The sequence below is a fragment of the Emys orbicularis genome, chromosome 2 (genome assembly GCF_028017835.1).
Source record: "Emys orbicularis isolate rEmyOrb1 chromosome 2, rEmyOrb1.hap1, whole genome shotgun sequence".
NCBI lineage: Eukaryota > Metazoa > Chordata > Testudines > Emydidae > Emys > Emys orbicularis.
Window position 1 is genome coordinate 292,359,830 of NC_088684.1, and position 144,179 is coordinate 292,504,008.

The following is a 144,179-nucleotide window of genomic DNA, read 5'->3' on the forward strand; positions in this document are numbered from 1 at the left end:
TTTCTGACATCCCCAAATCTTGATTTAAAGACATCAAGTTACAGAGAATCCACCATTTACTCTAGTTCAAACCAGCAAGTGACCCGTGCTCCATGCTGCAGACCTGTGCCCCAAAACTACCAGGGACTCTGCCAATCTAACCTGGGGAAGATGACTTCCAAACCTCAGATATGGCAATCAGTTAGACCCTGAGCATGTGGGTGAGACCCAGCAGCCAGACACCTGGGAAAGAATTCTCTGTAGAAACTCAGAGCCTCCCCATCTAGTGTCCCATCACCGGCCATTGGAAATATTGGTAATAGCAGTTATGGATGGGCCATATGCCCAGAGGTGACTGCCCATCAATGGTGGGTGCCTAATTCCTATCTTTAGGCCCTGATTCAGTAAGACCCTTAATCACATACTTAACTTTAAGAACACGAGTTGTCCCAAAGGCACATGCTTGAGCCACTAGCTGAATTGGAGTTTCAGATTGGCACCTTTCACACACTTTCAGAAACCTGCTTTATATCAGGGTTTTCCAGACTTTCAAGAGAGATGTCCACACCTTCAGGAAATTAGAACATAAGAACGGCCATACTGGGTCAGACCAAAGGTCCATCCAGCCCAATATCCTGTCTTCCGACAGTGGCCCAAACTATTGAAACCAATTACACCCACTCCTGCATCCCAGCCATGTGTTGCTAAAAGCCTACCAATTTTTTATACACACCCCTTTGGCTAGTCCTTTGCACTCTTCCGGGGGCACCTCCCACACTTTGGGGGAATCGCTGCCTTAAATAATAAATACCATTGCCCCATCACCTCTCGCAGAAGCATTAGCCGCTGTTTGTTCTGGAGCAGCGAAGAGAGGCTATGGTTTTAGTTTTGCACAGCACATGGTTAGGGCTGGCTCAACTTGCGTTACGCTCAAGATGGAAAGAGCTTTGGTTTCTCTTTTCTTGCTGGTCCGCGTGTGATTTAGAGCAGTCACGTTAGACGCTGCAGAGGTTTCGCCAACCACAGCAGCATCTTGTTTTCATTCCTGGAAGATCGTTCTTCTCTGCCCAGTTCTGCCTGTGATGGTTTCTCTCACTGTCGCTCAGTTCCCTGAACCAGGTTTGCTCCTATTTGGGAGGAGCAGAGTACTTTACACTGTTTGGTTGAGTCCCAGAGGCTGGCTCGGATATGGGGGAGATAGCTCTGGAAGAAGGGTTGTTGTTTTTCCTTGCTGTGGTTTGGGACTGCCAAGCCGAAGAGGAGATGGAGCTGTAAGTATGGAAGTTGGTTTTGTGCATCGGTATGCTTTGTAATTTGCTACCGGATGGCGGATGGGGATAATTTTTTTTTTTTGGTGCAGCAAATGCTTTTGGTCTGAGCCTTCTGCACTGTCCCTGGGAGCTCTCGCCTTGTTTTAATTTTTGTCTGTCTCCCTGCATCATGCTGCATATAATCATGTCTGACCACAGCCCTTTTTAGTCGTGCTGTACATTCCCCTTGCTTCAAATTAGGCTTTTTGGTGGTGCCTTTGACATCCAAAATATGTGGACTCAGTGAGCCCACATTGTGCTCGGCAGGGACTGGGTTCTCCAGTGGACCGAGTTTGTTAGTTTTCATTTCTTTCTGTTCGAGTTTGAATGTCACTTTTAAATGGAACTGGCCAGAGGGACGGTGAAGATGCAGGACTGGTCAGGCTAACTGGGAACAAGTTAGTTAACAGGAGCAGATCATGATTGTTGCAGACCGGGGCCTTATTTAGAATTATTCAGCAACTAGTTTTTTGAAAACAGATTTGAGCCTTTGGAATATTCAGGGCAATTATTCCGTGTCTGGAATGTGCTCTTCCAGCTTTGTGATTGGCTGGGTAACATGGCATTGTTTCTGCTTCCTGATGGAAAGAAATGAGATATAAGGCACAGATATTTACCAGCATGGGTAATTGACCATTGGAACAAATTACCAACGGAAGTGGTGGATTCTCCATCTGTTGATATCTTCAGATCCTGACTGGATGCCAGGAGTGTAGCCACGGGTGGGCCCCAGCCCACCCACTTAGCATCCGGGCCCAGCTAAATTTGAGCCGGGGACAGCTGGTAGCCTGCGTCCTTCCCTCCCCGCCACCGCCTTTCAATTCACCTGCAGGCGGGTCGGGCGGGAGCAGCGCAGAGCAGCAGCATGGCACAGCACAGCGGGAGGGGCCGAGCACCCAGACTGGAGGAAGCTCCAGACATCCCTCCCGCTTTCTCTCTCTTGCTCGCCGGATCATGCACTCCGCTCACCCCAGCTGCTCCCCAGCGCTCCCTGGGATTGCAGTCACTGTGTCACCGCCATCCACACCCTCACCACGGGGGGAGCCACCAAGCACCGAAAGTTTGATACTATCCCAGGGGTGGTCAACCTGTGGCTCCGGAGCCACATGCGGCTCTTCAGGAGTTAATATGAGGCTCCTTGTATAGGCACCGACGCCGGGGCTGGAGCTCCAGGCGCCAACTTTCCAATGTGCCGGGGGGTGCTCACTGCTCAACCCCTGGCTCTGCCACAGGGCCTGCCCCCACTCCACCCCTTCCCGCCCCCTCCCCTGAGCCTGCCGTGCCCTCGCTCCTCCCCCCACAGCGCATCCTGCAAGCCATGAAACAGCTGATCTGGAGGTGCGGGAGGGAGGGGGAGGTGGGGCTGCCGTTGGGTGGGAGGTGCTGGGAGCAGGGGGGAGGGGAGCTGATGAGGGGCTGCTGACGTATTACTGTGGCTCTTTGGCAATGTACATTGGTAAATTCTGGCTCCTTCTCCGGCTCAGGATGGCCACCCCTGGACTATCCGCTCTCACCCTACAAAACGGTCAGGGCTGCAATGTAATCTGAGACGTCGATTTCTCCTTTCAGATTCCCAACATCTGCAACATATCAATCAAAAGGAGCTGATTTTTGTTTTGGATGGTGGTGGGTTAATCTGCGCTCCCCCCTTCCACACAGCGGCACACGGCAGAGGGAAGCCATGGACCACACGTGTGAGGCGTAAGCTCCCCGCTGCCGTGCTTGCCTCAGTCTGGCTCCCTTCCCTTCCCCCAGCCACCAGCCCCCTGACTGCAGGCCAGTGGGGTTGCTAGGAGTGGAAATCTGGGTCGTAGGCACTGCTTGTCCTTGCCCTCCCACCCAAAAGTCGGGGCTCACCCAAATTTCCACACTTAGTTGCGCCGCTGCTGGCTGCCTTTCTGGAAGGTGTGCTTTAGTTAAATGCAAACTATTGGGCTTAATACAGAGGCAATTGGGTGACATTCTCTGGCCTGTAATATGCAGGAGAACACCTACAAATAAAAGAGCAGGAGTAGGTGAAACTACAACCCCATTTCCAGTCCATCGGTGCACAGGTTTTCCCACCAGTTCTAATGATGGGGAATGATCCTGCATTGACTGAGGCAGGGAATGGACCCGCGAGCCTGACAGCAGTTCACTGTTTCTGATTACAGGCTGTGTTTTCAGCTGGCATAAATGGATGTCGCTCCATTGACTTAGGCAACCAGACCCATTGCTTAAGTAATGGTCTCAAGTTGCAGTGAGGGAGGTCTAGGTTGGATATTAGGAAACACTTTTTCACTAGGAGGGTGGTGAAGCACTGGAATGGGTTACCTGGATGTGTGTGTGTGTGGAATCTCCTTCCTTAGAGGTTTTTAAGGTCAGGCTTGGCAAAGCCCTGGCTGGGATGATTTCATTGGGGATTGGTCCTGCTTTGAGCAGGGGGTTGGACTAGATGACCTCCTGAGGTCCCTTCCAACCCTGATATTCTATGATTCTATGGTTCTATTCTATGATTCGATTCTATGAAATTCCAAACATCAGATCATTGACTGAGGCCAATGGAGCTACAGTGATTTACGTTGGCTAAAGGTTTGGCCCCTTGACTCTGTCTGCACTATAAATGGAGGTGTAATAGCAGCACAGATAAGCCTAACCTAGCTCTAGCTAGCACAGCTGAAATAGCAGTGAAGATGCAGGGACATGGGCTAGCAACGCGAGGACATACCCAGGGTCCCTGGTGTGCTTGTACAGCCTGTGTCAGGGCCCATGCCGTTGCATCTTCACTGCTATCTGTAGTTGTGCTAGCTATGTTAAAGCTAGCATGGGAATGCCAACCCGTGGTGCAATCACCCCACCGACTGCAGTGTAGCAGTAGCAGCAGATTACAACAAAGGTGTGTCGCTGCCTCTCTAGGTACAGTGCAAGGCCCACAAGCTGAGAGCTGGGAGAATGAGGTGGCTCAGTGTTTCCCAGGCATTCCTGAATGGACCGGTTGCAAAGTCGTTGGCCTTTTATTGTTTTGATTGAAGGTTCAGCAGTCCCGGAACACAATCGTTCAAGGTGCCACACTGGAACACTTCCATTGTGTGCCGCTCGCTGATCCACGGTGCTGCTGAGAGATGGAAAGATAAGGCTCAGGGAGGCTTGGGGTTTTCTATTTTCTTTTGTTGTTGTTGTTATCACAGTAGATGCCACTGAATCGGTCCCCTGGTAAATGTCGCCCTCCCTCACCTGGCGAGATTTCCTGGGAACCGATTCAGTGTGAGTCATTTTAGTGCCTTGAAACAATGAACAAACAGCACATCTAATCCACCGAAAGGGCATGCTAGAGGGGATGGCTTAGCTGGCTAAGCATCAGGTTTAAAATGCTTAGACTCTCTGGAACCACAGCTTTGAATCCTACGGGGTGTCAGCTCAGCCTTTCACCAAGCAAACAAACTGAGCAGGCGGTGGTGTAACGTGCTGGCGTGTTCAGGACAAGACTTTACAAGCCAAGAGCCTGATATATAAAGATCCCAAGGAATATTTCATAAGAATGGGAGGTTCCCCCCCATTATCCTTGGCCACAGCTTCCTTTCTGCCTCGGGCTGTGGTCCATGGGGGGCCTGCCGCCAGAGAGGACTGCCTTTCGGTAGTGGGGGAAATGACCTTTGCCTGTGTAATTTGTCAAGTGCTTTGGGATCACTGGGGATGAACGGCTGTGTGTAAACGCAAAGGTTTTATTATTAGCTACTGGGGATAGACTGCAGGCAACAGGTGTGAATTGGTGCTTGCTTAGCTAAGACTTCCTGGTGTGCTCCCCCTCGGTTTCTCCTGGCCCTCGTGCTCTGTGGCTGCTTCCACGACTCAGTCGTGCCTCGAGGCAGCTCCACAAATATTTGAATGCTTTGCACGATGGCCGTAGTTCAAGACAGTCCTGAAATGAAAAGGCTACCCTGAGGTATTCCACTTAGGTGCAAAGATGACCTAGTTATTAAGAGACTGGCCTGGGCTCAAACAGGCCAGGTTTCAAGTCCTGGTGCTTACAAACTTTCTGTGTGGCCCGAGGTGAGTGACTTCATTTCTCTGTGACTCAATTCCCTGTCTTTCAACGGCACTCCTTTTCCCCCACACTTCGCGTATTTTGACTGCAAGCTCTGCGAGCCAGGGGCTCTCTCTCTCTCTCCCCATGTGTTTGTACAGCACCTAGCACCCCAATCTCCCTTGGGGTCTCTAGCCACTGCAATGATGATAATAATCATAGATCATAGAAGAACAGTGTCCACCAGTGCCTGTGAGAAAAGATCAGATCCTTCTCTGGTGCCTGTGGAAAATGCTGTTAAACTGTATCATTCCATGGGCCCCACTCTTCTGGTAATTACAGCAAGATAACATCCGCGTCGGATGATTCTGATAGGCAGTCACTGGGGAGCAAATTCCTGGGAACTGCGCCTTTTTCAAGAACTGACCTGCCGCTGGCTGCAACTCATGTCCTGAACAACAATGAGTAAGAAGGGGACGAAGGAGCAACTATGAAGTAAGCCGGTCAGATCAAGAATCAGTCCCATTTGTGTGCCCAATGTATCTTGCTTTTCCCCCCCACAACGTCTCACAAGCGTGGACTGTAGCTTTGCACAATGACACAAGAGATGCGTGAACTGCTTTCAAACAGGGGTGAGGCTCGGCCAACCTTCGCCGGTTCCAGAACCAAGCCAGAGTGGAACCTTTTGGACAGCTGTGATACGACATCTTTAGGTTGTACCCCTGGCTCTGGGGGATACATTTAAAGGTCCTGCTTCTCATTTACCTCATGGCTGCTTGTCTCCCTTCTGACCACGTAAAGGAGACTTAAAGTGGATGTAGATGTAATTTAACCCCTGTACTCCGCCAGAGTGGCTTGAGAATAAGGCCCAAGGTGTATGAGACAGAAAGGGATGTGGGAGGAGAGAGAGAGAGAGGCAGGATGCACAGGAGAGGAGCTGGAGAACAGGCAACTGTAAGGCAGGGAAAACGAGAAGGTGCAAGAAGGAATGGAGGGAGAGAAAAAAAAGGGAAAGAACAGATGACAGTGCTAAAAAGAACACCAGAAAAGATGCAATGTGCAGGGCCGGCTCTAGGTTTTTTGCCGCCCCAAGCAAAAAAATTGCCGCCCCAAGTTCAGGTGGAGCTGGGGCTCGCAGGCGGCGCTGGAAGCAGAGGGAGTGATGTCACCTTCTCCCAGCGCCTGCAGGGGCTTTACCCCCCCCCCCCCCGCCCAGCCGTGCAGAGAAGCCCCGATATAAGGGGTGGCACAAGGCAGCACGGCAGCCAGTGTGCAGATGAGGTGGTGCAGCCCCGCCTCCCCGGCAGGACTCACCCTCTCCTCCCCAGGTAGCGGTTGGGCCCTGGCAGCTCAGCATCCCGGGGCTGGGGCTTCCCCTTCCCGCTGCGGCCAGGGGCGCGGCGCCCTCGCTCCGTCTAAGTGGCACAGCTCTGAGAGCACAACTGCCCTGAAAAAAAAGGATGGCCAAAGTGCCGCCCCTGGAAATGTGCCACCCCAAGCACTGTGCTTGCTTTGCTGGTGCCTAGAGCTGGTCCTGGCAATGTGATTGCTGTGATGAAAGAAAAAATGGAATATCACCAGAAGAAAGAAACAGGGTATAAGAAAAGCCCAGAAGACATAGTAGGTTATGGCTTGTTAAGGTGTATTAAATAGAAAGTTAGGTGGCAATACTGCACAAAAAATTCAGTATACTGCCGCTTTAGGGCCTGATCCAGAGACCGCTGAAGTCACTTGACCTCTCAACTCTATGAGCACCAGTCTCTAGGCAGGCCTGTATAAAATGCCTTTGAACCAGCTGGCGACGTTAGGATTTCAGAAGACAGATTATAAACGAAACATCTTCTCTCACCACAATACTTTTATGGCATCATTTTTCACTCAAAGACAGACAAATATGTGGAGAGCAGCCATCAAGGAAGGAAAAATAATCCAGGCTTCACAGTTCCAAAAAAATGGGGCCGGGCTACGGAGCAAAGGGTGAGTTGTTGGAATAAACCAATCAGCAAAGACACACAGGCTAGTTCGGGAGTGATATGAATAATTCTTTAGATTTCTTTAGGTATGGGTGTGATTCATAGATATGGTTTTTGTCTTTTAATCTATAGCTTTGGTGTTGGCTTCTCTGAAATTGTGAGCACTAGCAGCAGGTTGGCACAGAAGGAGTTTTTCAGAGGCACAACCCCACGGGCACGTTAATGGAAGTGAGTATAAATGAGACGTCTGATGTGGGAAGAGCTGCCTGAATATTCTGGTATTAATATTAAATTCCTTCATAATATGATCTCACATGAGGTTTCTAGTCATATCACTGAGAGGCGGCTAATGACAAAAACATCTCCCTTTTGTATGTAAGTTTGGAGGATGGCTTTTGGAAAAAAACAAAAAAAAACCCAAACTCCTCTCCATGGGCTCAATAAATCATGGTTATTTGCCATGCAGCCAGTCGTAGGGATTTTGGAACGATGGGGAGTTAGTTGGAGAATGCGAGACCATTAGCAAATGTGAGGCAAGAGTAACACAACAATGGTCAGATTTTATCACTACCGTGACGATAATAGCATCTTACGTGGCTATCGCGCCCCTTCGTCCAAAAGAATCTCAGACCACTTTACAACCATTATATAAAATAAGAGAATGCGAGGCTACGTGATGATGCCTTGTAAAGGCATTAGCATGAATCCGGGCTAACTGGGCTAGGCACAAGTGGTGACGCCGTGAGTGGGTTAAACAGCAGTGCCATTGGTTCTGCTGCCTGCAATAAATCCTTTACTCCGACATGTATTCTGCATGTGTCACATATTGCAGGAATATTTAAAGAGAGCTTTACTTGAGATTTTTTTTTGTACCCCACCACCCATAATGCCAGTTGCCTTAGTCCCTGAATCAGCCAAGCACTGAAACACGTGCTTAACTATGCCCATCCCTAGTCAGCAAAGCACTTAGGCATGTGTTTAGGCCCACCTACATAATAAATATAATATATGGAGATATACCTATCTCATAGAACTGGAAGGGACCCAGAAAGGTCATTGAGTCCAGCCCCCTGTCTTCACTAGCAGGACCAAGTACTGATTTTGCCCCAGATCCCTAAGTGGCCCCCTTAAGGATTGAACTCATAACCTGGGTTTAGCAGGACAATGCTCAAACCACTGAGCTATACCTCCCCCCATATAAAAGAATATCAGGGTTGGAAGGGACCTCAGGAGGTCATCTAGCCCAACCCTCTATTCAAAGCAGGACCACTCCCCAACAGATTTTTACCCCAGTTCCCTAAATGCCCCCCTCAAGGATTGAGTTTACAACCCTGGGGTTAGGAGGCCAATGCTCAAACCACTGAGCTATCGCTCCCCCCTTTGCTTTGCTGAATTAGATCCTTAGTTACCAGGAGACCAATTGCCTCGACTGCAGAGGTAGTCATAGAACCCTTCAAAACACACCTTGTCTAGACCTAAATATGCCACAGCTAATGCTGGTGTATTAGGGTGCTCCAGGGATAGAAATTGCTTTACCACAAAATGGAGGCTGTATAGAGTTGAGGCCCATTTCAAAAGTAGGCCTATAGTCTAGGGCCATGTCTTCTCTCTCTACTGAACCATAGGCATCTGTAGGGCAACCCTTGGTAGCTGTCTGACAGCTTGAGGCAACTCTGCTCAACAACTTAGCTCAGTAAACGAGGAAGAATATTGTATCGGGTTAAACTAGCATTGTGCAAGGACAGTGGTTTAACGGTGACTCAGAGATGACCGTGCCACCGAGTGAATCACCAGTGCCACTTCCTTCTTTGGAGCGTCCCCACTCAAGTCAGGAACAGGCCCAAGAGCGTGCAATATATAGCGTATATGAGAAATGAGCTAGAGGGAACAAGCCGCTAGTTTGGTCACAGGAATTTAGAATGATTGGTGTACGTTGGTGGACAGGGAGGAAGCCAAAATGAATCATAAATGAGGAAGCGTGAGAAGGAGACACGTTGACAGGATGGATACCGTCATTTCGGCACATTCCTGTTTCATTTTAGCTTAGGGCAAATCAAGCACCAGAGACACCAGGATCAGTCCTGCAAGGTGCTGAGTGCCTGCTAGGAGATACTGAGCATCCTCAGCTACCCTTGGCTTCAGTGGAAGTTCACTTAGTTGAGTTAGGCCCTTAAGTGGGCCCTTATGAGCCAGCACTTGTGGGAATCAAATTTAGCTTGAGCTCTTATTATTTTTTTCCAATGAAGATCTGTGTGTTTTCACTTTATGGGGTCTGCCTCGCTCAGTCATACAAAGCAAAAATGGCAAAGGGACCTTATTTATTTCTCCCAGCTGCTGTTTTTGTTTTGTGTTTTTGGCATCTTAACTTTGAAAACTTTTTTTCCCCCCTTCTGGCGCTCTTTTATTGAGGCTGTTGAAAGGTTTCTGTAGTCAATCTTTCAAAAGGCATCCTGGCTCACACGCTGACAGCTGCAATCACTGTTGCTCTCAATCTTTGCTTTGGTAAGGAAACAGATCTATATATCAGCCCAATGACACATGCTGGACTCTGTGCTTTGCAGTAGGAAATGCAAGCAGCATGGCTGAGCGGTCGCCTTTAGTAGCAACAGCTGAAGTCACACAACATCCTCTGGTGGGCTTCCCTTCGGTCCGCATTCTGATCTCGGTTACAGAGGTGTAATGCTGGAGTAACTTCACCTAGCCAGATCCTCAGCTTCTGTAAATCAGCAGAGCTCCATTTACTTCACTGGAGCTACAACACGCTGACTGATGCCATTGACGTCACTCCAGAATTACTCCAGTTTAAATGAGAGAAGAATCTGGCTCTTAACCCATTTAGGTCCTTCCCTCTCATTACCTGCTTTGGAATCTCCCACCGTCTTTATCCAACAAAGAAACAGTCCTTACAAAACTGGATGTCTGCTGTAGTTGCTTCACAAGTTGTTGGTCTGAGGCCTGCCTGAGTCTGACCGTTTGCTGCGAATTTCTTTCATTAGCCCATGTCAGCATTTGTAAGAACGGGGTGTCATGGCTGGTGTGAGATCCCTTATATGTGAGGCTCAAGATGCCGTTTGCTGGCTCTGTGTCCAGGAGAGAAGTTCACCCGTAGTTTACCTGGGTGGCATTGTCAAAAGTGCTTAGCGTTGACCTCACTTTGTCCCTGTTGAAGTAAACACCCATTGATTTCTCTGGGAGCAAAGTAAGGCCAACGCTCAGTGCTTTCACAAATCCCACCTCATGTGTGATCTTCACTAATCAGTTACTCAAGGTTTATGCCTCACTAATTTTGAACCTAGCAGGTTGCACAGGTAGACACATATTCCCAAACAAAGGAAGTGTTTTAAGGCCAAAATACAACCACTGGGCATTATGTGGGGTTTGGTCCTGCTTTGAGCAGGGGGTTGGACTAGATGACCTCCTGAGGTCCCTTCCAACCCTGATATTCTATGATTCTATGTTACATGGTTGATTACAGCCAATGGATGTCATGAATGTAACAATACAATATGTGATACTACCAGTAGACTTCCAGAAAACTTGAAGGAACCATTAGATCATCCAGTCTGACCTGCGTAACACAGGCCAGCGAATTTCATCCAGATACTCCTCTATTGACTCCAGTAACTGGTGTCTGACTAAAGCATGTCTTTGAGAAATGGACCCAGTCTTGATTTGAAAACGTCAAGAGACGGCAAATCTACCCTTTCCCTCGGTAATTTGTTTGAGTGAATAATCACGTTCGTTGTCAAAAAGTCTGCCTTGATTCTAATTTGAATTTTTCTGGCTTTAACTTCCAGCCATTGGTTCTTGTTACATCTTGCTCCACTAGATTAAAGAATCACTAGTACGGAATAGTTGCTCCCCATAAAGGTACTGTAATTCCCATGATACACTGTAATCAAGTCACCTCTTGATGACTTGAAGGATGCCTGCATAATCCTATTGGAATGTAGTTAGTGGAAATAAATGCAACGGCCCAGATTTTCAACAGTATTTAGGCTCCTAACTCCCATTGATTTCAATGGGAATTAGGCATCTAAATATCATTGAGGATTTGGGCCAATGTCATTGGTCAATTCTGTTCCTCAAATTGCATGTAAAGCTTTAAAACAAATGTAAATTATGTTTAGAACTGTGCTATTTCCATTTCATTATAGTATTTGATCAATAGCTCTATCACCATTTCAAAAAATAGAATTACTTAGTATAATATGTATGTGGGGACTGAAACCCTCCTACTTCAGGTAAAGAATCAGAGGGGTAGCCATGTTAGTCTGAATCTGTAAAAAGCAACAGAGGGTCCTGTGGCACCTTTAAGACTAACAGAAGTATTGGGAGCATAAGCTTTCGTGGGTAAGAACCTCACTTCTTCAGATGCAAGCGGAAGAAGTAAGAACCTCACTTCTTGCATCTGAAGAAGTGAGGTTCTTACCCACGAAAGCTTATGCTCCCAATACTTCTGTTAGTCTTAAAGGTGCCACAGGACCCTCTGTTGCTTTCTACTTCAGGTAGTCCTTAGTGGCAGAATTCACACTCCAAGCTGGTTGTGACCACTGACTGGCTGCACAGGTTGAGGTAAGGCTTGGCAATAACAGTGGCCTGGGTGAAGGGATGGGGACTTGACTCTGGGCTTGCCTTGGGCTGACCAGTTCCAGCTGTGACAGGAAGGGGATGACTTGGCTGGAGAACCAGAAATACTGGCTGGTGGTTAGGTCAGTCTAATCTGCTGGCCACCTCTGGGGAGTATCTCGGATCAGGAGCACAGAGTGCTGGTTAGCAGAGACCCTGTGCTCTGGCTTATGTTTAATGCAAAGTCATATATGTTGGTTGCCCTGTTGACTTTTGGTTACTAATGGCATTATGAAAAGGTCGATTGTGTCTGGTGAATTTTGCATGCAGAGATAAAGATCTAAACTTTCCCTAAAGGGTGGATCTAGGCTGTTGGTTCAGGCTCACCTCAAAATTACTTAACAGGATTTTCAGACAGTGCTAACTTAGTGCTATGTTGTTGATAGCAGTATTATGGTAGCACATGCAATTCCTAAGTAAGCTAAGGGCCCCCTTGGGCTAGGCATTCTCCATACTTGCACTTAGAGACAGTACTAGGACAGAGATCTAAGGCAGACAAAGGTTTTGCAGGTAAGAAACTGAGGCACGGGGAGAGTAAGGCCCAGATCCTTAAAGGTATGTAGGCATTTAAATACATTTGTGACGCCAGCCCAAAGCAGCTTGCCCAAGGTCGCACTGGAAATCAGTGGCAAAACTGGTACTGAACCCTAAAGTTCCTGAGTTCAAGCCCAGCAGCCTACTGAGGAGGCCACTGCTGCTTCTCTTTAAAAACCTGTAATATTTGGATTTAGTGGTTAAATTTAAATCAGAAATACTAAAACCAATTCCTGACAACTTGAAAAACTAAAGAAACAAATGAAGCTGAGCCAGCTAGCAGCAACCAACAGGCCGAGCATGAAGAAAGAACAAAGTGTTTTTCAAAGGATCCAGTTTAAGCTGTTGACAGTTGCTGCGGCCAGAGCGGAGTCTATTTTGAATAATGCTGATGCTTATCTGTGAGAGGAGACTGTGGTAAAACAACAGCTTTGCTGCAGTGCAGCGGGCCAGCATACGCCACTCCAGCAACGGCTCCCGTGGCACTGAAATAGTGCGCAGGACTGGACTGCCGCTTCCAGACACGTTAGTCCCCAACTTGTTCTCACCTCACTCTGAGATAGTACTTTGGGGAGGAGTTTGTCTGGAGGCAGAAATTCAGGCCTGTGTACTATCTCAGTCCCACAGAATCATAGACTTTAAGGTCAGAAGGGACCATTATGATCATCTAGTCTGACCTCCTGCACAATAAATAAATTAATGGAGATATCCTATCTCCTAGAACTGGAAGGGACCTTGCAAGGTCATCAAGTCCAGCCCCCTGCCTTCACTAGCAGGACCAAGTACTGATTTTTTGCCCCAGATCCCTAAGTGGCCCCCTCAAGGATTGAACTCACAACCCTGGGTTTAGCAGGCCAATGCTCAAACCACAATGCAGGCCACAGAATCTCACCCACCCTAGTTGGAGTGCCCTATGCCGACTCGCTGCACCGCTGTGAATTTCACCATGCGTGAGTAGATTACAAGGGGCTGAATCGCCTCTCTGACCACTTTTTCCACCGATTTAACACCACTGACTTCAGCAGAGGTGCTCCTAGCGCACACCAGTGTAAAAAAAACCCCTTCCTTAATGGGTGGACTCCCAGGCAGCATCGGAAACCACTTACAAAGTGGAGAACAAGGGTTTATTGCTAACCTCCTAAATCCTGCCTCTCCAGCGGATGAAAGGGACCTACTGGCTCATCAGATTTTAGGAAAGGGGTGGGGCAAGGAGAAAGGCAAATGAAAAACAGCCACTGTCGTAAGACTAATACTTAGTCCTGCCTTGAGTGCAGGGGGACTGGACTAGATGACCTCTCAAAGTCCCTTCCAGTTCTATGATTCTAACCTATTATCTACAGAGACTCTTGATTTACAATAGCAGGAAGAAATGGTGGGGGTGGGGACAGCAGCTCCACACCAAACCCTTACGTTCGCCTGTTGTGTTTTTCAGAATCGGCCTTGCGATCTCAATGATCATATTGATTGCAGTGGGAATGAGGCACCTAAATATCTTGGAGGAGATGGGCCTTAGTGGACACATGTTCTTTTAGTCAGGTGTCGCAGCAAGTAAGGGGGCGAGGTATTGGCGCTGACCCGGGACTCTGGAGATCGGTGGTCAATTCCTAGCTCAGCAATAGCTGTTCTGCGTGAGTCACTTTCTCTCTCTTTACCTTCGTTCCCTATCTATAACATGGGGCCAATAGCACGTTCTTCCTCCCGCCTTTGTCTGTATTAGCTATTCAGACTGTAAGCTCTTTGGGGCAAAGACTGCCTCCCACTATATGTATGTACAGTGCCTTGCACAATGGGATGCCAATCTTAATTGGTGCCTTTAGGTGCTATTGTACTATAAATAATAATAACAACACTATAGAGATAGATGAGTATTATAATCCCCATTGTAGAGCTAGGAAAACTGAGGGCTTGTCTACACGGGACATGACTGGGCAGGATGTGCATCTACAGTACACTCGCTGGCTCCTGCACACTAAAAGTTTGGTAGGGCACTTTGATGTACTCCCATTTCGAAGAGGAGTGTGTCAAAGTGTGCACGATGGAACCATCACTGCCCTGCAGCAGTGTCCACACGGGACATCACTGTGCAGCGAGCTACTCGCATAGGCGCCGACTACATGGGTGCTCCGGGACTGGAGCAACCATGGGGAAAAATTAGTGGGTGCTCTGCACCCACTGACAGCCAAGCTCCCCGTCCCACCCCCCCCGCCTCACCTCCTCCTCCATCTCCTCCCCTGAGCGTGCTGCGTCCCCGCTCCTCCCTCACTCCCAGCGCTTGTCGTCGCCAAACAGCTGTAGCAAGCTCTGGGAGGGAGGAGGGGAAATGCGGCATCCTCAGGGGAGGAAGCAGGGAAGAGGCGGGGCCGGGGCAGGGATTTGGGGAAGGAGTCACATAGGGGCAGGGAGGGGGCGGAGTTGGAGTGGGGACTTTGGGGAAGGGGTTGGAATGGGGGCAGGAGGGGGCAGAGTTGGAGCAGGGACTTTGGGAAAGGGGTTGGAATGGGGGCGGGAGGAGTGGAGACTTTGGGGAAGGGGTTGGAATGGGGGCAGGAGGGGGCGGAGTTGGAGCAGGGACTTTGGGGAAGGGGTTGGAATGGGGGCAGGAGGGGGCAGAGTTGGAGCAGGGACTTTGGGAAAGGGGTTGGAATGGGGGCGGGAGGGGGTGGAGACTTTGGGGAAGGGGTTGGAATGGGGGCGGGAGGGGGCAGAGTTGGGGCAAGGACTTTGGGGAAGGGGTTGGAATGGGGGCAGGAGGGGTGAAGACTTTTGGGAAGGGGTTGGAATGGGGGCAGGGAGGAGGCAGAGTTGGAGCAGGGACTTTGGGGAAGGGGTTGGAATGGGGGCGGGAGGGGGTGGAGACTTTGGGGAAGGGGTTGGAATGGGGATGGGAGGGGGTGGAGACTTTGGGGAAGGGGTTGGAATGGGGGCGGAGTTGGGGTAGGGACTTTGGGGAAGGGGTTGGAATGGGGGCGGGAGGGGGCGGAGTTGGGGTAGGGACTTTGGGGAAGGGGTTGGAATGGGGGCGGGAGGGCGGGAGGGGATGGAGACTTTGGGGAAGGGGTTGGAATGGGGGCAGGAGGAGTGGAGACTTTTGGGAAGGGGTTGGAATGGGGGCAGGGAGGGGGCAGAGTTGGAGCAGGGACTTTGGGGAAGGGGTTGGAATGGGGGCGGGAGGTGGCAGGGCAGGGGTGGAATCGGGGTGGGGCTGGGGTTATGGGGGGGTCAAGCACCCACCAGCGCCAGAAGAAGTCAGCGCCTATGCGAGCTACTGCACTGCAGATTCACACCCTAGCTTGCTGTGCAATAGCAGCCAGTTAGACAAGCCCTGAGGCACAGAGAGGTTAAGTGAGTTGCCCCAGGTCACACAGTAAATCAGTGGCAGAGCCAGAGTTAGAGTTCAGGTTTCTGGACCTGCCTTGCTCTAACCACTGGACCTCACCGTTTTTATGAGAAGACAATACTGCTGTCATTTACAACCTTTAATGCTTTTCTTAAAATGATCCACTAGCAGAAGAGGGAAATGTATCCTGCACAAGCACCCCACTGTGTGTTAAAACACCTGTTCTGAGTCTCCAGATGCCCCTGGTTTTATCTGATTACGTCAAAGCCCTGGAGACCTATTTCCAGCTCACCAGACCTACTGCATCTTGCGCACTGTGGGGAGCACACACACAGGTAACCGCGCCCTCCCCCCTTTGATTCCTGCAGAACAACGTTGCCTATGGACCCCTGCAGCTTTTAATAACAGACCGAAACAAAATACACACAAGCACGTGCAGACGCCTCAAATGCGAGCCGTTTCCCCAGGCCAAAAGAAGCCTTGCTGTGTAACCCCCAAAAACCCTGGGATTTCCCTGCTTCGGGATAGGTCGTCCACAGGTGACAAAGAGAGAATTTCTTGCCACTGTGAAGGGCATTCTCAACACCAGCCAAGTGGGGAGGGCAGTCTGCTGAACACAGGCGTAAAAAAACCCACGTGGCTTCTTTCAGGATCCGATGTGAATGAAAGGAAAATACTACATCAGTGTTGCCCCCCTTGAGGAAATGTAACCAGTCATACCCCCCTGCAGCACCACCACGGGTTACTAAAGTTTGCTCTTCTAAACGTATACATCTTCTGCCCCCTAGACCCCCTGCTAGTCCTTCATGACCCACCCTTTGGGGAAACTCTGTGGTAGATCTTCACAATATGTTCCTTTCTCTCTGTTCCTAGGTGCTTTGATGAACAGCTCACATTTCGATTATCATCTTTGGCATCTGAGTTTGCTCCCTTTGAAATGAATGGGGCCGTTTGCACCCCAGAGCTATTATTTCAGGCTCTCTGCAGACTCAGGCAGACATTGATGCACCAATTACACTGAAGTTACGTTCGCTGCAACCAGCAAGAGACTAACTGTATTTTTCAATAAAAGCCAAGACTCTGGAGAACCACCAAGGGGTCTGTCCACCCCTCCGCCCCCAGTTAGTCCTTTGTGCATCCCCAGGGGTGGACCCCACCCTTTGGGAAACATGCTGCTACATAGTGCTCTTGCCACATGTCCACGAGGAAGCTCCTCCCCATGTGCGTACGATGGGAATTCTGGGCAAGACTCTGATCTCATCTACAGAAGTATCTGTGGAGTTGCTTCAGATTGAAGTCCAACAGAGTTCCTCTGGATTTACCCCTGTATAAATAAGAGCTCTGGATTTACCCCCTATAAGAAAGAGTTATGGGACTAACTGTGCCTCAGTGGGTCACAACTGAGGATGGCAATTTCAGGATGAACTGCTGAGAAATAGGGCAGATACACCCCAATACTGGTGGCTAATCCCCCCTAGGATATCCCAAACCAGCAACAAAAGTAAACTCCTGTGTCACCACACTGGCTAACAAGAAGCCATAAAAGCAGTTTCCTTGGGCATTTCAGTTCTTATAGCACCACCAAAAACACTTGATGAGATGAGTGGTTCTTTACAACCAGTCTCATCAAATGAAAGGTTCTTCTGATCCCAAAGGACCAACCATATACCCAGATCAATATATAACTTCGATCTTACCCAAAAATCACACTGATGCCAATCCTTTAGTATCTAAAATCTAAAGGTTTATTCAGAAAAAGAAAAAGAAAGAAAGATGAGTTAAAATTGGTTAAAGGAATCAAATACATACAGTAATTGCAAAGTTCTTGGTTCAGGCTTGTAGCAGTGATGGAATAAACTGCTGGCTTAAGTCAAGTCTCTGGCGGCTTCCAAATCACTGGAAGGTCCTCAGTCCCTTGGTTAGAACGCTCCCATTAGTATAAAGTCATAGTCCAGAGGCTGGAGCAGGATAGAGGCAAAATGGAGGGGTTTCCAGGGCTATTTATATCCTCTACCATGTGGAGGAAAACCCATTGTTTCAAACAAAAACCTTATCACAGGCAGTGGAGAATCACAGGTGACCAGCTAGTGTTTGGAGTCACATGGGCAAGTCACAGGTTCATGCCCAATTTTGCTCAGTCATTGATTTAGTTGGGGATTGGTCCTGCTTTGAGCAGGGGTTGGACTAGATGACCTCCTGAAGTTCCTTCCAACCCTGATATTCTATGATTCTATGATTGCAGGAAGTCATTACCCATACTCCAGGCAGCACGTTTACCCCATGACAGTCCACTCAGTGTAGATGGGCGTCGCCCATGGTCCATAGTGAGTTAAGTGTCCTTTTGATGGGCCACTCAATTTGAATAGTCCCTCCAAGATGGGTGCTGGCTAACTACTTCATGGGCATTACCCCAGGAGCAAACATTTGAAATCTAGGCATAGAGCCAATATTCATAACTTTGAATACAAGAGTGATACACGCATACAGATAGCATACTCATAACCAGCAAATCATAACCTTTTCATAGACACCTCACTTGACAACCTTTGTACAAGATTTGTTGCCAATATATAACAGTGGTTGCAACAATGATCTATATGGTCATATTTTAATCAGCTAACATCACAGGGACATAATATGTGGAGGTTCTCTTTCCTCCCCTCATCTGCGAATATCCTTTTTTGACAGGGTAACAAACCTTTAAAATGGGGGGAAGCAGTATATGTGGTATATCTCAATTTTAGTAAGCCTTTTGATACTGTCTCACATGACCGTCTCATAAGTAAACTAGGGAAATATAGTCTAGATGGACCTATTATAAGGTGGGTGCACAACTGGAGGGAAACACATACTGGGAGAGTAGTTATCAAAGGTTCACAGTGACGGTGGAAGGGCATATCGAGTGGGGTCCTGCAGGGATCTGTGCTGGGTCCGGTTCTGTTCAATATCTTCATAGAGAGTACACTTGTAAAGTCTGCGGATAGTACCAAACTGGGAGGGATTGCAAACACTTTGGAGAACAGGATTAGAATTCAAAATAATCTTGAGAAACTGGAGTTGTCTGAAATAAATAGGATGACATTAATAAGGACAAATGCAAAATACTATGCTTAGCAAGGAATAATCCATAATCCATTGCACAAATACAAAATGGGAAATGACTGCCTGGGAAGGAATAATGCAGAAGAGGATCTGGGGATTATAGTGGATCACAAACTAAATATGAGTCAACAATGTAATACTGCAGCAAAAAAATAAAAGTGATTATTTTGGGATGTATTAGCAAGAGTGTTGTAAGCAGGACCCAAAATGTAATTGCTCCACTCTTCTTGGCACTGATAAGGCCTCAACTGGAGTATTAGGTCCAGTTCTGGGCAACACACTTTGGGAAAGATATGGACAAATTGGGGAAAGTCCAGAGGAAAGCAACAACATTGATTAAAGGTTTAGAAAACATGACCTATGAAGAAAGATTGAAAAAAAAATGGGTTTGTTTAGTCTGGAGAATAGAAGACAGGGGGGTGGGGAGGGAGGACATGATAACAGTCTTCAAGTAGGTAAAAGGTGATTAATAGGAAGGTGATAAATTATTCTCCTTATCCACTGAGGACTGGCAAAGAAGCAATGGCCTTAAATTGCAGCAAGGGAGATTTAGGTTCAACATTAGGAAAAAAATTCCTAACCGTCAGGGTGGTTAAACACTGGAACAAATTACTTAGGGAGGTTGTGGAATCTCCATCGTTGGAAGTCTTTAAGGACAGGTTAGACAAACACGTTTCAGGGATGGTCTAAGTAATATTTAGTCCTGCCTCAGTGCAGGGGACTGGACTAAATGATCTATCAAGGTCCCTTCCAGTTCTACATTTCTATGATTCTGGACAGACTTTTCCCCAGCCCCAGGAGGAGTTTAAAAGAAAGTGTTTTCTCATCTGTCCACGGGTAGGTTACATAGACAGGGGAGTTGTCTCCAGGGCCTAAAAATGTAAAGGGTTACAGAGCATCTGCCTCAGGGACTGTCCAGCCCCTCCCTTGTCCCAGGTAAGTTTTGACAAGTGAAAATCCCATTTTAATGGCTACATTTCCAAGGAGGCAGTGACATGTTAAAGGCTCCTTGGGCAACAGCCCTGGAGCATCTGCCATGCCTTAGAGAACGGAGAAGCCACGTCTGCAAGCTGTGGGACATGCTCCATTGACTGGCTCACAGACTTGTTTTCTCTCCCTCTAATGCCTGACTCATGAGCCACTCCTGGCCCAGGCAGGGAAGACTGGGGAGTAGGCTGCCCGTTCATTGGCCAGATTTATTAGATAGAAGAGTTGTGATGGACTTGCCCTGTGTGCAATGGAGCTAATGGAAACCGGGATGCACACATGGCTCCCCCATCCTCCTCCTACTTGTAGGTAGCAAACGCAAAATGCCAACGCAGTTGCTAGCCGATATGGCTTTTGTATATGCGCGCACGGTGGGGAGGTCTGCAGTGGGCACACTTGGCAAGTTAATAAATAACTGGCAACATGCTGCCAATGTAATGACAATGCTGAAGCGCTCCAGAGGGAACAGGAGCGGGGCATGGAGACACACTGCTTCCTCCTGTCCATGGGCACGGAGTCCATATTGCTGGTGTCACTGACTGCTTACCTTGGTGAGCTTTGCTTGCCTTCATAGGCTGTGCACCACTGCTTGCCTCCACCCCCTGTGCACCACTGTAAGCATCCCAGATCCCCTGGATGTTTGCATACAGGCTGGACATTTCATACTTACCTGCACAGTAGGGAGAAAACAGGCCATGTGAGCCTAAGAAGACTTGCTTTGCCTTCAGGGAGAGTACTGTGCCGAGCTCACCCATATCATTCCCCCTCTCTCTTCCTCTCCCATCATCGGTCACACTTAGCCCTTACATTTCTGTCCCCCATATGTATATGGAGCCCAGTGTGTGTGTGTGTGTGTGTGTGTGTGTGTGTGTGTAATATATATCTCTCTCCCCGCACACAAACTAAGGGCTTAATACAAAGCCCACTGGAATCAAAGGAAGCCTTTCCATTAACTTCTGTGGGCTTTGGATCAAGCCCTGAAAACCCAGCTGATCCCACAGGCTCTTGACCAGATCTTGTGACCGGTGTGTGAGTAACGTGCTCAGCATAGTAACCATCGGCTGAAGGAACGATGGTGATCGTTGCCATAGTGCAGGGATACAGGCCTTACAGGTGTTTCCTTTGGGTTGCCAAATGCGTCCCTGGGTGAGTAATGTATAAAGTGACATGGGAGAAGGAAATTTCCCCAAACCCAATGTGTTTTAATCTAGTGGGCCAGCGCTAATGATTGCACACTCCATCCCTCATGCAGCTGTAACAGGCACCCTTAGAAAACTCCTGCCTAATATATAAACAAGGTAGCTGAATGAACGAGAATCCTGACTTAGAATCCAGCCCTGAGCACTTGGCTTTTCCGTGCGAGTGGAATCATTGACTTCAACACGACTACTCCTGGGAGAAAACGCTGTAAGAACAGAACCCAAACTCACATGAGGAAAGGTGCAAATGACTAGACTACAAAATAGCTTAGCCTGACAAGCACAAAGACTGTCAAAGGCCTAGTGATGAAGGGTGATGGGCGCCTGCTGTAGCAAGGAACTGGGAGGGAGGAGTACAGATTGCTGGAGGGAAGAGTTTGGAGGAGGCACCAGGAAGTTAGTCTGTGGGCACATGGCTAGAATGCTCGCTTCACTTGCAGCACCTCTGTAAACAGTTCTCTTAATAAAGAACCAGTTTAGTTTTACAAGCAGAAAGTCCTTTCATGTTTTTATGCAGCACATGGTTCATGCAACTCCCTCAAACCCCTTTCACTTCATGGGGGGCGTTAAGGGTGCTCAGCTCCTTTTGGGATCGTTCTCTAGGATTCTTCCTTATCTCTCTCCCTAAAACAGCTCTGCCTTTAAAAGCCAACTGCCCTGATTATGGAATCTGCAAGGACCGCCTCCAAAAGACCACCTCTTTAAAAAGAGCTGAAAGGTTTCCAGCACATTCTATGTCACCTTTATTTACAGACCGCTGCCAGTCAGTGCTTGCTGCTTTCTAATGACATGGTCCACTTACACTTTTAGGGTCTGAATCAAAATCATGGTAGTCAATGGAAAACTACCAGGCCTTTAATCCATCCCTCAAAGTCCAGTTCTGCTTCCATGGAAGTCAGTGACCTAATTGTTATGGACTTCAATAGGGACATGATGGTCCCAACCTTGCCAAGCGCTTAGGTCCAGATTTTTAAAGGTATTTAGGTGCTTAACTCCCACTGGTTTCAATGGGACTTAGCACCTAAAACCTAAAACACCTAAACCTAATTTCCCCAATACTAATTTCCCCCTACCGTTACTCCCACCTTCTTGTCAACTGTCTGAAATGGGCAACTCTCATTACCACTTCAAAAGTTATTTTCCCTCCCTTGGTATCCTGCTGTCAATTGAATTATCTCGTTCGACTGACCTCACGCTTGGTAAGGCAACTCACATCTTTTCATGTATTTATACCTGCTCCTGTATTTTCCACTCCATGCATCTGATGAAGTGGGTTCTAGCCCACGAAAGCTTATGCCCAAATAAATTTGTTAGTCTCTAAGGTGCCACAAAGACTCCTCGTTGTTGTTGTTGTTTTAAATCTAGGTCTTCTTTAAGCATGTGAGTAGTCAAACTGGCTTCAGTGTGCTTGACTGCTTTGCTGGATTAGGGCCATAGGCAGCTAAGTAAAATGTCAGATCAAAATGTGTTACAAAGCAAATTTTTATTTCCACAACTGTGAATGGTTCTGGTGCCTCTTGGTGAGAGCTCCCAGGAGGAAGTGGGCTGGCAACATAGTTAGAGACACAGGAAATGCAGTAATATACAAACCTAGGAGAGACAGGAGATTTTCAAAGCTGATCTTCTATGGGCTATCACTTATGTGCTCTAAGATTAAAGTTACCATAAAATCATCATCTGAAACAAATAACACCTAAAAAAATTGCGTGTGTAAAGAGATCAAATTCATTCCTGGTGAAACATCATTGAAGTCTATGGAGAACACCAGTGTAAATCTGCCCCAAGTGTTTGAGATGTCCTCTGTGTTATCGCTAATTGATTACACCTCAGTCTCAGTATAGGATGAACCTGTTGGATGACACTACCTAGAATCCTTAGCAGGAGGTTAGGTAGAGATTGTAGAAATTTTGAATATTCTTACAACATTTTTCATGGGATATTGACAAAGAAAGTGGGTTTGGGGGCATTCCAGACATTTCCACATAATTTTTTTTTCATAGATTCATAGATTCTAGGACTGGAAGGGACCTCGAGAGGTCATCGAGTCCAGTCCCCTGCCCGCATGGCAGGACCAAATACTGTCTAGACCATCCCTGATAGACATTTATCTAACCTACTCTTAAATATCTCCAGAGATGGAGATTCCACAACCTCCCTAGGCAATTTATTCCAGTGTTTAACCACCCTGACAGTTAGGAACATTTTCCTAATGTCCAACCTAGACCTCCCTTGCTGCAGTTTAAGCCCATTGCTTCTTGTTCTATCCTTAGAGGCTAAGGTGAACAAGTTTTCTCCCTCCTCCTTATGACACCCTTTTAGATACCTGAAAACTGCTATCATGTCCCCTCTCAGTCTTCTCTTTTCCAAACTAAACAAACCCAATTCTTTCAGCCTTCCTTCATAGGTCATGTTCTCAAGACCTTTAATCATTCTTGTTGCTCTTCTCTGGACCCTTTCCAATTTCTCCACATCTTTCTTGAAATGCGGTGTCCAGAACTGGACACAATACTCCAGCTGAGGCCTAACCAGAGCAGAGTAGAGCGGAAGAATGACTTCTCGTGTCTTGCTCACAACACACCTGTTAATACAACCCAGAATCATGTTTGCTTTTTTAGCAACAGCATCACACTGTTGACTCATATTTAGCTTGTGGTCCACTATAACCCCTAGATCCCTTTCTGCCATACTCCTTCCTAGACAGTCTCTTCCCATTCTGTATGTGTGAAACTGATTTTTTCTTCCTAAGTGGAGCACTTTGCATTTGTCTTTGTTAAACTTCATCCTGTTTAACTCAGACCATTTCTCCAATTTGTCCAGATCATTTTGAATCATGACCCTGTCCTCCAAAGCAGTTGCAATCCCTCCCAGTTTGGTATCATCCGCAAACTTAATAAGCGTACTTTCTATGCCAATATCTAAGTCGTTAATGAAGATATTGAACAGAGCCGGTCCCAAAACAGACCCCTGCGGAACCCCACTCGTTATGCCTTTCCAGCAGGATTGGGAACCATTAATAACAACTCTCTGAGTACGGTTATCCCGCCAGTTATGCACCCACCTTATAGTAGCCCCATCTAAATTGTATTTGCCTAGTTTATCGATAAGAATATCATGCGAGACCGTATCAAATGCCTTACTAAAGTCTAGGTATACCACATCCACAGCTTCTCCCTTATCCACAAGACTCGTTATCCTATCAAAGAAAGCTATCAGATTGGTTTGACACAATTTGTTCTTTACAAATCCATGCTGGCTGTTCCCTATCACCTTACCACCTTCCAAGTGTTTGCAGATGATTTCCTTAATTACTTGCTCCATTATCTTCCCTGGCACAGAAGTTAAACTAACTGGTTTGTAGTTTCCTGGGTTGTTTTTATTTCCCTTTTTATAGATGGGCACTATATTTGCCCTTTTCCAGTCTTCTGGAATCTCTCCCGTCTCCCATGATTTTCCAAAGATAATAGCTAGAGGCTCAGATACCTCCTCTATTAGCTCCTTGAGTATTCTAGGATGCATTTCATCAGGCCCTGGTGACTTGCAGGCATCTAACTTTTCTAAGTGATTTTTAACTTGTTCTTTTTTTATTTTGTCTGCTAAACCTACCCCCTTCCCATTAGCATTCACTATGTTAGGCATTCCTTCAGACTTCTCGGTGAAGACCGAAACAAAGAAGTCATTAAGCATCTCTGCCATTTCCAAGTTTCCTGTTACTGTTTCTCCCTCTTCACTAAGCAGTGGGCCTACCCTGTCTTTGGTCTTCCTCTTGCTTCTAATGTATTGATAAAAAGTCTTCTTGTTTCCCTTTATTCCTGTAGCTAGTTTGAGCTCATTTCCCCCCATATTTTTCAGCTAACTTAACAATAAGAATAATTAACTAGTGGAACAATTTACCAAGGGTTGTCGTGGATTCTCCCATCACTGGCAATTTTAAAAATCAAGATTGGATGTTTTTTCCTAAAAACTTGTACAAACAGGAATTATTTCAGGGAAGTCCTATGGCCTGTGTTATGCAGGAAGTCAGACTAGATGATCACAGTGGTCTTCTTCTGGCCTTAGAATCTATGGATACAGTTTGGTGTGTGCACTTAGAAAGTGAAAAACAGAATAAGGTGGATCATTAGTGTAAACCCTGACTGCTTGGAGTCGCGCTCCCTGAATGAGCCACCACTTGTAATGCCGACCCACACAAGGGCATCAGAAGCCAGCATCAAACCTGGGACCCCTGGAGATTAATGCATGATTCTCTACTGCCTGAGCTAAAAATATGAATTTCTTTCTTAACCAGGGTGGTAGCAGGCTAATCAATCTCTAGCTGGCCTAGCCACCACTAGAGGGAGACAGAGTGCCATTCTCAGCAGGTAGGAGTTACGGAAGCAACAAAAATGAAGGTCTTTTTTCCCTGCAAAACCCCAAACCTGTACATCACATTTAATAACAAACCTCTCTAATGAGTACTAATGACTGGGAGACCTGATGTGAATTAGTGAATTTTGCAAAGAGAAAAAACACATGGTTTAAAAAAAAAAAGAAAAAAGACAAATATATTGCACAATGTACCTTCCCCCCATTTATTTTGTCCATTTTAAGATAATTGTAGCATGCCAATGACTGACTGGAGCATATTTTGTAAAAATAATGAAGTTCTACAAATATGAGACCACACTCCAATATATTCTATTAAATCTTGGCTTAGAAGAGGGGTGACATTGATGGGTTCCGCATGCATGTGTGTGAGAATAAATAATGGGATGCGTCTATTAGCCATGTGTGGGTGAATGAGATTGTATTTTGCAAATACATACGCGTATTTATATGTTGATCTACAGTGTAATGTCAAGATTGTCCAACGTGACTAACGATTAGGGCTGGCCATTGAGTTTTCATTGAAAAATTGGGTCCGTTTAGTTGAAACTGAAACTTTTTAAAGGGAAAAAGGGTAGCTTTCCATAAATTTTTCAACTCAAAAAAGTTTTGAACAAAAATGTTTTGAAATCAGTGACACAAAATGTTTTGACATATTTGAAACAAAAAGTCTGATTTTCTGGTTCAAAACAACTTTTTTTTTTAAACAAAATTAAGTTAATTATAGTTAAAAAAAAGTAAATGGTCAAAAAATTGAAATGATCTTAAATGAATGTTTCCATCTAAATATTTTATTTTTCGTTTGTGAAAATTTTCAAGATTTCAGCTTTTCTTCCTGTTTCAAGATGGGAAATATTTCTGAAATCTCAGTTTTCATGAGACAGAAAACCATTTCCTGCCCAGCATTACTAATGCTGTGGATGAAATGGAGACTGTGCTAAGGGGCCTGATTTTCAGAAAGTGCCGAGCAGCTGCCTTCTGAAAAAATAGGTCATTTTAATGCATCTCAAGCTGGGCACCTGAAAACAGAAAACACTGGACAATCTGGGTGTAAAGGGGCACTCACCTCTTGAACACCTCTGAGCAGCTGGGTGTGGTCCCACAGTCCTTTTCTCACTCCTGGTGCCCCCTTGCAGACCAACCTTGTGGGTCTTCTGTGGTTTGGCCCCTCCGGCCAAGTCACAAAGTCCAAATGAACCCCTTCCAGGGTATAACTAAACAGTCTATTGGCCCTTGCTAAGGTTTTCAGCCTCAGTTCTGGGATATTTAAATTCAGCCCTTTGTTTGGGCTCTCAAGAAGCCCTGTCTCCCTTCTTGGGGTTTATGCCACTTTGCCTGTGGCTGGTGGGGGAACCCATGCTCACCCACTACTCCAGATTCCAACCCAGGGACCCTATAATTAGCAGCCACATACTGCTTGATTCAATTTGTTGCTGCTTCTTCCCTGGGCATGTTTTCATCTGGCCCCATTTAGCTTCACTCTTATCTCAGGGTAAAGTTTCTTAGGGCCTCTCTCTCCCTTCAAACCCAGCTTTAAAAAATGCAGCCAGAAAACAAACTTTGACTGTGCCTCAAGTTCCACTGGCCAGAGAGGAGCACCCTTCCTTGCCCCTCTCATCCCAGCCAGGAACTGAACTTCTGAGGCCAAGCAACTCCTTTTATCTGGGGCCTGATTGGCTATTGCTAGCCCCTCTAGCTCATGGAGGACTAGCTCTTTGTGATTTCCAAAATGGCCACTCCAGGCAGTCCTCTGTAGGCAAGCTTGGATAACCCAACTGCGATGCATTTTTCCTCTCAACTCACTGCTTCTTGGGGTGGGGTGTTAGGCTCATGGGGCTGCCTATGGGGAGCCACAATAACGGAGTACACCCTGTCCCACTCAGTCTATAGCTGTTTGGATAGGAGACCCGCTGAAGCAGGCCGAGATGTAGAATATGTGAGGGCTGTTCTAATTACTGAAGAGTAAATCCAGCAGTAGGACTTAAAGGTGTTTGTGTATGCAATGTCCACCAAACTGCCTTTGTAAACGCGGTTGCTGTGTAAGGACAGGGTAGCATTTGGCTGCAGAGATCAAATGGGTAACCCCCCATACTGGAAGTGGGGCTGCCGGCTCCAGGAATAGGGATGAGCCGCAGGCTGCAGCTAACGGCAGGCTCTGATTTCCACCGTATTCCACAGTCTTTAAATAACAATAATGTAGTTGTTACATACAAACTTGGCCAAATGGTGGTGGTGTTCTCAAATCAGAGCCATGGCTCGGTCTACGTATGACATGCTGGGCAAGGGAGTGGAAAAGCAAAGAGGACATGCACAAGGAAAATATTTCTGTAGTCTCTCTTAGGCTGAGTGGGTAATGCAGCTAGGGACAGTAGAGCTGGAATTCTGCCTGCCTGGCTTGCCTTGATGGAGTGAAAAGAAAAAGCCTGCCTTCCTGGAGGATTTGGTTCTTCTAGAGCATGATTTTAAATCCTCTCCAAACAGCCATTAAAGGATGTAACATGTTCTCCCCAGAGCGTGTGGTTTGGGACTCAGACATCTGAGTCTCATCTTGAAATACCGAACGAAAATCAGATATTACCTTGGAGGGACAAAGGAAAGGGTCTGGCCTTCCAAAACACGGGACATGTGCAGTGAACCTTAGGAAAGGGTTCATTCATTACAAGGGCTTCAAGCGCTCCTACTTCTCTGGCTGACGTTATGGCCAATAAAAAAGCCATTCTCTCCGCAGTAAATACCTCAGCTCTGCTGATTTTAAAGTCAACAGGGGGATTCCGATACAGCGGTTAGAGCTGTAGGCATTTCGCTGCCCTCATCTTTCTGAAGAAACTGAACATTCAAGGGAACAAGTTCTATTTGGACGGGGCAAACCCCCGAAAGTTACTGGGCTGAATTCATTATGGAACCAATCCCTAGGTCACTATGTGTCACCTGTCCTACTGAGTGCTGATTCACTAAGGATCTGAGTCCATCTGCAGGTGCTGGTCCTTCAATATGAACTAGCAGGACTTGTGCTTTATTTTTTTAGCTGCAGAGGGTCCCTGGTTCAATTCCCAGTCATGCCAAGATCCAAGTTGTTACGGTGGTATCTGCAAATCTCTACTGAAGACAATGGGGTTGCACCTGAGTAATTGAGAGTAAGATTTGGCTCATTGGTCTTTTGTAGTGACCGTGCAAAATGCTTCAAGTTTGCCCACCAGCCGTTGTAAAGTTCTTTTCAGGCTCTTAAAAAAAAAATCCCTCTCCCTGCTGATTCTGATCTTTCACATCTGGACTAATTTATCTTTTTTTCCTGTGTTCCTAATAGAGCAGAACCCCAGAGGGTTCCCTTTTGTTTTCTTATTTCTCTATGCACTCTTGTCATTGGGTAGGATTGTTCCTTTTCGGACAACCGTGAGGAAAGGGAGAGGTGTAAATTGCACCGCCCCAGGTGTTGCCCCAGGAGAGGCTGTGAGGCAGAGACACATTTCTGAGGCACAATTCCCTCCTTGCTTCTTCTTTGCTATGGGCATACAGGGATAGTTTAGAATTTTGCTGCTGAGAGAAAACTGAGGGGGGACCTGATAACAGTCTTCAACTATGTTACAAAACTGTTATAAAGAGGCCTGTGATCAATTGTTCTCCATGTCCACTGAAGGTAGGACAAGAAGTAATGGGCTGAATCTGCTGCAAGGGAGATGTAGGTTAGATATCAGGAAAACCTTCCGAATTCTAAGGGGAGTGAAGCTCTGGAACAGGCTTCCAAGGGAGGTTGTGGAATCCTCGTCAGAGGCGGTTTTTAAGCACAGGCTGGACAGACACCTGTCAGGGATGGTCTAGGTTTACTTGGTCCCGCCTCAGTGCTGGAGGCTGGACTTGATGACTTCTTGAGGTCCCTTCCAGCCCGACACTTCTATGATTCTGTGTGCCCGTTCAGCTACGTTTGCTGGTGGATGGGCGGGGCTGAGGTGAGGCTCCGCCCATTCCCTGCCCGCCTACTCTGGCTGGAAATAAGAAGCATGCAGCACTCATTTACTTTTGTGCGCCAGACCCAAGATGTAGGTATCCCATGCAGGGATGAAGTGTGTGTGTGTGAGGGGGGGGCTCCTTAGCCCACACAAGTACAAGTTACAATCGAGCCCACTGATTGTACCCGCTGAAATGTACATAGTCTCACATTATTGAGCTTATCTTTGCATTTCCACTATTGCTAGGGTGACCAGATGTCCCGATTTTAGAGGGACAGTCCCGATATTCGGGGCTTTGTCTTATATAGGCACCTATTACCCCCCACCTCCCATCCCGTTTTTTTCACATTTGTTATGTCATCACCCCTAACTATTGCTCCTGTTGTAATCAGTGCCTGGATTCCATGACAAAAGTCCCTAAAGCACTCTGCTCTTTCTTTCTCCCAACAGGGGCAGCAATTTGCACACTATCATCTGCCTTCCCCATACACCTATGGCATACATACATTCCCATTTGGGCTGGCAATTAATCGCAGTTAACTCAAGCGATTAACGCAAAACAAATTAACTCAATTAAAAAGATTAATTGTGATGAATCGCAGTTTTAATCGCACTGTTAAACAATAATAGAATACCAATTTAAATGTATTATGGATGTTTTTTCTACATTTTCAAATACACTGATATCAATTACAACACAGAATACAAAGTGTACAGTGCTCACTTGATATTATCATTTTTATTACAAATATTTGCACCGTAAAAAAAGATAAACAAAAGAAATCGTATTTTTCAATTCACCTCATACACGTACTGTAGTGCAATCTCTTTATCATGAAAGTGCAACTTACAAATGTAATTTTTTTTTATATGACTGCACTCAAAACCAAAACAGAGTAAAACTTTAGTGCTTACAAGTCCACTCAGGCCTACTTCTTGTACAGCCAATTGTTAAGACAAAAAAGTTTGTTTATATTTATGGGAGATAATGCTGCCCACTTCTTATTTATAATGTCACCTGAAAGTGAGAACAGGCGTTCGCATGGCACTGCTGTAGCTGGCTTTGCAAGGTATTTACATGCCAGATATGCTAAACATTTGTATGTCCCTTCATGTTTTGTCTGCCATTCCAGAAGTCATGCTTCCATGCTAATGACAGGTTCTGCTCGACACCGATCCAAAGCAGTGCAGACTGACGAACGTTCATTTTCATCATGTGATTCAGATGCCACCAACAGAAGGTTGATTTTCTTTTTTGTTGGTTTGAGTTCTGTAGTTTCCACATCGGAGTGTTGCTCTTTTAAGACTTCTGACAGCATGTTCCACACCTCATTCCTCTCAGATTCTGGAAGGCACTTTGGATTCTTAAACCTTGGGTCGAGTGCTGTAGCTATCTTTAGAAATCTCACATTGGGACCTTCTTTACATTTTGTCAAATCTGCAGTGAAGTGTTCTTAAATTGAACAACATATTCTGGGTTGTCAGCCGAGACTGCCATAATACGAAATATATGGCAGAATGCGGGTAAAACAGAGCAGGAGACATACAATTCTCCCCCAAGGAGTTTAGTCACAAATTTAATTAACACTTTTTTTTCTAACGCGTATCATCAGCATGGAAGCATGTCCTCTGGAATGGTGGCCGAAGCATGAAGTATTTAGAGTGATAGCGCTACAATTTTAATACAGTTTTCCATACACTGATCTGGCCTTAAATATCTATCTGGCTGACAGCCTTTAACAATGAAATGCATATGCATGGAGATGAATCAGAAAATCACATGCACCAAGTCTGTTCGCATTTGGCTTTGTCAGCGTTGTGTGCCGTAGCATTTGTAAATTATGAGTCTTTCCCCCACCTCTAATGTGTGCAAAAGAAACTCAATCCCCTTCATGATGAGATATTCTGTGCTTGTTGTGTTTTTCCATGTCAAGCCCCCTTCAGCCAAGCAAATATCATAACAGCAATGTCATGCATCATGAATTAACACTTTATAGATGATGGGTGAACAACCTCATTAGATGTGCCAAAGCTAAGGAAGGTGAGGAGAGTATATATAGGTTGCTAGTCAAAAATCCTTTCAAGACACTGTCCTTTCTCAGCTCTCACTGAACTTTTCCATGTTGCTTAAACAGCCTTTGTGTCACTCTCTGGCATGGAAGCGTCTTTTAAGAAAAAAAAAAAAGTGCAGAATGTTGTTTGTTTTCCCTATATTGGCCACCCAATGGAAGCCAAATAAATCAAGTTATTAGGTCGCTCTTGAAATATTTTCCTAAAAATAGTTTTATGCGACTGCATATAAAGCCAGATACCATGTTAAACATGTAGCAATCCTAATGTTTTCCACTTCTGGAGTGCAAGGATGCCAAAGTTCTTTCCAAGCATTAATTAATTAAGTTCACGTTCCTCTCTATGAGAGTAGGTGGTATCCATTCTTTATGGTGGAAGGAGATGGTTAAGGGACTTGCCCAAGGTCATATAGTCAGTTAGTATCAGAGCAGGGAATGCAATCAAAGGAATCCAAGTCCTGGAACCCAGCGGTCCTAGTGTCCTACTTCTAGCTGGCCAAGCATGCAGCAACCTTGCACTTGACTCTCTCTCTCTCTCTCTCTCTCTCTCTGTATGTAATGCAATAACTTTTGGATGCAACAGCTGGTCATTTCCAAACTTACCTGGAGCACTAGTGGGGGGGAGGGATAGCTCAGTGGTTTGAGCATTGACCTGCTAAACCCAGGGTTATAAATTCAATCCTTGAGAGGGCCATTTAGGGATCTGGGGCAAAAATCTGTCAGGGGATTGGTCTTGCTTTGAGTAGGGGCATTGGACTAGCTGACCTGCTGAGGTCCCTTCCAACCCTGGTATTCTATGAAACGTGCAGGGAGTGCCCTAGGCAGCAGTGGTCAGACTCCCCCCCTATTGATTTTGGGGAAAACTGAAATGGGGGGGCACATGTGGCCCCTGTGAATTCTTCAGCACAGCCCCAGCCTCAAGCACCTCTGCAATTGTCTGTGATCAAACATCAAGCTGATGGCAGCCATTGATGCCTTCCAGCAGAAGAATACATCTCATCCCTGCCCATCCTCCCAATAGAGCTTAACATATTGCCACCCTGAATGGCATCTCCCAGACAGAAGGAAGAATGGGATGGGGAAGAGCGAAACTTGCACACAGCCGCTGGCATGGGGGGGTAGAGAATGGAGAGCCTGCTATGGGAGGATGGGGAAGGGGAACAGATAGACTCCTTAGCATGGAGGGAAGATAGGAATCGGAGGAAGGGGTGACAGACACAGCCACTGGCATGGAGAGAGAAGGGAGACTGCAGTGGGGGAAGGGGGAAATAGGACAGACACAGAGCCCGTGCCATAGTGTGTGGGGGGAGAAGAGGGGATCCTGGAATGGGGAAAACGTGACCACACAAAGTCCGTGGCATGGGGAAAGGTGGAAATGACCAGGAGTGGGAATGGCGGCACACACGGAGCCCCTTGCCATGGAGGCAGAGGGGTAAGTGGGAATGCAGCTGTACATAGTGTGACCCAGGGGGCAAAGAGGGTGCAGAGAGATTTCCAGGGACCCCTTGGATCAATTATATAAATAATAATTCACTAAAGGGTGACGTGTGAGGCTCAGCTGAGGGCCAGACACCATAACCATTGCAAAATGTATGGAAGGACAATCTTTAAGGGGTTGAGTACCAATCCTGGGACTTATGTTCTTAAGGTCCGTGAGTTAAAGCAGGTCAAAAACATGCACTTTTCAGACAGGCAGGAGATGCTTATTGATCAGCGTATATGCCAGCTCAGTATTGTATGCTTCACAATGGATGCCTATCTGCATACTGAGCCGCCAGCTAATCCAGATTGAAAAAAGACTGCAAAATCCACAGAAAGGAACACACGGCAGGAGGGTGCAGGTAAAGACCAAAGGACTGTTGTGTTACAGCTGGGGTTGCCAAGCGACGCCCTGGTATCTTTACCTGGTGGAGTGCAGTGATCGGGCAATCGCATGTGCACGGATGTGGTGGGAAGCACATGCGATTGCCCGATGAGGACACGACAAGAAGACAAAGGGGGGAAGCTGACAGTGGGGTTGCTTCATGAACAGGAGATCGTAGCCAAGCGCGGCTGTAATGCGCTGGAAGGATTCGGGGTGTGTTTTTGCTCTGATGACATAATAATATCCTGTTTGTTAAGTGTAGGCTCTAGAATGTGTGTTGCGATTTTATTGTCTATGTAAGCCTTTGTCTCCCATGTTTCTGCTTGCTAACATTCAAATCGCTGTTCTTTGCTACATGATCTTACACTTGCTTTCTCTGCAGACAAACCTAAAGTGCTGTATGGTCAGCAGAGCTGTGGTCCAAGGTGTAACTGGTCAGCTGGGGTGTGCTATTGCTTTGGGAACAGCGGGTCTGGTAATTCTGGGATGGCCCAGAGCAGCAGGGGCTGGGCATGACAGGGTGCTTGGAGGACTCGGGGATTGGAGTGGGCCTGTCGGTACCATGCACACAGACAGTGGAGCCGCGTGGGCTGAGAGGGAAGTGCTTGTACAGCCTGTGGCTGGTGGAATCCCGGCAATGCTTCCTCATTCTAAGGGCAGGTGGTAGCAAGGTGACCAAGTTGGAGACTGTCCAGAGGAGAGCAACAAAAAATGATTCAAGGTCTAGAGAACATGAGCTATGAGGGAAGATTGAAAAAACTGGGTTTGTTTAGTCTGGAGAAGAGAAGACTGAGAGGGGACATGATAACAGTTTTCAAGTACATAAAAGGTTGTTACAAGGAAGAGGGTGAAAAAATGTTCTCCTTAACCTTTGAGGATAGGATGAGAAGCAATGGGCTTAACCTGCAACAAGGGAGGTTTAGGCTGGACATAAGGAAAAACTTCCTAACTGTCAGGGTGGTTAAACACTGGAATAAATTGCCTAGGAAGGTTGTGGAATCTCCATCATTGTCGAGTTTTAAAAACAGGTTAGACAAACACCTGTCAGGGATGGTCTAGCTATTACGTAGTCCTGTCTTGAGTGCAGGGGACTGGACTAGATGACCTCTTGAAGTCCCTTCCCGGCCTATGGTTCTATGAATCCTAGGTGCCCCTGGGAAGCATGAGGGGGAGGAAGACATGATGGGACAAATGCAGCCTTAGTGTACGCAAAGACAATGCTAGTGGCAGCTTGTGCCAGGGCTGAACGTGTTGCATTAAGAGTGAAACGTGAACTTTATCAAGCTCTGTGGGTTCAAAACCTACCCATGGAACTAAATCTTTGGAACAGCTCCATGATGCTTCGCTGACGGAGTGAATTCCTCAGAGCAGAAAGTGCGGACCTCAACTTTTCCAGCCAACGGGTCCAGCTGGACAGCAGCAGGGCAAGCTACCCAACGCTGACCTCCCAGCCTCAGGACCCCAATTTGCGTCACAGCAGGAAGGCAGATTAGTCAGTCTCCACTGGCCATTCAGCCTTTGCCCTGTCCCAACTACAGCCAACTATGGGGCCAATTGGAGCCAACCGCGGAGGTGGGTTTTTTGGTTGCCAACAAATTGTTTTGCTTTTGCAAAGCATCCCAGGCCAGGTCAGCTAAGTTACCAGCTGAGTGACTAAGGGGGACAGTGGAGTGATGTCCCTATGTGTAGAAGAGAAGATATTCCTCCTGTACGAGCTGACTCTCAAGGGAGACCCATGTGTACAATTCCAACCAGACCTGCTAAAAAAAAAAGCCCATCCCCATGTCCTGAGCCCTAGCTGAGTGCCTTAGCCATCCACTCACCCCTGATCTTCTCATCAGTGCGGTCAGAGAGCTAGTTTATCCTCTGACATACCCCCCCATCCCCAAACTCTGCTCACACTACTCAGGGGTAGGGGTAGGGATGCAAATTTCCCCCCGCTGCTAGCTCCCCTCCGGCTTCAGTACCTTGGGTCTCGGCTGCTGCCTCTCACTCTTCTTTCTCAGAGCAGCCTGTTCACTCTTGAGTTTGACTCCTGCCCCAGGGCACAGGGCCAGGCGGCGTCAGGTTTTTGTGGACAAGCCCTGTAACACGCTGGGAGTGCAATCTGCTCTTCAGGGAGTCTGCCCAGCCCCCGGTGCCAGCCCGGAGTCCTTGGCACACAGCCATCCCGCTGTGGCGGCCAGATGGCAATACCTGAGCAGTTCCGCGAGAGCTGCAGCAGGCCCTGGGAAAATCATTAGGACGACGAAATGGGATGTGTAACAGGAGAGCCCAGCAACATCCAACAGGTACTACGCGTGCAGCCTGCAGGCAGGAAGGGGAGAGCTTGTCCAAATTAATCCCCCCCCGACCCTCCTTCCCGCTGTGTGTTCACAGCCCAGCAACGGGACTGAGCCATGTGGGTTCTGCTTTGGAGGAGAACACCCCTCCCGTCTCTGCTATCAACTTATCTGATCCTCAGGCTGAAAGCGCTTCCATATGTTTTCTGCTGGCTGCGACCGGCGCACCCCAAACGGCTACACAAACATCTCATATCCAGGAGCGAAACTCGGAGTTTAAACTGGTCCATTTTCTTTTCCTTTAAAAAAAAATGTAATCATATTATTTTACCAGTTATGGGCCTGATCTCTGGATGCATTTGCTCCAGCACGAGGTGGGTCTGACTCTGTTCATTTCAGTGGTGTTGCACTGGCCTAAAATTGAAGAATCGCAGCGGGGAATCAGGCCTTATATGTTTATTTTTAACCAGCCATTTTATCCCTGCTATACCACCCTGAGACTTGGCTGGCAGCCGGAGACGTTCCCTATAAAACATCCAAGGACAATCGATTCAGTTCAATGTAATGAGACTCTATTGGCATGGCAGATGGCACAAGTGTAGACAAAGTGTGATGAGAGAGGCCCCTTGGCCGTCCATCAGAGGCAGATCAGAGTCACTCAGGATGGGGCTACACTCTACATTCAGGGTCTGACCCTTGTGGTCATTTGTCAGCAGTCTCCATTGCTGATGTGATGGCAGATCGCAAAGTAGCGTCATGCCATCCTGGCCATCCCTTGCCTTTCCCCTGGAAGAAGGCACAGCTTTCCCTCATTGCTTTCTGATGACCAGGCTTTTAGGGGCCCTGATATGTGCAAGGGAACTGGCAATATGAGATTGTACTTACAGACGGTCCAATTCTTGCCCTGCCCTGGCTCTTTCCCATCAATCTAGCAGCATAACAGTGCCACAAAGGGGACACAAAAGGCCCCCGGGAAATACCCACTGTGTAAGGCAGTTCCCCGGGATGCACCGAGCTGCTGCACTGGTCAGCACTGTCCATTCCTGTGACTCCCCAGCACACAGGACGTGTAGCTGAAGCACATTGGTCTCATAAGAACATAAGAACAGCCATACTGGGTCAGACCAAAGGTCCATCCAGCCCAGTATCCTGTCTACCGACAGTGGCCAATGCCAGGTGCCCCAGAGGGAGTGAACCAAACAGGTAATGATCAAGTGATCTCTCTCCTGCCATCCATCTCCACCCTCTGACAAACAGAAGCTAGGGACACCATTCCTTACCCATCCTGGCTAATAGCCATTAATGGACTTAACCTCCATGAATTTATCTAGTTCTCTTTTAAACCCGTTATAGTCCTAGCCTTCACAACCTCCTCGGGCAAGGAGTTCCACAGGTTGACTGTGCGCCGTGTGAAGAAGAACTTCCTTTTATTTGTTTTAAACCTGCTGCCCATTAATTTCATTTGGTGGCCCCTAGTTTTTATATTATGGGAACAGGTAAATAACTTTTCCTTATTCACTTTCTCCACATCACTCATGATTTTCTATACCTCTATCATATCCCCCCTTAGTCTCCTCTTTTACAAGCTGAAAAGTCCTACCCTCTTTAATCTCTCCTCATATGGGACCCATTCCAAACCCCTAATCATTTTAGCTGCCCTTCTCTGAACCTTTTCTAATGCCAGTATATCTTTTTTGAGATGAGGAGACCACATCTGTACACAGTATTCAAGATGTTGGCATACCATGGATTTAGATAAGGGCAATAAGATATTCTCCTTCTTATTCTCTATCCCTTTTTGAATGATTCCTAACATCCTGTTTGCTTTTTTGCTGCTGCACACTGCGTGGACGTCTTCAGAGAACTATCCACAATGACTCCAAGATCTCTTTCCTGATTAGTTTTAGCTAAATTAGCCGCCATCATATTGTATGTATAGTTGGGGTTATTTTTTCCAATGTGCATTACTTTACATTTATACACATTAAATTTCATTTGCCATTTTGTTGCCCAATCACTTATTTTTGTGAGATCTTTTTGAAGTTCTTCACCGTCTGCTTTGGTCTTAACTATCTTTAGCAGTTTAATATCGTCTGCAAACTTTGCCACCTCACTGTTTACCCCTTTCTCCAGATCATTTATGAATAAGTTGAATAGGATTGGTCCGAGGACTGACCCTTGGGGAACACCACTAGTTACCCCTCTCCATTCTGAAAATTTACCATTTATTCCTACCCTTTGTTCCCTGTCTTTTAACCAGTTCTCAGTCCATGAAAGGATCTTCCCTCTCATCCCATGACAACTTAATTTACGTAAGAGCCTTTGGTGAGGGACCTTGTCAAAGGCTTTCTGGAAATCTAAGTACACTATGTCCACTGGATCCCCCTTGTCCACATGTTTGTTGACCCCTTCAAAGAACTCTAATAGATTAGTAAGACATGATTTCCCTTTACAGAAACCATGTTAACTTTTGCCCAACAATTTATGTTCTTCTATGTGTCTGACAATTTTATTTTTTACTCTCCAGCTAGTCACTTCTGTTGAAATGGTCCACAGGGGACCATTGCAGCTGATCATAAGTTAGATCAGTCCTGAAGCTGCTCTAACATACACCAGGAGCTGGGGACATTCCCAGATGACCTGGGCATACAGGAGACGCAGAAGCGACTTAAAGCCATCTTTGGCCTCCTGCCCCTGTTCCTGCATGGCACGTGACTCAGCCAGAATGGAGAATTGGACCAAGCACTCCAGAGTTGCCCTGTTTGTCATCCGGCACAGCAGCCCCGCTCACCGCAAAGGGTGGGACCTGTGGTGCGCAGGGATGATTATGGACTTCACAACAGAAGTTTTCTTTAGTGGCAGGAAAATATGCACGAGGTGGGCAGCATGAACATTTCAAGGACACCCATAAAAGCCACTCGAAAGCCACTGCAGCAAATATAAAACATCTGGGAGAGAAAAACTGAAAGTTGTGGTTGAGAGCCAGAGTTAGTCCATGGCAGAGATCTATGTCATCACACAGGGCCTGATCCAAAGCTCATTAAAAAAATAATGGAAAGATTCTCATTGGCTTCATTGGATTGGTCAGGCCATTATTGTATCCCTACTGTCAGTGCCCGATCGTTCCCTGCAGTATAATTTCTAGTGCTTGTTCCAGCCCTTTTTTTCAGCAGAGCTGGCCAGGAAACAAAAATTCCATTTCGGGAAAATGTCAAGGTTTCGGCATTAGGTTTTGTGCCACAACAGGACCAAATTAAGACCTTTTAAAAAAAACCACCCACTCTAGTAATAAGGGCACTTGCCTGGGATGTGGGAAACCCTGATTCAGATCCCTGCTTGACCTGATTTGAAGCAGGGACTTGAACCTGTGTCTTCCACATCCCAGCTGACGGCTCTAACCAGCTGTAGAGTCAGGCTCTCCCATGAGAGAGATGTTGCACTTTGTGTAAGTAATTAAAAGTTCAATTGGGCAAGAAAGCAATGCTGATTCTATAGCCCGGTGATCTGGGCATTCACCTGGGAATTGGCAGAGCCAGCTTCAAGTCTCTCCTCTGAAACAGGCAGGAGGGACTAACATATCCCAAGTGACTATCCTACCCACTAGGCTATCAGCTATTCCGGTCCTAGAGTCTCTCCACCTGAGAAATCCTCCCAAGTGAGACACAGGGGACAGTTCCACAGAGCTGTGCTTCATGGCCCACAAAGGAGGTGGGAATGACCTGTGTGGTCTCTCTGGAGTCCATCCCCCACATACAGGGGTTCGGTTGTGCTTCTGGTCTAGCACAGCCACACAAAGAGGGGCAGGTCTCTCCCCTCCTTAGCCACTAAACACATCCATAAAACGACCTGTTGACTCTGGTTTTCTGAGCGCTTGGAGTCAGGCAAAGGACCACCAACAATCTGCAGCAAATAATGTTGAATATATGGTCGAGAAAGGACTGTTTTGTAGCAGTGCGTAAGCGCTTTATGTTCTTGGGAAAAGCCAACATAAAGCATTTTTATTGCAATAATAAAACTTGAGACTCGTATGTGGTCGAAGGAGGAAGGAAGGGGGAGGCTGTGGCAATTGCTCCTACCAAATTACTACGTGGGACAACAGAGGAGAGAAGTATCAACGGGATCAGATGGGACACTGCATGGGAATAAGCACCAGAGAAGGCTCAGGTGTTCACACCTATGGGAGGGGTCAGTTATGCAGAGACTTCTGTGCATGGAACTCACATCAAAGCCAATAGGAGTGGTTGGGTGATCACCCGGTCTTGGGATTTTATAGCTGCTTTATTTTTTCCCGGGTGTCTTTCTTTAAAAAAAATAAATAAATAAAAAGAAGAAAATTTGCTACCCCGGAGCATGGATCTGAGAGTCAATAAATGCATTTCCCAGCTGCTTTCAAAATGCACCTGAGGACTTCGTATTTGGAATACAGGCCTATCACTAATCATGTAGTGCATGTCAAAAGACGTGTATGTGGGGGTGAGGGGCAGAGCAGAGGTGGGGTGGTGGAGTGATGAGGTGGTGATGGTACATGTGATGAGGTACATATGTTTGGGATGCTGCGTGCGAGAACACGGTGAAACTGGTTCACAATTTGAAGGTGGAAGGCAGCTTGGGCGAGAGTGATCATGAAATGATAAAGTTCATGATTCTAAGGAATGGTAGGAGGGAAAACAACAGGATAGAGGTAATGGACTTCAAGAAGACAGACTTTAGCAAACTCAGAGAATTGATAGGTAAAGATCCCATGGGAAGCATGTCTAGGGGGAAAAGTGTTCTGGAGAGTTGGCAGTTTTTTAAAGACATTATTAAGGGCACAAGAACAAACTATCCCAATTCATAGGAATGATAGCTAGTATGGTAAGACTGCCCTGGTTTAATCTTCAGTGACCTGAAACTCCAGAAAAAGAGTCCTACAAAAAGTGGGAACTAGGTCTATGAAGGATGAGTATAAAACAAACACAACACAAGCATGTCGGGACAAAAATAGAAAGGCCAAGGCACAAAACAAGATTAAACTAGCTAGGGACATCAAGGATAACAAGGACACATTTTCCAAATACATTAGAACCAAGAGGAAGACCAATGACAGGGTGGGCCCATTTCTCAATGAGGAGGGGAACACACCAGAAAACGTGGCAGTGACTGAAGTGCTGAATGCCTTTTTTGTCATTTTTCACCAAAAAGGTTAGAAGTGATCAGATGATTACCATAGTGAATACTTGTGCAAATAGGATCTGAAGCTAAAAGAGGGAAAGAACAAGTTAAGAATTACTTAGACAAGTTAGACATCTTCAAGTCAGCACGGCCTGACCAGACATTAGTGATGATCTCTGAGAACTGAGAGAGGATGGGAGAGATTCCAGAGGACTGGAAAAGGGAAGATATAGTACCTTTCTATAAAAAGGGGAATAAGGACACCCCAGGGAATTATAGGCCAGTCCATTTAACTTTGGTACCCAGAAAGATAAAGGAGCAAATAATCAAACAATCAATTTGTAAGCACCTAGAAGATAAGGTGCTAAGTAACAGGAGGGAATGGTTTGATGGGATAACGTGATTTTAGTCAATTAGGCAATAACGTGCCATCGCTGGTAAAATGAGGGTCCGGCTGGAGAATCTTGCCTGTATGCTCGGGGTTCTACTGATTGCCATATTTGGGGTCGGGAAGGAATTTTCCTCCAGGGTAGATTGGCAGAGGCCCTGGAGGTTTTTCGCCTTCCTCCGCAGCATGGGGCAGGGGTCGCAAGCTGGAGGATTCTCTGCGACTTGAAGTCTTTAAATCACGATCTGGAGACTTCAACAGCTGAGTTAAGGGAAAGTGGGTGGTCAGCTTTTGTGGCCTGCATCATGCGGGAGGTCAGACTAGATGACCATAATGGTCCCTTCTGACCTTAAAGTCTATGAGTCTAACATTGAATTGTCAAGAACAAATCATGTTAACCTAATATCCTTCTTTGACAGGGTAACAAGCCTTGTGGATGGAGGGAAGCAATAGATATGATATACCTCAACTTTAGTAAGACTTCTGATATTGTCTCACATCACTGTCTCATAAGCAAACTAGGGAAATATAGCTGGAAGGGCATATCAAGTGGGGTCCTGCAGGGATCTGTCCTGCATCTGGTTCCATTCAATATCTTCATAAATGATTTGGATAATGGCATAGAGAGTACACTTACAAAGTCTGTGTATGAAAACCAAGCTGGGAGGCGTTCCCAGCACTTTTGGGGACAGGTTTAGAATTCAAAGTGATCTTTGCAATGGTCTGAAATACATAGGATGCCATTCAATAACAATAAATGAAAAGTACTACACTTAGGAAGGCATAGTCAATGACACAAATACAAAATAGGAAATGACTGCCTAGGAAGGAATACTGCAGAAAAACATCTGGGGGCTATAGTGGCTCACAAACTAAAGATGAGTCAACAATGTAATACTGTTGCAAAAAGAGAGCATGTCATTCTGAGATGTATTGTTAGGAATGTTGTACGCAAGACCTGAGATGACTATAACAGGGTTCAAAAAAGAACTAGAGAAGTTCATGGAGGATAGGTCCATCAATGGCTATTAGCCAGGATGGGCAGGGATGCAAAACCAGAAGTAATTGTTCTGCTCTACTCAACAATAATAAGGCCTCAACTGGAGCACTGTGTCCAGTTCCAGCACCACACTTCGGGAAAGATTGGAGAAAGTCCAGAGGAGAGCAAAAAAACTGATTAAAGGTCTAGAAAACATGACCTATGAAGAAAGATTGGAAAAAATGGGTTTGTTTAGTCTGGAGAATAGAAGACTGGGGGTGGGGGGAGGGCATGACAACAGTCTTCAAGTATGTAAAAGGTTGTTATAAAGAGGAGGGTGATAAATTGTTCTCTTTATCCACTGAGGACAGAAGAAGAAGTAATGGGTTTAAAATGCAGCAAGGGAGGTTTAGGTTAGACATTACAAAAACTTTGTAACTGGAAGGGTAATTACAAATTTCCTAGGGAGGCTGTGGAATCTCTGTCACTGAAGGTTTTTAACAGGGTAGACAAACCCCTGTCAGGGATGTTCTAGATAATGCTTAGTCCTGCCTCAGTGCAGGGGACTAGACTAGATGACCTGTTGAGGTCCCTTCCACTCCTACATTTCTATGATTCTATGTGTGATGGTGTGAGTATGACGCAGTGTGTGTGATGTATCCATGTAGTGAGAGGTGTATGTGTGTAAGAGCACATATGTGATGGGGTGTGTGGGTGTGAGACAGAGAGACAGATAGTACATGTGATGGGGTTTGTGTGTGTGAGAGTACACATGTGATGGGGTTTGTGTGTGTGAGAAAGAGAGACAGATAGTACATGTGATGGGGTTTGTGTGAGAGATAGTACACATGTGATGCTGTGTGTGAGGGGGTACGTGGGTTTGGGATGCTGTGCATGAAAGGGCCAGACCCAGAAAAATACACGCACACCTTTTGTAGCCTCAAAAGGGCCCAGATGCCAACCTCACAGAAGGTCAACAACCTTGGAGTTAGATCCAGCCTCACATGGACATTGCCCCCAATTCCCTTCCCTAACCCAGCCCCCCAAACACCCAGCAGCACGACCATGTGCTTTAGAGCCCGACTGCACAGCAATCAAGTCCCTAAGCTTGTCCATCTTCACTGGCAGCCCCTACCCTGGAGCTGTACTAACTCTACGATAGGCTGACAGGCTGCCTGGGTTGCAGGTTCAACTCTGGGCTGGATAGTTAATGATTAAATTAAAAAAAAACACATCCTGTTCGTTGCTGTTCTGTTGTGCCTGTGTGGAGTCGGGGCACGTGGGATTCAGACCTTTCTGCCCCTGTGGCTGCTTTGTTACTAATGTAACTCCAGACCAGCGAGCGGCGAAAAGAAGCTGAACAACTTTGGGCCGCTGCCCCTTTAAGACCTTTCTCCGTCTAACTGATCGTCATCTGAGTCCGACTCAGCCCCTGGCTGGCCGATAGGCTTTGGAATCAAAGCCATTGACCAGCCAGGAGGGCAGTATTAAAATAACCCCACCCAGGCCTATCCCCTTTATGGTACAGGGAGGGAATCTGAAGAAGTGAAGAAGGGGTTTGTGCAGCACCAGGCTATGAGTGAGTGACAGAGCGGGGACTGGAATCCGTGATCTGTCCCAGTCCCTGTAGACTGCTCTTGGAGCATAAAGGGAACAGAACCAGATGCTTCAGGCAGCGATGAGCTGCTGTAAAGGCTCTGTGCAGCCCCAACCCTCTTTGCAGTCCCTGCCATCCGGGGGTATTCAGTGCCTGCTGTACTCTGGCTACTCACCCTCGGGGCTGGGGGGTTGAATACCAACCTACATGGTTTAAAGGAGTCCTGCGGCTGCTCTAAATTCTGCCAGGCTCGCACAGGTTGCCAGCCAGAGACAAGATACAGGAAGTGCAGAGGCAGCTTGATGCAGGACAGGAACAAGAGAGAATCTGGCTGCAAGCCTCCTTATTCCGAGTCCTGTGCTTCATCTTTGGCACATTGCGGTGAGGAAGGGAGTGCCTCCGCTCCACGTGAAGGCAAGGGGAGTTGCGTATACTCAGCACCTTGCAGGATCAGGCCTCCGCCACATGGGTGCTTTAGGTCAGACAATCCCAGGGGGAAATACGTTCGTCACGCATGAGGTTTGCCCGTATGTGTATCAGCTGTTGGGGAGGGCAGGCCCACATGCTGTTCCTTCCTTGTGCATAATGGGGCTGTATTTGCAGGCACTCTTGTTAAACATCAGCAGCTTGCCATGTGGTTCTTATATACACTCCTGCACCAGGAAACTGCATCCCATTCACGGGTCAGCTGGAGATCCACTCATCTGCCTGAGACATAGAGTAAAGGGGGGAGTTTCTAATGCAGAATGGTAGCTATCGCCAATCAAGTGTCAGACAAGGGTCCGAAGGTTTGATCCAACCCTGGAAGCCAATGGGAGCTTTTTCTATTGACTTCAGTGGCCTTTGGATCAGGGCTTTAATCCTAACCTGACACCGGTTGATGTTTTGACACTTCATTGTGGGGGAGGCTGATCCTGGGGTTAAGGCACTGGAGCGGGATTCAGGAGATCGGCGACCTATTCCTACCTGTGCCACAGACTCCCTGGGTAATATGGGGACAAGAGTCACGTAGGGTCTGGCATCACTGCAGAGTTAAGTTGGGTGTTGCCTGTAACCCAGCTCCTGTCCACACACAAAACCTTCTCACCTGAGGTTAGTGCTGCTTCCGAGCTGGGCTAGCTGGCTTGTCTTGGCATTGGGGTTAAAGCCTGGGTTCCACTTTCACTTGGGCTGGTACCTGCTCACTTCGCAGTGAGGACACAGGCTAAACCACTTGAGGGCTGACAGTCCTCCAGTGCCTTCCCACAATTCCCCAGCATGCCCCGAAGGACAAACAAGCTCTCCCACAATTCACTGGGAAAGCAGCATAGAGGAGCTCAGCTTAGTGCAGCACAGAGAACTCTGGGATGGACCCCCAGAAGTCCTAGCTTCACAGTGGGGTTGTGGGGCTCTTACCCAGGCCAGGCTGACCTGGGTGCTCAGACCTGGGTGGTAAACTCCTGAGTTAGCTCTGCCGTGAAGATATACCATAAATGTCTCAGTTCCCCATCTTGAAAAGGAAGATAATAACACTTCCTTTCTCCCACCTTTGTGTGTCTTCTCAATTTAGACTGCAAGCCCTTTGGAGGTAGGACTGTCTCTTACTATGTGTTTGTCCAGCGCTGAGTGCAATGAGGCCTGGATCTTGGTGAAGACGTAGGGGCAGTATCTTCAGACAAATGATAGTAAGTTAGCTCATTGTGCACTTTCTGGTGAATGTTCCCAAAGCAGGCACTCTGCGAAGCTCAATTTAGAAAGAAACACACACACACACACACACACACACACACACACACACACACACACACACACACACACAACTGGCAAAACTGTCCAAATCTAATTGTGACAAGAGGATCCTGAGGGTTGGGCCATAAACCACGTCAGAGTTCAGGAGTTTGGTTCCACAATTGTCAGTGCTTTAGTGTGCAATAAAATAATAATAAGAAAGAACAAGCAGGCAACATTTCAACTTAGCATCTTTAGCCTCCAAATCTACCTTCTGCTACTCACGGCTGACTGAGGAGTGGTCTGCTCTTAGCTTCCTCTGCGATTGGACAGTCCAGGGGCTTTCCCAGCATCCATTGGGTCTCATTCTGCTCTCTCTGGCACTGGTGTAAATCAAGAGTAGCTCCATAGAAGTCCATGAAATTACTCTGCTGTAACACTGGAGTGAGATCAGAATCACACAACTTTCATAATGCATCACCATGGGCGGCAGTCTACGCTCAGTTACACCTGTGTAAATGTAGAGCATAAAAGGGAGGCAAATTCAGGTTTCCAATGCCACCACCACCTTAATTCAGCCCCCTGGTGCATATGCACTATGATAGTCTTTAATCACATGATCACATACTATTTTTTCCCATGGGAACCCTGCTTCATTGAGTGAACAGGATGGATCCTGCTCTGGGAATGAATCAGGGTTGTGCAGTGAAGGAGGCTGTTGAAGGACTCCTGCAAGGTATGGGGTGAGTGAGGCAGAGGATTGCAGGGAAAGAAGGAGGGTCTCCTGCTTAAGGCAGCTGAATGTTTCCCAGGCACATTGGATTCTATCCCTGCCTCTGCCACGGACGTCAACAAAGCCAAGTGCAAAGTACTTCACTTAGGAAGGAAAAATCAAAAGCATAGCTACAAAATGGGGAGTAACTGTCTAGTTGGTAGTGCTGCTGAAAAGGATCTGGGGGTTATAGTGGATCACAAATTGAAAATGAGTCAACAATATGATACAGCTGTGAAAAAGGCTAGTAGCAGGGGGGAGGGATAGCTCAGTGGTTTGAGCATTAGCCTGCTAAACCCAGGGCTGTAATTTCAATCCTTGAAAGGGCCATTTAGGGATCTGAGGCAAAAATCTATCTGGGGATTAGTCCTGCTTTGAGCAGGGAGGTGGACTAGATGACTTCCTGAGGTCCCTTCCATCCCTAATATTCTTTTAAAAAAAAAATCATTCTGGGATGTATTAGCAAGAGTGTCGTATGTATGCCATGGGGGTAATTGTCCTGCTCTACTTGGCACTGGTGAGGCTGCAGCTGGAGATCTGTGTCCAGTTATGCGTCTCACACTTTACGAAAGTTGTGGACAAATAGGAGAGAGTCCAGAGAAGAGCAACAAATATGATCAAAGGTTTAGAAACCTTTGTCTATAAGGAAGGGCTAAAAAACCCTGGGTGTGTTTAGTCTTGAGAAAAGAACACTGAGTGCGGAACCTGGTAACAGTTTTCAAACATGATAAGGGCTGTTCTAAAGAGGGGAGGGATCCATTGTTCTCCATGGCCACTGAAGGTAGGACAAGAAGTGATGGGCTTGATCTGCAACAAGGGAGATTTCGGTTAGATAGTAAGAAAAAACTTTCTAACTCTCAGGGTAGTTAAGCTCAGGAACAGGTGTCCAAGGCAAGTTGTAGCATTCCCCACTATTGGAGGATTTGCAGAACAGGTTGAACCAACATGTGTCAGGGATAGTCCAGGTTTACTTGGCCCTGCCTCAGCGCAGGGGGCTGGTCATGATGACCTTTCAAGGTCTCTTCCAGCCATCAATTTCTGTGCTTCCTAGGGGACACACACCTACATCATACAAGGTGCCTCCACACTTGAGATGACACCCAGTCTCCTCACAGAAGCTAAAGGCTAAACGGACCATAGAGACTGGACTATTCCCCTGTCTGTAGAGCTGGTCACTGCAGAGCTGGGTTAATGGACATTGTGGGTCTGGGTGGGTAAAGCTGCACTCCCACCGTCTGTGCAGCAGCTAGAAAAACTCACCAGTTGTAGCCTTGCCATGGTTGGCCTGATTCCGAGGTTGGGTCTGTGCAGCTCCAGGCTAATGATTTCCACCTGTGTGAGAGCAGAATTACTTCCACGCTGTTCTCGTTTTGGACAGATGCTACCGGTATCAGCCAAGACATACAAGGGTTCTTTGATTTCCTCGTCTTAAGTGGATTCCAGGTTGTGCAGTTGATCCAATTCAGTGTGACTGACGTTGACCCCAGCTTTCAATAACCTACAGTGCCTCATGGTGAACGAGCCAGTGTTGTACCAACAACACGTTGACAAAGAATTTAGGAGTGTCGTCCCTGGGAACAGCATGCGGCATGATGCTAAAGGCCAGGCATGCATGCCTGTTGGTTGGAGAGCAGATATGGAGCGGTGCAATGCCCTTGGGAGCACAGCAGGGGCTCTGGAACACTCATGCACCAGACAGTAACACTTGCAAACAAAGCTATCCAAGGGCCCGGCCAAATCCTTAGGTATGAACAAAATCAGACACTGAAGCAGCCTTCGCCCTATGGTGGGCTGGTTATATTACAAACTAAATTATCCTCCTTTTCCCTGCCTGCTTATTGATCTCACCAATTACATCTCATAGACTTTAAGGTCAGAAGGGACCATTACGATCATCTAGTCTGACCTCCTGCACAACGCAGGCCACAGAATCTCACCCACCCACTCCTGTAACAAACCCCTAACCTATGTCTGAGCTACTGAAGTCCTCAAATCGTGATTTAACGACCTCAAGGTGCAGAGAATCCTCCAGCAAGTGACCCGTGCCCCACGCTGCAGAGGAAGGCGAAAAACCTCCAGGTCCTCTGCCAATCTGTCCTGGAGGAAAATTCCTTCCCGACCCCAAATATGGTGATTAGTTAAACCCTGAGCATGTGGGCAAGACTCACCAGCCAGCACCCAGGAAAGAATTCTTTGTAGTAACTCAGATCCCACCCCATCTAACATCCCATCACAGGCCATTGGGCATATTTACCTGCTAATAATCAAAGATCAATTAACTGCCAAAAAAAGGCTATCCCATCATACCATCTCCTCCATAAACTTATCAAGCTTAGTCTTGAAGCCAGATATGTCTTTTGCCCCCACTACTCCCAATGGAAGGCTGTTCCAGAACTTCACTCCTCTGATGGTTAGAAACCTTTGTCTAATTTCAAGTCTAAACTTCCTAATGACCAGTTTATATCCATTTGTTCTTGTGTCCACATTGGTACTGAGCTTAAATAATTCCTCTCCCTCCCTGGTATTTATCCCTCTGATATATTTATAAAGAGCAAACATATCTCCCCTCAGCCTTCTTTTGGTTAGGCTAAACAAGCCGAGCTCTTTGAGTCTCCTTTCATAAGACAGGTTTTCCATTCCTCGGATCATCCTAGTAGCCCTGGTCTATTTATACTGGAAGCTCTTCGGTGCAGGAGCTGTCATTTACGATTTCTACAGCCTGGCACAATGGGGCCCCAACCCAGATGAGGGCTTTAGATGCTGCAGCAATGCAAATAATTAATAGCAAATCCTGACAGATGATGTGATGGGCGAGTCCTGAATCAGCCTTGACTCAGCAGAAGGCTGATTATTGTCACAAATTATTATCACAAACATTGCTAATGCTGTGCCAGGCGCTGGACAAACACAACGTAAGAGACTGTCCCTGCCTCAAAGAGCTTACAGTCTAAACAAGCAGGATGGAGGAAAGGGGAAACCGAGGCACAGAGTGTGGAAGTGACTTGTCCAAGGTCACAAAGCAGATTAGTTGCAGAGCTGGAAATAGAAACCAGGCCACTAGTGTTGCAGTCCACTGCTCTACCCACTGTACCACACTGCCTCACACTAGAAAGGCTTATGTCATATCCTCCCGCAGTTTTTTAATTCTTTAATATCTTTAAAAAAACCCAAACAAAACAGTATTTTCCTAAATACCTAGCTGGTAAATGGCAACGCAAATGCAGCACAGACCTTTTAAACTGCAACACAACAGCAATTTCTTGGGCTCAGAGGCCAACAGACTAGTTCCCTTCCCTTGATTATGGTCCCAGCAAGCATTTATGTGAAATAATTCTGCCTAACATACAGCAAGGTTCTGGGAGGGGCTCGCAGAACTCAAGAGGTTGATTTCGCTTGCTGGTGTGACCAGCCTTTCTGTGACTGAGAGCAGCATTGCATTAGCAGACACCAAGTGTCCCGCACTGAGACCACATCCTTGCTTGGCACAAGACAGGCCAACCATAAGTGGTTTCTGAGACGTACCGGGTGAAACAATTAACTGTTCCCTACTGGTGATGTTTAAGATGAGAAAAACCACCTATCTCGGCCAGCACCTAATAAAATTCTTCCTCTCACAGCTCAAAGGAGAGGGAAAGTGAATTCTAAGGCAAATTTTAGAGGTAAATGGATTCCCAGTTTCATTTTGGATACGTCTATACTTACCTCCGGATTCGGCGGTAAGCAATCGATCTTCTGGGATCGATTTATCGCGGCTTGTCTAGACGGGATAAATCGATCCCGGAAGTGCTCGCCGTCGACGCCGGTACTCCTGCTCTGCAAGAGGAGTACGCACCGTCGACGGGGGAGCCTGCCTGCCGCGTGTGGACCTGCCGTAAGTACCTTGTATTTCGAACTAAGGTACTTCGACTTCAGCTACGTTATTCACGTGAATAACGTAGCTGAAGTTGCGTATCTTAGTTTGAACTGGGGGGGTTAGTGTGGACCAGCCCTGTGAGTCCAGCCTAGGTCAGCAGTGCCTGAAATCTGATTCCACCCAATGACTGTTTGGTGGCCTCTGTGAAATGAACAAACAGGGCTCATTCCAGTTCCTAGTGGGCAGATATCAACATTGCCAAGCTCACGACTAGAGCTGGGTGGGAACCCGCTTTCCCATCCTGTGAATAGTTTTGAGATTTTGAAAAAAAAAATCCATCTTGTTTCGGGAAGAAAAAAATAATATTGGTTTGGGTCAACCAAAATATTTTGTCTTGATTAGTTCAAAATGTTTCATTTTGATTTTTGAACATTTTTCATGCTTTCAACTGTAATGTGCTGAAATTTCAAAATGAAACGGAAAACTGGAATTTTTCATTTTAAAAAATTGTCAAAATGAGGCGTTTCCACAAATTTGATGTCTTTTCCACAAACGTTTTTTTCAGTTGAGAAATTTGTCGACACTGCCCCGTCTTGCAAAAAGTTTTGGTTTTGAAGACCAGTTCTACTCGTGACCACACTTTTTCTGGATAGCAGTCCACACCCTATATTCCCCTGTACCTCCCCTCCCTTACATACCCTTCTGGCTGGCGTTGCTTTTCTTTCTTTCTGCTGAATATCTCTTCCACACCTGCCCCCACCCCTTTTGCTACTGTCTTTCTCAGACCCTAACAGCAAGAAGATGGCCAACACACTAGGCATGGTCTAAGACCCAGGTTACTTTTCCCATCTATGTCCCATCCTATGTCATGTTTTTGTATCTGTCCCTGGGATTTATACCTCCAGAACGGGAAACTGAGCATTTTTCATGCTTCTTGATTCCACACCCATTACCTGTGTGGTCTCTAAAGTCCACAAGTTTGTCCAGCTTTGAGTCACAATGACAGACACTCTTGTCTGGTCAAATTTTTTATTGTCCTTTGTACCAGGTATAGAATAGAATTCTATTCTCCAGGGCCAGAATCTGTTCTCATGCTGGTGTAAATCAGGAGGAACTCTACTGAAATTAACAGAGTTACTCAGATGTAAGTGTGAGGTAAGCGACAGGAGAATCAGGCCAATTTCTCTCTGATGCTCTTGTTTTACACAGGTGTAAGGGCAGAATGTTGCACACTTTGAAGAATACAGAGCATACATCTTAACTGTGATTTATTACATATTACCTAAAGAAAGGATGGTCTTAGGGTGACAGCATTTTTCTTGATCGCTTAGTGTTCTCATAAATTGCATTGCCTACAGTTCCTATGCTGAAAAGACTCAACCAGCCTTCTTTTAAAACAATTTTCCTCTCCTCTTCTCAGCATAGTTTAGCCTGGCTTGTAATACAGCTGGATATTTTCCAAGTGTTTAATTTGGAACTCGATACCTTTTGTAAAAAAAATAATAAAAAAAGCTCAGTTGTAGGATCAGAAGAGTTTACGCTGGAGCTGCAGCGAGCTACTCACCAGAGAGTTGAACTCTGGTGAACAAGGGCTGGCTTGGAAAAGCAATTGAATTTGCTCATAGACATGGGTTAAATTGCAAGGTTGAAGGGGGAATCCGCGGCGCGGCTGTTTGCTATAGGACCTTTGGAATGCAAACCACTCTGGTATTTTTACAATAGCCTGTCTTTGCCCCAAAGAGGCTGCCCGATGTAGCATGAAGGCTGAGAGGCACAAGGGAAATTAGAGGAATGCAAAGCTTCAAAGGACGGGGGGGGGGGGTTATTCGTTGCAGCATAAGTGGCCCTTTCCTAATAACCCTCACCCTATGGTTAGACATCACTGGTGTGGACCTAGCATAGACATGAGGGCCTCGCTCCGTGGGAGACAAATAAGTATCTAAGATGTAAAGGAAGCTGAGAGTGGAGGATGGCTTAAGGAGATGGCATGGCACCTGACCCATTTCTCCCTTGCCCTGTCCCCTTCACTCCCTTCCCTTCAATGCACCCGCTCCCTTTTCATTGAGATCATCTGTTCCTAAATACCCCCATTTAAAAAAAATAATGTGGAACTCACATACCATTTGCTACCATCACATTGGTTCCTCTGCTGGTGTGTTCTATCCCTTCCCCCCCAATCCTGTCTATGTCTGGTCTATTTAGACTGTAGGCTCTTCAGGGCAGGGACCATCTGTTAGTGTATGTCTCTACAGTGCTTAGCACAATGGGGCCTCTTCATGGCTTGTCTTTAAGCACTACCTGAATAAACATGATTTATAATAACGACACTCCTAAGTAACACAGATACACGATTTTACATTCTTCCCAAGAGGACACCAATTATTTAACCACAAGTATCTGGAGACACTAGCAACCAGTGCACCATCCATTATTTAACTGTAGCACCTGGAGTAGCTGGCTATGAGGACGCCAACAATTGACCACAGCATGTGGAGAACCTAGCAACAAGGGCACCATCAATTATTTAGCTGTAGTATCCAGAGAAGCTAGCAACGAAGACAATGCCGGTTATTTAACTACAGTATGTAGAGTACTGCACAGTCACGCAGTTCAAGGCAGAAGGGACCACTAGATCATCTAGTCTGACCTCCTGTAGATCACAGACCACCAACACCACCCAACACCTGCACTCTAAACCCAACAACTGAAATTAGACCAGAGCAATACAGCCCACAGGAGATTAGACTGTCCTGGGCCACAGGCAGAGAATAGGACAGGGGTGCACCACCGCTTGAGGCCTCCACAATGTCAGGGAAATGATTAAGTGAGATATATCCAGATAATCCTGGCAAGTGATCTTCAGCTACACACTGCAGAGGAAGTCGAAAACTCCCCAAGATCACTGCCAATCTGACCTGGGGGGAAACTCCTTCCCAACCCTATATATGGCAATCAGTTAGGCCCTGTGAGAAAGAACCAGCCAACCAAGCATCTGATAGAGAGAGACTGCTCAGTGTCACCTGGCCCTCCCTGTCCAGTGTCTCATCTCCAGCTATGGCTATCCCTGATGCTTCAGAGGAAGGAGGTAGATAGCAACCAAGACAACTCCAGCAATTTAACCACGGTGACCAGAGAAGTTAGCCACCTTAGATAGATTGTGAGACCACAGCCACTCAAGAGATGACTTACCCCAACTTGGGTCCACAGTTGGACCAGCAAAGCCTTGGGGTCAACACTATCAAAAGCTGCTAACGGATCTTATAGGATCCCCATGGAAACCTAACCTTATCTATTACAAGGAGGAGACCATCAGCCAATGAGGTCAATGCCGTCTCCATGCCATGCCTAGGGTTAAATCCGGAGGGAAGGGGTGGAGGAGGAAATCTGCACACTTCAGAGGTCAACAGCATGGCCCCACACCTCCTTGTTCAGAAGTGCCAGTGGAGTTTTTATTTCATTTAGAACCTACAAAGTTTAAGCCGAGAAGTTTTCTCCACTCCCCAGCTAAAATTCTCACTTAAGAAATAGTGAGGATGTAATTACTGAAGAAAACAATATGAGCTGAAGCCCACATCTCAGCTAAGTCCAGGTATCAGCATAGTGTGAGCAGAAAGTCACTGACATAAAGTTGTCAAGCAAAGGCCATCAGCAGAGGAAGGATGGACATTCAGTTAAGGAACGGAGTGAGGACTCATTGTATGATCTTAGGCAAGTCTCTTAGGTCTTGTCTACATGGGGGAGGTTGGGTGTATTTTTGATTAACTCCATGCATGAAGAATAAGTGCACTCTTATTCTTCATGCATGAAGTTAATCAAAAATATCCACTCATTTTGAATTAGCTTAATGCAAATTCAGAATGTCTACATGTGGAGTTATTTGCAGTGTTGTAGCTGTCTGGGATCCAGAATATGCAAGAGACAAGGTGGGTGAGAATATTTTTTGCTGGACCAACTTCTGTTTGTGGAAGGCACAAGTTTTTGAGCTCTACCGAGCTCTTCTTCAGGTCTGGGGAAGGAAGCAGAGTGTCAACAAAAACGAGCCCACACATGGAGTCAATCAGGAATAGTTAATGGGCTTTAAATTCACACCCTACCTTACTTCACCTTTTAGTCTCCCTGCCAGTAAACGGGATAATACTTCCTTTCCCTCTTCTTTCCTAGATTGTCAACTCTTTGGAGCACAGACTGTCTCACACTGTGTGTTTCTGCACTGCCTAGCCCACTGGGGCCATGGTCTCAGACGGGGAGGCTAGGACTGGATTCCATATGCAGGAGGCACAGCTCCATTGCAAGTGTTTGGGGGGGAGAGACAGATAGCTCAGTGGTTTGAGCATTGGCCTGCTAAACCCAGGGTTGTGAGTTCAATCTTTGAGGGGGCCACTTAGGGATCTGGGGCAAAATCAGTACTTGGTCCTGCTAGTGAAGGCAGGGGGCTGGACTCGATGACCTTTCAAGGTCCCTTCCAGTTCTAGGAGATGGGATATCTCCATTAATAAAAAAAAAAAAAAAAAGTGTCATGAGCCCGGGCTAATAACATCAAAGATGTTCTAGAGAAATGATGGTCAGGGAAGAGTTATTTTTGAGGAAGCTCCTTCCACTGGGAGATGTAGATTTGCAGCGAGCGAGAGGTGGGGGCATTGCAGTTGTTTACCTTCCCTCTTCTCCCACTATCCCTATATCCCTCTGAATCCCCGCTTTGCCTCCACTATTCCTCTCTCTTCCTACAGTCTAAACCCAAACTCCCATTTGAACTCTCTTGGCCTTTGAGGCTGGCAGGCAGCCACCCAAAACGAAGGAAAATCCTGCTGGGCATTCATCAAATTAGACAGAAGCAGGGGATTGCTTGGTGCTCAGAGGAGCTCTCGTCCTCTGAATCCCCCGAAAGAGGGGACCCTTCCCTCACCCCTCCACTAAGGAGTTGGCAATTCCCCAGTGCCGTGATGCCAAACGACTAACTCAAATGGAAAGCAGGGCCGGAGTCGCTGCTGTTAGATTCTATCCTGTGTGGCTTTCCCCGCCCCCCCTACTTCCCCTAATCAGGTTGCTGTCTACTCTGGCTCGCGGCGCACAAACAAAGTATCATCCAATGATTAGTTCAGCGTTGTTCTCGCTCCTCTGCTTTTGTGTCAGCCGCTATTGCTCCCAGATTAAAACAATATATGACCAAATTAGACCCGCTGATTATTGACCTTGGTAATTATATAAGAATTAAATGGCCTGTGTGTTTTGGATGGGCCTCAGAGGCCTATGGGATTCCCACACATGCACACAGAGCTGTGGGGTCCTTTCAGCTCTCAGACAGACGGCCACTTCCAAGCCTGCTATTTCCTACTAACGTGAAACTATTATTACCCACTTACTAAATGCTTCCTGTTGCTCTCCAGCCAGGAAAGAGTTTGTCCAAGATAACAGCATCTGAAAACCCAAGAAGGGGTTGGCAGATGGGTCTGTTTCCTAAGAAACTGTTTGTAGTGAGATTAATCTCACTTTCCATTCCCCCTGCCGGTGGGTGTGGTTGGGAGGGTGATGTAATTTCTATCAGCCCAGGCCGTTTAGCAAGCATCTGTCATAACAAGTGTGTGAACTTCTTGCACCAACCCGAGGTACGGTACATGCAATGGGAATAGTTCCTATTAGTTAACAAGCAAGTCTGAACCTTACCACAACCCTGTGACTTCCTCAATCCCCTCCTGGCTTCAGTTTAAGCTAATTGTGATCCCGAATGCACTTGGAATACTGCATTGGTCTCTGCAAAGCAGGGTTACCCAGATCTCAAAGATATTTAGGCACCTAACTCCCTGGGAATTAGACCCCTTTGAGGATTTAGCCGACTTTGCTAAGAACTCGCCTTCTGGTTACTTTTGAGATGCTAAGCATGTGAGCTATCTAGATACTTATATAGTGCCCATCACCCTCAGATCTGAACATTTCAAAGACATTGTAGATTATATCCCTTCTGCACCTCATGTGCAGTAGGGAAGTGCTCTCCTCCCTTTTTTTATAGATGGAGAACTAAGACACAGAGGGCCCGATCCATCAAGGTATGTAGGTCCCTAACCTCCATTGATTTCAGCAGAAGTCAGGAACCTAAACGCCATTGAGGATCTGGGCCAGAGAGAATGAGTGACCAGATTTTCAAAGGAAGTCAGCCATTTGCTGCTCTAATTGTCTCCAGTGAGGGGGATTCTCCATTGTTCGCAGTGGGAGATACTGGGTGCAGAGCACGCCTGAAAATTTGCCCACTTCATTCAGGAGTGCAAACGGAAACCAAGCTCTTTTTGGAAATCGGACCCCAAATAACTCACCCAGGAAGTCTAGAGCAAAGGTAGGACTTTGCCACAAGACCGTCTTTCTTGGCAGCTCTTGTGACGTGCCCAGCTGGCCACGAGGAATTAGTCTTCTGTCAAAGGCTATTGGATTCTGCTAACGATGGACCCAAGCTGCACAATGTGGGTGCAGATCTGACCATTGAGGACAATCAGGTCTGTAGTCTGGGGTCAGGCCCATCATAATGGTTTTGCCAGGCTATCTTCAGTCACTGTATGTTTTCATCCCAGCAGAGTGATCTCTCTGGGTGATTAGTTGCAACAGTGTATGATCCACACTACGTGGCTTGCGGATTCTCTTGTCTGGACACTCAGCAAGGAAGGCAAATTACAAGAATTTGAATTTAAGCTTAGAGCCCACCAGTGTGTCTTAGGCTTCTGGGGCTTCTAGCATGTCAGGCTAAAATCCACCCCAGAACAACAGGTTGAAACCATAGGTAAACACTCTGGCTCAGCAGCTGTGGGTCATTCTGTTATTCTACGCTCATATTAATACTCTCAGTCTTGTCTTATTTCACATGGATTGCAGGGATTAACCTGGATTTTGTCCATGTGGCTTCAAAGCATCATGTTCACCAAACCTCTCTCAGTTCACGGCGCTTTTGTGGCATGCACAAAAATAAAATCCAGCATTCCAATGACTAAAACCTCACCATGACTGGATCTGTATGGAGGCTTCAAAGACAGGGCAAGGTGACCTTACTCTTGCTAAAACCAACCTCAGTACAGAGATGCTGCATATTCCTGAATGCAACCTCACTATGCATGACATAAGTCTGCCTGCATACTACTATTATTTGCATTACAATAGCACCTTGAGGACACAGCCGAAATTAAGGTCAATGTACAGATACGTAGTAAGAGATAGTTTTCTCTGCCCAAAGAAAACAAGAGAGGAGGAGGGATGTGATCTGCCCAAGATCAGTAGCAGAGGTAAGAACTGAACCCATGTCTTATGGCTAGCCCCACTGCAGCCTATCCACTGGCCTATGCTGCCTCTGTGAAAGCTGCTTGCATTAATCAAAAGATTGTCCAGTTCATAGAATTTAAAGGGGCCAAGGCCACTTGTGATGAAACGTCTGCCTTTTTCAAGGGAGGGGCAAACTAGAGACAGCCTCCTCTGAGCTGTTACTTATGATCCACTTTCTAAACAGACCTGAACCACAAACGAAAGAACCATTTAACTGTGAAAGTGCCGTGGACTGTAGACCTTCTTGGTATCAGTCCTGGATGATTATCACTGACTTGAGTGACATGTGTCTTTGGGAATTCCAACTGTATCAAAGCCAGGCTCTTCTTGGGTGGGCTTGATTCTTAAAGGGATACATTTCCAAAGGGGATTTAGCTACACTGGGGGTTCAGTCCCCCAGACATCGCTTTGAAATTGTATCCAATCGCCAAGGCGCCCTTATGTGTGCATTTCCAAACAATCCATGCCTCTGTGTGCAAAACAGACCATCGTAAATAACATAGTGTTTCCCAGAAAGCAATGCTATTGCTTAAAAATGAAATGTCCTGTGATTGACATTTAATAACAAAAATCACATTTGAAATGAACACAAGAAATCATCGTTATTTTAAGTCCACAACCCTGAGGGGAAACATGAGCGAGAAAATAATAAATAATACACTATTCAATTCTATATAGGTTCTTATACTGCATTCATCACCACAGTCCAAACACCCAGTACTACTGATAACAAATAATCCATCCTGTATGCACACAATTCTGCTATGATTGAAGTCATTAGCAAAACTCCCACTGACTTTAATGGAAGCAGGGGCTAGCATCTATAACTTACAAAGAAGCTCTTATTCCTTTACAGCCATAGAAATCGAAGTACTTTACAAGAAGGCAAATTTCATTGTTCCCTTTTACAGCTAAGAAGTAAAACAATTTGTATGTTGATCATCAAGAGAGGCCGGACTTGAGTTTAGGTCACTTGATTCCCAGTCTAGGGCCCAATCCATAAGGCCACACCCTTCTACCTAGGATTTATGCAATGCCTTTAATTTGAAATGTGCCTGACATGCTTCACAACAGTGATTCACATAGCATGGACCATATTACAATCAAGAGACTGTCTTGTGAGGTCTCTCTTCTCTTTGCAGCCTTGCAAAGTTCCTGTAGCAACTACACAGAACAGAGGCTTAGGGAAGTTTTGATACATTTTCAGGGTCTAAGTGTTGCACTAAGTGTTGTGTCATTTTACATAAAGTACCTGGAAAAGCAGCTGGAGGCAAGCAGACAGCGCTAGGAGGCAGTGACGTCACAGCACTGCAAACTGCCAGTGGTCAAACCACAATTTGGGAACCATTGCTTTAAAAACTATGGCCCCAGTCCTCCAACTAGCGCCATGCAGATGCATGGTCCACACATGTGGAATCAGATGCAGGATCGTGGCCTGTACACATCCACAAATTGCTTTTCTCAACAATGAAATGCAGCCATCTCTGGGCTGTGACTTGGCAGATGGCTAACACCAAACATTAACACAACACCTTAGGACAGAAAGTGCATAAAAATACTGGGTACCCAACCGAAAGCTGTAGGAGGACTTTCAATTAGGCACAATATAATGACCAACACTGGCATCTGAACAGGACTCTCCTCTTCTTGCAGAATTACCATGGGCTGGGTTTTATTATGAGCACAGGAGGACAGGACTTCAGTTCTGCATTTCCATGTGACTTCTAGCAGCACACCACTCCCTAGCTGTATGGTGAGTCATTGATTCAAGGCTGATGCAGAGGGAAGACTGTCACTTTCTGAATCTCCAGCCGCGATCCAGCGTACTTCTCCCATGCAAGCATTGATCAGGCCTGAACTTGTGCTATCTGGGGAGATAAGAACACAGCTGGAGGTGGGGCGGGCAAAACAAATCTACCTTTTCCCCATCTCTTCTTCTTCTGAATGTCAGACAAAAGTTAAGGAGAAGGAGGCTGATCCAAAACCCAGTGAAGTCAATGGGAATCTTTTGCATGTTTCTAAACGCTTAAGTACTTTGGATGTTTATACTTGGAGGCAGAAACACACTCGTTTTATGCAATGATGTCATAGGTTCCATTACCCATTTGACAATAGCTATTAATAATGTAATCTTATACTCTGAACTCCACCTACTATCCCTGCTTTTTCTTATAAAACACTTCCCTCCGGGTCTCCCGGTGCATCTTGTCTTATCTGAAGAGAAGAATGAGGGGGGATTTGATAGCAGCCTTCAACTACCTGAAGGGGGGTTCCAAAGAGGATGGAGCTCGGCTGTTCTCAGTGGTGGCAGATGACAGAACAAGGAGCAATGGTCTCAAGTTGCAGTGGGGGAGGTCCAGGTTGGATATTAGGAAACACTATTTCACTAGGAGGGTGGTGAAGCACTGGAATGCGTTACCTAGGGAGGTGGTGGAGTCTCCTTCCTTGGAGGTTTTTAAGGCCCGGCTTGACAAAGCCCTGGCTGGGATGATTTAGTTGGGAATTGGTCCTGCTTTGAGCAGGGGGTTGGACTAGATGACCTCTTGAGGTCCCTTCCAACCCTGATATTCTATGATATTCTATGATCTGTGCCTGGCTTCTCGACTATAAGACTTTGACGCAGACGCCGCCTTTGTGCATTGACAGATCATAACAATACTAAGGACAGAAACAACTGTATATTCATTGCTCCACGAGCACATGCAAACACCACTTGTAAACAGAGATGGAACATAAAAAAATGCCCTAGTGGATTAGACAATTAGCTATTCATATTTATTATTCATAATCATAGATTCATAGATGCAAAGGCCAGAATGGACCATTGTGATCATCTAGTCTGACCTCCAGCATCACACAGGCCAGATAGCTTCCCCAAAATAATTCACAGAGCCGATCTTTTAGAAAACCATCCAACCTAGATTTTAAAATGGCCAGTGATGGAGAATCCAACACAACCCTTGCCAAACTGTTCCAGTGGTTAGTAACCCTCACTGTTAAAAACGTACGCCTTATATCCAGTTGGAATTTGTCTAGCTTCAACTTCCAGCCATTGGATTGGGTTATTGCCCTTTTATGGTAGACTGAAGAGCTAGATTGTTCTTTGTTATGTAACCCTTCTGCCCGTCTGAGTTGGCAGCAACAAGGGCCGGGTTCTGTATCTAGGGGTTCCGTTTCAATAACACAATGCAAAACCGGCTCGAGTCCCCACCCAGTGACCTGGGACAATTACATACCACCCCCCGGGCGCCTCTAAGAGGCAATACTTCCCCTCTCGCAAGCACAGAGTCTGAGTGTAGCAAAATCCTTTTAATAAAGGAGGGAAACAATGCGGCATTATGTTGGGGAAACACCACAAACAGGATTCATAACACAAACCATGAGCAAAAGACCCACCCCCAAGTAAGTTTGGCAGTGTCCTTTTCCCCTCAGGGTCCAACAACCCAAAAGATCACCCCAAAGTCCCAAAAGTCCAACACCCCAAAAGTCTCTTGAGTCCAGCAACCCAAAAATCACCCAAAAGTCCAACAACCCAAAGTCTCTGTCCCTGGTCGGTGCAGCCCCAGAGTTCAAAAGTTTATCTGCAGAGTTTTACCTCCCAGCCTGGGTGGAAATGCCCCCCCACCAGGGGTGTTAAGGGACACCTTACATGGTCCAAGGCCAATTGCCCCGCCTCTCCGTGGGGGTTCTGCTGCAGCCTTCACCGCCAGCTGCTCTGCTCCACCAGTCGTCCCGTGAGCCACTCCGCCAGCTGCTCTGCTCCACCAGCTGCTCAGCCATATATCTTCAGCCCCCCCCCACTTAACACAGCACTCACTGAATTCAGCTTGTAGTATGGGGAGCCCCAGTACTAGTACACCATTGACCCAAGGTGAATTCAGCTCAGCAGTCTGTAACTAGACTCCTAATAGAATCAAGATTAGCTCTGATATTCCACAGAGAAGAGAGAAGGAGGTGCAATTGGTGTCTCCGGCCCTCAAAAGGAGCCTATAATACCAAGTACAAATACCTGTCTCCAGCCTTTCTCCATTCTCTGGGTTTTGGAACCCATGTCCCTTGTCTAGCGAGTGCTACTTAGTTGATGGCGAGTCCCTCCATCATAAAATGCCAAGTACAGTTCTACTGCCCTTGATTCACATAATCAGGGTAACAACACTTTATTCTTCCTGCCCCAATAACAGAGAAACTGGGGATGCCACAGCAGTCAAAGTGACCATTTGGGCTGCCGTGGGCTCAGGGTAGGCAGGGTGGGTGTGCCTATGCAAACAAGATCAGCCCCTGAAGTTCTTTTCCACAACTCGCCACAATTCACCACTAGATGTCAGGGTAGAGCTCATCCTGACTCTGCTTACAGTTAAAATCCCAGATTAATGGATTCCAAGGCCAGAAGGGGCTATTGTGATCATGTAATTCCAACAAGGTGAATTGAGCCAACAATTCCAGTACTCTTGCAATTGTCTATTGTCTATTGTGTCTGGGGAGTTTTTTGGGTGGCGGGGGATATTTTGTCACAGTATCAAGGACTCATACTGTGACAAAATAGCCTCGCAACCCGAAAAACTCCCCCAGACACAATAGACTGTGATTTTTAAAGGAGCCTGTGGAAGTTCTGCACTCAGAGAACATTGACTTTCAATGGGATTTGGGCACCAAACTCTCTTAGGTTCATGGATATCGAGGTATGCATAGTTCAGCCTCAGCATGCAGGGCTGGACTAGATGAGCTCTCGAGGTCCATTCCAGCCCCCGCGTTTCCATGGAAATCCCAGTTCAAATGCATACAGCTCATTGCGCAATGCTGTGCTCAACCCACGCAGTGATTAGTTTGTGCCCTGAAGCTTGAGGGTTGATCATGCTCATTGCAGCCAGGAGAACACCCAAAGAGAAAGGCTGGATTTGAGAGGCAGGATAACCTGGTGGTTACAGCATTAGACTGGGAGTCAGCAGGGCTTAATTTGTGCTAGGGCTTGCCAGGGCTGAGCCCCGGCACCCCTAGGTTTGGCAGTTCATAGCCCCGGCACTACTAGGTTTGGCAGTTCATAGCTCCGGCACCCCTAGGCTTGCCCCATCATTTATGAAAGTAAAACAATGTAAAATGTGTCTCACTTGAGCCCCAATACCTCATTGTTTGAGCCCCGGCCTCTCTTTCATTACAAATTAAGCACTGGGAGTCAGGACACCTGGGTTCAATTTCCAACTGTGCCACAAAACTTCCTGTGGCCTTGAGCAAGCCACTTAATTTCTCTGTGGCTTGGTTCCCCAGTTGTAAAATGGGAGAAGAAGAAAAAAAACCCCTCTTTATCTCACAGGGTGTTATAAGGAGAAATTCTTTACTGGCTGTGAGTGCTCGGATACTGGAGAGACAGAAGTCATATAATATGTAGCTAGACACAGTAAGCATGGTGCTGTGTCTGTACCCATTTAATTAACTAAGGTATTTGTAGCCCTCCCCCCCATTGCCACAATATCTTCAGATTGGCCTCATTATCACCATTTTATGGGTGGGGATTCAATGTTCAGAAAGGCTAAGTGACTTGCCCAAGGTCACATAAGAAGTTTGTGGCAGAGCTAGGACTTGAACCCAGGTCTCTTAGATGCCAATTTAGCACCGTAAGCACAGGTTCGACCTTCAACTCTTAACCAACCTTCCTTCCTTTATTCCAATGTGAGTTCAACCAAGCCACTTAGACTGGGTTATCAAAGGTGCCTAAGGGCTTTAGGCATTCAGCTCCTATTGACTTTCAAGTGGCATTGGGCAGCTAATTCCACTAGGCTGTTTGGAAAATTCCAATCCCACACACTATTTGCCTGTGTGTCGCTGCGCAAGTGTAGGCTGTCTCACCGGTGGCCAATAATGCTTGAGGTCTTTCTCAGACCTTGTGCATTAACCTGTAAAATGTGCAAAAGTAGGAAAACCAACCTCATTCGACAGCCAAATGATGTTAACCAGCTGCTAATAAAAGAACAAATGTAGTTGGTAAACGGACAGGACCCTGTTCTGGTTCTGACCCAGCATGCTCAGAGGTGGAATGTCTTTGCATGGCTTGTGAAGTCTTGTATGTCTGATGCAAAGTTTCAACAGCTGAAGGAGCACACTAGTAGACCCGAAAGGATGGTTAGTTCAGCCTCCATGGACCAATCAATGCTTGGCTTCTCTGCTGAGACTGCTAACAGGGTTACCAGTTGTAGCCAATATTTTTTGTGTGCTGTAGGCTGTGAGTTGTCCATTAGGAGCTGGGCTGAGGCCACCAATCCCATTTCATACAGTCCATTAAAAAGCCCTCAGCTGGTAACTAAACACTTTCAGTGACTGCCTGGGCTGTATGTAAACCAGGAACAGAGAGGTGAAGGGATGCTATCAGGGTTCCCTCCCCACTCTGAACTCTGGGGTACAGATGTGAGGACCTGCATGAAAGACCCCCTAAGCTTATATTCCACCAGCTTAGGTTAAAAACTTCCCTAAGGCAAAAATTCCTTTCCTTGTCCTTGGACGGTATTGCTGCCACCACCAAGTGATTTAAACACAAATTCAGGGAGGGGCCACTTGGAGCCCTATGCCCCCCCCCAAAATATCCCCCCAAGCTCTTTCACCCCCTTTCCAGGGGAGGCTTGAGAATAATATACCAACCAAATAGGTAACCAAGGTGACCACAGACCAGACCCTTGGGTTTTTAGGACACTAAAAAAAAAATCAGGTTCTTAAAAGAGGAACTTTATTATAAAAAAAAAAATACAAGGAGCACCTCTGTAAAATCAGGATGGAAGGTAAGTTTACAGGGTAATAAAAAGATTTAAAACACAGAGGATTCCCATCTAGGCTCAACTTCCAAGTTACAAAACAGGAATAAACCTCCCTCTTGGCATAGGGAAAATTCACAAGCTAAAACAAAAGATAATCTAACGCATTTCCTTGCTATTACTTACAATTTCTGTAATTTTAGATGTATCATTTCAGTAGGAGCTGGATTACCTGCTTGGTCTCTCTCTTTGTCTCAAGAGGGAACACACAGAGAGCACAAACAAAACCTTCGCCTCCTCCCCCAGATTTGAAAGTATCTTCTTTCCCCATTGGTCCTTCTGGTCAGGTGCCAACTAGGTTAATTGAGCTGATTAACCCCTTACAGGTAAGTGATTCTGTACCTCTGGCCAAGAGGGATTTTAGATTACTGCATACATAAAGGTTGTTACCCTTCCCTTTATATTTATGACAGATGCCTTAGCCTTTTGCATCCCCTCAGTGATCCATTCCATCTAAGCCAATATGAGCTAGGGCCTGGCGATTTTGGATGCCCACATGTTTGAGTAAATGCAAGAGATACCTTGCAGGTTTTAAGGAGATGAACACCCATCTGAAAATCAGATGCCTTTGATTGGTCAATCAAAATCACTACTATGGTCTGAAAATGTAGGAATAAAACCAAAACAAACACATGTCTAACTCAAGCCTTAAACTGGCATCCCTACAAAATCATGAAGACACTTACTGAAAGCCATTTTGTGCCTTCTGAGTACAAGATACATAAATCTGACACCATTTTTTCCCCCTGCTTGGTTAATGCGAGTTCAAAACTCCATTGACTAAAGAAATGTTCCAGTGCTTTTGCCATGAGTAATAGGTTTTTATTCAATGTGTGCATCTTCCTAATGATTCACTCGTCTCTTCTGCGCATTGTACTCCCTGTCTGCTATTACATTTTAAATCATTGCAAGCTCTGCCTTCAATAAAACTGATTCCGCCTAGCGTGCCCTGCCAAACCACAACATGTGAAGTCATACACCAAACAGAATGGCATGTAAGTACCTCTCAAATAGGAGCTTTGGTGGTAACTGATGGCCCCTACAGTACCTTTCTGGCTTGTTCTGAAAGCCTTTGAAGATTTCTGGTTTTGTCCAAAATGGCAATCTCTCATATTTGCCTGTTTTAATTTTAAATTCATAATTGCTTCTCTACTGATCTAAAATGCATCTGATTAAATAAGACTAAATATGAAAACACACAAACTTCTTTCCCGGGACTTGACCCAAGCCTGTTGCAGTCTATTAGAATCTATTAGGAGGCAAAAGCTGGCAAGTGACTTCAAAAAACATTATCAAGTTAATGGTCACTGGAGGCCTCTCTCGCTGCAAGAGGGGGAAAATGTTATGGACCCGGGCAGGACATAAATAATGACATTATGGCAGAAAACGAACTGCCGTTTGTTGTTAGTTATCGTCTCTCGGCTTGGAAGTGACAAAAAACAAACACAAGGAATTTGTTTCTGTGCGGAGACATTGTGGGAGTGAAGGATCGTGCAGTTCTTGAGAACATTCAAGGAAACATCCGCTTGCCAAGGATCCGTTACTGCTATAAATCTGTGTTTTGCCTGCTGGTTGCTTATTATAGCAGAGATTTTGTTGACAAGGCTGGGAAAGTCAGCGAGAAGAGTGATGGGGGGAAAAAAAGCACATTTTCTTTTTCTTCCCACAAAATTAATGATGGGCGAAACCAGCGCAAAACTGTGAGGGCAGGACTCGATAGAAAGCCAGGAGCCTCCCGCTGCTGCAAAGAAGGCTCCAGGAAACATACTGTACAATACCCAAAGCACCTAAATGACTTAGAGACGTGTGCTCCTAAATCATATAGATGCTTTTGAAAATCCCAGCCACTAATATGGGATCACTACTGCTCTACTCAAGGAACATGGACACCGTCTCCACATGGCTATTTGTTTTCCCAGGCTATTTTCAAAAATGGGTCCATATTTAGGCTCCTAAATCAATTGCCTGATCTTCCATAAGGAGCTGAGCACCCCGTAACTCCTGGTGAAGTCAAAGGACCATGACACTAATGATGGGTGAAGCAAATCACATTCAGAGTTCAGTTTTCGATCCAGATCAGCATCCCTGCGTTCAGATGCTAATTCAAACTGTCTGCACATCGTGGGCCTGGAAATATCTCTGAACAGGTTTTCTTGTGCAGTTATTTTTCTTTGCAGTTATGTTTGCATAACACTAAGAAAAAAGCGAGTACTTTCCTTATTAAAAAAATAATGGCTGTTCTTTTGAATATGAGATAAGAAAGAACAAAAATAAAGCATTCATAAGAGAGCACAGGGTGGTGTGCCTCTTTTGTAACAGCAAAATGGCTGCTGACTGTGCACAGGCAAAGTGTTTAGCCATGTAAAGATGTAGTATCCAGAAAAAACAAGGCACAACAAGTATGTATAATTACACCTTCACTGCTTCAGGGTCAGCCAGAAATCCTATGGGAACAGATTTTCTTGTGGCATTTCAGCACTTCCACATCCGGACAGAAATGCAGCAAAACATGAAAAAAAGGCTGAAAATGTATTAACTTCACATTGTGGAACACTCAGATAGGTTCAGTTTGAATTCAGCCCTAGAACGGGGGGACAAGACTTCTCTTTCTGTTCTGATCCACTTTGGCTAACCCTAACAATGGCCTAAGTTGCACATCAACATTTCCAGAGGAAAAGGGAAGATAGCGGGGCTGGAATCAGATCAGATTCCATCAAAATATGCAACTCTGACAAAGTTGACCCCTCTCCCACCCAACATCATCCAGCTACTCCACAGCAAAACTGGAATAACTCTGGGCTTATTATAGAATATCAGGGTTGGAAGGGACCTCAGGAGGTCATTTAGTCCAACCCACAGCTCAAATCAGGACCAATCCCCAGACAGATTTTTTCCCCAAATCCCTAAATGGTCCCTTTAAGGATTGAACTCACAACCCTAGGTTTAGTAGGCCAATGCTCAAACCATTGAGCTATCCCTCCCCCCATAGGGTGAGATAGTGAATGGTAAACAGTAGATCAAAGCAATCGACCGAATTTTTGGTGCGTAGTAGCAGGGTCCATATGGCCAGTTTGCATGCAACAAGCTAATGTGCCGTAGATTTAGATCCCAGTTTACCATGCAGTAACTCACTGAATGGAGAAGCCCAGAGTTATTCCAGAATTGCACCAGACATCAGAATTTGGCCCACTATCCCTCCAGGACCGTTTTTAAGAAAGATTCTTGGAAAACTCAATGCTGAATTAAATTGATTGCAGACCATGCTAGAGGAGGAAATGTGAAGCCCATGACTTGAAAACAGAGGCACTTGCCAACAGAGCCATGTGGAACTCAACGTTTTTGCTAAGGAGGCAATGGGGTGCCAGAGATGCCCTCTCCTGGATGAAATGTAAAATTTCGGACACGACTCCTTTGAGTGGAGTGGTAGGAGGAGGAAACTTAAGAAGTTCCCTTTTGGAATGATCAAGTTTGAGATGGTGACAAGACAAGCCAGAGGGGATGTTAGAGAGGCAGCTATAGATATGAGACTGTATTGAGCTGGGGACAGATTCTGAGTAGGGAGGAAGATTTAGGTATCACCCACAAAGAGGTAGTAGCTGAAACCTATTGTAGAATGTTGCTTGTTGCTGTTAAACCACTTACATATTCCACCCCCAAACTGGTTTCACTTTAGTGGTGGGTTAAACGATAACCACATTCATTGGTATACTCTGGCTATCTTTTGTCACTCCAGCGATGCAAAGCAGCCATGAACCTGGCTTCGGTGGCTGGTTATGGCAGGTCTACAGCTGTTTTGCCTGCTGGCGTGGTACAAAAGGAAGCATAGCCTTTGGAACCCCTCTGGGGGAAAGGACCCAAAGATGTGTCAGTCTTCATCACGAAGCACATCAGCAAGAGGTATGAAATCAGGGATTTTCAGGAACAGCTGAAAGCCCGATGCCTGTAGCTATTTGGATTCAGAGCCAAACAATTTGTCCTGCCTTTATATAGAACTAACAGTGACATTAGCCAACTTTGGCCAATTCACACATCCATTTTTACATGCTTTCCTTGGCCTCGCCATACACTGTATTAGAAGTCAGTTTCCTGTACAGATTCCTCAAGGCAAGTGGCTAAGAATGATTAGCACTAAATTACTGAACGCAGAGAAAGGTCAACAAATCAGGAACTTTCCTATGGCATCAATACCCTATCCCCGAACAGCCAGGTGCTTTAAAAATAGCCCCATTGCCTTTTTTTTTTTTACAAAGAAAGTTACAAGCCAACGTTCCCGAATCTCGCCCTGGTGGGACACCAAGATCTGGTTTCACCATGCATATGATTCTCATTTAAAAGACACATACTAAGATGAATCAATGTCAAAGGCTGATTTAAACAGACCAATTCTGCAGCAAGCTAATAACTCATGCACAACAAGGTATTTTGTTTGCTAGCTCTAAACAAATTATGGATGTTAAATAAATAACTCCCGCCTGCTTGAACCAGTCTAAGCACGAGGAAGCGCCCGGCTGCATTTAATAAAAATGTTGTGTAAAACGAGACCGTCGCAGATGGCAAGGTTTATTTTTTTGTTTTCTAAAGGGCTGTTTTCATTTTGATTGAGGCTCAGTAATTTCTCTACTTGTTTGATTTCCCCCCAAGACTATGTTTCAGCAAACACAGTTTTCCCAGCGTGGATGACTGACCAGTCTGTGCTGAGATTTGCATTTGGGAGAGGTTTTTGCGAGCTTCTTCCTACAGGACCTGATCCAGTGCCGACGGAAGTCACTGCTAGTCTCTCCAATGACTTCAATGAGCTTTGGATCAGCCCAGATGACCTGATCTAACTCCTAATGAAATCAATAGAATGATTTCAGTTGACCTTAATAGGAGTTGAATTGGATTCATGTATTCTTTGTTCCACATATATTCTTTCTGCCAACATTTTCAAACAAAATGAAAAATGTTTGTTTTGTCTGAATTTTTTTGCTGAGTTTTTAGTGAAGTGAAAAAAACAGACTTTTTTTTTGCAATTTTTAGTTTTTGTTTCTCTCTCTTCCCTCTCCCCCTTCAGTTGGGGAAAAAAGAGGGAGAAAGCTGGGAGGGAAAGAGGGACAATGGAAAACGTTTTAGTTGCTTTCTTTTTCTTTTTAAAACTGGGAAAACTTCAACTAAAACAAACAAACAAAAATCCAATCATTTTTCTATGAAACATGTTCTTTGAGAAAACTGTCAGGGAAAATTGTCATTTCTGTCAAAACGACATTTTTAATTGAAAAAAGGTCCCAATTCTTTCTTTCCACTAACCATCTGAGCCTGCAATGAGCTCTGTGCAGACACAAACCTGAGCCCTGGCCACACCACTGATGCCAATCTGTCTCCATGCAGGTGCAGGACCCAGGTGCATAGAACACAGAGCACCTGTTCCAAAGCTGACCCTAAAGGGTGTTAGTTTCCGCTTCACTTGTACCTGGTTTAGCAGAGGGGGTGGGATTGAGTTCAGGACTCAGGTGTCCTGCAGGGTTACAATTTATAAGGAGCTTGTGGGCTTAATCGGTTATAGTGAGTTAGCAAAAAGGGAGATGGTGTTTCATAACTTCTTGGCAGAGAGCAAAGAGCTTGCTGGAAATAAAGCTCCATGGGTTGACCTACAAGAAACAGGAGTGTCAGCTGCAAGGGCTATTATGGACAGTCTAGAAGGAGGGCTGTGGGAAGCCCTGCACCAAGCCTGAAAGGAGTACTTGAGCCCAGGGATTGGGCTGAAGAACCATTAGGTGCAACCCCGTAAAGGAGGGCACCAGAGAACCATGCACTCAGGGTGGGGCTAAAGCTGATTAACAATTCACTGGTGCAATGTTTTTCTGTCGGGAAGCACTATTTTCATAGAATCATAGAATCATAGAACAGGAAGGGACCTCGAGAGGTCATCTAGTCCAGTTGCCTGCACGCAGGGCAGGACTAAATATTATCTAGACCATCCCTGAAAGTTGTTTGTCCAACCTGCTCTTAAAAATCTCCAATTATAGAGATTCCACAACCTCCCTAGGCAATTTATTCCAGTGCTTAACCACCCTGACAGTTAGGAAGTTTTTCCTAATGTCCAACCTAAACCTCCCTTGCTGAAATTTAAGACCATTGCTTCTTGTCCTATCCTCAGAGATTAAGAACATTTTTTCTCCCTCCTCTTTGTAACAACCTTTTATGTACATGAAAACTGTTATCACGTTCCCTCTCAGTCTTCTCTTTTCCAGACTAAAGAAACCCAATTTTTTCAACCTTCCCTCATAGGTCATGTTTTCTAGACCTTTAATCATTTTTGTTGCTCTTCTCTGGACTTTCTCCAATTTGTCCACATCTTTCCTGAAATGTGGCACCCAGAACTGGACACAATACTCCAGTTGAGGACTAATCAGTGCGGACTAGAGGGGAAGAATTACTTCTCGTGTCTTGCTTACAACACTCATGCTAATACATCCCAGAATAATGTTCATTTTTTTTGCAACAGCGTTACACTGTTGACTCATATTTAGCTATGACCCCCAGATCCCTTTCTGCAGTACTCCTTCCTAGGCAGTCATTTCCCATTTTGTATGTGTGCAACTGATTGTTCCTTCCTAAATGGAGAATATTGCATTTGTCCTTATTGAATTTTATCCTATTTACTTCCAACCATTTCTCCAGTTTGTCCAGATCATTTTGAATTATAACCCTAACCTCCAAAGCACTTGCAACCCCTCCCAGCTTGGTATCGTCTGCAAAGTTTATAAGTGTACTCTCTATGCCATTATCTAAATCATTGATGAAGATATTGAACAGAACCTGACCCAGAACTGATCCCTGCGGGACCCCACTCGTTATGCCCTGACAGCACGACTGTGAACCACTGATAACTACGGTACTCTCTGGGAATGGTTTTCCAACCAGTTATACACCCACCTTGCAGTAGCTCCATCTAGGTTGCATTTCCCTAGTTTGTTTATGAGAAGGACAGTATCAAAAGCTTTGCTAAAGTCAAGATTCACCACATCTACCACTTCCCCCCCATCCACAAGGCTTGTTACCCTGTCAAAGAAAGCTATCAGGTTGGTTTGACACAATTTGTTCTTGACAAATCCTTGCTGACTGTTACTTATCACTTTATTGTCTTCTAGATGTTTGCAAAATGATGGCTTAATTGTTTGCTCCATTATCTTTCCGGGTACAGGAATTATTATTTCTTATATCTTTCAGGGCATCGAGCATCTTCTTAGTCCTCATGATGCAATTAGACAGTTGTGTCAATATGCAATCAGGTCTGACAGCTTTTGTCTTTTTTACGTTGCTCAGTACTTCTACAACTTCTTCTTCTAGGACTGTTGCCATCAGACCCCAGTTTGTTTTCATCATACAGCATGGTTCTCTGTGATTCTTTTCATTCATAAGCCTTTCAAAGTAATTTCCACATGATTCCTTAATGTGGCTTTTTCCACTTTCAACTTTGATCCCATCAATCTCTTTAGTTCTCTTTTTGCAGGTCTTTGCCAGTCTATATATTTCTTTCTCACCCTCCTTCATTTCAAGATGAGCATATAAGCCTCCCCTGGCTTTAGCCTGAGCAGCTGCCACTTCCTTCTTTGCTAACTTTTTTGGCTTTTTTATACTCCTGATGTTGGAGCATCACTTGCCTATGTTTAAAACACTTTTTCATTTCCTTCATGGCCTCTCAAACTTTCTCATTCCACCACCAGATCCCACTGGGGAAAAAGGCGCATGCTTTTGTTTCACTAAGCAGGCTCTTGGCATATTCTTGAATTTTGCTTGCAATATGATCCACAATTGATTTTTATTTTCTCTTAACCCTTCTAAACTCTGCCCTGGCCAATCCCAAGCCCGTCTGAGAAGGGAGGAGGATTTGTGTCAGGTCGGATGTAAAACTTTGCCACCGGATTCTCCATTACTTGCGCTATAAGATCAGGTTATACATTTTCTAAAAGATGTGCTTTATCTCAACTGGAAATTGTCGGGCCAGATGCAGAAATATATGGATGTAATTTGAGCTGGCAGGGAATTTTCTGTTGGAATATTTTCTGATATTAAATACAGTTTCTGCAAAACTGAAATTTTGCAGACGACAATTTTTATTTTGTTGGATTTTTTTGATTTTCTATTGTAAAAATGCAAATAAAATATTTCGTTTGATGTTTTTTCCTTCCTGACTTGGAATATTTTGGTTTTTTTGCACTAACCTGAAACATTTCATTTCAAATCAGTTCAACAAAACATTAAATTGTATTTCTCTAACAGTGCATTGCTCTATGGGAGTTGTAGTTTGGGTCCCCATTCTTTTGTATGGGCTGGGCTTCCTAGAGGACTACCTATGACCAAGAGGCTGCTAGACAGCTCTCTAACACCACATTCTACAGGCCATTATCCTCTGATCCCACTGAGGATTACCTAAAGAAACGACACCATCTGCTAAAAAAACTCCCTGACAAAGCACAGGAACAAATCTGTACAGACACATGCCTAGAACCCCGACCAGGGACATTCTATTTGCTACCCAAGATCCATAAACCTGGAAATCCTGGACGCCCCATCATCTCAGGCATTGGCACCCTAACATCAGGCTTGTCTGGTTATGTGGACTCTCTCCTCAGACCCTACGCTACCAGCACTCCTAGCTATCTTCGAGACACCACTGACTTCCTGAGGAAACTACAATCCATCGGTGATCTTCCAGAAAACACCATCCTGGCCACTATGGACGTAGAAGCCCTCTACACCAATATTCCACACAAAGATGGACTACAACTTATCAGGAACAGTATCCCTGATAATGTCACAGCTAACCTGGTGGCTGAACTCTGTGACTTTGTCCTCACCCACAACTATTTCACATTTGGGGACAATATATACCTTCAAGTCAGCGGCACTGCTATGGGTACCCGCATGGCCCCACAGTATGCCAACATTTTTATGGCTGACTTAGAACAACGCTTCCTTAGCTCTCGTCCCCTAACGCCCCTACTCTACTTGCGCTACACTGATGACATCTTCATCATCTGGACCCATGGAAAAGAAGCCCTTGAGGAATTCCACCATGATTTCAATAATTTCCATCCCACCATCAACCTCAGCCTAGATCAATCCACACAAGCGGTCCATTTCCTGGACACTACTGTGCTAATAAGCGATGGTCACATAAATACCACGCTATACCGGAAACCTACTGACCGCTACACTTACCTACATGCCTCCAGCTTCCATCCAGGACACACCACACGATCCATTGTCTACAGCCAAGCTCTAAGATATAACCGCATTTGCTCCAATCCCTCAGATAGAGACAAGCACCTACAAGATCTCTATCAAGCATTCTTAAAACTACAATACCCACCTGCTGAAGTGAAAAAACAGATTGACAGAGCCAGACGAGTACCCAGAAGTCACCTCCTACAAGACAGGGCCAACAAAGAAAATAACAGAACACCATTAGCTGTCACCTTCAGCCCCCAACTAAAACCTCTCCAGCGCATCATCAGAGATCTACAACCTATCCTGAAAGATGATCCTTTACTCTCACAGATCTTGGGAGACAGACCTGTCCTCGCTTACAGACAACCCCCCAACCTAAAGCAAATACTCACCAGCAACCACACATCACTGAACAAAAACACTGACCCAGGAACCTATCCTTGTAACAAAGCCCGATGCCAACTCTGTCCACATATCTATTCAAGTGACATCATCATAGGGCCTAATCACATCAGCCATACCATCAGGGGCTCGTTCACCTGCACATCTACCAATGTGATATATGCCATCATGTGCCAGCAATGCCCCTCTGCCATGTACATTGGCCAAACCGGACAGTCTCTACGCAAAAGAATTAATGGACACAAATCTGACATCAGGAATCCTAATTCTCAAAAACCAGTGGGAGAACACTTTAACCTGTCTGGCCATTCTATGACAGACCTGCGGGTGGCTATCTTAAAACAGAAAAACTTAAAAAACAGACTCCAACGAGAGACTGCTGAGCTGGAATAGATATGCAAACTAGACACAATCAACTCAGGATTAAATAAAGATTGGGAATGGCTGAGCCATTACAAACATTGAATCTATCTCCCCTTGTAAGTATTTTCACACTTGCTTCTTATCAAACTGTCTGTACTGAGCTATCTTGATTATCACTTCAAAAGTTTTTTTTCTCTTACTTAATTGGCCTCTCAGAGTTGGTAAGACAACTCCCACCTGTTCATGCTCTCTGTATGTGTGTATATATATCTCCTCAATATATGTTTCACTCTATATGCATCCGAAGAAGTGGGTTGTAGCCCACGAAAGCTTATGCTCTAATAAATTTGTTAGTCTCTAAAGTGCCATAAGTACTCCTGTTCTTTTTGCGGATACAGACTAACACGGCTGCTACTCTGAAACCTCTCCCATAATGCAACTCAGATTTTCCTCAGCCTGAACTACATGATGCACCTTGGGAATCACATGACTGGGTGCATTATGGGAGATGTAGTCTGTCCAGGGAGCCTGTCTCCTAGGGGAGAATGGCTCCTGAATGACAAGTGCCATAAAGCAATCCACCACTATGGGGAAAAGTAGTTTAATGTTGAACTGGATTGAAACAAAACATTCTGAGTCACTTCAGTAAACTGATAACAAACTTTTTGATCAAAAACATTGAAACAGATTTTCCAGAATTTTTCAAAGTTTCCATTCTGTGAAAAGTTTTGACATTTCAATTTTTTCATCCTGATGCGGGATGAAAACCAATGCTGAAATGTCTTCCAAATTGCACTCATGTCTAGATGAATTTTTATGGCCTATGTTATGTTGGATGTTAGATTAGATGACCATAATGATCCTTTATATGGCCTTAAAATCTGTGAATCTATGCCATACACAAAACACTGAAATACATACATGGTTGCATACAAGGAACCTTATTACTGTTTGAGAGTTTGGGGAGTAATCATGTAGACCAGGGGTCGGCAATGTTCGGCACGCGGCTCACCAGGGTAAGCAACCTGGCGGGCCGGGCCAGTTTATTTACCTGCTGACGTGGCAGGTTCGGCCGATCGCGGCCCCCACTGGCGAGAAGCCGCGGCCAGCACATCGCTTGCCTGCGCCGCTTCTCGCCACCCCCATTGGCCCGGGACGGCGAACCGCAGCCAGTGGGGGCCGCGATCGGCTGAACCTGCCGTGTCAGCAGGTAAATAAACTGGCCCGGCCCGCCAGGGTGCTTACCCTGGCGAGCCGCGTGCCGAACGTTGCCGACCCCTGATGTAGACTCTGTTTCAAAAAATATCTCATCAAATGACAATTCTCTTTCACAACCATGTTTAGTTTAATATTTTGAATAATTAGTTGTGGAGGGAAAGAAAACTCCCTTGTATCCACTTTATCAGACTTTGGATCCTTCCCCATCCATGCTACGATTAAGCCCATATTCCCTACTGGGCACCCGTGCAGTTCAGCTCCATCAGTCTTGTTCTGTAATCATTTTAAAGTCAGGTCCGTTGACTTGTCATTTCTTGCCACTGCTTGCCCTCCCAATGCTGCTGCTTTCCTGGCCTTTTAGAGTGACTGCTTGGGATGCACGCTTGGTCTTGGAAGAGGTGTGTAAAGTACTTTGAGTCAAACGCGGGGTGTGGCTAATACACCCTGAGCAGGTGGTCAGGTGGCTTAAAGCTAACTTTACATCTCCCCTCCATCCTGATGCTGCCTCTAGGCATAGCCAGTCACCCAAAGCCAAGGTGGAGCAGCATGAGGTCTGCTCTAACTTATACAGGGGGTAAAAGGCATTGAGGGCCCCAAATCACAGCCAAGTTTTGGCTTCCTGTCCCTTGGGATTCAGCAGGGCTTTGGGGACAGATCAAGGAAGGAGCAGAGACAGGAGTAGTAGATCTGCAACTATCTACCAGCCATTGGGGAAAGGGGCAGATCAGATATGGGGGTACTATACAATTGAGACTGTAGGGGGAAGTAGAGGCAGAGGTTAAAATAAGGAGGAAATGGGTAGGAGCACTTTCCTCCTATTCTGTAGAAGACAGAGAGGAGCTGCCACTCCTGTTTCAATCTGCTTTGTTAGTATATATGATCGTGTATTTATTTATATTGCAGTAGCATCTAGGAGCCCCACTCATGCATCAGGACTCCGTTGTGCAAGGTGCTGTATGAATGCTGAACAAACAGACAGTCTTTGCTCCAAAGAGCTTACCATCTAAGTATAAAACAAGAGACCGCAGATGGACAAATGGGGGGATACAAGGAAACAATGAGACAATATCAGTCTGCAAGATAGGCTTTAACTACTGGATAATGCAGCAGCTGGTTTCCCAGTGCTCCACAGGTTTCTCTCCCCTATTGTGGAATAGCCAAGCACAAAGCCCATTGGCTCAGTCTGTGCAAATGCAATCAGGAATTAACTAGAGCTGGCTGGAAAAAAATAAAATTCATGAAAGATTTTGACATTTCAGTGTTGAAATAACTTTGAAATGTCAAAGTTTTGTGAAAATCAACATTTAAACAAATCAGTTCCATTATGGCTACATTATTTCTTACTCTTCCCTTCCTAATCTATGGATAGGTCTAGTGCATGTCTTGCCATTTTTTGTTACTATACAAATACATGAATTATCTGTCGTGGGTAATTATCTGGCCCCCTTTGCTATAGCACCTGTCTCCCAATCTTTAACATATTTATCCTCACGCTCCTATTATCCCCATTGTACAGACAGGAAACTGAGTCACAGAGAGACTGCATTACTTTCCCAAGGTCACAGAGGGAATCTGTGATAGAGAACCCAGGTCTCCCAACTTCCAGACTAGAGCCCTAACTATCTGCAAGATCTGTATTGACAGCGGTTACCAAAAAAAAAGGAGGATGCACCAGACACTATATCAGAGTTGTATGATTGCAAATATCAGGACGTTGCAATGTTCCTCAAACTCACTGAAAACCTTGTTAAGAACTTGAACCTCGTAGGGTCTTCCCCACCGTAATATGGGCCAAATATTCTCCTGCACAGAGAGCCAGAACAAAATCTAGGCACGATTTACCTGCTATGTAGAGGACATACGTGGTGCATAGCCCTTGTCGTTGCTCTCTACAGAGGGGTGAACATCACCCAATGGGCTTTGATGGCCAATACCATGCTCTTATGAGTGCTGTTTTGAGTAGCTAGGCTGGGCCATGGAGGACATTCAGCCAGAATGCCTCACTCTCACACTTCTCTGGATTAACCTCCCAGGATTTTTAATTTCTCCTAAAGCCAAACCCTACATGTAAGTTCTCCGTGTATTACGCTGCATCTAGGGAATGGGCATTTGACTTTATCTAAACTTTCTTGTCAGTAGAGAAGCTTGCCAGCCCACAAGATCTTTGCCAGTGAAGGAATGAAGGGATGTGAGCAGCAGAACAATTTTCAAGCACATAAACCAAGTTATAGTTGAGAGACAGATTTACGGACTAAACACTCACAAATAGGCCCACAAAAGTAGAGGTGTTTGTACTTGGGCACCACATACTTCAATAGACCGGACGTTTATAAGGCCCAGAGGGAGGAGGTGGTGGGGAGCTCCTGAACAGCTGCTTGGAGCCATTGCTACTTAAAGCCCTTGTAGAACTGTATGGAGGGTCTGTCCATAGCTCCAGCCTTGGCATTTTGGGTAAACAAAACATCCAGGAGAGAAATGACTTTTCCAGAAGTATATGTGACCTTCTAGTCTGGAGAAGCATCATGGTCCAGTGAATAGGGCACAAGAACTGAGACTCAGGAGTTCTTGCGCTGTAGTTCCAGTTCTTCCAGTCAACATAATTACTCCATCTCAACGAGATGCGGAAGCTATGTCAGTGGGAGAGCGTCTACCAGCAACGGTGTAGACGCTGCTTAAGTCGACGTAATTTATGTTGCTCAGGGGGTGTTTTTTTCAACATAAGTTACATCGACTTAAGCGGTAGTGCAGACAAGCACCTAAGCAGACAGTTACAGGCCATTTAGGTTCATAGGGATTCTTAAGAGAGGAGATAGGCTGACCCATAATCCCAACGTCTACTCAACAAAGTAAGAGAGAACTAGGTGGTTGCAGATTCCTCATGCCCATCTTGCTATTTAGTAGAGGTGGTTGGGAAAGCTGATGTTATTTTCCCATTAAAAATACTTTTAAATGAATTAAACAAAAATGACAATCATTTTTGTAGAAGTTTTTCTTCACTTTTTTGTGTTTTGATTGGGGATGGGGGGGAACCCAAATTGAAAAAGGTGCATTTTTGGCAACCTTAAACCACAATATTTTCAGGTTTTTTTTATAATTCCCCCTCCCCAAAATGACCCAAAACAGAAATTTCCATTTTGACTAAAAAGCCATTATCTGCGGGAACAAACCTTTCAATTGAAAATGTTCTATCCAGCTCTGGTTTTAGCTCTGGGAGGACATTTCTTGTCTCCCATCCTGCAACCCAATTTTTTTCAAAGGAACCTGATGAGGTGGTGCAGGCCGCCTATCTAGAAAACATCTGCAGAGAGGGCAGAGTTTAGAGGCTGGGTGACCAGCTGGAATTGAGGGTGCTCTTCGGAATTCCTCATAAGTGGGATATTTTAACATGCAATAACACTGATCCTCCAATGTAAAGCATGAGTCTTTTAAATATCTTTGGAGCCTTTTGTTGTTTATTATCAGAAACTTGGAATTGTTTCAGGCAGTGAGATTGGAATTTGAGGTTCCAAAACTGATTTTTTGTGTGTGGGTGAGGGGGGAATAAGCCATAAAAGATGAATCACAAGATTCTGTCTCTCATTAAATTAGGTACTTTGGGTGGAATTCACCCCTCTGTGGGGGGTTAGCACAATTTCCATGAGCCACTTAAATCCCCCTAGCAGGGCTGAAACAGGGTCAACCACCTCCTGAGCGCTCCCTTGTGGCTAGAGGTCACACTGCAGCCCCCTGCCTTCGTTTCCCCCTCTTCAGGCCCCCCTCACATAGACTTCAAACACTTCTGTGGTCAAAAACAACAAGGAGTCTGGTGGCACCTTAAAGACTAACAGATTTATTTGGGCATAAGCTTTCGTGGGTAAAAACCTCACTTCTTCAGATGCATCTGAAGAAGTGAGGTTTTTACCCACGAAAGCTTATGCCCAAATAAATCTGTTAGTCTTTAAGGTGCCACCAGACTCCTTGTTGTTTTTGTAGATACAGACTAACACGGCTACCCCCTGATACTTGACACCATTCTGTGGTCAAAATACCCCTGGTTGCGGTCTTGGTTTATTCACAGAAAATAAACTCAGAATAAAACTCAAAGTCCTAAATTAGGTCCAACAAACAAATATTTCTCTCCTACTCCCAGGCCTTTCTGTCTGGAGAGCGCTGCTTGCTTACGGTTTCTTCTACATGTAAGAAAAATATGTTTAAAAAAAAAAACTTAATTAAGCAACTACTTAACTAATTACCTGTACCACCTTTCTTTGGGTTATTTTAATGTGGCGTCTTAACTAAAGAAAACGATTCAAGTGTTGAATTTAGTTTTAGAGAGTTTTATTGCATATCCTTAACAGATTTTAATCGTATAGGACACAAGAAGGCAAAAATAGCGGCACCAGTCCTAGGAGAAGTCACAGAGGGGTTGGAAGACCCAAAACTAGATAATAGATGGCATACAAAAGGATTTGATTCATTGTGGCGTTTCCAAGGAACTGCTTTGAGACAGACTGGAATGGAGAAGGAGGATTGAGGAGTCGATCCCATATATATGGAACTAAAGTTAGAGGAAGAATAATTATGAGTTGGCCAACATAAAGTAGAAAACCAGTCAATATAACCATTCAGAATCAAATCACACAACCACAACAGAAAATAACACTTATCCTCAGTCACGGCACAATGCAACATTGCTTCAAGAACTGTTGTTCTCCAGCAGGCGGGAACAGCTGTATAAACCTTCCATGTCTGACCTCCTTGTTTTAACAACAATGGAGGGACCTTGGTCTGTACGACCGAGCTGAGTCTGGGCATTATTAATCTAACAGTTCCATTTCTGATTATTCTACTCGGTAGTCCAGTGTCTTTATACACACACACTATTTGGTTTCAGTTTCTTTTAGTTACTGCCTCTTTCCGTATAGATGTATTTCACTAACTTGACAGCATAAGCATGCTTAACCGCACGTATTAGCTTTACTTCTTCACTTTATTACTTAAACTAAAGGAAATCAGCATGAATGCAACCCCTTTCTTTCCTAACAGCATTGCCCATGAGGTAAAAACCCTGTCAAACTTTACAATATTTTGCCCACTGCTGTCTTCCTTACAGTCAACTTCCCTTTTACACACATAGAACGAACTTCATTGAATCATAATATTAGATTTCACGATGCTTCCTGTTTGTCTACTGGATCTGTCACATCATATCAGGTCTTAACATTTCATGTAATTTGTAATTCATTCGCTCATTCACAGCCAGGGAAAAAGGGGAAGCCGCGTTAGCTGCACCAGCAGTGCACCCTTGCAGAAAGCTGCAGCGACCCTGAGTTTCCTCAGACTACTGAAGCAATCTAGCTATGAGGGTTTGAGTTTTCATCTCTTGGGCCCCAGTTCTATCTGTTCTAAAGCAGCCTGGACGCCTGGGCAATTCTTAACTAGTAATAACCCATAACGCGGGGGGTCTTAGTTACTGCATTCGCCTCCTGCCTGGTAAGCTTTGCAGTCCCTTCCTTTCATCCTCCTGTTTGCTTAGGGTCTCTCCTGCCTTATCGGGTTACTGTCAGCCCATCCCAGCTGAAGCCTTTGTCCCAAATCCCTAGACCCTCCCTGATCCTTCCACCCCCTCACTGCAGCTCCCAGCTGCTCTTTATAGGGGAAGCAGCAGACCCCTTTCAGTGGTGCCTCTTAGTAATCAGGGCTGGCTAGCTCCAGGCCCTCTAGCCCTTCCAGGGCAAGCTACCCAGTTCCAAGGGCAGAATGGGTGCTTAGCCCTGGTGCTGACCCTCTGCACAGGAATGACTTTTGCCCTGGTCTGTGCAGTTGGATCCCAGGCATGGCACCCATAACTCCACCCCAAGGTTTGTAACCAGTCTTGCACTGTAATGGTACCGAGCCAGTTCCTTATGTGTTATTTACTCAGTCCTCGCTCATCCAGGCAAAACTCACCCTCACTTTGGTGGGAGCATTAGGACTCTGGGAGATCAGGCTTTGGACAATTATTAGGGGATTCTTTAGGGCTCGATACATGTCTCAAAGCGAGCGCCTCCCTTCTGCCATCAGACGTGGCAGCCGGTACGTGAGCTTGCGGGGCGGGTATTGAACTAGGGTTGGACCCAGGGGACAGTAAGGAAGAGTTCTATGAAATTTCAGAACACAGCACTCTCCTGGGGCCGGCTCCAGAGCCCACCGACCTCAATCAAAAGACTCCCATTGACTTTGGATCTGACCCATCTCATTGCACTGTTTGTCCTCCTCTCTCCTTTGTTTGCTGTTCCTTTTCCCCACCCTAGCAGATGTTTTCCAGGCACTCCGAGCCCAAGCCAAGTTTAGATGCTGCTGCACTGATGAATACCAAGTGGGAGTGGCACTTATAACAATCAGACCGAGTGCTAAGGAAGCGCCCTGCCTGCGTCTGTGTTTGCTCTACAGTAGAAAGGCAGTTAATAAAAACAATACATAAGGAGAGAGAATAGAATCCCAGCAAACAACTGCACTGGGAAGAGAGAGGCTCTGGTTCTCATTTATACCCTTTAGGCTCCCAGAACAATGTTAAGGGGCCTTAGCCCTGGTCTACACTGGGAGGGGGGGATCGATTTAAGTTACGCAACTTCAGCTATGTGAATACTCCGCTTGAGCCTCTCGCGGTGCTGGAGTACAGGAGTCGACGGGAGAGTGCTCGGGGGTCGATTTATTGCGTCTAGACTAGACACGATAAATCGATCCCCGCTGGATCGATTGCTGCCCGCCGATCCAGCGGGTAGTGTAGACATACCCTTAGAGTAAATGAGACACTACTTTCTTTTGGGTGATCCTATGGGATGACTCCCATTTTGTCCCCCGTCTAGCTCCCTTTCTCAACCCATTGTCAGAGCTTGGCTTGCAGGGACATCTTTTTCAGGTCAGCGGCTCGGGATGGCATTCCCTCCTTGATATCAATAAGCAAGGTGCCAGCATCACGGGACCCTCATCTCAGTTGGGGTCTTTAGCACGACCATAATGCAACAAACATCAATGAAAGGCACTATATCTGAGTGCAAGTGTAAATTATTATTATTCATGTGGGTTGATGTTTTTGGGGCTTTTGTTTGAAAAAAATTATTTTGATGAAAAAGGTTTTTTTTTTTAAAGTTATTGTTTCCTAAAAAGTCATTTTCCATTAAAAAAAATGGAAAATAGCTTTATGGCAAAAAAAAAAAAAGTTTTTGACAAAACAAACAAACAAAAAGACACACACATCTTTTTTCCCAAAGAGCATCATTTTATCCCCAAACAAAATTGTTCCAAGAATTTCAGTTCAATGAATATTTTCCATGTTTGTCTGTTTTTTCACATGGCGGAGGGGCAAGGGGCGAGAAGGGGAGAATCAGGGCCCATTCTGCTGCCTCAGTTTACTTTCTTCCCCCAATCAATCAAGCCACCACAGCTGGGGCTTCAGATTAATTTTTCCCTTCCTGGAGATGGATTATTAACAAAGCAACAATTTTCAAAACAAGTTTCCCTCACCTCCAACTCCTGCTGGGTCACAACTAGCACAGTGCAAGAACTGGAATCTCACAGGAAATTTCTTGATTTCCAAATGTGCAGAAAAAAAACAATGAACAATTTCCCCACAAAAATGAATAAATCAAGCAATCAAAACGTTTCATTTCCATGTCAACTTTTTAATCATACAAAATAAAAGGGATTTTACAATAAAACAAAAAAGGTTTAAAAAAACCCTTGTCCTTTCCCAGCAGTGTCAAAACAGATCATTTTTGTTTTGATAAGATTAAATTTCATCCAGATCAACATGTTGCTGCTGGACACTTCAGATTCAACAAAATAGTTTGTAAGAGGGAGTCACAATATAATCGCTATGGTAAAGAAGGGCCGCATCACCAGTGCCAACGCTGCTCCTATCTCCTCCACCTGCGCCTGTATCCAGACAGACAACCTGACCACGGATGCCTCTGCTCAGATCCTGGTGTGGAGTTGCACCGTGCCTGCATTTCCCACTCACAGAAAGCCAGGCTGGGGGGACCATCCAGTGTAAAAGGTGCCTGCTGGTGGAATCTCTCAGGAAACAGGTGGGAGAGCAACAGGAGGAGGTGGCTAGGCTGAGGAGCATCCGTGCCCATGAGGAATTCCTCGAGAGTATTCATATGGGGACATCCAAGACTGAGGAAGCTATCCAGCCACAGAGGACTGCTGTCACACCACTGTGGGAGGAGGATATGGCTCTGTCACAGGGAGGTCACTGGCTGCTGTTACTTCTGGCAGCAGGCAGTGTTCCACCCCTACTCCCAACCCACCCACCATGGTGATGGAAAACCAATTTGCTGCCCTGGCAATGAGCGATGAGGAATCATCCCCAAAGGTGGAAGAGGAGAAGCCATGTACCCCCAAGGCTGGGAGGATCGCAGCCACCACTCCCAGAGGAAATGTAGGGTAGTGGTGGTTGGTGACTCTCTTCTGAGGGGGACGGAGTCACCCATCTGTCGCCCCTGACACAGCATCCTGGGAGGTATGCTGCCTGCCCAGGGCCTATATCTGAGACATTACAGAGGGATTATCAAGGATCATCCAGCCCTCTGACTACTACCCCATCCTACTCATCCATGTGGGCACTAATGATACTCCGAGGTCTGACCCTGAGCAGATCAGAAGTGACTACAGGGCTCTGGGAGTAAGAGTGAAGGAGTTGGGAGTGCAGGCGATGTTCTTTTTGATCCTTCTGGTCAAGGGTAGGGGCCTAGGCAGAGACAGATGCATCCTGGAGGTGAATGCCTGGCTGCAAAGATGGTGTCACCAGGAGGGCTTCGACTTCCGTGGCCACAGGATGCTGTTCCAGGAAGAAGGACTGCTAAGCAGAGATAGGGTCCACCTATTGAGGAAGGGGAAAAGCATATTGGGATACAGACTGGCTAACCTAGTGAGGAGGGCTTTAAACTAGGTTCAAAGGGGGCAGGTGACCAAAGCCCATAGGTAAGTCAAGAACTTGGAGACCTGGCAGAAGTTGTCAGAATTTGGGGGAGCATCAGCTGTTATAGCAGGGATAAAATTTAAATTAATGGAGATATCTTATCTCCTAGAATTGGAAGGGACCTTGAAAGGTCATTGAGTCCAGCCCCCTGCCTTCACTAAGAGGACTAAGTACTGATTTTGCCCCAGATCCCTATGTGGCCCCCTCAAGGATTGAACTCATAACCCTAGCAGGTCAATGCTTAAACCACTGAGCTATCCCTCCTGCCCAAGAGAGAGAATCAAATCAGTATCTTAGATATCTGTATACTAATGCGAGAAGTATGGGGAATAATCAGGAAGAACTCTAAATGCTAGTAAATAAACACATCTATGACACAGTTGGCATCACAGACACTTGGTGGGATAATACGCATGACTTGAATATTGGTATAGAAGGGTACAGCTTGCTCAGGAAGAACAGGCAGGGAAAAAAAGGAGGAGGTGTTGCCTTATATATTAAAAATGTATACACTTGGATTGAGGTTGAGATGAAAATAGGAGACAGACTTGTTGAAAGTCTCTGGGTAAGGATAAAAGGGGTAAAAAACAAAGCTGATGTCATAGTAGGGGGCTACTACAGACCTCCTAACCAGGAAGAAGAGGTGGATGAGGCTTTTTTTTTTAAACAACTAAAAAAATCATCCAAAGCACAGGACTTGGTGGTGATGGGGGACTTCAACTACTCGGACATATGATGGGAAAATAACACAGCAGGGCACAGATTATCCAACAAGTTCTTGGAATGTATTGGAGACAATTTTTTTAATTTCAGAAGGTGGAGAAATCTACTAGGGGAGAGGTTGTTCTAGATTTGATTTTGACAAATAGGGAGGAACTGGTTGAGAATTTGAAAATGGAAGGCAGCTTGGGTGAAAGTGATCATGAAGTGATAGAGTTCATGATTCTAAGGAATGGTAGGAGGGAGAAGAGCAAAATAAAGACAATGAATTTCAAGAAGGCAGACTAGCAAACTCAGAGAGCTGGTAGGTAAGATCGCATGGGAAGCAAGTCTAAGGGGAAAAACAGATGGCATTTTTTCAAAGAGATCTTCAACGATCTAAAAATAAAAAAGAGTCCTACAGAAAGTGGAAACTAGGTCAAATTACAAAGAATGAATATAAACAAATAACACAAGTATGTAGGGACAAAATTAGAAAGGCCAAAGAACAAAACGAGATCAAACTAGCTAGAGACATAAAGGGTAACAAGAAAACATTCTACAAATGCATTAGAAGCAAGAGGAAGACCAAGGACAGGGTAGGCCCATTACTCAATGGGAGGGTGGGGGTGGGAATAATAACAGAAAATGTTCAAATGGCAGAGGTGCCTAATGACTTCTGTGTTTCGGTTTTCACCAAGAAGATTGGTGGTGATTGTACATCTAACATAGTGAATGCCAGTGAAAATGAGGTAGGATCAGAGGCTAAAATAGGAAAAGAACAAGTTAAAAATTACTTAGACAAGTTAGATGTCTTCAAGGTACCAGGGCCTGATGAAATGCATCCTAGAATACTCAAGTTGCTGACTGAGGAGATATCTGATCCATTAGCAATTATCTTTGAAAAGTCATGGAAGATGGGAGAGATTCCAGAAGACTGGAAAAGGGCAAATATAGTGCCCATCTATAAAAAGGGGGGAAAAGGACAACGTAGGGAATTACAGACCGGTCAGCTTAACTTCAGTACCCGGAAAGATAATGGAGCAAATAATTAAGCAATCAATTTGCAAATATCTGGAAGATAATAAGGTGATAAGTAACAGTCTGCCTGGATTTGTCTAGAACAAATTGTGTCAAATCAACCTGATAGCTTTCTTTGACAGGGTAACAAGCCTTGTGGATAGGGGAGAAGTGATAGATGTGGTATATCTTGACTTTAGTAAAGATTTTGATACTGTCTCACATGACCTTCTCATAAACAAACTAGGGAAATGCAACCTAGATGGAACTACTGTAAGGTGGGTGCATAACTGTTTGGAAAACCATTACCAGAGAGTAGTTATCAGTGATTCACAGTCATGCTGGAAGGGCATAATGAATGGAATCCCGCAGGGATCAGTTCTGGGTCAGGTTCTGTTCAATAGCTTCATCAATGATTTTGCTAATGGCATAGAGAGTACACTTATAAACGTTGCAGACGATACCAAGCTGGGAGAGGTTGCAAGTGGTTTGGAGGATAGGATTAAAATTCAAAATGATCTGGGCAAACTGGAGAAATGGTCGGAAGTAAATAGGATGAAATTCAATAAGAACAAATGCTAGGGTTGCCATATTTAAACAGTGAAAAAAGAGGACACTCCACGGGGGGCCCGCCCCCGCCCCAACTCCGCCCCTTCCCTGCCCCCATTCCAACCCCTTCCCCAAAGTCCCCGCCCCAACTCCGCCCCCATTCCAACCCCTTCCCCAGAGTCCCCACCCCAACTCCGCCCCCATTCCAACCCCTTCCCCAAAGTCCCCGCCCCAACTCCGCCCCCTCCCCTGAGCACCCCGCATCCCCCCTCCTCCCTCTCGCCCCCTGGGCTCCGGCTGCTGCTGCGCTGGGGAAGTTGCTTCGGCCCCCGCCGCAGTGGAGAGCGGCGGGGGCCGGGAAAGTTGGAGCCTGGGGAGGAGGCGGCTGCGCGCTCGGATGCCGCCGTCGCCTCCGTGCCCCGGCATATCGGGGGAGTTGTTAATTTTGGCTTTGCTGCAGCCACTCGCATTCGGGGTCCTCTTACCATGTCTCCCTATTTTCCCGGACATGTTCGGCTTTTTGGAAATTCCTCCCGGACGGGGATTTGAGGACCAAAAAGCCGGACATGTCCGGGAAAATCCGGACGTATGGTAACCCTACAAATGCAAAGTACTCCACTTAGGAAGGAACAATCAGTGGCACACATACAAAACAGGAAATGACTGCCTAGGAAGGAGTACTGCAGAAAGTGATCTGGAGGTCATAGTGGACCACAAGCTAAATATGAGTCAATGTTGCAAAAAAAGCGAACATCATTTTGGGATATATTAGCACGAGTGTTGTAAACAAGGGATGAGAAGTAATTCTTCTGCTCTATTCCACACTGATTAGGCCTCAACTGGAGTATTGTGTCCAGTTCTGGGTGCCACATTTCAGGAAAGATGTGGACAAATTGGAGAAAGTCCAGAGAAGAGCAACAAAAATGATTAAAGGTCTAGAAAATATGTACTATGAGGAAAGACTAAAAAAATTGGGTTTCTTTAGTCTGGAAAAGAGAAGACTGAGAGGGGACATGATAACAGTTTTCAAGTACATAAAAAGTTGTTACAAGGAGGATGGAGAACAATTGTTCTTCTTAACCTCTGAGGATAGGACAAGAAGCAATAGGCTTAAATTTCAGCAAGGGAGGTTTAATTTGGACATTAGGAAAAACTTTCTAACCGTCAGGGTGGTTAAGCACTGGAATAAATTGCCTAGGGAGGTTGTGGAATCTCCATCATTGGGGATTTTTAAGAGCAGGTTAGACACACCTGTCAGGGATGGTCTAGATAATACTTAGTCCTTGGCTTGGCTTAACTTATTTCTGTTCTTGGCTTGGCTTGGCTTGGCTTAACAGTGAAATCCTTGCTGATCTTAAACACACAAAAAAAGTTTACAAGAAGTGGAAGCTTGGACAAATGACCAGGGAGGAGTATAAAAATGTTGCTCAGACATGCAGGAGTGAAATCAGGAAGGCCAAATCACACTTGGAGTTGCAGCTAGGAAGAGATGTTAAAAATAACAAGAAGGGTTTCTTCAGGTATGTTAACAACAAGAAGGTGGTCAAGGAAAGTGTGTGCCCTTTAATGAATGAGGGAGGCAACCTAGTGACAGAGGATGTGGAAAAAGCTAATGTACTCAATGCTTTTTTTGCCTCTGTCTTCACGAACAAGGTCAGCTCCCAGACTACTGCACTGGGCAGCTCAGTATGGGGTGAAGGGAACCAGCCCTCTGTGGAGAAAGAAGTGGTTCAGGACTATTTAGAAAAGCTGGACGAGCACAAGTTCATGGGGCTGGATGCACTGCATCTGAGGGTGCTAAAGGAGTCGGCAGATGTGATTGCAGAGCCATTGGCCATTATCTTTGAAAACTCATGACGATCGGGGGAGGTCCCGGATGACTGGAAAAAGGCTAACGTAGTGCCCATCTTTAAAAAAGGGAAGGAGGAGGATCCGGGGAACTACAGGCCAGTCAGCCTCACCTCAATCCCTGGAAAAATCATGGAGCAGGTCCTCAAGGAATCAATTCTGAAGCACTTAGAGGAGAGGAAAGTGATCAGGAACAGTCAGCATGGATTCGCCAAGGGCAAGTCATGCCTGACTAACCTAATTGCCTTCTATGATGAGATAACTGGCTTTGTGCATGAGGGGAAAGCAGTGGACGTGTTATTCCTTGTCTTTAGCAACGCTTTTGATACGGTCTCCCACAGTATTCTTGCCTGCCAGCAAGTTAAAGAGATATGAGCTGAAATGGACTTTAAGGTGGATAGAAAGCTGGCTAGATCGTCGGGCTCAACGGGTAGTGATCAATGGCTCAATGTATAGCTAGCAGCCGGTATCAAGCAGGTGCCCCAAGGGTTGGTCCTGGGGACGGTTTTGTTCAATATCTTCATTAATGATCTGGAGGATAGCATGGATTGCACCCTCAGCAAGTTTGCTGATAACAATAAACTGGGAGGAGTGGTAGATATGCTGGGATAGGATACAGAGGGACCTAGACAAATTAGAGGATTGGGCCAAAAGAAATCTGATGAGGTTCAACAAGGACAAATGCAGAGTTCTGCACTTAGGATGGAAGAATCCCATGCACTGCTACAGACTAGGGACCAAGTGGCTAGGGAGCAGTACTGCAGAAAAGGACCCAGGGGTTACAGTAGATGAGAAGCTGGATATGAGTCAACAGTGTGCCCTTGTTGCCAAGAAGGCTAATGGCATTTTGGGCTGTATAAGTAGGAGCATTGTCAGCAGATCGAGGGACATGATCATTCCCCTCTATTTGGCATTGGTGAGGCCTCATCTGGAGTACTGTGTCCACTTTTGGACCCCACACTACAAGAAGGATGTGGAAAAATTTGAAAGAGTCCAGCGGAGAGCAACAAAAATGATTAGGGGGCTGGAGCACATGACTTATGAGGAGAGGCTGAGGGAACTGGGATTGTTTAGTCTGCAGAAGAGAAGAATGAGGGGGGATTTGATAGCTGCTTTCAACTACCTGAAAGGGGGTTCCAAAGAGGATGGATCTAGACTGTTCTCAGTGGTAGCAGATGACAGAACAAGGAGCAATGGTCTCAAGTTGCAGTGGGGGAGGTCTAGGTTGGATATTAGGAAAAACTTTTTCATTAGGAGAGTGGTGAAGCACTGGAATGGGTTTCCTAGGGAGGTGGTGGAATCTCCTTCCTTAGAGGTTTTTAAGGTCAGGCTTGACAAAGCCCTGGCTGGGATGATTTAGTTGGGGATTGGTCCTGCTTTGAGCAGGGGGTTGGACTAGATGACCTCCTGAGGTCCCTTCCAACCCTGATAGTCTAGGATTCTATGATTTCTCAGTCTTTATAGTGTGGCCATAATACGTAGTGAGTGTCACCTGGACTCTTCAGAACTTGAGAGGAAAGACAGCCTCTTGGTTCTTTTCCAAACACTTCGGAACCTATTAACACAGCAGTCGGGGGGGAGGGAGAGGTCTCCACACCTAGCTGCATTTCAGCCCATGGGTTAACGGTTGACTGGAACTGTTGCTGGTGAAACAGAAATCTGTTGCCTGTATAAAGTGGCACAGGAATTGGGATCTGCATATAGAATATCCACTCCCTGGATCACTACAAGGCTGTCACTCTACAGGGCACAGTCCTTTTCCCATAAGCCCAGCTAAGTCAGGCAGGAATATACACACTTTTACCTCCCTGAACTTGGCCACAATTTCTGACCCAGAATAAGTTCAAAGCAGTTAGCTGGTAGCTAAAGGTAAGTCCCATAGGCTCTGTAACCTCTAGAGGTAACAATGTTCCCCTCCCAGCTCTTCCACTAGGTCCACACCATGGTGGATTAAACATTATCCCTAACAACTAAACTTCCCTAGTAAGTAAATGTGGAATAGCACTCACCTGTTGCACCAAGTGGTCAATGTGTTGAGACCCAGCACTTACAGCAGACACGTCACTTGATCCTGGTTGATCAGGCACTGAGCCAACACCAAATTAACTCCTATATTTATAACCTCCCCCTGCGCTTTGATTGGCTCAGCACTTGGATGGTGACTGTGTGCCACTTGCCAGGTGGATTGCCCACAATGGAAACTTCCTATACAGCTTCAGATACAGGGACTGAGCATGCCTCGTAAGTGCCGCACCCTCGTCCTAGCAGTGTGTGGGCCCTTGTAGCTGAGTTCCCTGCATCTCTGCATGTGTGCAGAATTAAGTATCCAACTAAGAGCCATGTCCCCTCCCCCTTGCTTCACTCCTATTCTTTGGGCCAAACAAATGCAAATGCTGTAGTGGTTTACAGGTGTAAAACACTAACAGATCAGAAGCCCCATGATTTACCCACACACACTTTGCACACACTCTTGCATGGGTCTGGACTATGTTATGCAGGACATCAGATTGGATGATTACAATGGTCTCGTCTGGTCTTAAAATCTACTAATATATGACTGGCTACACGATGTGCAAGGTGGTCATGAATTGGGCCCATTCGCCTTCCTAGATTTCCTTTCCGTGCCACTCTTCCCGCTTTTTCTTCCCCTTGCCGCACTCCTTTGCATCCTTCCCCATGGCTCTGGAGTTGATGCCAAGGTTGCCCCAAGGTTGTCTAGCCAGAACATTCCCTCCGGAGAGTTTCTCAAAGTAATTCCATCTAACGGAACAAAAGCTCCAGAAAAGTACTGTATTTCTTATAAAACAACAGATGTTTTAATGTCTTGCCAATGCTTCATAGATGGCCGCGTATTCACACTGTCAGGACTGTAAACTTAATAAATTGCATTTAATACTGAAATAAATACAGAAAGCCACATTCAAAACAGACGAGAAAGTATCCATGGCTTATATAAGAGCAGAGTGGCTGGTATGAGCTCTTCCCCGAAGCCCACATGGGTGTGTGTATACACAAAGTGAATGTCCCCAATTAGCTGAGGGGTTCTGGGTTACTCAATTTAAGTCAGGCTCACCTGCAAAAAAAAAAAAAAAAAAAAAAGGAAGCACCCACATAAACAGAGGCACTGTCGTGTCGGGAAAATTGGGTAATGCTATGCAAAGAGCTATTCCAAGGAGAACGCTGAGTCTTTAGCAATGCCAAAAAGCATTGACTAATGGTTTCCATAGGGTGGCTGGTCGTTTTTAGCTTCCTTGCCATGATTGGCGTTACTGAAGTAGTCTTATGACCATTGTAATTTTAGGCGATTCTGGTGGATGGCACAAAACAGTGACTGTCTGAAGATGGCATTGGTTGTCAGAAGGAGGTAGCGCTCTGGCACTGTTGGGACTGACTTACTTATACAAACGGAGCCGTTTCTTGTTCCATGGGATAACATTTCCGGGCTGATTTTCCAACACTCTGCCAGCTGGGGGCATCTTTTACACCTCTGAGCACCCAATATATCATTATCCTGCAACTCACACAGTCTCTTATATCAGTTTTTACACCCACCTTGCACTGAAGACCAAACCTGGGGGCAGGAGGTGACACTGCCTGGTCATGGACCGGCGGCAGTCACGTGGTGGCCTGTGATTAACCGGGAGTAACCCTGTGCTGTTCTTAGGCACGTGGAGTGTGGTTATGGATGTTTGGCGCTACGGACTTCCGCTGTCTAGGCATATTCTTGTTGTTGTTCCACTGGTGGACTGAACAGGGAAATGGAGGGTCAGGCGCAAGGTGCCAGGCAATGGGGAATCAGACCATGAGGGCTTGTCTACATTTAGGGTGACCAGATGTCCCGATTTTATAGGGACAGTCCTGATATTTGGGGCTTTGTCTTACATAGGCACCTATTACCCCCCACCCCCTCTCCTGATTTTTCACACTTGCTGTCTGGTCACCCTATCTCCATTGCAATTAAAAACCTGCAGCTGGCCCGTGCCAGCTGACTTGGGCTCGGGCTAAGGGGCTGTTTGACTGTGGTGTAAACGTTCAGGCTCAGGTTGGAGCCTTGGTTCTAAGGACCCTGCGAGGTGGGAGGGTCCCAGCGCCTGGGCTGAAGCCCAAGCCCAAATCTCTACACTGCAATTAAACAGCCCCGTAGCCTGAGCCCTGCAAGATCGAGTTACCTGGCATGGGCCAGCCGCGGATTTTCCATTGCAGTGTAGACAGACCTTCCGACTGGACGAAGTGATTCTCTCCTCTGTAAGTTACAGGTAATTCCTACTGAAATCAATTGCATCCAGTCGTGGGCAGGGGGATACTAGGTCTTGGCTCTGCTAGTAGGATCAATGGGCTCGTGTTTCTTTCCAGCTGTTGATTTCGAAGAAGGGTGTGAAATCCATCAGTTTTCATATTTAGCTGCCCCTTTGTTGGGCCTGATCCAAAATGCTTTGAAGTCAACGGGGGTCTTTCCATTGACTTCAGCAAGCTTTGGATCGTGCCCTGTAAGCTCAAAGCCTGCTTTGCCACTGTGTGAAATGGGTGGAAAATGCTCCCCTTCGGACCTGATAGCATATTATACCTAGGATGGGCTGGTGTCAATACCTTTCTCAATGTGAATGTGCATGGTGGTAGAGAATGAGGCCCCCAGGTCTCTATGCCAAAACCAAAGTCCTGAAAACCAGCATTTACTGGATGGGGGGGGGCAAGGGGGCAGGAATCTTCCCCTTTGTCCTGAAACTTCGTATCTCAGTGCTTTCTTGGTTGACGTTCCCCCTCCCTCTGCCTTTGGAATTTGCTCCCCTTGGCTACTGGCCAGACCTGGAGTGTTGTTACCTCCAGAGTGAGATTTAAGGTGCATTTATTTGCTTTAGCTCTTGCCTGGGGTTTGGTTTGGTTTTCCTGGGTTAATGGAATATATGTTCTTTAACGTTGGGACCAAATGCCCTGCGGCTGCAACAATAGGTGCTCTGTATGGGGCTTGGTCCTCTGAGGTGCCCTTGGCACGTTGCAATCTCACACCCATCTCAGTCAAATAAAGGGAATGTAATGGTCCCCCTTTGGACCGATCCACAGCTGGTATGAATCGGCCTAGCTTTGGTACAGTCACGGCAATGTACGCACGCTGAGGAGCTAGCCTCTGTGTTCTCTGTCTGCCCTCACTTTTCTCCTGGGACTGGCTCTCCCACTAGTGAGTGTGTGGCACAGGCCCCTCCGCTGTGCCTGATCCTTAGAGAATATGAGTCTAACAGTCTGATGTAGCACCTGCTGGCTCCATAGCTCAAGCCATAATAACTCAGGTGTTTAGTTCTGGAGGCCCTTGGCTCAAGTTTGAGTATTAACCGGTATGGTGACTGTCATACAGATGTTAATTTTTCACAGCCCTGCTGTAACACAGATAAGGTTTAGCAATCCCTTTCCACAGAGAGACACTGAGACACGGGGAGGTTAAATGGAAGGATGGGCTTGTGCTTAAGGCTCTGCCCTGTAAAATTCCAGTTCAATTGTTGGCTGTTCCACAGACCTCTTGTGTAACCTGGGGCAAATCACTTAACCTCTCTGGACCTCAGTTCCCCCTTTATAAAAAAGGGCTATTCATCTCTCTTACAACCATCTCCTCTATTTAGATTATAATCTCTATGGGTATGTCTTCAGTGCAGTTAGACACCCATGTCTGGCCCGTTCCAGCTGATTTGGGCTTGCGGCCCTCGGGCTGCGGTGCTGTTTAATTGTGGTGTAGATGTTCCGGCTCAGGCTGCAGGCTCTGGGACCCTGCCACATCGCAGATATAAACCGGCCATCAACAAGTTTAGGCTTGAAATTAGGCAAAGGTTTTTAACCATCAGAGGACTGAAGTTCTGGAACAGCCTTCAGAGGGGAGCAGTGGGGGAAAACAACCTAACTGGCTTCAAGACTCAGCTTGATAAGTTTATGGAGGGGATGGTATGATGGGACTGCCTACAATGGCATGTTCATAGAATCATAGAACTGGAAGGGACCTCGAGAGGTCATCTAGTCCAGTCCCCTGCACTCAAGGCAGGACTAAGTATTATCTAGACCATCCCTGACAGGTGTTTGTCCAACCTGCTCTTAAAAATCCCCAATGATGGAGATTCCACAACCTCCCTAGGCAATTTATTCCAGTGCTTAACTACCCTGACAGTTAGGAAGTTTTTCCTAATGTCCAACCTAAAAACCGCTCTTGCTCATTTTAAGCCCATTGCTTCTTGTCCTAGCCTCAGAGGTTAAGAAGAACAATTTTTCTCCCTCCTCCTTGTAACAACTTTTTATGTACTTGAAAACCGTTATCATGTCCCCTCTCAGTCTTCTCTTCTCCAGACTAAAGAAACCCAATTTTTTCAACCTTCCCTCATAGGTCATGTTTTCTAGATCTTTAATCATTTTTGTTGCTCTTCTCTGGACTTTCTCCATTTTGTCCACCTCTTTCCTGAAATGTAGCGCCCAGAACTGGACACAATACTCCAGTTGAGGCCTAATCAGTGCAGATTTTTTTTTGCAACAGCGTTACACTGTTGACTCATATTTAGCTTGTGATCCACTATGACCTCCAGATCCCTTTCTGCAGTACTCCTTCCTATGCAGTCATTTCCCATTTTGTATGTGTGCAACTGATTGTTCCTTCCTAAATGGAGTACTTTGAATTTGTCCTTATTGAATTTCATCCTATTTACTTCAGACCATTTCTCCAGATCATTTTGAATTTTAATCCTATCCTCCAAAACACTAGTAACCCCTCCTAGCTTGGTATCATCCGCAAACTTTATAAGTGTACTCTCTATGCCATTATCTAAATCATTGATGAAGATATTGAACAGAACCAGACCCAGAACCAATCCCTGCGGGACCCCACTTGTTATGCCCTTCCAGGTAGATGTACACCCGGCAGCTCTGATTGAGTCAGTGCTCTAGAAATAGAAGAGTAGCAGTAGGAGTGAGAGGTGGGATGGCCTAGCCACCACCACCCCAAGTACAATCCTGTCCAAAAACCTAGGCATGTACTTGGGGCAGCTAATCTATCCTACCACTCTTGCTGCCACTATAGACCTACACCAGTGTTTCTCAAACTGGGGCCGCCGCTTTTGTAGGGAAAGCCCCTGGCGGGCCGGGCCAGTATATTTACCTGCCCTGTCCGCAGGTCCAGCCGATCGCGGCTCCCACTGGCCGCGGTTCTCTGCTCCAGGCCAATGGGGGCTGCTGGAAGCGGCCCGCCAGGGGCTTTCCCTACACAAGCGGCGGCCCCAGTTTGAGAAACACTGACCTACACTAAGGTCATGTGTACATTATGGGGACCATATTGGCCAGGCTACAGCACCATAACTATGCTGGCACATTTTACCATGACAGAAGGGTCCGTCCCCGTCCCCCCGTCCCCCCCGTTTTAACATCCCTGACCAACAGTTGCTAGGTCAACAGTAGCATTCTTTCGTTGAGAGAGCTATACCAGGGGTTAGGTCGGCATAGATGTGGTGCTCAGGCGAATGGAATTTTCACCCCCCTCAGTGCCATAACTACGTTGACCTCAATTTTAAGCATAGGTCAGGCCTAGGTGACCCACCTATCATCACACATAGGGTCTGGGGCCTCGCTTGAAAGTGAATGAAGAGTTCCTCAGTCCTGGGCAAGTGTCTTACTCACAAGGTTATATTGACAATGATTTGGGAGTTGGTACTTTCTTATCTGCTCGCTGTATCTCCTCCATCATCTCTATTCTTGTTAGCCCACCAGTGCCACTGCATTTATTGAAAAGGAAGCTGGATTTTATTCGGTTTTATACCTCAACAATGAAGTGGTTGAGTTCCGACTGCACAAGCCCAGCCATTCGGGCCCCCCCAGGTACAGTTTGCAGTGCCAGCAGTCAGACAAAGTGAGCAAATGTGATACAGCAGCCATTGAAAGAACAGAGACGGGATCCCAATATGGCACTCTGATAGAGGCCTGTCTGACTGCAAAGAAACTAGCAGGCCCTTAGCACACTATAGGGCTATCTGAAGATAGCTTATAATAAAATCCAGAAAACCAGCTGGGTAGAATTACCTGAGCTGTAAAGTTAAATTGAAAAGACAGCTCCCAAAGTATTTCTCCCAGCTTTTCTGAGAAAGGCTTAATTGTCTAAGTAAGCCACAAAATGTGTTATGTTGGCTAAGAGATTACAAAAAGGGAGGCATAACAACAGTCTACAAACATTTGCAGGGTATAAAACAGCAAGGAAGGAGAGGAAGTATTTCCAGTGGTACAGGGAACTATAAGCAATGGGTAGAAATGAGGAGAGAGTAAATTTAGGTCATATGTACAGGGAAAATGTCTTTACATAGAGGTCCATTAACCTGTGGAATAATCGCTCAATGAAAGGGGCATTATCATTTAGGATATGTAAACCAGTGGAGGTGGGCATTTTTTAAAAAATGTAACCAAAAATATATATCAAACATTGAGGTTGATTCCATTTCTAAGGCTTCAAAATGGACCTTTGTTTTAATGAATTTTTGTACTTAATTTTTTTTTAACCAAAACTTTTATTAAAATCAAGATCAAAATTTTTCACCCACCAAAAACTAGCGCTTCAGTACATGAAAAAGTTAAATAATTGTCTCAGCAATGGTGTCTATAATGTTTTTGATAAAAGTCTTGACTTAAAATGTTGCAAAGAAAACATCAAAAGACTTTTACAACATTTTTCATTTGTGAAAAATGCCAATGTTTGACTAAAAAAATTTGATGGAGAATTTTTGTCCATATATTTAAAATAGACATGACAAAGCTAGAGAAATTTTAATATAGAGCTCAGTTATATCCTAACCTCTAGGCAATGCTCTGCATGAGGTCTTTTCCATTTCTTAATTCCATTATTTTACATATCAAGCCTTTTGTCCAGTTATTATTCACAGCTTTCTAATGTTGATTAAAACTAAATTTATATTTTGAGAAAGAAAGAACATTGTTCAATGTATATGACAAATTTCAATTTTTTTAAATGACCAGAAATGTTTGTTTTTAGTTTGTGGGGAGGCTTTGTTTGGTTTGGTTTTTTTGGGGGGGGGGTCCCCTCCATGTTCTCTCTCTTTTTTTTTTTAACTTTAATCCATTGGAAGAGGAAATAAAAAGGAAAAAATAAAAAGTGAGAGAAAGAGGGCATAGGGGGAGAACCCAGAAGAGGTTTCCTGGAATTTTCAAAATGAAACAAAAATTTAATTTAGACATTTTTCATTGAAAAATGAAAAAAAAATCAATGCAAAGTATTATTAGTAGTAGTATTATAATTGTGAAAAAAAATGTATTTTGGTCAAAAAAATTTAACTTTTTTTGACAGATTTTTTGGACCAGTTCTACCACTTACATGATGGACACCGAGAGGAAATAGGCCTGTTCAGATGTAAGCCAACTTTTAAGAACATAAGGATAGCCACAGTGGGTTAGACCAATGGTCCATCTAGCCCCATGTCCTGTCTTCTGACAATGGCTGGTGCCAGATGCTACAGAGGGAATTAACAGAACCAGGCAACAGGGCCGGCTCCAGGCACCAGCCGACCAAGCACGGGCTTGGGGCAGCACCTTGTAAGGGGCGGCCAATCTTGGGGTAGCGGGGGGCGCTCGGGTTTTTTGTTGTTGTTGTTTTGGTTTCGGCACGGCGCTGGGGGGGGGGTGTTTCAGCGGCGCGGCGCTCGGGTTGTTTTTTTTTTTGGTTCGGCAGCGCGGCGCTCGAGGGTTTTTTGTTGTTGTTTTTGTTTCGGCAGGGCGGTGCTGGGGGGGTGTTTCGGCAGGGCGGCGCAGTGCTTGGGGGGGTTGTTTCGGGGGGCGGCGCGGTGCTCAAGGGAAGGGTGTTACGGGGGGGGCGGCACTCTTTTTTTTTACTTGGGGCGGCAAAAAAGTTAGAGCCGGCCCTGCAGGCAATTATCGAGTGATCCATCCCCTGTCATCCAGTCCCAGCTTCTGGCAGTCAGAGGTTTCGGGACACCCAGAGCATGGGGTTACATCCCTGACCATCTTGACTAATAGCTGTTGACGAATCTATCCTCCAGGAATGCTCTGTGGTAGGCACGTAATGAAGCAATTATCCTAGTAGTTTGGCATGCTATGATTCCCCAGGTAAATATGCTGCATGGAAATGTTAAATGCAATCTATTTATCTTGAGGTTTTAAACTTCCTCCCATCACCTTAATATCTGTGTGCGTTCTATGAAAAATCTATAGCAGTTTTTAAATCATGGAGATTTTTGTTGATTCCAGGTATAAAGAGAAGACATTGTAATTTGTTCATAATAAATGTCTTGCTAACCAGCAGAGTTAACTGAAATGGGTTCACCTTTTGATGAAATTTCGACATTTGAAAATTTCACATTGCAATGGGAAAAAAAGATAAAACGATTGTGATTCCCCTATGTTTTAACCATCAAATCAAGAAAGAAAGACAGACAGACAGAAAGTCACCCCCGGACCCGACAATAGAAATCTCTCCGACATCTCTAATAAAGAGGATCATTTCCAAACAGTCAAAGTGTACAAATTCACCGAGTTCCTGCATGGGGTGCCCATTCTCACGAACAAACCAGTGTTCAAAAACACCAGGAGCTGACAAGTTTATGTAAAGATAATGGCTGAGAGAATTAACCCGTAGTTCCCAGGTCTCCATTATTGGCAAGAGGAATGGAATCATTTGATTGCACTACCATTAATCAGTTTAATGGGAATGTAGTCATGCAGTCAACTATGAGTTCATTCTGGATTACCAGAGGAACCATGGAATGACCTAAGATCTTCCCAAACTGCTGAGGAGACTTTGGCAAAAGTGGTACGATTGTTCATTAAATTTTTGGGGGTGCATGAGGGTTAGAGGTGGGGGAAGTGTTCAATATGTGTTTTGTCTGCTAGTTTAGCTCTTGCAACTTATGCAGATTTGGTGAATCACCTGCCATGCAACTGACAATGACTCTCCTATGAGAAGAAATGTGACACATTTTCTCTGGAAGAGAGGCCAGAAGGAGTGGCTTGGAAAATAGAGAGCAAAGGGCATAAATTTCATTCCTCTAGCATCTCAACAGATGTAATGCGTCTTGCCGTCAGTATGAACTCAGACCTTCAAGTTTAATTTTAGATCTTCATTTGAATTGGGTCAGTTCATGTATAAATGCAGTGACAGGGTCCTGGCAAATTAACTGATCTACATATACTTCAGGATTAATTATGGTCTAAGGTTTTTACTGGTAGAAACTCAGTTTGGACTTAATTTCCTCATTTGCTGGATGTTAGCTTTATTATTTCACTTAAAAGAAAAGCTTAAAAAGAACCCCCGAGTTATTTTTTAAAACATGCTAGTAGTAGTAAAAAAGAAGAAGAGATCCATGTGTGTTTGTTTGCCATATTTGAGTCTAATCCTGCAGTTTTTTAAGCGTACAAAACACCCATTGAAATCAATTGGGAGTTTTGCCGGCACAAGGACTGCAGGGGTGGGTCCTTCCTTGAGCTTTTATGTGAAACTATAGGAGCTTTAGATACTCCACCACTTCAATCTCATGAAAATGAAGTTTCTCCAGTGGAAATCAGGGGGGGGAGAAACATCTCAAGACAGCAAGGGCCAGATCCTCATCTGGTATAAATTAGCATAGATTCATTGAAGTCAACAGGACTATATGGATTTACATCAGCTGAGAATGTGGTCAATATTAACTTGCAGAGCACCTAGTCCAAATAGCTTGTAGGCCATTCAACTCTTTAGGTTCTGGTGTTGGCCATCACAAAGCCCCGTGGCACTGTCTTATTCACAACTCACATGATTTGAACTGTAGCCATTTTTCCTGATTCCAACTTCAGTTTCACTGGCTTTGAATAAAAAGCAGGTTTCACCGGCAATTATGGCTGATATTGTCAAGGGAGCTGGGCACTTAACTCCCTTCAAAAATTCAGGCTGCATAATAAGAATAGTAGAGAGCGCAGCACAGAAGAAGAATTGGTAACAAACGTGAGCCCTGCTAGCAGAACGAGGAAAGGCCTCTCTAGTTAATGTGCCCCAGTGATTGCACAATTACTCTCCATTTCAATTTCCAACTTAACCTGCAGGGTTGTTTACTTATTTGGTTAAGGTGTCGGTTCATGTTAATTGCCAGTGTCGATCCTATGTGGCCACGCCCTGTGTGCATCAAAGCCTGCTGTGACTGAAATGACTCCTTGGGGTTTCCCAGAACTGACTGCAAAAGGGGAGCTCCCGACCACCCTCCAATGCAGTTGTCCCTAAACTTTTAACCTGGAGCATCCCCTTACTCTTGTCTGTGCTCCCCTCACCCCCAAGCCGCAGTTGGGAGCCAGGGCCAGGAGTGGAGCCATGATTGGGGCAGCAGGGTATTATCGCCTAGGCCGACAAGGCCTAGGCCGGCAAATTTGCAGGGGCAGCAAATTTATAATAGCAGCATTTTTGTAATCGCGGCATCAGTGACGCCGCGATTCTACCAATCACAACGCGTATTGAAACCACCAATGATGGCGCAACACCATTTCGTAAACATACTCGCGAGAATCCTAAATGTTAATAACATGACTGGAAGGAAGAAATTAAGCGGTTCTCAGATAAAGAAAAAAACTATACAAAAGAAAGAAATCGTGCTATACAGATGCGCGTTCAAGCGAGGGTCCACTGTACTTGTAATTTTATTTATAATAAAACTTGTAAATGTTCAATTATTTTAATGATATTTAGAGTCATTTTAGTTCAAACGAATTTGTAAAAAAACTAAAACAAGTTCATATGGGGCCGGGGGCGGCAATTATTTCAGCGCCTAGGGGCGGCAAAATCAGTAATCCGCCACTGGATTGGGGCCGTGGCTGGGAGTGGAGCTGCAGTCGGGGGTGGGGGCTGAGGCTGGGCCCAGGCTGTGGCTGGACCAAAAGCCAGGGGCCAGGGCCAGGGCCGCAGCTGGGGTAGGATTGCCAATTTTCTAATCACACAAAACCGAACACTTTTGCCCCACCCATTCTCTGAGGCCCGGACCCTTTTCCGAGGTCCTGCCCCCCGCTCACTCCATTCCTCCCTCCCTCCCTCTGTCGCTTGCTCTCCCCCACTTTCACTCACTCATTTTCACCAGGCTGGCTCAAGGGGTTGGGGTGCGGGAGGGGGTGTGGGCTCCAGGGTGGGGCCATAAATGAGGAGTTCTGGGTGTGGGAGGGGGTCTGGGCTGAGGCAGGGGTGTGGGGTATGTGTGTGAGGGCTCCGGCTGGGGGTGCGGGATCTGGGGTGGGGATGGGAATGTGGAGTTTGGTGCAGGAGCAGGCTCTGGGCTGGGGGTGGAGCCGAGGGGTTTGATTTATGGGAGGTGGCTCCAGGCTGAGGCAGCAGGTTGGGGTATGGGAGGGGGTATGGGCTCTAGGCTGGGGGATGTGGGTTCTGGGGTGGGGCCAGAAATGGCAGGTACAGAGTGCGGGAGGGGGCTCCAGGCAGGAGTTGGGGTGTGAAAAGGGGTTCCGAGTTGGGGCAGGGGGCAGAGGGGGTGTGGGCTCCAGGAGGGAGTTTGAGTGCAGGAGGGGGATCAGGGCTGGGACTGGGATGCAGGAGGAGGTGAGGGGTGCAGGCTCCAGCCGGCTGGCGCTTACCTCAGGCGGCTCCCGGAAGTGGTGACATGTCCCTGTGGCTCCTAGATGGAGGCACGGCCAGGTTTCTCTGTGCGCTGCTTCTATCTGCAGGTGCCACCCCCGCAACTCCCATTGGCCTCAGTTCCCAGCCAATGAGAGCAGCGGAGCCAGCGCATGGGGGGGGCCATCCCTCCACGTAGGAGCCGAGGGACATGTCACCACTTCCGGGAGCTGTGCGGAGCCAGGTAGAGAGCCTGCCTGAGCCGCGCTGTGCCATCAACCGGACTTTTAATGGCCAGGTCAGCAGTGCTGACCGGAACCGCCAGGGTCCCTTTTTGACCAGATGTTTTGGTTGAAAACCGGACACCTGGTAACCCTAAGCTGGGGGCAGGTCTGTGGCCAGGAACAGGTCTGGGACTGGAAGCAGAGCTGCAGCTGGGGCCCTAGGCTGGGGGCAGGGCCGGTGCTGCAGCCAGGGCCGGAGCTTCAGCCTGGGGTGTGGATCTGCAGCCGTACCGGGAGCCAGGGGCAAGGGCTGCGGCTGAGGGTGATGCCGGGATCAGAGCTGCAGCCAGGAGCCAGGACTGGAGCAGAGCTGAGGGCAGAGCAGGGCTGGGTGGTGCTCTCTTCCCATCCCCCACTGCACCCCCCCCCCCCCAGAATGTTCCTCCGTGCCCCCCTAGCGGGGCGTGCCCCACAGTTTGGGGACCACTGCTCCAATAGGAACTTTGGCCTAGAGGCCTGAAAAGGAAGCAAATGCCTGATCTGAGCCTAAAACCCTTTGGGCTGCCTTTCCTCATGCCACTTCCTTCAGCTCTTTGCACAGGGGCTTTTACACACTCGTGCCTGGTTTGTGTCTTGGTCCCTAGCTAAAAACTATTACCTCTTGTTGGGGCTCCAGCTCTACATTCAAGTGCCTTCATCCCCTTCTTTCTAAGGAGTCACAGGTCTCTGACAAACACCACAGAAATCACCAAATATTCAAACAAACTTTCTCTCTTGAAGTCCCTTCTGCATCTCTCTCTGTAAAATCCCTTTCAGGCCTTTCACTAGAAAGATTGTCGGTAGCTCTTGCCTTTTCCTAAACACTCTCTGCTATGAGGCAAGGGATCTTTTTATATATCAGTCCCCTCTTCCCAGCATGCCTTGCAGTAACTCCCAGGTGTCCCTGTGGACTACAAAACCCAGTGTGCTTCAGTGTAGGGATAGGGTAATGCAGGAGGAGGACTACCTTAAAGGCTAAGTATACATTATACTAGTGCATTTGGACATAAGGGGCTAATTTTCCAATCTCTATGGCTTCAGTGGGTTTTCAAAGACCCACACAGCTGGGGCACAATGCAATATACATCTACACCCCTTCTGTGTCTCCTTGTGCATACCTTGGAAAAATTTGACCAAATAATTTTGGAATCATCATGGAAAAATACAGTGTAACATTGTGTATTGAGATTTTTATGTAGAGAAACTCTTGTAACTAGGGGCAGATCTTGCTATCAGTTGGTGGTTTCTAACCAATTTTTTCCTCATCAAAATACCTAGCTATAATGGTCCCCATAAAGGTCTAACCCCTTGTGAATATTTCCTTGATTAAGCAAAGACATTTTTTTTGCTCAGCACTTGGCAAAAGAAAAATAATCTGAAACTATCGATCACAGAAAGCTTAACATGTTAGAAAAATGTTTGGGCAAAGAGTGAAGGTAATAATAAATCTGGACTGATCGTCTCATTGCCGGTTTATGTAGCCAGCTGGCATCTGAAATGCCAGAGATATGAAACTCAGGGTAAATAATTGGTTTCTAATACTCAGAACAACTGAAGTGCACCAATACTGGAAATACAATGCTGTGATCAAACTTTTCAGAGACTAGGGCCTTGGCTGTTATTATTTATTATTTCTATTACCATAGTGCTTAGGAATCTGAATCACAGACCACATCCCCATTGTGCTTGGGGCTGTAAAAACACAAACCAAAAGACAGTTCCAGTGCCTGCAAAATGCCCGTGCACAAACCTTTCTATACACAAACGCTGCATCCACATGAACCAAAGGACACTTGTGCTTAAATGTGTGCATCTGCATGAGGAGTTGCCATTTTGGAAATAGGGAGATCGTGCAAGTGAGTGATCTGTGGGTGTAATTTAGACATCTAAAGCCAAACCCTCATCACATTAAAGTGAATGGGATCTTTGCTTCGCTATTGACTTCAATGTGACCTGGATTTGGGCCCCGATTCAGCAAGACAATTAAGCACGTGCTTAAGGCATGTTGTAAATTGAATTTATGGAGATACCCTATCTCCTAGAACTGGAAAGGACCTTGAAAGGTCATCAAGTCCAGCCCCCTGCCTTCACTAGCAGGACCAAGTACTGATATTTGCCCTAGATCCCTAAGTGGCCCCTTCAAGGATTAAACTCACAACCCTAGGTTTAGTAGGCCAATGCTCAAACCACTGAGCTATCCCTCCCCCAGTTTCACCAGCCACCAAAGGGAAATAAAGCTTCAGGTCTCAGCCCTTGTAAGGCATATTCATTATCCACCAAACAATTACAAAACCCAAAATCAAATAGCTAATAACCCTGGGCAACAACCAGCCATCCAGCAAGTCCAGATCCTTCCCCTTAGACCAGTGGTTCCCAAACTTTAACCACCTGTGAACCCCTTTCACTAAAATGTCAAGTCTCGCGAACCCCCTCCTAAAAATGAATATTTCCAGGGATTTTCTCCTTTACCTGAGTATAAATTATAAAAGCAGTGATCTTGGAAATACACAATTTGTTTTTATGACATGATTATTACACACTATTTATGATTAATTATTATCATTACAGTATTTTTATTACATTATGAAAACGGCAACACTCTTCCAAGATCTCACTTTCGTAGCTTGTATCACTTTGAATAAGCCTGTTATAAGACAAGGCTACTATGTTTCATCAAGGAGTATGAGATGTGAAACAGCAGGAAGGTATTTAAGAAGTCAACTCAAAGAGTTCCTCCTACACAAGCATTCAGGTCTTGAGCAGTCCAGGCAAACAACGCACGGTACAACAAAGCTTAAACTTGTTCTTCATAATAATTTTAAAAACAACACTAGCTGCCTATTTCATTTTAAAAACAGCAAAAAATATTAACCTCCCTTTCCATTTCTTATGAGGAGTCTTATAGGCTGCTGGCCCCGTGCTGCCCGGGGTCCCTAGGGACAGCTCTGTCCACCATTAGGGATTTTTTCCCCGAGAACCCCCTGTAACATTTCACGAACCCCCAGGGGTTCACGAACCCCAGTTTGGGAACCACTGCCTTAGACCTAGCTTCCTCTTTCTTTTATACACTGCCCTGAGCGGCCATGTGACTGGCTGGGATTTTAATGCTTTACAGGTTGCTGTACTTTACCTTCTCACACACATGATGCCAGTTAAGCACATGCTTAAGTGCTTTTCTGAATTGGGGCCTTAACCTTTGGGCTTGGTCTTGAGAGTTGCTAAACACTTGCAACTCCCATTGACCTCGGAGGGAGTTCTGGGTGCTCAGCAAAATTAGAGTCAGACCCTTTTATTCTGAAACTATATTCCCAGTTGATTCTAACCTGTAGAGGGAAAGCATAGTCCAGTGGCTAGGGACTCGCCAAGGAGTGAAAAGAACTTGTATCTATTCTCACATCTAATAATCTTCTGAGTGACCTTGGACAAATCATTTTACCTCTCTGTTCCTCAGTTTCCCCTTGTGTTAAGCACTTTGAGACACACTGAGATTCATGGATGCATGTGTTCTCTGTTAGAACTGGTTGAACATTTTTCACACACACACGTTTTCCAACTACATTTACATTTCCATTTTTTTTAATGTGAAAAATTCATAGATTTTTCTACTGACTTATTTGTGGAAATTTTTCATCAATTTGAAATTTCCATGATTTTTTTCATTATTTTTTTTTTTAAAGTCATTAAAATGTTTCACGATTTTTGGGCCAACTCTATGAAGAATGATTATTAACCCATAATGTAGGGTCGTGTGTGTGTGTATGTGTATGTGTGTGTTTGTGCGCGCATGTGTATATTGGGCTGACAGCATAAGATAACTAACTAGAGGTCATCTCTTCAATCTAAGTGTTTGATAATTCTGGTAATTATTACATATGTTCGTCTGCTCTTTTTCCTAATATAAATATTTTTGTCTCCAGATGTTGAAAGCCACCACCCAATGTACATTCACAACAATTCATTTTTCGATAGTTAAGTATAACTCAGCAAAAATCCATTTTATATCCCTTTTTTTTCTCTAAAACATCTGTGGTTTTTAAAACCATCTTAATCACAATACACAGTCATCATTTGTTGCAAACAGAAATTGACATGTGGGATGACAGCTGTCTTGCCACATTTAAGATCAGGGTAATTTTACTTCATACCACATTTTGTTTCATTTAAAACATGGTGCGCATATACCTTTTACAGCTGTATCAACTCTCCCAAATAAGCTAAGAAGGAAACAGAAAAGCTTTTCAGTCAAGAAATAATTTCAGATTCTGTCTGACTAGGTAATTATATCATGGCTGTCATCACTTTGGATCTGAGTGCTATTAATGCAAGCATGGCCCTGACTGTGTTTGCAGATAATGTGGACTGTTACTTTAACAGTGTGTAGGAAGTCAGGCAGGAAGGGGGATGGGGAGCATTTTAGGAAGAAGTTCTATGGAAGAGCCAGGTGAAATGTTTTGGCTAATAGTTTATTCACCGAAAAAAGCCATTTCGGGTTGACCAAAACCGATCGCAAATTTGGGTCGAATACAATGAATAGTTTCAACTGAATAAAACGGGGGGAGGGAGAGGGGGTAGGATTTGGAAAAAGTCAAAATGTTGTATTTTGAAAAATTTGAAAGGAAATATTTATACTTTTTGTTTCGAAATGACATTTGCTTTTGAAATGTAGCTATAAGTAATTTTAAAAATGGGGCAAAAACCCACCTGAACACAAAACAAATTGTTTTGGGTTGATCTAAAAGTTTTGTTTGGCATGAAATGAAGCTGGTTTTGTTTTTTGTTTTGACAAGAAACATTGAAATTTTCTCATTTTAGGTCAACCTGATAAGATTTTTTTTTTTTTTTAGTTCAGTCACCGAACCAAAAAAATTGGTTATTCACCCACCATTACAGTGAACTAAGGGGAACAATAGTTTAGGGATAACTTTTGTTTAACTTTGTTTAATTAAGTCCCTTGTTTGGAGTTTGAAGAAAATTACCCTTTCTCTGATTCACCAATTTCACAGAACTATGATAATAAATAATCACATATAGCGTCTAGTCATTGAATGTTAGCACAGGAGAATGGGAAAAACAAAACAAACAGAATGTAACTAGCAATAATTTCAAGGGGACAGCGTTGTCTTTCATCCAAAGAACACAAAGTACTTTACAAACCCTTGGCCAAATTCTTAGCTAATGTAAAGCACCATAGCTCTCACTGAAGTTATTGGAGCTACATCAGTTTATACCAGCTGAGGCTCTTAGGACCAGATCCTCAAAGGAATTTAGGTGCTTAACTGCCATTGAAGTCAATGGAGGTTATGAGCCTAAATGGTTTTGAGGATCTGGGCCTTATCTCATTGTATCTGATCCAGTCAGATCCTAAGTGACCTTTGAGTTCCAAGGAAAGCTGGTTGGACATTGGTGGGGCCTTTTGTTTTGGTTTGGTTTGAGGGGGCAGAATCTTTTTTTTTTTTTGCAGGGGGGGCAAAAAATTAAAAATTTTCAGCTGAAAATTGAAAACTTTTGGCTGGAAAATGCAATTGTCAATTTGGAAATGTCACTGCATTACCTTATGGGAATTGTAGTTCAGTTGCAGCAAATCCCCATTCTCCTCTATGTGCTAGGCTCCATAGCAGGACTATATCTCCCATGATGCACCACTGCTTCCCCCACTCTGGCACACCATGGAAATCCCTGGTGCCGGGGCATCATGGAATATGTTGTCTGACTGAGGAACCTGGCCCAACTCCTATGAGGCATTGCAGTGGCATTTCCACATCACAGTTTGTCAATTTTCAGGTGTTCTGTTTGACAAAAAGTCAAAATTTTCCATGGAAAGCAGATTTTTTAAAAAATTGATTGATTGATTAATGTGGAAAAGAATTGTTCTGTCAAAACCCCAATTTTCCATCAAAAAACAGTTGGAAAAAACAGCCTTGGTTCCAAGCCTGACAACACCCTCTTGAGATAGGAACATACAATACAGATGAGAAAACAAGGGGTACAGATACTCTCAGGTGCTTGCTCAAGGTGGGAATAGAACCCACGAGTCCTGACGTGCAGCCTCCTGTTCTAACCATTGGACAACACTGCCTCCTGGACATCTGTTAGGTCCTCTTTGGCTTGCTTTCCAAACACACCCTTGTGCTAATAGACGAATCCAGTTTGGCATGCGGCAAGTCATGTCCATTTTTAAAATCTGTACCAATATGCAGTGCACTTGCATGCCAATGTGGGAAATCAACATGTTTCTTTCATTCCCCTTGCCTTGAGGGGAAGGAGAAATACGCTCACACCCCATTTTATTTCCAAAGCAATATCTGGAAGGAAAAAATCTCACCCCCAGAGCAGCCTCCTCCAGTTTTAACACCGTGCAAAAGCTTTAGTGTGGGGAATGTTAATGGCTAACAAATGCTGGTGAGAGAAACGCAGTGCTTGCCAGGAAGCTTTTAAGCTGTCTCTTTCCCCCCCACACCCTAATTAAAGAAAACACTAATAAGTAGGTTCACCACATTACTGCTAATGCACAATGGCCATCATGCCATCCATCTCTGCTCCTCCTTGGGGCTCACAATCTGCTCCAGGTGTGGGGCTGATTAAAAGGTTACGGGAGATGCTTGGGCATCGTGCAAGGGGCAAGTCCCCCAACTTGGCAAACAAAGACTTTTCTCATTTTATTGAGCAATAAAAAATGAAAACCAGCTGCTTCGTGAAAAAAAAAGTCCTTTATTTACAAGGTCTGTCAAGGGTTGTTTATTGATCTGAATTTTTTAAATTTAATTTAATTTAATTTTTTTGTAATTGGGAAGAACAATTTTTTCAGTAATTTGCAAAACCTTTGATTCTGCCTCTAGTGAGCTCTCGGTTACCACATAAAACCACAAACAAACAAACAAGAGCAACACCAAAAACATTCCTTCCCCACATTTTAAAATACAGTTAAATGACCAAGGGGTTATCGGAAGTACACTTCAAATACTGTCTTTTTAAAAATAGACATGGTTTGCTAAATTCTGTTCTCACTTACATCAGTGCAGTCCTGATAGACTCCAGGCTATCTGTATCTTACAGTAATACCGAGAAGCCTCAACCGAGAGCATGGCCCCATTGTGTTAGGTGCTGTACATACATATAGGAGACATTATCTGTCCCCAAATGCTTACAATTTTAGGCTCTAATCCAGAACCCATTGAAAACTCATTCAGAATGGAAATAGGAGTAATTTTTAATAGTGAGGATAAGTAACCACTGGAACAATTTATCAAGGTTGTGATGGATTCTCCCTCACTGGTAATTTTTAAATCAAGATTGGATGTATTTTTAAAAGATCTGTTCCAGGAATTATCCTGGGGAAGTTCTCTGGCCCGTGTTACACAGGAGATTCAACTAGATTGTCACAATGATCCCGTCTGGTCATGGAATCTATGAATCTATGAAATCAGTGTGAGTCTCTCCATTGACTTCAATGGGTTTTGGATCAGGCCTTAAATACAGTAGGGACCTTTAAGTGCTACTGTAGTGCAAATAATAAAAGAATACATGCCTGTGTTTGCTCAGCAGCCATGTGCAGTTCTGAGTGGTTCAGATGAATTGTTTTGATTGTATCATGTGAACAATAGTTATAGTTCTCAACTAACTTCTTGGGCGATAATAATTTCTTTGCAAAAAACCTGAGTTGTGGACAGCCACTTTTGAAACGTCAGTTGGAGTGAGTGATACCAAAGTGGAGTTCTACACAGGGTGTGTCCCATGCATTTTGGGACAAAGCAGGATTTCAGATTAAATTAATCATATGGAATAAGTTGTTCCTAATATCTGAATCAAGCTCCCCCAGGATCACACAGCCAACACCTGCCATTCTCTCATAAGCAACATCCTCTTGATGTCAAGTATAGTGTGAGTGAAGTTCTGGAACAGTCTTCCAAGGGAGCAGTGAGGGCAAAAAAAACAAAACAAACCCTAACTGACTTCAAGACTGAGCTTGATAAGTTTATGGAGGGAATCGTGTGATGAGACTGCCTATAATGGCATGTAGCTGTTCTGCAACTGTGGGTAGCAAATATTTCCAATGGCTGATGATGGGACACTAGGTGGGGAGGGCTCTGAGTTACTACAGAGAATTCTTTCCCAGGTATCCGCCGGGTGCGTCTTGCCCACACGCTCAGGGTCTAACTGATCACCATATTTTGGGTCAGGAAGGAATTTACCCCCAGGTCAGATTGGTAGAGACCCTGGGGGGCAGGTTTCGCCTTCCTCTGCAGTATGGGGGCAAAGGTCACATGCGGGTTTAAACTAGTGTAAACGGTGGATTCTCTGTAACTTGAAGTCTTTAAATCATGATTTGAGGACTTCAGCCAGAGGTTATGGGCCTATTACAGGAGTGGTGGGTGAGGTTCTGAGGCCTGCATTGCACAGGAGTTCAGATGATCATGATGGTCCCTTCTGACCTTAAAGTCTTTGAGTCTATATAACACACAAGCTTTAATTTTGCTTCCCTGCTAGGCTTATGATTGTATGCAGTGTTGTCGTAGCCATGTTGGTCCCAGGATATCAGAGAGACAAGGTGGGTGAGGTAACATCTTTTACTGGACCAACTTCTGGTGATGAGAGAGACAAGCTTTTGAGATTATGCAGACCTGAAGAAGAGCTCTGTGTAAGCTTGAAAATTAATGGCGATGTCCTATCTCCTAGAACTGGAAGGGACCTTGAAAAGTCATTGAGTCCAGCCCCCTGCCTTCACTAGCAGGACCAAGTACTGATATTTGCCCCAGATCCCTAAGTGACCCCCTCAAGGACTGAACTCACAACTCTGGGTTTAGCAGGCCAATGCTCAAACCACTGAGCTATCCCTCCCCACTAGTCTCTTTCACCAACAGCTGTTGGTCCAATAAAAGACATTACCTCATCCACCGTCTCTCTCAGGTTCATGATTGCAATTCAGAACACTTTCCCACTGTTGAGAATAAACTCTACTTACATTCCTTTTTTCCATTTTTTCTCAGTTTTTAAATGGCTATATCTACCCAACACCTGCTAGTTAGAGGAGGAAACTGAAGCAAAAGTTTCCTTTATTTTTTTTATTTGAAATTTCAAAAGCTCTCAATCAGCTCTATTTTGGTCAAAAAAATGGAGGAGAATGTCATGAAAATGAAATCTAAAAGCTTACCAATTTTATTTTACGTTTTGAATTTTCAACGTTTCAAAATTTGAAAGATTTCAACCAAATCTATTGGTAATAGACACGTTTTGTCCATATTAAGGGGAACGATTCTTATTCTTAATTATGTAATGGGCACCCAAATTCTCTGGTGACTGGTGCCTTAGAAATGTATATATATTAATAATAATACAGGGATACTGATGGTTAGACAGCTATTGTGCAGTGATCACTGCTTATTACCTTAGATATAACTCCTATCTCACTATTCCATTATGGTTCCCTCATTTGTTTGTTGAATCCCTCTGTAGTCCTCATACACTTAGATTGCATTCTCCTGTGGGCAGGGGTTATGCCATCATATCTATAGTTCATGGTGGAATCCAGTCATTGATCCTGACCTTTACTCACTACCACAGTACAAATAAATTAAAATAATTAATAATGAGCATGTGGACTCCTAAGTACTAGCTGGAGTTGGGATCCTCTTTTTAGGAACAGACCTCGGAAAATGCCACACAAGTATTTCCACCTGAAGTTGAAGATGAGACACCATGTCGTCATCCTAGTTATGGCCCCTTTCCATTATTCTGCCAGCAAAAAGAGACCCCAAACTAGAGCTGGTTAGGAAGCTTTTGCCAAATCGTTTCTTGTTGAAAACTGACAATTCTTTGAAACAAAAACTGGTCATGGACGGGGCAGGTTTGGTGAATTTCCCCTTCTGAAAAAATGTCAAGAAAAAATGTCTTAAAATGCTCAAAACAATGTATTTCAACTTTTTCAAAATGAAAAATTCTGGTTTTCCAGTTCAAAATTATTTGCATTCCCTTTTCATTTTGAAATGTAAGCTAATTAAACTGAAATAAAAGATAAAGAAAAAGAGGCCAGAACTGAAAGGAAACCTTTCCATTGACCCAAATTGGGGGGAAAAAATCTGTTTTTCGGTTTACGAATATTTTCAAGATTTCAACTTTTCATCCCGTTTGAGAGGAAGAATTTGAACTCTATGAAATATTCACAGGGTGGGAAAACTCTTTCCTGTCCTGGGTCTTCTCAAAATTCTCCCTAAAATAGCTTTGAGGATTCCTGCTCAAATGGCTCAATTCTTATTAATATCAGGCTAACTGGGCCAGATAGGAATAAAAGTGTCCAAATCCCTCTCCTTTATGTAAATGATAATAATGCACACACTTCAAGGACACTTTTAGAATTCAAAATGACCTTGATAAATAGGAGAATTGGTCTGAAATCAACGAATTTAATAAAGACAAGTGCAAAGTACAACACATAGGAAGGGAAAAATCAAATGCATAAATACAAAATGGGGACTAACTGGTTAGGCAGTAGTACTGCAGAAAAGGATTTGAGGTTATAGGGGATCACAAATTACATATGCACCAACAGCACGATGCAGTTACAACAAAGGCTAATATCATTCTGAAGTATATTAACAGAATTGTTGTACATAAGACACAGGAGGTAACTGATACATTCCATTTTGCACTGGTGAGGCTTCAGCTGGAGTATTGTGTCCAGCTCTGGGTGCCACACTTTAAGAAAGATGTGGACAAATTGGAGAGAGTCCAGAGGAGAGCAACAAAAATAATATAAGGTTTAGAAAACATGACCTATGAGGAAAGGTTAAAAAACCTGCTCATATTTAGTCTTGAGAAAAGAAAACTGAAGTAGGACCTGATAACTGTCTTCAAATATGTTAAGGGCCGTTATAAAGAAGATGGCGATCAATTGTTTTCCATGTCCACTGAAGGTAGGACAAGAAATAATGGGCTTAATGTGCAGCAAGGGAGATTTAGGTTAGATATTAGGAAAGACTTTTTAACTATAAGGATAATTAAATACTCGAGTTGGTTACCAAGTGAGGTTGTGGACTTCCTGTCACTGGAGGATTTCTAAGAACAGGTTGGACAACCATGCATCAGGGAGTGTCTAGGTTTACTTGGTCCTGCCTCAGCATAAGGGGCTGGACTCGATGACATCTTGAGGTTCCTTCCAGACCTATATTTGTATCACCCTATGATTTCTCTGAGGTGCTAAAGTACTTTAAACATTACAACTTGAATTCTTAAATTTGGTTATTTTCTAAAAAAATCCGTTTCTGGTATAGTTTAAGCAGTTATCTATTAATTAATTAATATTATTGTTTTGAAAAACAAAGAAATGTAAGCCTTTGCTTTACTTCTCTCTTCATTTTTTTAATGGTGTATTCAATAGTGGTGAACCTGACTAACTAAATGACTACAAGAGAAAGTGACCATCTTGTGAAACTGATAACTGTCACAAAGTGCTGTCATTGCACAACCAAAGCAAAAGAAAGCAAGAAAATTCAGACACCATGTGGTTTTCAAATTGGCAATGTCCCTTTAATTAAAACTGTGAGGTAAGTAAATATTATTAAGCCCATATTACTGGTAAAGAAATTGCAGCACATGAGGGTAAAGTCACACAGCGAGTTGTAACAGAGCTGGCACTTCCTGTCCCCTCCTTTTCCACTTGAATAGCAACCAGAAGTTACTGAGGACAGAAATATGTTCCAAAAGAGATTACATGTCATAACTGAAAGACTACTTTAGGTATGGAGCAGTGGCAGGTTGGGTTTGATAGGTGCTGAGATACTATGGTGAGGAGTGTGGTATAAGGACATATAAGCAATAGAATAGACCTAACCAGTCCAAATCCTATAAGTATTACAGGTAGATAGACACATTGAGGCCACATCCAGCTCTCGGTTGTTTGTATAAGTAATACCTTGTCAGAAAGTGGACTTTTTGTTCCGTGGAAAATTCTAACATTTCGGGAAAACATTGTTCTAAATTGGAAAATAAAAAAGTCAACATTTTTAAATATGCAGTAGAACCAAAATTCATTTTTTGGGGGGGAACCATGAAAACATTTTGTTTCAAGAATGTCAAATGATTTCATTTAGAGAAGGTAAAAACATTTTGTTTTGATAGTATTGATATTGAAATATTGTATATCATATTCATAGATTACAGTGCCGAAGGGACCGTTGTGATCATCTAGTATGACGTTATGCATGACACAGGCCAGCGAACTCCTCCCAGATAATTCCTAGGGCAGATCTTTTAGATAAACATCCAAACTCAATTTAAACATTTTCAGTGATGGAGAATCCACCATGATCCTTGGTAAACTGTTTCAATGGTTAATTTCCCTCACTGTTGAAAATTTACACCTTATTTCCATTCTGAATTTGCCTAGCTTTAACTTCCAGCCATTGGATCATGTTACACCTTCTCTGCTAGATTGAAGAGCCCATTATTAAATATTTGTTCCCTCTGTAGGTACTCAGCAACTGTGATCAAGTCACCCCTTCACCTTCTCTTTGTGAAGCTAAATAGATTGAGTTCCTGGAATCTATTACTAGAGGTATCAGAGGGGTAGCCATGTTAGTCTGGATCTGTAAAAAAGCGACAAAGAGCCCTGTGGCACCTTATAGACTAACAGACGTATTCACCCACGAAAGCTTATGCTCCAATATGTCTGTTAGTCTATTAGGTGCCACAGGACTCTTTGTCGCTTATCACTAGAGGGTATGTTTTGTAATCCTTTAATCATTCTTGTGGCTCTTTTCTGAACCCTCTCCAATTTATCAACCTCCTTCTTGAACTATAAACACCAGAAATGGACACAGGATTGCAGCAATGCCAAATTCAGAGGTAAAATAACCTCTCTGCTCCTACTCCATATTTCCCTGTTTATGCATCCAAGGATCACATTAGCCCTGTTGGCCACAGCATAGCCCTGGGAGCTTGTGTTCAGCTGATTATCCACCACAACCCCCAGATCTTTTTCAGAGTCACCGCGTCCCAGGATAGAGTCCCCCATCCTGTAAGCGTGGCCTGCAGTCTTTGTTCCTAGATGTAGACATTTACATTTACCCCTATTAAAACACATATTATATATAATGCATAGAGACTATTACATTCAGTGTGATATAAACATTGTAATATTGTCTAAAAGTCTAAACAAAATGAGTTGAAATGAAGTCGAAACAAAACATTTTGACCATAGCAAAACATCGAAACCAGCATCGAAATGATTCATTTCAACGTTTTCCCTTCAGATATGTTGTTGAAATCAACACGTTCCCACAAATCATTTTGAGTCCAAGAAAACTGCATTTTCTGACAGGAAACCATTCCTCTGAAAATATTCCAACCCGCTCTAGCATAAACCTGGAGCAACTCCATTAATTTAGTGAAATTACTTCAGATTTACACATGTATAATTTGGGGCAAGATTTGGTTGATAGGGTTCCTTTTTCTCTCCAGTGTAATAGGTAGAAGGCTCTCTGAGGGCATGTTGACATGAGCACTCGTACAGCAAGCTGGGGTATACATCTACAGTGCTCCAATATGCCATGCAACCAGGGGCGGCTCCAGGCACCAGCGCAGCAAGCGTGTGCCTGGGGCGGCAAGCCACGGGGGGCAGCCTGCCAGTCCCTGTGAGGGCAGCAGCATGTCTGCGGGAGGTCCGCCGGTCCCACAGATTCGGCGGCGGGTACGCCGAAGCCGCGGGACCGGCGGACCTCCCGCAGGCATGCCACCGAATCAGCGTGATCAGCGGACCGCCTGCAGGCGCGCCCCCGAAAGCCGCCTGACTGCCGTGCTTGGGGCAGCAAAACACAGAGCCGCCCCTGCATGCAACAAACGGCTGAAACGACAGTTAATGGTCTCTAAACGTTCTTTAGTGTGCGTTCTCTAGTTTGAAACAGCAGCATGTCAATGAGCCCTAGGGGACTTTTACGGTGCACTAGCAGGGTCCATACAGACAGTTAGCGCTCGGCATGCTGGAGCACTGCCACACAATAAATGCCTCAGGACATTCCCTGAGTCCTTTTTATTAAAAGGCTTTGCAATCACTGATTTTTACTGCTTGCCTTGGCAGGATCTGGGCATGACTGCACATCCATGCTGCTATGACTTGCTGGAAGTTTACATTTTCGAAGCAGTTTGCTAGAGGTCTGACAATTTACATAACCCTGTATGGCCAAATTCTGCTCGCCACAACTCCCCCGGGACCAACGGGACTGAATGAAGCAAGCAGGGGCTAGCCCATAGCAGATTCCACAAAGCAAAGCACTTGGAAAACCCCATAGCAAAGTGCTGTTCATAAAGGGACCACAGGACCTAAAAGGAAAAGATATCTCAGGAAATTAGTGGGGACAGATTCAGGGTCTGACTTCCACAGTGATTTCCAGCTATTATATGTCAAAGAATTAGGGCTTAAATTTAGCGCTCTAGGGGCCGATTTGCAGTTCCAGCCAAGATATACTACGTGCAGGAACTGGAGAGGGAAGGTGTGTTTGTTCGGGTGGAAAAGCAGCTTCCCATCACTGTTATGCTGCCCTGAATTCAGTGACCAGCTGGTTCCAACTTGCATTTGGCTGCAAGATTCCCCTTGGGGCCATTTTGGAAGATCAGAATAGCCAGAGTGCAATGATGCTCCCAGTCATACTCCCTTCCCTCTTGGCCATGCCCTGACACATCCCATATGTAGCATCTGCAGATGTAATGTTTAGGAGGTGGGTAGTATCCCTTTAAAGAGTTTAGAAGCCCTCTAATGGGTTCTGTTGCAGAACCACGGAACATAAGCAGCAGCAGTGTATATATGCAGCTAGGCCTTGTATGTTTGTAAACAATTTGGAACCCAGCTCTGTCCGTGAGGTTCCCTCATTCTTGATGATGAGTAAAGACAAAAGACACGGCAGCAAGGGCGTGTGACACAGAGCCACTGCGGTGCCACACAGATATTCCCCCTCGCAACAACTGGCATGGAACCTGGGACTGTGGCCAGGGAAGGTGCCTTTTGCAGGGTCTGGCGTACCCAGCATGGTACAATCAAACAATGAGACACAGCACACTACAACAGAAGCCAAATGATTCAGCGTCAAAGGGGAATTTGAGCACAAGCCAATTTCTCCTGGGTCCTCGCCAAGCAATGGGAAGGCAGACTCAGCAGTAAAGACAGCCAAAAGACTGATGGCAAAGACAAGGAGCGATCTCTACCTGGCAATGTTGGAACGTCACGATGCATCTGTCGTAAGTATGGGAACTAGGGGTGCTGCTGCACCCCATGGCTTGAAGTGATTTCCATTATACACAGGGTTTACAGTTTGGTTCAATGGCTCTCAGCTCCCCCACTATACAAATTGTTCCAGTACCCCTGTCCTCTGTGACATTTTGGGGCTCACCCAGGCCAGTAAGGGGTTTAGTCAACATCTGCCTTGTAATCTTGGATGTCTTGTGGGCTGTGTGATTTTGGTTCACACCGCTGATCCCAACAAGACGTCCACAAGCCTCATGATGGCTTTGCCCAACTTGGCTACTCCTTGCAGGCTGACCTCAGTACCCTTCCAGCACCGAATTTGCCCCCAAATTGCCCTACCAGAGGGATCAGTCTCTCTCACTGGACCTTCACATGAAACATCATTCTGGGATGTAGTAGCCAGAGTGCTGTAAGCAAGTCACGAGAAATAATTCTGCCGCTCTACTCAGCACTGATAAGGCCTCTACTGGAGTATTGTGTCCTGTTCTGGGTACCACACTTTGGGAAAGAGGTGGACAAACTGGAGACATCCAGAGGAGAGCAACAAAACTGATTAAAGGTCTAGAAAATATGACCTATGAAGAAAGATTGAAAAAAAATGGGTTCCTTTAGTCTGGAGAAGGGAAGACTGAGGTTATAACAGTTTTCAAGTATGTAAAAGATTGTTATAAAGTGGAGGGTGATAAATTATTCTCCTTATCCACTGAGGACAGAACAAGAAGTAATGGGTTTATATTGCAGCAAGGGAGATTTAGGTTAAACATTAGGATAAACTTCTTAACTGTCAGGGTAGTTATGCACTGGAACAAGTTACTGAGGGAGGCTGTGGAATCAGTGTCACTGGAGGATTTTAAGAACAGGTTAGACAAACACCTGTCAGGGATGTTCTAGATAATACTTAGTCCTGCCTCAGTGCAGGGGACTGGACTAAAGGATCTATCGAGGTTCATTCCAGTCCTACATTTCTATGATTCACAGAAAAAAATATTAGATTTGCTGCCTTTACCTTGACATTATAACTTTTCAACCTATGAGCCTACTAGAAGCACACACTTTACTGAACTTACTCAGCACTGATGAAGTATAATGAGAGCAAAATGAGTTTATTAACAAGGGTGCATGGATTAGCTGTAGCACCAATGACTGAAATGTAGCCAAAGCTGTAGTTTTTAGTTGCTGTTGAAAGAGTCCCACAGCCCTGTGTTATGCTCTGCTCCTTCCAGGGTCCTTGCAGCACACAATGTTCTTCTTAAAAGGCCAGTAGTCTCTCCCTGGGGGCATTATTACAAGCAGTCTTGCAAAGGAAAAACCCAGTGAATTTAGAGCTGGCAAGAGCCATCAAATCATCCTTAGGGTAGAATTCCAGAGAAGGGATCAGGGCTGGAACCAAACTGGGCAATTTCAGAGCTAGAGAAGCATTTGCAATGGAAATGTATACAGCTTGCTCATCTAAGCGTAAGCGGGGGAATAGTCCTGCTACTGTGGGGAATTTTCCCTGGTGGAATCGGATGGTGAATGGATCCAAGTCCCCACCCCAACTCGCCTGACCCAGATGCCTGACCTCAAGGACTTCTCTTTCTCTCTCCTGTGCGGCAGAGTCCTGGTAACCCCGATAAGGCTGGGCCAGGATCCCTGGGGGGCTTAAGCCCCAGTCTCATTGGGGATCGCCGGACAGGATGTCGCTACTCTGGGGTACTTTCTCCTCACCGGCCACTTCCCTGATTCACTGATCGCTTCACTGAGTTTAAACCAAATACAGTTAATTAAGCAGCAACTGGAAATAAACAGGGGGGAAACGAAAAGGTCAAAGAAACAAGGCACCCGGCACTGTGGGCACGGGAACTCCGCAAACAATGGTCTCTGGAACTCAAGTAAATTCACAGCCTATTCCTTACACATCCCTGGCCTCCTTCCCAGGACCCGGCTGTGCTGCGCTGATACCGCGGGTAAGGGGCCAGCTCTGCGGGTGGCTATGCACCCTCAGGCCCTAGATGGCAGGACCTTTCTACCTAGCATCTGCCCTCCTCTTGGGTTCACATCCACCCTTCCAAGTTTGGCTTGCAAGGCTGTCTTGTCCAGCGACGTCTCCCTCCCTTGGGCGATCCCCGCCTCGGTCTCCCCCGCTGCTCCAGTTTACTTGTGGCAGGGTGGACCTTTCGCTATTCCAGTTCTGGTCCTGCGGCTCGGTTCTGGCTCACCGTCGGCACGGCTGGTCTCTGCTGCGCTGGCTCCCCAGTTCAGCTCTGGGCTGTGCCTCTGTTGCTTTACTTGGCCTTGCCAGCCACAGCTCACACTGAGGACAGTCTCGGCTCTTGACTCCCTCGCTGTCAATCCGGCTGACTAGGAGTGCTGGCCTCTCCCCGTTGCCCCGGAGACCTGTCGCTGAGTCCTCTTCAGCCCTTCCCCTTTCTCCTGGTATTGGGGGAGGGCCAACCAAAAAACCAATAAGGCTCAATAAGGGGCCAAGAGACCCCCTTACATAGGGCCTGATCTATACATCACTGAAGTGGGAGTCTGTCCACTGACTTCCCTGCACTTTGGATCAGGCCCCTGGCTTCTATGAGTGTATCCATTAGTAAAGAGAAAAGCTCAGATCCCAGGCTCCACGCCCAGGACTGTCAGGTCCCTGGATCAGTCCCTGGCATAAAGTTGCTCTAATTTATGCCAGCCCCAGTCATGTCCTCTTTTCTCCAGCGTGTGCCTGGCACCTGGTAGCAGAGATGCCCATGCTAGTTCAGGGCAACTGCACCTGTATTTCCCCTCAATGGTCCAGCAAGGCCAACCACTCTCAGGCTTCTGGCTCCCCAGAGGTTGCCTCTCCTGCTTGGAGACACACGCCCCTCTCCTCCCTGACGGGGGTATTTCCCGGTTGCCAAGTTCCCTGCCTGCATTGTGTTACCCCCCTGCAGAGACAGACCACCCAAGCAGAGCCAGCTTGATTTCTCTTTAGAGATACTGAACAGGTGTCATTGCTACGGTTATAAGGTGCCACACAGCACTTCTTAGGCAACTCCTGCTTTAGTCATAAGGTAAAAAGCATTACAGAGAAAACATGTTAAAAACAATCAAAGACCCTACATGCATGCAACTAAACTCACCAGAGCTAACCCCCGGCATGGATTCTGGCAGGAGCCGTCCGTCCAATCCCCACCCAAGGGGAATTCCATGTGGTTACAAGTTCAGCACCGCTTCAGCTGAGAACAACCGCCCAGTTTTATGAGGACAAGTCCTTCCAACCCTACCCTAAGTATTGGGGCCGGCCGTCAACCAGGGGCCCTGTCTGTTTGCTGGATCAGGAAGAAAGCCCTGAGCAGTCAGTTTAAAACCAGGCTATTGATCCTAAAAACTGACCTTTGTCTGTTGGTCCCTGGAGAATCCAGTTTGAACCAATATATTCACACTGTTCCAGGGGGGTGGCTTCAACGGATTCATAACAGATCCCCTCCCTACTAGAGCAGATACGTGCAACACATACTACCTCCAAAGATACAGACAATGCCCCAGTAGCTCATACACAATTACATTTTTAATACAATGGACCCCAAAGGTATTAACCTTAACCCAATAAGGTTTAAATTAATCCAAGGACATTTATCTGAATTCCATATGGTTTGTTCAAGATATTATCCGTCTGTCACAGTGCTGATATGGCAGGTCTTTACCCCTTCTTCCCCCGAGGACACTCCTATGTGGGCAGAATCCTCCACTGGCTGTATCATGGGAGCTTTGCACCAGCAGAGCAGGAAAACACAGCCCCAGTGCACCAGAGGATTGGGCTCAGACAGGTTAGCGCTCTGATCCATTCAAAACCCAGATGGACCCAAAATCCAGAGAGAAGAAATGTGGAGAAGAAAAGTCAAATATTACTACATTGTATCTGAAACAGAATCCTTGCCTCTTGCTCATCTCTAGCGGATAGCCCTCTGAACGCCCACCCTAGCCCGTAGGTACCATCCCAAAGGACTATGAGGGTAGTTCAGATTCTGTTCCCCTTCAGCATTCTGTGCTTTCTTCAGGGAGAAAGGTTCCAGCTTTGGCGGTAGCCATTGTAATGCCCACTAGTCAAGTGGACTGAGACCACCAGCTCATTTCATAGGCCACCAAGCATCTTGGATGGTGACAATTTGAGAATGCAATCTGGAGGTGGAAGCATCGTATCTTAGCCATCCTCTGAGTCATGTGTCAGATAAATGCTCCCTTTTGATTGGGTGTCCCATTTCTCCTTGGGATGGCAGGTGTTTCTATATGCTTGTTACTTGGTGGCTTAGTGAAGGCATAGGACTGGGACTCAGGAAACCTCAGCTCAGTTCTTGGCTCTGCCACAGATTTCCAGTGTGACCTTAGCCATGTCACTTAGCCTGTCTATGTCTTAGTGCCTCATCTTCTACGTGTGTTGTATTCCTTTCTCCCACTCTTCGTCTGTCTTGTCTATGTGTTTATCTAGCTCTTACATAGCGCTTTTCACCAGTAGGCTTCAAGGCTCTACAAAAGAGATCAAGATCATTAGCCCTATTTTACAGATGGGGAAACTGAGGCACAAGGCAGGCGAAGCAACTTGCCCAAGAACACCCAGCAGTATTGCTAAGAATAAAACTCAGATCTCGTATCCCAGACCAGTGCTCTATCCACAAGGACACACTGCCTCCTCGATTGTGAAATCTCCAAGGTGGGGACCGTCTCGCACTAGATTACTGCACAGCGTCTAGCTCAACAGACCTCTGATCTTGGTCGGGGCTTGTAGGAACTGCTACAATAATAACACATACCAGAAGATCTTACATTCCCACCCCCCCCCCATATTTGAGAGGCTCCACGGCTAGCCAGCTACCTGTGAGCACTTCTCCAGCTCAGGGGTATGTAAGCGGGTCAGGTAGATGAGTTCTTGCCCATCTCTCCTTGCTACTGATTGATTCATGTGATGGGAAACTAGTGCTCACCTTCAGGCACAGGGATTGCTTCAGTGTCTCTGAATGTGTTTATGATGGGAGGTTGCGTGCTAGAAAGATTTATGAGGCCTGGCAGGGCGCGTGCATGTTTGTGACATGATTAATACAGTTAACAGTTCTGAATCAACAACAACCTCCAAATATTGTCTCGGAACTTGCCAAGCTAAATGTGCCGCTCCTGCTCATCCAGAGAACAGTAGCCGCTTTTGTACTACTGTATTTCTGCGTCTAGCGAGGACAGTGGCACGGGCTGGGGAGCACACAGAAATAATTGCAGGCTGTCTCGCTGGCAAGTGGAGAACTGGCGTGGGGGGCGGTTGGGAGATTCCTATGAGGACCTTTGATTTAAACCCCAGCTGCTGCATCCCCATATCTTGTGTTTCTTTGGGGACTGGCCAGACCTTGGGTGATCCTGCTTTCCAAGCTTAAGTCCACAGGGAAGCCAGGGGGCAGGTAGGAGTTTGGGAATAAGCAAAAGAGTGAAGGTGACCGAAAGGGCAGAAGGAAAACGTTTCATTGTAAATCAAGGAGCTGCTGCCATCAGAAAGAAAATCTTTATTAGTGGGGCAGATTGGACGTGGCCTGGCAGTTCAACGCAGAAGAGCACCCATTTGCCAGAAGTGGAACAAAGACCCAGAATGATTAAGTGATTTGATCAGGGTTAAAGTCTGTGGCCCAGGATGGACTAGGACCCAGATGATCTATGTCCCTAGTCGCTGCCATGACCACAAGACTGTTCCTTGTCTTGTGACAGCCTCCTATGTCACTCGCTTCTCTCATAACACATCATACAACTACTGCAGCAAATAACAATGGAAGCTCAGCATTGCTCAGTCTATTCACTACACACAACCACTGTGTGCGATAAGGCCCCGATTCAGCAGGGCACTTAAGCCCCTACTTAAGTCCTATTGTGGTCATTTTTCATACATAACGATCCTTTAGAATGGAAATACTAAAGTAATATCAAAATTGTCCCTTCTTTCACACCAGTGTTCCATTTCTCAACCAGCGTCACCCATCTGCTGAGCAATAGCAGATGTCTGGGACCTTGCAGGTTGACTTCCCAGTGGAGGAGAAATTAACGATGTGGAGTCTCGGTATAGTCCTGATTTATTTATTCATGTACCAGCCCTGGAACAGTGGTGGTCCCAATCAGCATGTAGGTAATCCCCTCTTCTGAAAGTTTCATAACACACACCACTGCCAAGTCCCAGGAAGCTACTCTGCTCCAAGAATTTACTGTACTTACAGACATTAAGCCACAGCTTCTCCCAAAGGACCACTGTATAACTAAACTAACAATAATATAGCATTTCTTCCAAGAATAAAAACTTGCTCGCACACTAAGAAAAAGAATTTGGAAAACTATGTGTAACAGTGCCACTTGTTGACGCATGCCATAACTAAAGCTGTCTCTACATTCACTGTCTGCAATACGGTTGACCAAACTTGTCTGAAGCTTGAAGAATATTTTGCTCAGGGCCATGAGAATGGAAGTCAGTTTTGAGTAAAGGTTTGGGTCCAAGCCAAGTTTGTTATCTCAAGTTAAAGCTTTCAGGACAATCCTGCAAAGAGCAGCCCTTGCTCAGGAGTAGATCTCTGCACCACTCGGTAATGAGTTAGGCAGGGGTTTCATTTTTCTTTTTTAGTTGCATGACATTCTTTTGCATTGCATTTCTTTTGCATAAAACTATAAGGATAGTTAAGCACTGAACATGTTACCAAGGGAGGCTGAGAAATCCCCCTCACTGATGGCTTTTAAGAACAGGTTAGACAACCATCTCTCAGCGATGGTCTAGGTTTACTTAATCCTGCCTCAGCACAGGGGGGATGGATTAGATAACTTCTTGAGGTCCTTTCCAGCCCTGCATTTCTAAGATTTCTATGCCTGTGCGAATCATCCACTCCAAAGCAATGAATCACAGAAGGAACAACTAATTCATAACAGGGCTGGGAGAAGACCTATGAGATCACCTTGTCCACCTCTCTACTAACGCACATAGTATTTTCTACAGTGCTTTTGTAGAGTCAGAGCTTTCAAGGCCAGAAGGGACCATTGTGATCATCGAGTGTGACCTTCTTCATAATGCAGGGCGTCATATTTCACCCAGTGGTTCCATGCTGAATCTAGTCCAACAACTTGTGGTTAAACTCCAGTGTAACATTTAGAAAGAAACGCAATCTCAATTTAAAGTGAAGAAGAACCAATCACATCCCCGGGTGAACTCTTCCAAGAGCTGATTACCCTCCTGGCCCGATTTCCACCTTGAAGTATGCTGACCCCAGTGTCCATCTATCTTGTTATGCCCTTGTTTGATAGATTAAAGAGCCCTCTGGTATCAGGTCTCATCTCCTGGTGAAGGTAAGGAAATCTTGGCCCTTGTTTCCAGGATATCTTAGCTAACATTCAGCTTCAGTTTCCCTTTGCATAATTTCAGCTAAGGCATCCTCCTCAAACCATGACACCACTGACAGTAGCAGCCAAAGTCAGCAGACACTAGAGCTGGGCACATCATTTGGGTCAGAGAGTCTGCGTATTTACAACATCAGTCAATATGAAAACACACAGCCCCTTTAAATGCTTACAGACAGCAGGGCCGGCTCCAGGCACCAGCAAAACAAGCTGGTGCTTGGGGCGGCACATTTCTAGGGGCGGCATTCTGGCGCCGGCCATGCCGCCCCTAAAAATGTGCCCCGGCCGCCCTAGCTCACCTCCGCTGCTGCCGCTCGCGCGCCACGGCGCACGAAACAGCTGATTCAGGTGCCACTGCTCACCCTCCCTCCCAGGTTTGAGAGCCTGGGAGGGAGGGGGAGACCCCGAGTGGCCGCAGCGTGCGCGCCGCTTCTCCCCCTCCCTCCCTCCTAGGCTTGAGAGCCTGGGGGGAGGAGGCAGGGCTGGGGATTTGGGGAAGGGGTGGAGTTGAGGCGGGGCCGGGGGTGGGGTAAGAAAAAAACGGGGGGCGGCCAAAATTTTTTTTGCTTAGGGCGGCAAAAATCCTAAAGCCGGCCCTGTCAGACAGTATTGCTACCTGTGAAGCTTTATGGCCTAACACACGATGTTCCTCATGAAAATTAAAACAACGCCCCCTTCCTTCTTCCAGCCCGTCTTCACATGGGGATGTGGCTCGGGGCAGCATGTTTATGGAAAGCAGAGTCCCCTGTTTGCAAGGGGCTCATGAATGCAGCTTGTTCAAAAGCAGCATGTGCCTGGCTCCTTGTCTCCTTTCCAGGGTCTGAATCAGGGAGCCAGCCAGCTTCACTAAAAGAAGAACCATTTCCTTTCCCCCTTTCAAGACCGGTTGGTGTAATAATAATAATTGCTAATTCCATTCTATGGAAATGTAATAATTTACGACTTGGCAGAGTGAACCGAGACCATGTCAGCAGATTTCAGCTAAATGGTCCCATATACAGAAATGATGGTTGAAAAGTGTGCTTCCTTTGTAAAGAACATTTTCTTGGAATATCTTTAAAAGGGAGATTGGGCTGGACTGGTTTAGAAAAGCTGGGGCACTTCTGAGTGCGTGCGGACCCTGCCTACCCATAGGGCACTTAAGTATTTCACTAGCCGCGCGTTGCATTCCCGTGTGAGAACTAACTTTTCAAACCATCCTTTGAAGACTAGTACAAAGAGTAGTGAGAGTGAAAAGATGGCCCAGTGGCTAGGGTGCTTGCCTATAATTAAGGAGCAGAGCTGATTTTTCGGTTCAGTGGCTGTTCCAGAAAGAAAGTCGGCTTGTATTGACCCAAATCTGAGATTTCTCAGAATTTTTCATGCATCGAAAAAGACAATTTCAAGTTTATTCTAGAGTGGGATTTGAACTTGCACATCCCATAGGTAAGGGGATTGCCTTAACCACTGAGCTAAAGGGGATAGGATGGCAGGGAAGCTAGTCTACTGTCAGTCCCTCCAGCAGTTTTGTGACTTGCTGAAACTATTCAAGTCAAATTTGCAAATAGTTTTGTTTGACTAAAAGTGCATTTTTCATTCTTTAAACTATTTGAGAAATGTCACCCAGCTCTACTCAGGAGACCCAGGATCAATTCCCTGCTCTGCCACAAACTCCGTGTATAATCCTAGGCCAGTCACTTACAACACTACATTAATATGCAGTTGGGAACCAGCAAGGTCTACATAGGCCAATTAGCACACAGCACAGTGGTATGCTTTACCACTCACACCTCTCCAGCACACACTCCTGTCCTGCTCCATGCAGACAAGCCCTTACTCTCTTCCTGTGTTAGTTCACCCTCTGTAAAATAGGAATAACAGCATGTTCCTACTTCACAAGGGTGTCATGAGGACCAATACACTAAATGACTGTGTGGAAACTCTGGTAGTAAGAGCAGGACCTTGGTAAGAGATGGGGAGATGATTACACAGCTGGTGGGCTGAGACCTGTGCCTTTCATGCTAACCAGTGCTTTCTCATTGTTTCCTTGTGCTCCCCTGTATCCATCGGTTGTCTTTTGTCCTATATTCAGATTGTCATCTCTTCGGTGCAGGAACTCTCTTTTTTGTCCTGTGTTTGTACAGCCCCTGGCACAATAGAGGACCTGTTCCATGACCAGGGCTCCAAGGTGCCACTGCAATACAAATAAATAACAAAACAAGAGTCTTTTAATTTGTGGCTCACACGAGCCACTTTCTGGACATTAATTGAGTCTCGTCTGCAATACTGATATGCTCAATATTATGTCTCCTATGTAATTTTTAAAAAAAAAAACCCTCCCCTCTCATCCAACAACTTTCAAAATGTGCTGAAAAGCAGAAGCGAGGTTGAAAATCTCTTGAAGACAAATACCCAAACAATGAGTAGAAGAAAGGGCATTTTTCCTTGTTGGTTCTGGGGAAAATATGGCCCTATGTCCATGAGACATACTGGGTACTATTTGCCCACACTTACACACTGAGTCAGCATCAGAGCCAGGAGCAAAACCCTGGAGTCCTGATTCCCTGTCCTCCCTGGCTCTACCCACTAGACAAGACTCCCTCCCTCCATTAGTTTGAATCCTCATGAATAGTTCTCTTTTTAAATGAACATTCTGAAGGGAAGACAAAATCAGAGATCTATAAAATACATGTTAGTCACATCTGCTAAGCTCATCAGGAAGCAGAGAGATGCATACGTTGCCCCGTCCTCAGCTGCAGACAATCAGCTGATATTGGTTGTTCAGCATGGCTCTAGACCTCAGTACTGTTGATTTCCTCAGAAACCTTCAGCCAATCATGAGCCAGGACTGTCTTCCCGTGTGTTGCTGCGTGAAAAGTTTGTAAAGTGACACTGGGTACTTATTGCTCTTGGCCGCCACCTTGCCAGCTGCACGGGGAGCAGAAAAGCCACATGAACTAAACATAAAGTCAAGAAACACTATAGACTTTTGTTTCAATGTAGAACTTATTTGCGGCTCTATTGGACACAGCATTCCATATCCCAAGCCATGCTAGACAGAAGTGGCCTGTTCTTAACTGGCGATTGGCCCAAGATACACAGTTCGAACCATGCTGGGTAGCCAGCAGTCAGTCCCTTTCATAGCCGCGTAGTACAGGACAAGACTTAGGAAGACCCTGCATGCTAATTGCACAGACTGTGTGGGAGCTAGAAATCCTGAGAGAACCACAAGGTCGGTCAGAGCCAGCGGCCTCACTTGTTATATTCCTTACTGCACAGTCCTGTCTTTTCTCTTCTGCAAGAGGCATTACAACCATGATCAGATGGGGTTGGATCTGAGTGTTTGGATCAGCCCATCATAAAGAGAGGGGACATTTGTGAAGTTTAGATGTGATTTTGGATTTCAAACATCCCCAAAGCTGGGGGATGTTCAACTCTGTCTACCTACCAACCCACATACACACATCCATCTCTCTAACCATCCACCCCCATACACAAACTCATCTATCTTATCTATCTATCTATCTCCATGTACACTTTTATCATTCATATCAGAGCTCCTCACAAAATTTATGACCAAAACAACAAGAAAAACTTTCTCTCTCTCTTTCTTCTCTTCTTGCATAATCAGCTTGAAAGGTAGCATTTTTTAAATCCCAACCCCACGTCTGAGTGTTCAATGAGAATAACTAGCATGGGAGAACTAAGTCAAAGAACTGAGTTTTATCTTTAGTTCTGAAAGTGGTGAGGTGTTTGGTCATGCTCATCTCCTGTAGCAGTGAGTTCCACAGCCTAGGTCCAGCTCCTATGAAAATGCCATCACCCACATTCCCCCTAGTGGTTTCATGGTGCTAGTGGAGTGTAGCTGTATGACATTCTATGATTAAAATATGACTATGTAGATCATTGTTGCTACCACTGTTATATAATCGCAACAAATGTTGTACAAAGTGTGTCAAGTAAGGTGTGGATGGAAAAGTTATGAAGTGCTGAATATGATTATCCTATTTGTATGCATGTATCGTTTTTGTATCTGGAGTTATAAACATTGACTATATACTTTTATTTCAAATGTGTTTGCTTCTGTGGTAACACCTATAGGGTAATCTGTATCCAGTCTGGCCAGCACATTATGAATGGAGCATTCAAGTTGATGGCCCATAAAGAACACTTAGAATCATAGACTCATAGAAGATTAGGGTTCAAAGAGACCTCAGGAGGTCATCTAGTCCCAGCAAGGTCTTTGTGAAGCCAGGCCTTAAACACCTCTAAAGATGGAGATTCCACCACCTCCCTAGGTAACTCATTCCAGTGCTTCACCAAACGCCTAGTGAAATAGTTTTTCCTAATATCCAACCTAGACCTCCCCCACTGCAACTTGAGACCATTGCTCCTTGTTCTTTCATCTGAAACCACTGAGAACAGCTGAGCTCCATCCTCTTTTGAACCCCCCTTCAGGTAGTTGAAGGCTGATATCAAATCCCCCCTCGCTCTTCTCTTCTGCAGAATAAATAAGCCCAGTCCCCTCAACCTCTCCTTGTAATTCATGTGCCCCAGCCCCCTAATCATTTTTGTTGCCCTCTGCTGGACTCTCCAATTTGTCCACATCCTTTCTGTAGTGGGGGACCCAAAACTGGACGCAATACTCCAGATGTGGCCTCACCAGTGCTGAATAGAGGGGAATAATCACTTCTCTCGATCTCCTGGCAATGCTCCTACTAATGCAGCCCAATATGCCATTAGCCTTCTTGGCAACAAGGGCACACTGTTTATTCATATCCAGCTTTTCGTCATGGTAATCCCCAGGTCCTTTTCTGCAGAACTGCCGCTTAGCCAGTCAGTCCCCAGCCTGTAGCAGTGCATGGGATTCTTCCATCCTAAGTGCAGGACTCTGCACTTGTCCTTGTTGAACCGCATCACATTTCTTTTGGCCCAATCCTCCAATTTGTCTAGGTCACTCTGGACTCTATCCCTACCTTCCAGAGTATGTAACTCCTCCCCCTTCTTAGTGTCATCTGAAAACTTGGTGAGGGTGCAATCCATCCCATCATCCAGATTATTAATGAACATGTTGAACAAAACCGGCCCCAGGACCAACTCCTTGGACACTCCGCTTGATACTGACTGCCAACTAGACATCGAGCCTCAGATCACTACCTGCTAAGTCCGATGATCTAGCCAGCTTTCTATCCACTTTATAGTCCATTCATCCAATTCACACTTCTTTAACTTGCTGGCAAGAATACTGTGGGACACCGTGTCAAAAGCTTTGCTAAAATCAAGATATATCACGTCCACCACTTTGCCCATATCCACAGAGCCAGTTATCTCATCATAGAAGGCAATCGGGTTGGTTAGGCATGACTTGCCCTTGGTAAATCCATATTGACTGTTCCTGATCACCTTCCTCTCCTCCAAGTGCTTCAAAATGGATTTCTTGAGGGCCTGCTCCACGATTGATCCAGGGACTGAGGTAAGGTTGACTGGTCTGTAGTTCTCCGGATTCTCCTTCTTCCCTTTTTTAAAGATGGGCACTACATTTGTCTTTTGTCAATCGTCTGGGACTTCCCCCAATTGCCACAAGTTTTCAAAGATAATGGCCAATGGCTCTGCAATCACATCAGCCAACTCCCTCAGCAACCTCAGATGCATTAGATCCGGACCCGTGGACTTGTGCATGTCCAGCTTTTCTAAATAGTCCTTAACCTGTTCTTTCACCACTGAGGGCTGCTCACCTCCTCCCCATACTGTGCTGCTCAGTGCAGCAGTCAGGGAGCTGACCTTGTCTGTGAAGACCGAGGCGAAAAAAAGCATTGAGTACTTCAGCTTTATCCACATCATCTGTCACTAGGTTGCCTCCCCCATTCAGTAAGGGTTCCACACTTTCCCTGACCTTCTTGTTGTTGCTAACATACCTGTAGAAACCCTTCTTGTTACCCTTCACATCCCTTGCTAGCTGCAACTCCAATTGTGCTTTGGCCTTCCTGATTATACCCCTGAGTGCTTGAGCAATATTCTAGATGGGTTAATTGGCCTTACCCACTCCAGTTAACTCATTGAGAGGTAGGATGGGTTAGACACCCTATCACAAGTACCTAGCACAGTAGGGCTGGGGCCTCTACATACTTCTATAGTATTAATAATAATAATTCATTAAAATATACATAGGATTCACAAAAAGTTATGCACAGGACCAGAACTGTTTAACATATTCATAAATAATCTGGAAAAAGTGGTAAACAGGAACATGGCAAAATTTGAAGATGATACAAAACTACTCAAATTAGTTAAGTTTAAAGCAGACTGCGAAGAGTTAGAATCATAGACTTTAAGGTCAGAAGGGACCATTATGATCATCTAGTCTGACCTCCTGCACAATGCAGGCCACAGAATCTCACCCACCCACTCCTGTACCAATCCTGTGTCTGAGCCATTGAAGTCCTCAAATTATGGTTTAAAGACTTCAAGATGCAGAGAATCTTCCAGCAAATGACCCATGCCCCACGCTGAAGAGGAAGGCGAAAACCCCCCAGGGCTTCTGCCAATTTGCCCTGGAGGAAAATTCCTTCCCAGCCCCAAATATGGCGATCAGCTAAACCCTGAGCATGTGGGCAAGACTCACCAGCCAGCACCCAGGAAAGAATTCTCTGTAGTAACTCAGATCCCACCCCAGCTAACATCCCATCACAAGCCATTGGGCATATTTACCGCTAATAGTCAAAGACCAATTAATTGCCAAAATTAGGCTATCCCATTATACCATCCCCTCCATAAACTTATCAAGCTTAGTCTTGAAGCCAAATATGTCTTTTGCCCCCACTACTCCCCTTGGAAGGCTGTTCCAGAACTTCACTCCTCTGATGGTTAGAAACCTTCATCTAATTTCAAGTCTAAACTTCCTGATGGTCAGTTTATATCCATTTGTTCTTGTGTCCACATTGGTACTGAGCTTAAATAATTCCTCTCCCTCCCTGGTATTTATTCCTCTGATATATTTATAGAGAGCAATCATATCTCCCTTCAGCCTTCTTTTGGTTAGGCTAAACAAGCCAAGCTCTTTGAGTCTCCTTTCATAAGACAGGTTTTCCATTCCTCAGATCATCCTAGTAGCCCTTCTCTGTACCTGTTCCAGTTTGAATTCATCCTTCTTAAAATTGGGAGACCAGAACTGCACACAGTATTCCTGATGAGGTCTCACCAGTGTCTTGTATAATGGTACTAATACCTCTTTATCTCTACTGGAAATACCTCGCCTGATGAATCCCAAGACCGCATTAGCTTTTTACATGGCCATATCACATTGGCGGCTCATAGTCATCCTGTGATCAACCAATACTCTGAGGTCCTTCTCCTCCTCTGTTACTTCCAACTGATGAGTCCCCAGCTTATAACAATAATTCTTGTTATTAATCCCTAAATGCATGACCTTGCACTTTTCACTATTAAATTTCATCCTATTACTATTACTCCAGTTTACAAGGTCATCCAGATCTTCCTGTATGGTCCGTCCATCTCTGTATTGGCAATACCTTCCAGCTTCATGTCATCCACAAACTTTATTAGCACATTCCCACTTTTTGTGCCAAGGTCAGTAATAAAAAGATTAAATAAGATTGGTCCCAAAACCGATCCCTGAGGAACTCCACTAGTAACCTCCCTCCAGCCTGACAGTTCACCTTTCAGTACGACCCGTTGTAGTCTCCCCTTTAACCAGTTCCTTATCCACCTTTCAATTTTCATATTGATCCCCATCTTTTCCAATTTAGCTAATAATTCCCCATGTGGAACTGTATCAAATGCCTTACTGAAATTGAGGTAAATTAGATCCACTGCATTTCCTTTGTCTAAAAAATCTGTTACCTTCTCAAAGAAGGAGATCAGGTTGGTTTGGCACGATCTACCTTTTGTAAAACCATGTTGTATTTTGTCCCAATTACCATTGACCTCAATGTCCTTAACTACTTTCTCTTTCAAAAAATGTTCCAAGACCTTGCATACTACAGATGTCAAACTAACTGACTTGTAGTTGCCCAGATCACTTTTTTCCCCTTTCTTAAAGATAGGAACTATGTTAGCAATTCTCCAGCCATACGGTACAACCCCTGAGTTTACAGATTCATTAAAAATTCTTGCTAATGGGCTTGCAATTTAATGTGCCAGTTCCTTTAATATTCTTGGATGAAGATTATCTGGGCCCCCCGATTTAGTCCCATTAAGCTGTTAGAGTTTGGTTTCTACCTCGGATGCGATAATATCTACCTCCATATCCTCATTCCCATTTGTCATCCTACCATTATCCCGAAACTCCTCATTAGCCTCATTAAAGACTGAGGCAAAGTATTTGTTTAGATATTGGGCCATGCCTAGATTATCGTTAACCTCCACTCCATCCTCCATGTTTAGTGGTCCCACTTCTTCTTTCTTGGTTTTCTTCTTATTTATATGGCTATAGAACCTTTTACTATTGGTTTTAATTCCCATTGCAAGGTCCGACTCTACATGGCTTTTGGCCTTTCTCACTTTATCCCTACATGTTCTGACCTCAATAAGGGAGCTTTCCTTGCAGATCACTCCCATCTTCCACTCCTTGTAGGCTTTCTGATTTTTCTTAATCCCCTCTCTGAGATGCTTGCTCATCCAGCTTGGTCTACAATTCCTGCCTATGAATTTTTCCCCTATTCTCGATAGTTTCTGCAACTTTGACTTGAAGTAATTCCAGGCCTCCTCCACCTTTAGATCTCCAAGTTCTTCAGTCCAATCCACTTCCCGAACTAATTTCCTTACTTTTTTAAAGTTAGTCCTTTTGAAATCAAAAACCCTAGTCACAGATCTATTTTTGTTTATCCTTCCATTTAGTTTAAACTGAATTAGCTCATGATCGCTTGAACCAAGGTTGTGCCCTACAACCATTTCTTCTATGAGGTCCTCACTATTCACCAAAACCAAATCTAAAATCGCATTCCCTCTTGTTGGTTCAGCAACTACTTGGTGAAGGAATCCATCAGATATCGCATCTAGGAAAATCTGAGCCCTATTACTATTACTAGCACTTGTCCTCCAGTCTATATCTGGGAAGTTAAAGTTCCCCATGATCACACAATTCCCATTAGTATTTACTTCATTAAAAACATTAAAAAGGTCTCTATCCATATCCAAATCGGATCCCGGCGGTCTGTAGCACACCCCAAGCACTATCTCAGGGGAGGCTCTAGTAGCTTTCTTCCCCAATGTGATTTTTGCCCAGACAGACTCTGTCTTATCCATTCCATCACTTCTTATTTCTTTACCGTCTACCTCATCACTGATACACAGTGCTACTCCACCACCTTTGCCTTTATTTCTGTCTTTCCTAAACAGCACATACCCTTTAATACCTGTACTCCAGTCATGACTACTATTCCACCATGTTTCTATTATCCATATAATATCTGGTTTCACTTCCTGCACCAGTAACTCTAGTTCCTCCATTTTGTTGCCTAGGCTCCTTGAATTGGTGTACAAACATCTTAATTCTTGCTGTTTGGCTTCGCTCACATTCTTTACGCGATTAGGCCCAGACATTCTACCATCAGTATCACCTATTAGAATGGTATCTACACTACCCTTCCTCCGTATGTCCATTCTCCTACTAAGAAAGGCTGTATCCTTTCTTACTTTGTTTTCTTCCCTCTCAATGTTAAAATCCGGCATGGAGATTATCTGGACATCTCCCAACCATCTCCCCCCAATTCCTAGTTTAAAGCTCTCTTAATCAGTTGTGCCAGCTTCCATCCTAGAAGTCTATTTCCCTCCCTACTCAGGTGAAGTCCATCCCGAGAGACCAGTCCTCTGTCCATGAATGCCTCCCAGTGGCCATACATCCCAAAGCCCTCCTTATAGCACCACTGTCTAAGCCATCCGTTGATCGTCATAATCTTGTCACACCTTTGTTGCCGTTCTCTAGGAACAGGCAGAATCCCACTGAAGAGCACCTGAGCCTCGATTTCCTCAAGCGTCGTCCCCAGCCTGGCATAGTCTCCCTTGAAACGTTCCAGTGAGAATCTAGCTGTATCATTCATTCCCACATGAAGGACAATCAGTGGATTCTTTCCCGCTCCCGTTAGCCCTAACCAAAGGGACCTCACAAAACTGGGTGACTGGGCAACAAAAAGGCAGATGAAATTCAATGTTCATAAACGCAAAGTAATGCACATTGGAAAACATAATCCAACGATACATATAAAATGATAGGGTCTAAATTAGCTGTTACCACTCAAGAAAAAGATCTTAGGGACATTGTGGATAGTTCTCTAAATGTGCAGCGGCAGTCAAAAAAGCTAACAGAATGTTGGCAATCATTAGGAAAGGGATAGATAAGAAGACAAAAAAATCATATTGCCTTTATATAAATCCATAGTATGTCCACATCTTGAATATTGCATGCAGATCTGAAAAAGATATATTGGAAATTGGAAAAGGCACAGAAACGGGCAGCTAAGTGATAGGGGTATGGAACAGATTCTATATGAGGAGAGATTAATAAGACTGGGACTCTTCCTCGTGGAAAAGAGATGTCTAAGGGGGGATATGATAGAGGTCTATAAAATCATGACTGGTGTGGAGAAAGTAAATAAGGAAGTGTTCTTTACTCCTTCTCATAACACAAGAACTAGAACATAACACAAATGAAATTAATAGCAGATTTAAAACAAAAAACAAAAGGAAGTATTTCTTCACATAACCCACAATCAACCTGTGGAACTCTTTGACAGAGGATTTTGTGAAGGCCAAGACTATAACAGGGTTCAAAAAAGAACTAGATAAGTTCATGGAGGCTAGATCCATCAATGGCTATTAGCCAGGATGGGCAGGGATGCAAAACCATGCTCTGAAATGTCCTTAGCCTCTGTTTGCCAGAAGCTGGGAATGGGCGATGGGATGGATCGCTTGGTGGTTACCTGTTCTGTTCATTCCCTGTGAAGCACCTGGTATTTGTGTTGGAAAACAGGATACTGGGCTAGATGACCATTGGTCTGACCCAGTATGGCCGTTCTTATGTTCACTTGCACTGGATGTATTATTCACCACTCTGATTTTACTATGCTATCTGATACAGTTGCACAAAGCAAAACTCAGATACGCCTGCCTGCGTAAACAAGGACAGACTAACCCTGATATGTTGTCAATAGATGAGCACGACCTCTCCCAGACCAGAGCCTTCATGTGTCCTAAAATAAAGAAAACAAATTGCAGTCAGGTCAGGTTGGCCTGACAGTTCCCATTATGATGGGCTCATAAAAGTGAAAGACGGGTTTCATTTCAGAGAGAGAGGGGGAAAAAACATGCAGATGAAAAGCTTTCCCCCCCCATTTTCAGCATTGCAGGGGGCTTGTAAATAGCCATTGCTTTGATTTTACCATCATCCTGTTTGTCCTTCTCTGTGTTCTTCCCACTCCTGCAGCTCATTGAAGTCTGGTGAAACAGCCAAGGCACGTGTTAAAGGCCACATACATTTTTACAGATTTGTTTACAACCATGTTTCCTATTGGGAAATGTAGGGGTGAATTAGGAAAGTGGGATATTTCAGCCTTTCTACTAGCTCAGGTAAAACGACAATGCTCCAGATGTTCACCTGATTTGAGAACCCAACTTTGATTTTTAAGGTTCAGGAATCTTCAGGTAAGGTTCCCCCCAGTGCAGGAGCAGGAGATGCCAAAGCACAAGGGGCGAGATTCTGTGCTGAACATCTAAGGGAAAAGCTACGCTGCAACTGGGGCTGGTAACTGCAGCATGGGTAGACATACCTGAGCTAACTAACCGGGGAACGGAAGCAGTAAAATTATGGCAGCAGGGACTTCAGAGTGGGCTACCCGTCCAAGTAATTAGCCAGGGTTGTGGGTGGGCATGTATAGTCTATGCTGAATTACATGCCACCACAGCTGTACTCCAGGGTACGGCTCCAGATGCCGCAGTCACACACTCGGACTACAGTGTAGACATACCCTGAGGACACAGCACAAAACTCACAGTCTGAGGAAGTGGGGACAAGGATGGCTTTCTCGCCTCCCCCCAATCCTGGGCTGTTCCAGGGGCTAGAAAGGCATTGTTTTCTGTCCGTTTGATTTATTTAATGAATGTGTTTATTTATCATCTCGTCCTTGTTGGAGCAGTGGGGAAAGTTTCTCACCAGAGGAGAACTCTGTTGATTTGGGCTTTTCATGCAATCACGGAAGGTAAAGATGGTAAAAATCCTATTATAGTGGATGCCATTACAAAGTCCTATCCCCACCCACTCACTGTACCCTGAGCAACCTTCCTGTATTTCGAAGAGGAACTACCGTGGTGGCTCAAATATTGCGGAGTGCCCACTGTTGAGTTTTTCATGAAACCAGCTGTTAGTAATCTAGTGCCTGCTTCGATCCCACTGACACCAGTTTTGCCATTAATGGGTGTTGTGCTATCGCCTTCAAGAGCAATTGGATCAGACCCATAGCCTATTCATCACTGCCAGTGCAGAATTCTTCCCGGCCATGTGTATGCTAGCACTTTGTCTAGTCTGGTTTCGGATGATTCAAGCAATGGGGCTTCCACCCCTTCCCTTGGGAATTTTTTCCATAGTCTAACAGATCTCAGTGTTGAATTTTTTTTTAAATTTTCCTAATGTTCAACCTACATTTTTCTTTGCTTAGTTTCATCCCCCATTATTATGCCCCTTTTATATTTACTGGGTTCGCGAATGAGACAGCCAAAACCTCTTCATTTGTCATCCTAGTAATGTGTAAGGGTTTCCTATGAATTCCTTGTAGTTAAGTCAGTGAAAAAGGCTTTTTGCTTTGGGAATGGGGCTTTCTCTTCCTATATGCCCAGCAGTGGCTGTGAAATTAGGAAAATGGTGCCAAGTTTACAGCTTCTGTGAAGAAAGTAAAATTTTTCACTGCAAAATGGTGACAGACAGATCAATATTATGGACGTGTTGGTCCATAAGAACATAAGAACTGGCCATACTGGGTCAGACCAAAGGTCCATCTAGCCCAGGATCCTGTCTTCCAACAGTGGCCAATGCCAGGTGCCCCGGAGGGAATGAACAGAACAGATAATCATCAAGTGATCCATCCCCTGTCACCCATTCCCAGATTCTGGCAAACAGAGGCTAGGGACACCATCCCGGCCCATCCTGGCTTATAGCCATTGATGGACCTATCTTCCATGAACTTATCTAGTTCTTTTTTTAGTTCTTTTGGTAGGAAATGCATAGTTAAGGTTGGTTTTGGTTTTTCACATCAGAACATCTTTGTTTTGTATGAAGAATAGAGCTTTCCAAAACTGAGCTTGCCAAGAGGTAGACAAAACCTGGGAGGGAAATCTGCAGAAGAGAAAGTTTGATGACCTGGCCTTAGATGCTTCTATGATTCACAGTGCATAATCTTGTAAGTAAAGACTGAATAATTTTATTGTATTTTATTTGCTTTCTTTAGAATTTTCCAGTAAATCTGTTAGTTTAGTTTAATTAAAATGAATTGAAAATGAATCATTTAAGAGCCATTTAAAAAAACACTATTCTGAGTCATGTTTTATTGGGCCTCTTTAGCTAACAAATATCTTTTGACTAACCCATCTGTGACGGGGTGTACATATCCCGCACTGGACAAGAGAGGGTTAACGCCTCACTATAGGTGGCAGAAGTCCTGCCCCTCAGACTGTGCTGGGCATGCTCCAACAGCTGCCTCAGTATAAAAGGGAGTAGCCCAGCTCATTCTAGGCTGACCGCCAGAGGGGAAGGACATTGGGTGGAGACTCCAGCTGAAGAGCCACCACAGCCTTCGCCTGCGGGAACTGGAGACCCTGAGAGCCGGAGTGGAGGGCTGAGGCCGACGGAGCCACAGGGAATCACCCTTGCTGAGGAGCCCGGAAACCCCGATGCTCAATGGACTACAGAGTCTGGAAGCGCGGTAGGAAGTGACCCAGGGAGGGTGCGCGAGTGGTACCTCCCACCTCAGTGAGGTCAGCATGTTTCGGTGGGAGTCCTCGCTAACCCAGTGGTGGACCACTCCGCCACTGTCAGGGCCCTGGGTTGAGGCCGGATGGAGTCGGGTGGGCCCAGGCCTCCCTACCCAGGCTGCCATCCCCCTGATGGTGACCTCTTCCTCCTCCCCATGTACTGGCCATTGGGCCATGCTGCCCTGCATCTAGGGGCTGCTATATTGACTCTAGCCATTGGGTCGCACTGTCCTGTACCCGAAGGCTGTTATATAGACACTGGCCATTGGGCCTCACTGTCCTGTGCCTAGGGGCTGCGATATTGACTCCGGCCATTAGGCAGTACTACCCTGTACCAGAGGGCTGTTCTATGGACCCTGGCCACTAGGCCATATTGCCCTGCGCCTGAGGGCGGTTATATTGACTCTGGCCACTGGGCCGCACTGCCCTGACCCCAAGGGCCGCTAGACCATCTCCAGCCTCGGAGCTGTGCCGTTTTTGGCCTAAAGACTGTCAGGGAGACTGTAACGGCGCTGGTATCACAACCCTGCCCCACCGGGGTGTGCATATCCCGCGACACCATCACATTTTCCATACAGATAAAACTCATTGAAAACTCTGGGAACAGTCCTGTGTGAATACACTAGCTTTTAATGAAGCAAAGTTATGATGGCATGGTCTGTCGCTGACAGCGATTGCTAATTGGCTGCAGTGTAGTGGTGGTGTCAAGAACTAGAAAGCTTGCCCTGGCTTTCAAAGAAACAGTGTGGGCTGGGAGCTTGGGTAACACAGAGACCTGTTCCACCTTTGGAAGAGTTAGTTAGTCTGGTAGTTAAGTTAGATTAGGAACCAAGTATAGGCAGAGGTCTTCCCAGCTTGAACGACACTTGATAGCTGCCTGTTCTGTTCATTCCCTTGGAAGCACCTGGCATTGGCCACTGTCGGCAGACAGGATACTGTGCTAGATGGACCTTTGGTCTGACCCAGTCTGGCCATTCTTATGTTTGAGCTCTGGATGACTGTGTCTAGCTTTGGAGCTCAGTTTAGGCAGAGGCCTGCTCCAACTTTGCATGACTTAACCTGGAAGGCTGGTTTAAGCAGAGGCTTGTTCCAATCTTGAAGACTGAGGTTAGCCTGGAAGCCTAGCAGAAGCTCACAACTTCAGTTGGGAGTTAGAACATAAGAACATAAGAATGGCCATACTGGGTCAGACCAAAGGTCCATCCAGCCCAGTATCCTGTCTTCCGACAGTGGCCAAAGCCAGATGCCCCAGAGGGAATGAACCTAACAAGTAATGATCAAGTGATCTCTCTCCTGCCATCCATCTCCACCCTCTGACAAACAGAGGCTAGGGACACCATTCCTTACCCATCCTGGCTAATAGCCATTAATGGACTTAACCTCCACAAATTTATCTAGTTCTCTTTTAAACCCTGTTATAGTCCTAGCCTTCACAACCTCCTCAGGCAAGGAGTTCCACAGGTTGACTGTGCGCTATGTGAAGAAGAACTTCCTTTTATTTGTTTTAAACCTGCTGCCCATTAATTTCATTTGGTGGCCCCTAGTTCTTATATTATGGGAATAAGTAAATAATTTTTCCTTATTCACTTTCTCCATACCACTCATGATTTTATATACCTCTATCATATCCCCCCTTAGTCTCCTCTTTTCCAAGCTGAAAAGTCCTAGCCTCTTTAATCTCTCCTCATATGGGACCCATTCCAAACCCCTAATCATTTTAGTTGCCCTTTTCTAAACTTTTTCTAATGCCAGTATATCTTTTGTTATGTTATATATATATGTGTGTGTGTGTGTTATATTATGATGAAGTTGCTTTGGGAATTGTTTGCAAGTTATTGTATTGTGAGTGATGTTGGTGCCTTGGGGGCCTAACACAAAAAACATGTTTTTCCCCAATATTATCAATGCTCCTGAGGCTTTTTCAACCTCTTTGCACTTCATCATATCTTAGTCTGACCCACAAATTCACACACCCTACATCACAGTCTGATATGATCGCTATTTATAATCAGAGTGAAGCTGATGTCATTCTTAAGCAATGCCATGGTGGCAACAGAGGTAGCTAAATCATTTATCACCATTCTTCTTCAGTTAATTTGCATACTGCCATTCTATTGGTTGGAATGAATTGGTGCATGTGCAGTAGATTCCGCTTAATAGCAATGCTGAGAACAGCAACTTCTGGTTAATGGCAACGTATTGCAAGGAACCAATCCTGCCCCATTAACATCAGCATTAATAGGATTCAGATACCAGCAACAGATGTCCCACTTCATAGCAGCTTGTTTAGAGGGAGGTCCTACCTGCAATTGATTTCCTGCTTTTGAGCATGTGCAGCTGAGTGTCTCCACTGTGTGCCAAGGGTTCCAAACACATGGACCTATCTCTCGCGGATAAAGTTCGGCTCCTGGAGCCCTATGTGAGTCCGCTGCCAAGCCAGCGAGAGTAGCCAAGAGATTTGAAGTCTCAAAGTCTGTTATTTTGTGCATTCAGAAAACCAAACATAACATTTTACAGGAACAGTAAGCTCCGGAGTGAGGGAAAGGAGGCAGATGCTGGTGGAGCCCTGTGGCTCTGGTTTTAGCATAAAGTTGGCCAGGGTGCTCGACACCGGGCCGATGCTGTAACAGAAGGTGAGACAGCTGGCAGCAGAGCAGGAGAAGGACTTTAACTTTCAGAGGGCTGGCTCAGTCGGCAGAAAGCCCGGCACAATGTGGTTCAGTGCAAGGAGCATGGTGAGAAACAAGGAGCTCTGGATAGAAGTCAGCGTTTGGTACTGCAGGCACAGCATGTTGAAAAATCAGAGAGGGCAGGGCAGAATGGGGAAGAAAATTGGCAGCATGTGACCTTCAGAAGAAGAAAGAGGAGAACCCATGTACCCCCAATGCAGATAGAGGTAAGAGACCATTTTAAGGCTCTCTTCACAGGTACTATGGTGTACAATAGTTTGGAAGAGTCATCTGAGGGAAGGGATCAGAAGGAGACCCCATTGTCCAGAAGGCATGGGATGCATTGTCCTAGGGATGGGGGCTCCACAACCACCACTCCCAAGAGGAGGAGATGGGTGGTGGTGGTCGGGGACCACCTCCTAAGGAGGATAGAGTTCCATCTGCCGATCAGACCAGGAGACTCGAGAAGTGTGCTGCTTGCCTGGAGCTAGAATTCAGGATGTGACGGAGTGTCTGCCGAGATGATCAAGCCCTCGGACCACTACCCCTTCCTACTTCTCCACATGGGCACCAATGATACTGCCAAGAATGACCTTGAGTGGGTCACTGCAGACTACACAGCTCTGGGAAGAAGGATAAAGGAGTTTGAAGCACAAGTAGTGTTCTCGTCCATCCTCCCAGTTGAAGGAAAAGGCCCAGGAAGGGACCATCGAATTGTGGAGGTAAATTCATGGTTGCACAGGTTGGTCAGAGAGAGGGCTTTGGATTCTTTGACCATGGGATGTTGTTACAGGAAGAAAGATTGCTAGGAAGAGATGGGATCCACCTAAGGAAGAGAGGGAAGAGCATCTTCGCAGGCAGGCTTGCTAACCTAGTGAGGAGGGCTTTAAACTAGGTTCACCGGGGGATGGAGACCTAAGCTCTGAGGTAAGTGGGGAAGTGGGACATCAGGTGGAAACACAAGGAGGAGGGTGCAACGGGGGAGGCCTCCTGATTCATACTGAGAAAGTAGGGCAATCGGCTAGTTATCTTAGGTGCCTGTACACAAATGCAAGAAGCCTGGGAAACAAGCAGGAAGAACTGGAAGTCCTGGCACAGCCAACGAACTATGATGTGATTGGAATATCAGAGACTTAATGGGGTAACTCACATGACTAGAACACTGTCATGGATGGGTATAAACTGTTCAGGAAGGACAGGTACGGGAGGAAAGGTGGAGGAGTTGCACTGTATGTAAGGGAGCAGTATGATTGCTCAGATCTCCAGTATGAAACTGGAGAAAAGTCTGTTGAGAGTCTTTGGGTTAAGTTTAGAGCCAGAGCAACAAGGGTGATATTGTGGTGGGCATCTGCTATTGACCACCAGACCAGGAGGATGAGGTAGACGAGGATTTCTTCGGAAAAGATCTTGGGGACATTGTGGATAGTTCTCTGAAAACATCCACTCAATGTGCAGTGACAGTCAAAAAAGCTAACAGAATGTTGGGAATCATTAGGAAAGGGATAGATAATACGACACAAAATGTCATATTTCCTCTCTATAAATCCATGGTACGCCCACATCTTGAATACTGCATGCAGATGTGGTCACCCCATCTCAAAAAAAGATGTATTGGAATTGGAAAAGGTTCAGAAAAGGGCAACACAATGATTAGGGGTATGGAACAGCTTCCAGATGAGGAGAGATTAATAAGACTGGGACTTTTCAGCTTGGAAAAGAGACAACTAAGGGGGGATATGATAGAGGTCTATAAAATCATGACTACTGTGGAGAAAGTAATAAGGAAGCATTATTTACTCCTTCTCATAACACAAAAACTAGGAGTCACCAAATGAAATTAATAGGCAGCAGGTTTAAAACAAACAAAAGGAAGTATTTTTTTCACACAACGCACAGTCAACCTGTGGAATGCCTTTCCAGAGGATGTTGTGAAGGCCAAGACTATAAAAGGATTAAAAAAAGAATTAGATAAGTTCATGGAGGATAGATCCATTGATGGCTATTAGCCAGGATGGGCAGGGATGGTGTCCCTAGCCTCTGTTTGCCAGAAGCTGGGAATGGGCGACAGGGGATGGATCACTTGATGATTACCTGTTCTGTTTGTTCCCATTGGAGCACCTGGCATTGGCCACTGTCGGAAGACGGGATCCTGGGCTAGATAGACCTTTAGTCTGACCCAGTATGGCCGTTCTTATGACTAAAATGTGACCCTGCCGCGGGGGGCTGAGTCATGAGAAGAGGCTGACCTTTGCAGGACCACAGCGACTGTCGGCAGGGGGCACTAAAGAGGAAAATGTTGTTAGGCCACACCACAAGGGGGTGCACCAACGGTGAGTCGACAACTTCTACAGTGCTGTATAAACATATAACAAAAAAGAGAGTCTGTGGCACAAATCTATGTATAAAGTGAGGGACAACAAACAGGGAGCCCAAGGAATCATTTAGATTGCTCTGACCAGCACAGTAAGAAGAGCTGGTCACAAAATGAGTTTTCTTTCTTTCTTCACATTGGAACAGTTTCTCCTCTTAATTGACAATTGGACCGCTCATTCAGCTAATGCAGAGCTATCACACCTCATGTTAAAATTCTGGCCTCCAAACACAACCTCAGTCATGCAATCAGTGGACATGAGTGTCATCAAAAACGTCAATGGTCATCTTTATGTGTGAACTGGGGCTTCTCTGGATACCGACCCACACCGATGAGTGGTGGATATTGCCAAAAAGCCAACTCTGATTGATGCGCTTCGCCTTGCTAAGGAGTCATGGGCC